General features: G+C 33.1%; 14 protein-coding genes, 1 non-coding gene and 1 pseudogene across 18 annotated transcripts; 8 read left to right on the top strand and 8 right to left on the bottom strand.

The window, feature by feature from the left end:
- Positions 1-1,367: 1,367 nt before the first annotated feature.
- LOC108207841 (probable LRR receptor-like serine/threonine-protein kinase At3g47570) lies at positions 1,368-7,056 on the top strand. Its single transcript, XM_017378271.2, has 3 exons — positions 1,368-1,523; positions 2,862-6,546; positions 6,662-7,056. Exons 2-3 carry the CDS (start codon positions 3,861-3,863, stop codon positions 7,054-7,056), a joined length of 3,081 nt encoding a protein of 1,026 aa, XP_017233760.1. The 5' UTR covers positions 1,368-1,523; positions 2,862-3,860.
- A 251-nt stretch (positions 7,057-7,307) lies between these two features.
- LOC108206270 (glycine cleavage system H protein, mitochondrial) lies at positions 7,308-8,423 on the bottom strand. Its single transcript, XM_017376515.2, has 4 exons — positions 8,123-8,423; positions 7,953-8,041; positions 7,713-7,883; positions 7,308-7,630 (listed from the first exon to the last, which is right to left on the bottom strand). The coding sequence occupies exons 1-4, from the start codon at positions 8,211-8,213 to the stop codon at positions 7,502-7,504; spliced, it is 480 nt and encodes a 159-aa protein (XP_017232004.1). The 5' UTR covers positions 8,214-8,423; the 3' UTR covers positions 7,308-7,501.
- A 502-nt stretch (positions 8,424-8,925) lies between these two features.
- Positions 8,926-13,145, top strand: LOC108206778 (uncharacterized). The gene is made up of 7 exons (XM_017377184.2): positions 8,926-9,216; positions 10,551-10,683; positions 11,372-11,454; positions 11,564-11,642; positions 11,867-11,976; positions 12,377-12,441; positions 12,921-13,145. The coding sequence occupies exons 1-7, from the start codon at positions 9,124-9,126 to the stop codon at positions 13,012-13,014; spliced, it is 657 nt and encodes a 218-aa protein (XP_017232673.1). The 5' UTR covers positions 8,926-9,123; the 3' UTR covers positions 13,015-13,145.
- A 2,271-nt stretch (positions 13,146-15,416) lies between these two features.
- On the top strand, positions 15,417-20,779 carry LOC108209049 (protein phosphatase 2C 29). Of its 3 annotated transcripts, none has more exons than XR_010289296.1 (4): positions 15,417-17,396; positions 17,553-17,666; positions 18,051-18,146; positions 19,650-19,782. XR_010289296.1 is itself a non-coding variant. In XM_017379754.2 (4 exons), exons 1-3 carry the CDS (start codon positions 15,615-15,617, stop codon positions 18,081-18,083), a joined length of 1,929 nt encoding a protein of 642 aa, XP_017235243.1. In that variant the 5' UTR covers positions 15,417-15,614; the 3' UTR covers positions 18,084-18,097; positions 19,650-19,789. The 3 variants fall into 3 exon arrangements, 2 of the variants coding, with proteins under 2 accessions (XP_017235243.1, XP_017235242.1); XM_017379754.2 differs by having other exon boundaries at positions 18,051-18,097; positions 19,650-19,789; XM_017379753.2 differs by lacking the exon at positions 18,051-18,146 and adding an exon at positions 20,222-20,779 and having other exon boundaries at positions 15,422-17,396; positions 19,650-19,914.
- Positions 20,780-20,828: 49 nt separating this feature from the next.
- On the bottom strand, positions 20,829-23,783 carry LOC108209050 (protein ABCI7, chloroplastic). The gene is made up of 3 exons (XM_017379755.2): positions 22,830-23,783; positions 21,453-21,712; positions 20,829-21,340 (listed from the first exon to the last, which is right to left on the bottom strand). Exons 1-3 carry the CDS (start codon positions 23,712-23,714, stop codon positions 21,025-21,027), a joined length of 1,461 nt encoding a protein of 486 aa, XP_017235244.1. The 5' UTR covers positions 23,715-23,783; the 3' UTR covers positions 20,829-21,024.
- Positions 23,784-31,960: 8,177 nt separating this feature from the next.
- On the top strand, positions 31,961-34,287 carry LOC108206913 (NAC domain-containing protein 71). Its single transcript, XM_017377343.2, has 4 exons — positions 31,961-32,720; positions 32,813-33,090; positions 33,193-33,486; positions 33,623-34,287. Exons 1-4 carry the CDS (start codon positions 32,564-32,566, stop codon positions 33,884-33,886), a joined length of 993 nt encoding a protein of 330 aa, XP_017232832.1. The 5' UTR covers positions 31,961-32,563; the 3' UTR covers positions 33,887-34,287.
- Positions 34,288-39,736: 5,449 nt separating this feature from the next.
- On the bottom strand, positions 39,737-40,774 carry LOC108207839 (aluminum-activated malate transporter 12). The gene is made up of 2 exons (XM_017378270.1): positions 40,769-40,774; positions 39,737-40,339 (listed from the first exon to the last, which is right to left on the bottom strand). Exons 1-2 carry the CDS (start codon positions 40,772-40,774, stop codon positions 39,737-39,739), a joined length of 609 nt encoding a protein of 202 aa, XP_017233759.1.
- A 632-nt stretch (positions 40,775-41,406) lies between these two features.
- On the top strand, positions 41,407-44,228 carry LOC108207838 (NAC domain-containing protein 71-like; annotated as a pseudogene).
- Positions 44,229-51,333: 7,105 nt separating this feature from the next.
- TRNAM-CAU (transfer RNA methionine (anticodon CAU)) lies at positions 51,334-51,418 on the bottom strand. Its single transcript is given in 2 exon segments — positions 51,334-51,369; positions 51,381-51,418. It is a non-coding gene; the product is annotated as a tRNA-Met (tRNA).
- Positions 51,419-51,808: 390 nt separating this feature from the next.
- On the bottom strand, positions 51,809-53,970 carry LOC108207837 (aluminum-activated malate transporter 12). The gene is made up of 6 exons (XM_017378269.1): positions 53,709-53,970; positions 53,491-53,631; positions 53,136-53,408; positions 52,903-53,024; positions 52,668-52,808; positions 51,809-52,414 (listed from the first exon to the last, which is right to left on the bottom strand). The coding sequence occupies exons 1-6, from the start codon at positions 53,968-53,970 to the stop codon at positions 51,809-51,811; spliced, it is 1,545 nt and encodes a 514-aa protein (XP_017233758.1).
- Positions 53,971-55,206: 1,236 nt separating this feature from the next.
- Positions 55,207-59,355, bottom strand: LOC108209086 (MND1-interacting protein 1-like). Of its 2 annotated transcripts, none has more exons than XM_017379818.2 (3): positions 59,194-59,355; positions 57,456-59,052; positions 55,207-55,982 (listed from the first exon to the last, which is right to left on the bottom strand). In XM_017379818.2, exons 2-3 carry the CDS (start codon positions 59,043-59,045, stop codon positions 55,476-55,478), a joined length of 2,097 nt encoding a protein of 698 aa, XP_017235307.1. In that variant the 5' UTR covers positions 59,046-59,052; positions 59,194-59,355; the 3' UTR covers positions 55,207-55,475. The 2 variants fall into 2 exon arrangements, with proteins under 2 accessions (XP_017235307.1, XP_017235308.1); XM_017379819.2 differs by having other exon boundaries at positions 57,456-59,068; positions 59,194-59,347.
- Positions 59,356-63,032: 3,677 nt separating this feature from the next.
- On the top strand, positions 63,033-65,227 carry LOC108209088 (protein LOL1). Its single transcript, XM_017379820.2, has 5 exons — positions 63,033-63,398; positions 63,977-64,090; positions 64,360-64,473; positions 64,561-64,670; positions 64,933-65,227. The coding sequence occupies exons 1-5, from the start codon at positions 63,338-63,340 to the stop codon at positions 64,981-64,983; spliced, it is 450 nt and encodes a 149-aa protein (XP_017235309.1). The 5' UTR covers positions 63,033-63,337; the 3' UTR covers positions 64,984-65,227.
- A 7,334-nt stretch (positions 65,228-72,561) lies between these two features.
- Positions 72,562-73,201, top strand: LOC108206049 (late embryogenesis abundant protein 18). Its single transcript, XM_017376219.2, has 2 exons — positions 72,562-72,719; positions 72,809-73,201. Exons 1-2 carry the CDS (start codon positions 72,633-72,635, stop codon positions 73,055-73,057), a joined length of 336 nt encoding a protein of 111 aa, XP_017231708.1. The 5' UTR covers positions 72,562-72,632; the 3' UTR covers positions 73,058-73,201.
- A 110-nt stretch (positions 73,202-73,311) lies between these two features.
- Positions 73,312-75,973, bottom strand: LOC108206048 (uncharacterized). The gene is made up of 2 exons (XM_017376218.2): positions 75,530-75,973; positions 73,312-73,897 (listed from the first exon to the last, which is right to left on the bottom strand). The coding sequence occupies exons 1-2, from the start codon at positions 75,752-75,754 to the stop codon at positions 73,655-73,657; spliced, it is 468 nt and encodes a 155-aa protein (XP_017231707.1). The 5' UTR covers positions 75,755-75,973; the 3' UTR covers positions 73,312-73,654.
- Positions 75,974-78,525: 2,552 nt separating this feature from the next.
- LOC108210001 (AP-2 complex subunit mu) lies at positions 78,526-86,673 on the top strand. Its single transcript, XM_017381230.2, has 13 exons — positions 78,526-78,795; positions 79,964-80,141; positions 81,859-81,949; positions 82,539-82,633; positions 82,727-82,816; positions 82,897-82,945; positions 83,017-83,155; positions 83,285-83,401; positions 85,117-85,207; positions 85,284-85,426; positions 85,822-85,936; positions 86,091-86,135; positions 86,264-86,673. The coding sequence occupies exons 1-13, from the start codon at positions 78,713-78,715 to the stop codon at positions 86,342-86,344; spliced, it is 1,317 nt and encodes a 438-aa protein (XP_017236719.1). The 5' UTR covers positions 78,526-78,712; the 3' UTR covers positions 86,345-86,673.
- A 7,644-nt stretch (positions 86,674-94,317) lies between these two features.
- On the bottom strand, positions 94,318-95,908 carry LOC108206866 (AT-hook motif nuclear-localized protein 23). The gene has a single exon (XM_017377291.2). It carries the CDS (start codon positions 95,407-95,409, stop codon positions 94,552-94,554), a length of 858 nt encoding a protein of 285 aa, XP_017232780.1. The 5' UTR covers positions 95,410-95,908; the 3' UTR covers positions 94,318-94,551.
- Between the last annotated feature and the right edge of the window lie 5,222 nt (positions 95,909-101,130).

Below are 101,130 nucleotides of genomic sequence, written 5' to 3'. Positions count from 1 at the left end.
TCATGAGTCCTGACTTATTTTACCCACATTCATAGTCAGTGGCGGAACCAGGATTAATTTCGACCCCGGGCTAAACTACAGTTGAACTCTACGATTTTGCATAATTTGATAGCGTTGTAAGATAATTTCGTCGTCAATGTCTCTAAATATGATCTTCTCGATGTAAACCAGCATGCTATCGTTCAACCACTCATCCCCATCTTGTTACGCAAATAAGTCTTAAGTATTTTCATTACAGAAAACACTCTTTCAAAAGTAGCTGTTGCGACAGTTAAAATTAAAGCTAACCCAGTGAGACGGTAAACCAAAGGATAAGTTGTACTTCTATGTGTTCCGACCATCTTAATAGCAAGCTCTGCAATATTTTGAAACTCAGAGAAACTATTATCATTTTGCACATCATAAATGAAATTATCCAGCTGATTTGTTAACAAAACTTGGTCCATTTCAGAGAAATGTAATTTCAATTTGAGCTAATTTTTTTTTATATATAATCATTTTTAAATTTGTCCCCGGGCTAAAAAGTTGAAAAAATATATATTTTACTTATTATTATTTTCTCAGCCGGGGCTGGCGCCGGGGCTAGCCCCCCTTGGTTCCGCCCCTGTTCATAGTCAGGACTCAAGACTTGATTTAAGGAAACTATTATATCAGGGAAAATGGCTAATCTTAAATAAAATTATAATTTATTTCTAAATTTTAGTTGATAATATATGATATCTTACTCATATTAATAAAAATAAAAAATATATATTATTTAATTAAAAATTAATTTTCTGATTATCATAATATTTAAAGAAATTAAAACATAATTTGAGGTACGCATGAATAGTGACCGTTGTCATTTTATTTTTTTTTGACAGGAAGTGACCGTTGTTATTTGCCTGAATGTAAATTGATCTTCTAGAATTTAAGCACCTCAAATGGCTGGAATTTGCCCTGGCAAAAGAGAAATTCGTTGTTGACAGCTAAGATAAGAGCTGGTTCACATTTTAAATCATGAGGTCAAGTCTTTACTATTTTATGGTCAAACTTTATGTATTCCCATCTGTATTTTGATTTTGAAATATATTATTTAAATATTATTATTTTTCATCATATATCTATATAACTTTAATAATCTCATGATTAATATTGGCTTCCTAGACAGAAAAATTTCGACAAAATTCTAAAAATTTATATTTATTTTAGTTGACTCGAATTTTGGTATTTTTATTTAATCTCCAGGCTAACTAGTCAAACATGCTATCAGACGCCAACTAGATGTCCAAAAACAAAAAGTATCCAGAAGGCAGTCACGTGAGGGACGCACGTGAGCAGTAGTATATATTCACAACGTGAATCTCAAACGAGGAAAATAAATTTTACAACAAAATACCAAGAGATTGAAATAAAAATATTAAATACGGAAATAATAATAATATTAAAATAAAACCCTCCAAGAATTTGACAGGGGCCCATATAGAGAGGGTTTTTCTGCCAAGCAGACAGAAAGAAATCCGTTCTTGCTTATTCTACCAAAGGTACAAACCCTTTTCTTCATTCTTGCTTATATATTTTATTTTTTATTAATTATCTGTATGTATATGTGTGTATAATTTGTAAATTTGAAAAATATTGATGAATTATTGTTTACTGTTTTGGATTAAGGGTTTAATTTAAGATTAGCTACAATCTGGGTCTGGTTTAGAATTCATGTATGTGGGTTTGTAGAGGGCTAATTTGAGTTGGGGGTTGTTGATTTTTCATTCTTTTTGTTCAGCTATGAACTGGGTACTAAAATCTTGAAAGAAAAAAGTAAAAAGATTGAAACTTCGATGTTCTTGGTGAAGCTTAGATATGTGCTGAAATTTTTTTATGGGGGAGGGATGATGTTAAAGTGTTTGTGAGACGGGGAAAAGCTGAAATCTATAGTGGTTTTTCGATGATGATGTGGGTGAGGAAAAGTTTCCATCTTGATGTGGGTGAGGAAAAGTTTCCATCTTGATCACAAGCATTTAGGTTTTTCGGATGATTAAATGAAGTAAATTGTTTTGATTGGGACAAGTATGAGTGTTTATGTGATTGCTTTGTCAGCTCTGAATTGAACAATCTGCGTAAATTGTCTAAAAAGTAGACCTGATAGAAATGGGAAATCATGATTGGTATTAAGCAATTAAGCATCTGATTTGGTTCATGTATGTGAATGTTCATTCTTTTTTTACAGCTATGAATTGGGTACTGAAATCTTGAAAGAAAAAAGTAAAGAGATTGAACTTTGATGTTCTTGGTGAAGCTTAGCTATATATGAACTTTTTAGGGGGTAAGGATTGATGTTAAAGTGGTTTTTTGATGATGATATTGGTGAATACTATTTGTTGCGAATTCGAGAGTTTCCTAGTATAACTGCCAACTGCTCACTTATTTTCTAGGAAAAGTTCCCATCTTGATCACAAGCATTTAGGTTTTTTAGATGATTAAATGGAGTAAATTGTTTTGATTGGAAGTTGGGACAACAAGTGTTTATGTGATTTCTTTGTCAGTTCTGGATTAAAAAAATCTGTTTAAAAAGAAGAGCTGATAGGGAGAGGAAATCATGATTGTTTATAAGCAACTACGCATTGGATTTAGTTCATGTATGTGAATTTGTTGTCTGTACTATGTATGCCAAAATAACTAATTAACTGACTTATAATAATCACACTGGAATTCAAGAAATACATGTTGTGATAGTATATTAGTACGTTATAGTAATTGATTTTAGAAAAGAGAGTGATTCTTATACATGTTAGTGTTAGTAACTTCTCGTGTTTCGTCTCCTGTTGCCACTTCTATACTACAAGGATTTTTGTCTAATGTGAAGTTCTGTTTTTGGATTTCAGGAAAAGCTTTACATTTTATGGATAACAGAGCTTCTTGTGAGGAGTCAACATTAGATCTTATTAGAGAATTGCTAATCACTATCTCTGACTCGGTACCTGATAAAAAATTTGATTCTGTAGCATTTGAGAACTTTGACAACGAAAACAAGGCTGTTGAAATAAGCACCGACGAAGTTGATGATATAAGGTCCAAGTTGATTTCGATTTCTAGTAAGCAATCACCAGATTCAAATCAGACAAGGTGCAATGGGCACCCATGAGGGTGGTATATAATATTGTTCTTATAATGGGAGATACTTGAATGTTTCATTATGTTGTAGAACTCCCTTGTGCATGTAAAGTTTGTATCAGTCTGTTCTTTGTTCTATAGTTCTGGTGTGTGGTGAGGTCAAGTTACATGGAGTTGCATCTCCGCAAAATCTTGCAACTGTATGACATAACCAACATGAAATTCTCTTTCTATAACAACAGACATTTACATTATTGTTTCAGATTTTTTTTCACGCAAAAATTATCATCATTATTTTTGAATAAAGGCAAGCGATAATTTAACAGAGCGTTAAAATGCATGCTGGCCCCGTCCCCCAATGTATGCGACCTGGTGGGACGGAGTGGGACGGAGGGAGTAGTTGACTTGGTCATGCAATCCTTAGAGCTTTAAATTCAAACTAATAATACTTGTGGGGACTGGGGACTAGTGGAGTAGATGAAGCTAAGTTGTGCAGTTTCTCGTTTCGAGTTAGGCTTTCGTCTTCAAAATAATATACCCAACAGGATCACAGTCTTAAGTCCAAGCTTTAATTCCATTAGCCCACGAATCAATCTTTAGATGAAATGGTAAACTCAAAGACTTAGCATTCTCTCAGCGTCCACAAGCATTTATTACTTGTAGATTAAGGGGTGTCACAGTACTTATAGCAGTCTGTAGAAACTTTAAATGTGTATATTATCTTGTAACCTGAACTAATCATCTCTAAAAGTTGTGTAATTCTTATCGCAATGGTTTTGCATTTTGTCGTTCTCTTTATTTCAACATTAGCAGCCTCTTCAAATTGTAGAAACAGTGTTGCTGCGACATTTTTAAGTAATGTCACAGACCAACAAGCTTTGCTTTCTCTCAAGGCATACATAACAGGAGATCAAAATGGTGTGCTGAGCTCATGGAACCATTCCATCCACTTCTGTCAGTGGGAAGGTGTTACATGCAGCCGTAGACGCCAGAGAGTAACGGTGCTAGACCTCTCATCTCAACAACTGGACGGTATTTTGTCTCCTCATATTGGAAACCTTTCTTTTCTCAGAGCAGTTTACCTTGAGAGAAACAACTTTCGAGGCTCAATCCCTGAAGAATTTGGTAAACTGTTTCGCTTAAGATACCTTCACCTGGGTATTAATTCATTTCAAGGTACCTTTCCGATGAATTTAAGTCACTGTTCAGATATAAGAAACATCAGTATAGAAGAAAACAATCTTGGAGGAAAATTACCAACTGCATTCTCATCTTGGTCTAAACTTGTTGTGTTCAATGCATATAAAAATCATTTCACTGGATCAGTATCTTCTTCGATTGGGAATGCATCATCTCTTCGTTTCCTTGATATAGGCACAAACAATCTAACAGGGAACATACCTTCAGAAGTTTCCCACCTTCTGAAATTAGAATTTCTTCGATTGGCAGGGAACGTTTTGTCAGGTACATTCCCCTTGCCACGTTACAACACCTCGTCGCTCTCTTACATTAACCTAGCTGTTAATAATTTACAAGGAAGGCTTCCGGCTGATTTTTTCTTCACTCTTCCTCATCTTCAAATATTCTATGCTGCAAAAAACAATTTCTCAGGGCCTCTTCCAACATCCTTAACTAATGCCTCAAAGCTTCTTTATTTTGACATGTTTTCTAACAACATTAGAGGTCCTGTACCGATGGATCTGGGAAGCCTCCTGAATCTTGAATGGCTAAACCTAGGCTACAATCAACTTGGACATAATCAGGCACCTGGTGGCTTGAGTTTCCTTGGTTCTTTGGTCAACAGTACCCGTCTAACGTTTTTGGGTCTAGAAGCAAATGATTTCAGTGGCGAGATCCCAAATTCCATCGCTAATCTCTCAACAGCATTAGATCAATTGGTCTTTTCCTACAATTACCTCCACGGAAGCATACCCCAGGATATAGGGAAGTTTTCCAATATCACATATCTTACATTTTACGAAAACTTGTTACAAGGAAGTGTTCCTGAATCAGTGTGTACGCTGTCCAAGTTAGGTAGTCTGTCTTTAGGCTATAACAACATTTCAGGAGAAATTCCAGCTTGCCTAAGCAACATTACTGGATTACTTCTCCTCAGTTTGCAGAGTAATATGCTTCATGGAAGGATACCTAAGTCGATCTATAATATTTCATCGCTGGAAGGGTTGAGCCTTCACAGCAACCACCTCAGTGGGGTGATACCTGAGCATATTATGGGGCTTTCTCATATTATTCGTCTGTACTTGGATCATAATAAATTGACAGGGAACCTGCCTTCCGACATTGGGAGACTGATAAATATTGTTGACCTAAATGTTTCAGACAACAAACTAACAGGAAAAATACCCACTAGTCTGGGTGCTTGTGTAATGTTAGAGGAACTTTACATGGGGCAAAACCTATTTGAAGGTAGAATTCCATCTTCTTTCAAAGCCTTAAAAGGTCTTGCATTTCTAGATCTTTCAAATAACAATTTGTCAGGAAGTATTCCCCGCTTTCTTGGGGAGTTTCGCCTGGTTCAGTTCCTCAATCTGTCGCACAATAAACTTGAAGGCGAGGTGCCTAAAACAGGTTTGTTCTCAAATGTCAGTGCTTTTTCAGTTGTCGGAAATCATGGGCTTTGCGGAGGTATTAAAGCATTGCAGTTGCCTTCTTGTCCTGCAAAAAAATTGAAAACTAAGAAAAGGGAATTTCCACTAAGAATAATACCCCTTGTAGTTCTTCTACCTCTTGCTACCTTGTTGGCTTGTATTGTCTTTGTTTTCTACCGAATCAAGAAGTCCAAGCAACAGAATGTCCCCGTTATAGTTTTGCAGGACAACCAATACCCTAGACTCACGTATCAAGATCTTATGCTAGCAACACTCTGTTTTTCCCAAGACAATTTGCTAGGCCAGGGGAGATATGGTTCCGTGTACAAAGGAATTCTCAAACTAGATTCATTGCAACAGACTGTTGCCGTGAAAGTACTAAATGTTGATGTACATGGAGCCAACAAGAATTTCTTGGCAGAATGTGAGGTGTTGAGGAATACTCGTCACCGGAATCTCCTCAAGATCATTACAGCTTGCTCTAGCATTGATAATAAGGGCAATGACTTCAAGGCGTTGGTTCTTGAGTTCATGAAAAACGGGAGCCTAGACAAGTGGTTACATCCAAGTCCATCTGGTGAAGGAAATGAAAGGAATCTGACTCTGATCGAGAGGATAAATATTGCTATTGATATTGCATTGGCGGTGGATTACCTTCATCATCACTGTCCCAAAAAAATCATCCACTGTGACATTAAGCCAAGTAATATTCTTCTTGATGAGGATCTCGTTGCTCGTCTGAGTGATTTTGGTTTATCCAGAGTGTTTTTGACAAATGTAAGTGACTTCAATCACGCACAAACAAGTTCAACCGGTGTTCGAGGAACTGTTGGATATGTCCCCCCAGGCAAGCAGTATTATTGTTTTCTATAAAAATATATAACATTGTGGATGGCATGTGCATATAGAGTTATATTTGCAGAACATTGACTTGTGTCAACAATAAACCTTTTGTTATGTAGAGTATGGAATGGGAGGAAAGATATCCGCAGAAGGCGACATGTATAGCTATGGAATTCTTCTGCTGGAAATGTTCTCCGGGCAAACACCTACAGGTAGCAACATATTAATGGATCATGCTGATAATCTCCATCATTATGTCAAGAAGGCCCTTCCGCACAGAGTGATGGACATTGTTGATCCCCAGATTATACTACAGAGCGAGGATCATTGCTCCCTGAAGCACAAGTCACTTAGCAGGAGTCACATATTAAGTAGAATGGAAGGCTGCCTGGCTTCAGTTTTTGAAGTTGGGGTTTTATGTTCAGTTGAAATGCCAAAAGAACGCATTGGCATTAGTGTTGCTATTGAGCAGCTACGTGAGGCTAAAGACAAACTTCTGCTGCAAGGGCTTTAAACAGGGTTAGAGCGGAAATCTCTCCCTCTCTTGAAGTATTTATGTAATTTTGTGCTATTAAGAATAACTAACTCGATTTACTCCTTTGTTTATTGAGGTTCTGGAAAAATATATAAATAGCATTCGAATACAATGTGATATTACAGTATGTCAATGTCTGCAACACATTCTAAGCTGCCACTGAATGTTTTATTTCAACATAGGACCGGTCAATTATTGTCATTGTAGTAGGCATATAAGGAGGAAATGACTAAGAGAATGAAAAGTATATAGGCAGCAACTGAAAGATTGCAGGCATTGAAGTGGTAATAGGACTGTCTTAATGTACATGAAGCAATAAAGTAACAAACAACAATATCAAATTGACGCTTCTATCTGTTGTCACATTTGAACTTAACAGCTCAACCAGTTAGTTCATGTAGAAAAACAGACCATAGTGCAGAGTTTAGTGTGCAGCATCCTCCTCTTCACAGAATTTTGTGTACTCTGTCGGACCCATCAAGGATTCTAATTCGGATGGATTGCTTGGCTTCACTTTGATCATCCATCCATCTGCATACGGGCTTGAATTGATCTTCAGACATCAAAAACCAGAAAATATTTAGTCACAGGAATATTCATTAACATCAACTGATGGACAAAATTCATAAGGTTACCAATCCAGGTGTCTCGGTGAGCTTTGTGTTCACTTCCACAACCTCTCCCGAGATTGGGGAGTTCACATCACTGGTGGCCTTTACACTCTCTACAGCTCCAAAGCCACTGGCTTGTGTCACTGCAGCCCCAGGCTCCGGGAGCTCCACAAACACGACTTCTCCGAGATGGTCCTGTATTTTTAAGTACCCTTAGTCACTAGAATTGCCTTTAACTAACAAGCACCTTACTTGAAAATGTACCTGAGCATGGTCAGTGATGCCAATAGTAGCCACTGAGCCTTCATGCTTCACCCATTCATGTGAAGTTGCATACTTGGCACCATCCAAAACTGCACACATCCATGCACATTAACACCTTACATTATGCAAATTGGACTCAAATGTAAACAGAAAGCTAATAGTTTTAGTACCTGAAGAGAAGCATCTGGAGAGTGAAAAAGGTGCTGCAGGGGAGAGTTTAAGTGCATTGGCAGCTGAAGAAGCCCACACTCTTAGAGCCATCTTGAGCTTGATATATCTTTTTTTTTGTTGCTGTGGCTACTTGTTATACTAGGAAAAGAAGAAGGTTTGGTGAATTTGAAGAGTTTATTCTTTAGCTGAGGCTATGGCTATATTTGTTATCTTTGATGAATGGTGCACATTCAAAGCCTCATCCTTCAAAGCCACACTCTTGCCTTCCAACTTCCAGACACCCAACCTCACTTGTGTTGTGTGGTGACTTCATGACCTCTTTCTCTCCATTTATTATTTTGTTTACAATATATGATATCTTTGATTTATTATGTATCTAATATAGTAATATTTGGTTAAATATTTATTTTCCTATTTTCTAAATAAATGCTAAAAAACGTTTTATATTCTTATTCGATAAAAATAAATAATTTTTTCAAGATAATATGTACATATTCAATTTTAAAATTTTATAAGTCAAAATGTACCATATTTGATCACAGAATTCAATTTAAAAATACCAAATTATATTAATTTGCATTATTCAAAAAAAAAATATCAAGTCGCGCACTGTATAATCACAAAACTTTTAAATTTACATAAACAGATTCGGGCATCTTAAATCGGCCATACCTAATTGCTAATTCTAGTAATAAGTTCGAGATTTTGTTAATCTAACGGTAACTTAGAAATAGCTGTCAATTGAACATTCCGAATTTATTAATACAGTCATAAAATCGAAATCTTTCTTCTTTTTCTAGTCACGATACATCGGGCTAAATTAGTCTTTGGGCTAGGCTCGTCGATTCCACTTTAGAAACGACGTCGCTTCTGAAGAACACAAACATGATACAACTTCAATTAATCGGCTAGTTGCATTGGGAGATCTGGTCTGATCATCTTGTATAAAATCTTGTATATACATACACATCTGTATAAAATACATATACATCAAGTTGAGATGAATGAAATTGTTGAAGACAAAGTGCAGATTACACTCAAAACAATTGGCCCTTCTCCTCCAACTCGCCTAAATCTACCTTCTTCCATTAGGGTTTGTATCTTTACCTCTCTTTATATACATACCGAACATATCTGATTGTATAGCTTTTTAATTTTTAGCTAATGTGGTGTTTGTGTGAGTCTTGAATCTTGATGGGGTTTCTTGATTTAGGGTTTTTTTTTGTTGAATTTTGTTGGTGTTTATTCGGTTTTGTATGTGCTTATGTGGATAATTAGGATATTTATGGACTGCCCATGTGGATATTTAGGCCTAATGTGATAGTTGGAGTAACCTAGAATATAGGTCTTTGGTTAAGTGTTCAGAGAAATATTTGTAAATTATAATTAGTTTTGTTTACTCATGCTTTCATCAATTTTAAGAGCAATTTACTGACATTATGTTTCAGAGTATAATTAAAAAAAGTCTGAGTCATTCTTCTGGAGCGGAGTGGACACTGCCCATTTTCCTAAATTATTAACTTCGCTGGCACAAACACATTTTAATCAACTAGTTTCAGTGGAAGATCTGATTGATTGCTAGTTTGATCCTCTCTGTAACCTTGTATGAAAGCTTGTGCGTATGTAGATACTAGAGATCAAACAATTGTGTATATCCATTCAATTGAATAAAAATGCAAGTTTCTCTAGGAACAATTGGTCCTTTCCAACTCGCCTCATTCTAGCTTTATTAAAGTTTAAGTCTCTTTCATCTTCGTTATGACATATATGATTGAATAATTTTGTATTTTGCACATATGTGGTTTAATTTAAAATAATTAGAATGTTTGACTTTTAATATGCAAGTGAATCGCGTTTTTGTTAGTGGTTAACATCAAAATTCCAAGAATTTAGACCAAGTATTTTGAACATTTTATATAAGAAAAGTTGATGATTGGATAGATATTGCTTGGTGAATCTAGCAGTAAATCTTTTGATTATTGATCACTGACAAAAGTTGCCAACATTGCTGCATTTGGCTTGTATTATAAATATTGTTATATTTTGTGGGAATATCCTAAGATATTTTTCTAGTTGGAAATGATCCACAAACTGTTATTAAGATTAATATTTTCATTTTGGAAGTGTTTTAGAAAACCCATTCAAAAAGCACTTTCTTACAAAATACAACCACCACACATACTATTTTGTTGAAGTTGACTTTATGTGGCATTTAGAACCACTTTTTGGATTCTTCTTCCATAGTAAATATAAAGGATAGAAATAAATCAAATCTTTGCATTTTACTTTACCCCATAAGTACATGATTTACCAAGCTTCTTTACATAGTATTATAGTAAGAAATTAACTTTTTAACCTTTGCTCGTTAGGAGCATGCATACTGTCATGCAGCTCATGATATATTTCCGATTTTTGTTTTTTTCTTAGGTTCATGATCTCAGAAAATTGGTTGCTGAGAGTCGACGTTTGCCTATTGAAAATTTGAGGCTTATTCTGCATGGGAAGGTTTTGCATGACAGCAAAGACGGGAATCATATGTTTATTAAACTATGTGATGGAGGTGTGTCATTTTATTTAATACTCATGATTATAAGCGAATAGTACTGTTTTCCATACTAATAATCAAATAGATTTTGCTTTTGTTTTTCTTTGTTGAGAAATAACTATAGAAACATTTTCTTTAAATTTGTGATTGAGGTTAGTGGAATGTAACATGATCCACTCAACTCAAGTACCAAAATCCAACCTAATTCATTTGGCTAATTCTTTGAGTAAATGTCAAGCATTGTCCGTATAGTAGGAATTATGAATGTTCAAATGTTTGAGTTCTTAAGGATGGCTACCACGGTAAATGATTAATCTAATAGATAGATCTTATGAGGTGATCAATACTTAATAAAATCTATTCGGTATGTAACATAGTCGTTGATCACATATCTGAGAAAATTTGTGTGACTTGTCTGATCTTGCTATTATGATAGAGATGGAGTTTATGCGATATTATGAGCTTCTTGAATCCGGCCTTTCATCAACTATTGTTGCTAATGAATACATGAGTTTGTCAATATGTTGTATGTCTTATGATTTTCCTATATTATGGGTTAGGACTTATCGATAAGCTTATATTCCAGCATTTTTGAAAATTTTGCTTTTTATTTGTTTTGTACAATACTGCAATCCATATTTCTGCCTGGGATTCCCTTTTCTTTTGAATTCTTAAACCAAGGATTAGTCTTGTTGCTTTCTAGATTCCATGATTGCTGCTGTCAAACCAAAGCCACCTGTCAGACATGGGAGAGATGGGTTAGAAGAGGATGATGACGATGATTTGGTAATAACTGATTATGTATTGCCTACTGCCTAGTTTCTGGAATTAAAAGATGGTCTGTGTTTGTTTTTGTCAAGCATCATCACTTTTCCTTTTGGTCTTTGAAATGCAGAAATTTCAGCTTCCGCATTCAACCAGTGCATGGAAAAGAAGAATTTTCAATTTTCTGCATGACAAGTTAAAGCTACCAGGTAAGTTTTTCTCTTTACATTGAAGGCTTTCTGATTCTTTTATTCCTCGATTATGTTATAGGAATTTTGTCCAGCCATATGGATCTATTTCCTTTTGTATATAACATTTTCAGTTAACATTCTGTATGAGCCTCTTTTTTTTTTGGCTAAATAATGTCGTGTATGACCTTTATTTGTTATAGACTATGTATGTTCTGATCATCTGCATTTTTTCTTATCATTAGATTTTCTACTGCTGGCATTATCCTCTCTAAGTCTAAAAATGTGGGTCATAATCATCTTGTGGTTCATCTTGGCACCTGTTGCCCATAGATGGGACGTTGGACCTCTGTATGTAAGTATACTGGAATCTCTTGTTGTTTTTTTTTATGTATTCGCAAGACAAACGAAATTGTGCTGGAATTAATGCGTCTTCAAAACCATAAAAGGTTAGGGCTTCTACTGTGATGTTAATGTATGTAGTGGATCAACTTTGTTCAATAATAGCCTTAGTTTTGCTTATCAGTCCCTGGTTCTCACCTGTTGCTCGAGTTTGATTTCTTACTTGGCTATAATAAAAAATTGACGACTATATAAAGAGACCCAATTCTTTCGAAAAAAAATCATTTAGGAACAAGCTGCAGAAAAAACTTTGCCATATGCAATTTGGAAACAAGAAATGATATAAATGATTTGAAACTCTTTAAGATTGAACCTGACTGTTTGTGTCACTAACTGCTTGTCTGTATATTCAGATACTCGGGACAGGCTTTGTTATTATCTTCATTAACCTTGGAAAACGACAACATGGTGAAATGAGGTATGTGCCTAAGCTAGATATTGAGCGAGCATGACTTGTGTATTTCAACAAGTATAGTGTTGAGAGTGGGAACCAATATATATGCACATCCCAAGCTTTTTGAATTTCTAAAAGACTTTGTACACTAAATTATATACCTGGAGACCCCCTCTTCCAGCAGGAATAACAAATTTGCAAGAAAGAACAGCATTATGTTCAATTGGAAGTTTGGAACTTGAATAAAGACTGTTCACAGCTGCATAGTCATTTGGTAGTGCTCTTAGAGTCTTAGGTATATCGAGCACTTGCGGGTTGTAGTACAGTGAGGGTATGAATTTTTAGCTGGCAAGTATGTATTGTTTGTGGATTAGGGGTGTGGTAGCTTTAGTGTGTGTTTATAATCATTTCCATCCTAGTTATTTGCGATTTATATGATTGCAATTTTGTTATTCAGATCAATATTTGTTGTTCTTATACGGGCTATCTCTACTCCTCTACAGTGCATATTCTATCTTCAACGAAGATTTCAGAGAACTTCCTGGAACATTCAATGCAGATCGTGTTGATAGAGACATCCGAGCAGGTCAATTATAAGTTTTGTGCTATTTCGCAGCAAAAATGAATATCAATGATCTGTTAAATTGTACAGAATGTATAAGATAGACTTTGTTCAAAATTGTGTATGTCATAGCAGCAGTGATTCTTCCGCGGCTTGGTCTTTTTAATTAGCAAAATGTTGATACACACAAAAGAAAATCGTGGCAGATATTTTGGTCGCTCTGATTTATCCATAATGTTACGACGCATATACAAACAACAAGATGTCCCAACTCATAACCACAGAAGGATGGATGGGCCGTGGCAACTCTATGACTGGCTCGACAGTGATCCGTTTGTCAAAGGGATTGAATTTTCCATGTGTGAAATTTCAATGCTTGATTGACGTGGATATATTAAAAGTCAATTTCATGGCTGATCAACTACCTTGTTGTTCAGACTACTGACCAAAATCCATTGGTAGTAACTAAAAACAAAGTATACGAAATGAGTTAAAAGCTGAACGAGCACATGCACATGAAAATTGCAGTAAGCAGAGAGCGCATTGTGTGGGGTGTTTAGATTTGAAAAAAGAGTGGGGAGTCGTTGCATTGCCAAACGTTGACGGCACGTAAGAAACGAGCTGACATGAATCATTTCCCCAACTGTTACGTACGAGAAAAGTCAATAGTCCCTATCTGTCTTTCTTTTTCCAACGTTAACTTTCCTAACCATCAACCAACATAGACTTTTTTTTTTTTTTTTTTTTTTTTTGCTAAATATCAACCAACATAGACTTGTCATCAAAATCCTCAGCTGCCCACACTGCATATCGTTGCCCCTGCTGGACTTCCATTCAATGGTTCGTTGACCAACCACCGGATAATTTAAAGCTAATTTGTTTCTGATTTATATTAAAATGTCTAAGTTAGTACATCGTGAAAATAGTTACACACACACATCAGCACACATATTGGGTATGTTTGTTGCTGCTTCTGACTTCTCATTTTCTTAACCTGTTTGTGTAAAAAAGTAGAAGCATTTTTAAGAAGCCGAGAATGCTAGTTTCTCTCTTACAGCTTCTACTTCTTTTCCAAACACTTTATTAATTTATTTACTTCTCACTTGTATTCTACTTATCTAATTTAAGCAAGAAGTCATTTCTTTTAAGCCTGCCAAAACGGTCCCATTATCATCTCTCTTCCGAGTCGAGTGAGGTAAGAGATGATTCCGAATTATAAGAGCCAAATAGGCAAGCATCTCGACTCAAATTCATTTATTAAATAAATAATTATCATATTTCTTAGTAAATGAACATTGTTGAGCTCGTTTATATGGCTAAACTCGAATAAGAATCGATCAAAATAACCAAATGCGATACTCCCTCCGTCCCACAATACATGTCACTTTGACTTTTTTCACGTAATTTGAGGTGTAAATAAAACACATGTCTATATATTATTTTTCAAATTTTCTTTCTATGAATAAAAATATGGATGTTATATTTTTATTCAGAAAAAGAAAATTTGAAAAATAATATATAGAAGTATGTTTTATTTGCACATCAAATTACGTGCAAAAAGTCAAAGTGACGAGTATTTTGGGACGGAGGGAGTATTTTATTAGTAGGGGTGTTATGGTAACCGGCAACTTAGTAGGGGTGTTATGGTAACTGAACCAAACACAATGCAAAAGGCCCACAAGAGCAAACATATTCCTCCACCTGTCCTAACCTCGACTGTGCCAGCGTTGACTTTGCCCGCTACTGCTCCTCTTATTCTCTCATTTCGTTTAATATTTGTTGGTATTTTAGCTAGTACTTTCAAAATACATGTCCACCGTCCACTTTAGAAGGAAAAAATATGTTTCAAAAAACTTGTCCACTTTAACTTTATGTAAATTAATATTTTCAAAATCAATTCTCTTTCACATATTTCATATTTATATTTCCAAAATAAACCATACACCACATGTTAGGTTCAATTAATAACTTAATACACTTCTTTTCTCTCAAAATCCACTTTTCTTAAATTATGTGATTTTTTGAAAGTGTACATGTAATTTGAAACGGAGGGAGTATATAGATTGTTTGATATCTTTGATACACATATTTAAATATTTTGATTATATTATTGAAATTATTATTTTTAAAATTTATTTTTGATTAAGAATATACATATATAATTCAAACATTCAAAAAAGAATTTTTTTTAAAGTAATAATATTAATTATTCGGTCAACTAATTTTGTTATATGATTAAAAGTTGAACAAATATAATTTTTTAATAGTTTATATAAAAAAGTATTTATATTAATAAAATATTGTAAATATCCTTAAATTAGTATTTTTTATGTAGGTGAATTAAAATTTGAAACATATGTATAAATGGAAGACTAAAAAAACACACCATAATCAGTTTTGACTTTGCCGCACAAGGAGATGACTTTATTACAAAAATCTACTACTACTGGAGAGTTGAACTAGATTCTTCACATAAATGTGCCTTCAAATGCAAAAGAGAAAGTACATTCAAAAGCAACCAGTGTTGTGTACTCTCTCTCCCTCTCTCCCAAACTACTTAAATCTCTCTCTCTCATATAACACATGTTTATGAATATCTGCAGTAGTGTTGTGAAGCTGAATTAAATCAAATGCGATGGGGAGTGGAATCTCGCAGCTCTTCCCCTGCATAAACCCTAACCCTAAAAAACACCCAGATGACGTCATCTTCTCGGGAACCGAGCCAGACGAAACCCTAGGCCACTCATTCTGCTACGTCCGGTCATCCACTCGGTTCCTCTCTCCCACACCCTCCGATCGTTTCGTCTCTCCCTTTCAATCTCTCCGCTTCTCCCCTCCCCGAGACCCGACCCGACCCGAACCCGGGTTCAAAGCCATATCCGGAGCTTCTGTCAGTGCCAACACTTCCACGCCCAGAACTGTCCTTCAACTTGAGAATATTTACGATGATGCCACTGGGCTAGTGGGTGGTAGTGGTGGTGTTAAGGCGAGTATTGTTGATGGGTTTGAGAGTACGGCGTCGTTTCGTTCCATTCCGTTGCAGCCGTGTAGTGGGGCTGAACCGGCTTCTGGTTTTTTTATGTCCGGTCCGATTGAGCGCGGGGCCTTTTCCGGTCCGATTGAACCGGGTGGTAATGGCGGTGGGGGTGGAGATGGGGTTCCGTACTCGGCGCCTTTGGGTGGTGGCATTTATGTAAAAAAGAAGAAAATGAAGGGTATTAATGGAATGAAGAAAAAATTTCGCCGAAATTTTTCTCAGAAAAATCGGCCTTGGGTTGTGCCTGTCCGGAATAAAGAAGAGTGTGATAATAATAATGGGAATGATTTTAAAGATAATGGTAATGTGGGGTCAGATGTGGGGCCTGGGACTGATGATGTGCAATGGGCTCTGGGGAAAGCAGGGGAGGATAGAGTGCATGTGGTTGTATCGGAGGAGCATGGTTGGTTGTTTGTTGGGATTTATGATGGGTTTAACGGGCCTGATGCGCCCGAGTTTTTGATGGGGAATTTGTATAAGGCTGTTTTTAGGGAATTGGAGGGGTTGTTTTGGGATTGTGTGGATAGTGGAAATGTAGGAGAGGTGGGAAATGTGGATGATTTGAATGTAAATGCGGTGGAAGGACGGGGGACTGAGGAGTGTTTGGATGGAGGTACGGATAGTGAGGTGAATGTGAAGAAGGTGACTTTTGATGTTGATGAGATTCGGGTTAGGAGAAAGAGATTATGGGAGTATTTAGCTGAGGATCCGGAGGACGGGGTTGATCTTTCTGGTTCCGAGAGGTTTGCATTCTCTGTTGATGATGCAGTTAGTGTAAATAAGGATAGTTCTGGGGCTAGTAGAAGGTCTTTGTTGTTGTCAAGGTTGAAACATGGGTTGGTTAGGAGTAAGGATGGTGGGAAATTGTTTTCTTGGAGATTTGGGTTGGAAGATAAGGAGGAAAAGGCAGGGTTAGATGAGAACGTTGGAGTGGGCGAGGAAAAAAATGGGAATATTAGAAGTAGCAGGAAGCGGAAGGTGGGTCCAGTTGACCATGAGAGTGTTTTGAGGGCAATGTCAAGGGCTCTTGAGTATACTGAGGCTGCCTATTTGGATATGAGTAACAAGGTTCTTGATCGATATCCAGAGCTTGCATTGATGGGTTCTTGTTTATTGGTTGCCCTGATGAGGGATGAGGATGTGTATGTAATGAATGTCGGAGATAGTAGGGCAATCGTGGCACACTATGAACCTCGAGAAGTTAGTTCAGGTGCAAAATCCAAGGGACTCGGGGTTATTGGGTCAGCTGCTGAAGCTATAGTTGAGGAGTCCGTAGATGGCTGTAAGAGGGAAAAGGAGATGGCCATTGAGGTTCCAGCTGATGCTCTTAGATTGACTGCACTGCAGTTGTCTACTGATCATAGCACAAGTATTGAAGAGGTAAAGTTAAATAATTCGACACTGATATAGTTTTAAGTCCTTTAAAGTATAATTTGTCTACCAGTCCTCTTACAATGTCTACTTTGATTATTGCACAAGCACAAGCTGTTACCAAGTAGCTCAAATTTACAACTTGATCACAACTAAATATTGCAGGAAGTTATAAGAATCAAGAATGAGCATCCAGATGATAGGAATTGCATCGTCAATGATAGGGTGAAAGGTCGTCTTAAAGTTACTCGTGCATTTGGGGCTGGATTCCTGAAACAGGTCCTTTTGCTATCTAGTATGCAGCATTTTTTGAATGGTCCTTTAAGACGCAGTCTGTATATATGATTGTATAGTAGTTGAGTATACTTATGATGCTATATACACTTGCACCTATCTCACCTATTTCATAAATATTTTGCTTATGTTTCCTCGGAAATCTCAAAGCATTTTTTGTATAAGAACTAATCAAGTTTATATAGTCTTGCAGGACTGAAGTTCATAAATAACCACAAATTAAAATTTTATAAATAAAACTGATTGTCATGTCACCTTTCTCACTCTATTTATACAATGTTATACCATTCATATGCAATGAAGAATACTGTTAGAAGTCTTAATATGTGACTGCAGTGCATTGATTGCTTTACAACATGGTGGTTGTAGGTTTCATGTGTGGGGACTGGAACTGATGACTGAGGTTCTTTGTAAAGGTCCCTGCTTTCCTAGCATGAGTTTTAGATCTTTATCATGCTATATGGAGTATGATGTTACTGCATTTATAATCTTCATCTACTTTCTTCCGTCATTTAAGTTTGTATGAGCTAGTCATCACTGCCTAAATGATTGATCTCTTCTTACTTAGTTATGTTTTCCTGCTTGTGTTTCCGTTTATGGAAGTAATTCGATATTGACTGCAATGCATCTCAGTTAGTTTCTCTAATGAAAGATGTTCAAGGCATTAGATCTCTAGTACAGGTGTATACCTAGAATGAGTTTCAAAATTCTTTTACATCTTTAATTTACTGTACAATAATCTTATTAACAGCTGTCTTAATTATAATAGTCTTTGCGGTCAAGGAGAGATGTTTCTTTGTGTTCCCAGTGAGGGGTAATTAAAATTCACATAGTCCTTTTTATCCGATGACCTTTTTTATAGTCGCAACTAACAAGTGTTGCCTGGGTAGGCTTTGGAGTTCTTTGGGAGACGTGTAATTATTGATTGCTGAATTGTTCCTCTGTTCAAGGGTGAATATTGAGAGTGCAATGTTGTAGCTGAGCACATGAGTTGCAGCAAAAACTCATAGTCTTGTGTGTGTGTGTGTGTGTGTGTATATATATATGCCATTAAAGTGGGGAATTCACTCAAAGACTTACCACAGGAATGTCTCCTGGTGAACACAATCAAAGCTTTTATGGGTCATATTTGTAAGTTGAATCTGAGGAGGATATTATGCCATTTGGTTGGTCAGAAGCTGTAAAACCAATCTCACATTCCAAGTGGCAACAAATCCTCAGTCAATTAATTATCCATAGGTTTATACGTTTATGATTTTATTGGGTGGTGTCTAAATGTACTACATGAAAGTAGGGTCGCGCTCAAGAGAGAACTAGTGCTTAAAATAGAACCATGGAACCACTAAGGTTCTACTGCTGAATCCTAAATTTTAAATAGATTTTTAGGATCTAAATCTAGAACCACTAAGGTTCTACACCAGAATCCTAAATTTTAAATAGATTTTTAGTATCTAAATCTAAATACGTGTTTTTTTCATGTTTTTTCATCGTTGTGTGTGTTTAAAAATAATTTTAAAACATAAAACATAGATATTAACATTTTTTGTATGTGAAGTTCTGCTGCAGAACTCTAACTAATACCACAAATAAGGTAAGGGTTCTATGAGTTCTCTCTCTAACGGTTCTCTTTTGAACATGACCCCATGAAAGTATTGTGATCTTAGGAGTCTAATTGCTGAATTTTAAGCTCTGGCACCTTACGTTTTCCTATATTATGATGTTGATTTACATGGATCTAGTATGTGTCTATACATTTTAATTTTGTCAACAGTAAAGTTCTTTTGAGTTAATTTACAATGTTTTACATTGATCGCATGAATAAGCAATATGCTTGATTGGTCATTGGCTTAGTTAATGTTGACGAAGTCATTACTATAGTTATGGTTATATCAGTTATTTACCAGGAAAACTGATCTGTCTAAGTTGATTGTACAATTAACTTTTGATTTTCTTGATATAATTTTGCAGCCCAAGTTAAATGAAGCTTTATTGGAGATGTTTCGGAATGAATATATTGGTACTGCCCCATATCTATCATGTTCGCCTTCACTACTTCATCACAAGCTCCGTAATCAAGATCAATTTTTAGTGCTCTCTTCTGATGGTTTATATCAGTACTTTAGCAATCAGGAAGTCGTTTCTTATGTTGAATGTTTTATCGAAAAGTTTCCAGAAGGGGACCCCGCTCAGCACCTTATAGAAGAGCTTCTTAATCGTGCAGCCAAAAAAGCTGGTATTCTGACTTTTTTCTTACACTATTTACTGTTATTATTATTATTACTACAACTGTAGCCAAATATTGTATTTTTTTTGATACGGCAAATTCAATATCATCCTCCAATATGGAACTCTCCAGTTGACATTAGTTTTCAGTTCTCTGCCATAGGTCGGCAGTTAAGTTTTTGAGGTTTGATTGTCTCTTAAGATCAGTTCCTTGAAGTAGTTTTTTCAATTACAGTACTTTAATGATTAGCCAAATCGTTAATTTGGTGGTGCAAAACTGCCCAGTTCTTGTGGTTAAATTTGTTTTTACCTTGCAGGAATGGATTTGCATGAATTGTTGGACATACCACATGGAGATCGTAGGAAGTATCACGATGATGTTACTGTTATGGTGATATCACTCGAAGGGGGAAGAATTTGGAAATCATCAGGAAAATACCTCTAAAATTCTTCAAGCATAATTAAAAGCTATGTACTGTTACGTGTATATGATGTTGGGCTCCATTTTGATCCCCTCTTGGTAAAGCAGCTTGGAGAGCTCAAAAGTTTTGTTCAATGCCTATATTCCCCTGGAAAACCCTGCATCAATATGGTCAAAACAAACTGCTAAAGTCCACACAACTCAACTTAGATTCCAAGATAGATTGGTTTCTGAGTGGGAAATGTAGAGAATTTTTGTAGCTGAAAGTTGAGTTTAGAAAACTGGGTAAGACCCAACATGTAAAAGAAAAAAGAATAGCAGAGATCATTTTCTCTTTAGAGTTGATATAGGCAGATAAGTTCTTTTCATATGTTGTTCACAGCTGGAAACGTGCTTGTAATCTGGTGGGGGTGTTGATATATACACAAAAAGTTAGCAATTTCAGTTGGCAAAAGATGAATCTGCGAAGAACTGTTCATCTGAGTCTATTTAATTTAAGTATGTAATATCAAATGGCAAATCTTGGATTGATCACCAACTTTACTCATAAATTCTTTACGATTACATTTTACTAAACAAAATTTTGGTAATATTATTCACGAGATGAAGAAACAAAATTGTTTTTCTTCAATATAAATGACAAATATACATCAAATTGTATGATTCTGTGTTGCGGTGCGGCCTTTCGTGTATCAGCCTTCATTGTGAGGACAATGATGGAACCAACAATTGCTTGACATGGCTTTCTACCTTTTTCTGGATCGATTTGTTCGGGAAGTGGTCTAGCACTTCTGCTCCAAATGAAAAGATGAGAGCTTTTCTAGCTGTTTGCAAGTCAATACCTCTTGCTTGGAAATAAAAGAGCTGATTTTCTTCCAGGTCGCAGATAGCGGCACCATGAGAGCACTTGACGTCATCAGCGATAATTTGAAGATTAGGTTTAAGATTTACAGTAGCACGGGGCTCAAGAAGAAGGGTTCTAGTGAGCTGTCCGGCATCCGTTTGTTGCGCTTCTCTGCAAAATTAATAGCACAAGAAAGAATGTCAAGAATGAAAAACAGATAAAATGCAACAGGCTCTCCATCCTTGTCGTCTGCAAAGCTACTCACAAACAAAATTCAAATTACCTGTTGACCTGTACATTCCCATCAAATACAGCCTGTCCCGATGAGTGTGCAATAATACATTTATGAAGTTGCCGAGTTATTCCTCGTGGATGATCTAAGATTAGTTTACTATGCAAGTCTTGTGTTTGATCAGTGATGGACAAGTGAAAAGTAGATAATTCTGTAACTGTGTCGGGGCCAACTTGCTGCATATGAAAATTGTGTCTGCTCAACTTTCCACCGGTGCTCACTTCTATTAGCTTATAGGTGCTAGTAGATTCCTGCAAGTCAATAAGACAGGTCAGTACATAAGCAAATGGTTAAAGCTTGAATATTTATAAGACTACAGAGACAATAAATAAAACTGCAAAAGCCAGGAAATTAGGAAGTCCTCTTCTAATATCATACTTATTCATACATCCTCTGACCTCACTTCATCTCCTTTCAAATCCCAATCCCAACACATGCTCTGAACAATATCAGTCATCCAAGGGACCAGCTTATAAATGTTTGACCTTGAAACCCCAGAAATTCATACTCGATCAATATATAATATTGACTCCATCCAATAAATTCTCAAGCGGCAGTGGCCTAAATTAGAAGCCAACAGTAAGTTCTGCAACAAAAGGTTGTTTTTTTCTCTCATCTTTAGCGCTTGAAAGTCTAATTGAAGCAAAACCAATCTGATATTGTTTCCCCAGACTACAATCTGGCCTTAGCTAATAGTACACAGCTTCAAGATGCAGCTTGGGCTAACTCCTCATAAGTCATAACTATACTTTTATATTGCCAAAAATAATAAGATTTTTTGTTTATTCATTTTTGCTGTACCAAATTTTCAGAATCTATTCACTTTCAGAGTAAAATGTGAAGCCCGACAAACTGGGAAGTGTATGAAAAGTAGAAGTGTGCATAGTAAAGAACCAAAGGTTACAAACAAGAATCTGTAACCTGACTACAAGCTACTCAGGATATTTTGGAGGATCCATCGATCAATTTATTCCTTTTTAAGTATACCAGATAACTGTCTACAACATCAGTTCCTGTATTCGTATCACTTATTATCGAGCCAAACTTAACATCCTCCATTATACTTCTGAGATAAAACCATAGCAATTAGCTAAATAACGTCATCTTTTAACGCCGTGTAATGGTAGAAAAAGCAAAACTCTTCTTTTTGAGCAGAAATGCAAACATTAATTTTTAAGGAACTATTCTCTCCTAAAGCGATTTCTAGCAGAACTAGTTATAAAGAAATATTGAACGTCCACAACTATGTACATAAATCAGATTCAGCTAGACTACTACTCGGTGATTCCTGAACACATGTAGATAAGCAGCATTAAAAAAAAATCCATTTGATCCTAAGAATAAGAAGAAATCAAACAACTATATTACCTGCCGGACTGATGTCCACTTAATATGTGCAGCCTGTAACGATTGATTTTGAATGTAAGAATGGGTAAGCTTTGCTCCATCTCCGACTACAACCTCCATAACTGAATTTGTCCAATAACATTTCTCCCCCTCTCCACCTACATACTCCTCTATTATACCAATCTCCCCTCCCTTCTCCACCAACACTAATAGCCTCGGGTTCGAAACAGGCAACTTATTCGACTCCTTCTCTTCCCCTTTATCCGAAAAATACCTTAAATGCAATGGAGTTTCGACAACACATCCTTCTGGCACATAAACCACCACCAAATCAGGTGCCCCAACTCCATTAAGTGACCAAAACAAGTCCCCATCACTACTAGACACAAAATCAAGAACCCTCTTCTTAATGACCTCAGAATCAAGATTCGACAAGCTCCCAGCAAAAACCCCATCAGGCAAACCAGAAACATTGGATACAGAATCCACAATGTACCCATCAACAATCACCAGATTCGGGAACTGGGTTTCCTCAGAATCATCAAAAAGATTCAAACTTTGAGGTAATGGAGGGGTTGAAATGGGGACAATTTGAGATTTCTTGATGAAAGAAGTGTCTGTAAATCGAAAAGGCTCATCTTTTCTTGAAGGCCAGTGCGCTGAGAGTAATGATTCAGAAGAAAAGTCTCTCAATTTCTGAAGATGAGGTGGTGAAGAGGAGTGAGAGTCTTCTAGGGTTTCAGCAATTTGGAGCACAAATGGGTCAGAGAGAGCTGCAAAGACTCTAGCTTTTGTGAAATTGGGTTTGATTTTGTTTCTGGGCAGTTTGAATTTCGAAGAAAATAGAAGTGAATTGGATTGATTTGGGGTTATGTGAAAAATAGGAGTGAAAGTTGAGACAGCCATTGATGTTCAGCTCTGTGTAATAGATATATGTAAATGTAGTAGACCGTTTTGATTTCCCAGCAAATTTTAGTTAGTTTTGGACTCATGGTCATATTTTTGGAACTATGGGTCTCTAGTGTTTCTTTGTTTGTGGGCTTACTTTGTTGGACTCTTGTTATTTACTTCTTTACGGACTATATGCAAGTTTCGACCTATATAACAGAATCTCTTCACAAAAAAAAAACATCATATAAAATATCCCACACTAGGTTACTTGCGTAGTTGATAGGAATTATTTTTTTCTAAAATCACAATCAAATCAAAGAATATAAAAATAACGTAATCACATTGTAAAAATATAATATGATGTGATTTATATGTTTAAAATTTAATTGCTTTTAGAAGAAATCATAAATAATATTTAAATTATTCGATATTAAAAATAATTTTATGAAACTTATGGTGCAATAACTAAAGAAAGAAACATATGTACTATATTATATTATAACAAGTAAATGTGGATATAATTTACAATAATAATATTTGGTTATACTTTTTGTCATTCCTAAATTATTCTTATTTAAAAAATAAAAAAATCAACACTGAAAAGCACTCCATTTGTGACTACAGGTATGTAATACCTTATATTTCTTATTATTACATCACTAAATAATTTTAAATGTATAAATACCTTTCGTAATTACAAGTCTACAGCATTTGAACATTATTTGTAATATTAAAATTTGATTATATTATTTTATCATCGTAAAAGTTTTTATTTAAAGAAAAAACACTAAAAACCTCTCTTCTAATAACTTTTTATCTCACTAATTATCTCTTACACTCATCATTAAAAGTTTCAACAAATAAATTATACCGACTATGTACTCCAAGACAAATCTACCGCGTTCAATCTGTAACCAATGAAGTCTTGGCAACGAAAACACACGCGAAGACCAACTGCAATATACTGCTACTACTACTGTCGTGAATGAAGCAATAAAACATGTCTTACAAAAGTAAAACATCAACTAAACATTTTGTACTTATTTTCAACAGGATCGCGCACTCCAGTGGCACCAACCCAAATCCCGAAACCCTTGGTTATGACTATTGACTTCTTTTCACGTATGACTGAATTGGTGTTAGATTTGTACAACCAGTACTGCAGTAGTAATATTTTAGTTTCAACATAAAATTACATTCATGTATGATCAATTTAATTTGGCAGCTTAAATGTTAGCTTGAGTGTTCACAAACGACTTCTTTACGACCTCATGAAGTCTGCAATGAATCTGAAACTTTGGTCCACCAAAATTTTTAATTTTTTTTTATAATTTAGACTTATACTAAGGGGTGAGCTAGAATCGAACCTGAATGTTCGCGGGTGAACAACAGAGGATAAACCCATCACTTGAATTATTGAATCGTGCCCACGAAATTCTTTACTTAATTAAAATTATTAATAGATAATCTATTTCATTTCATAGTAGTTAAAACAATCATGAGTGGTTTGCGGCACCTATCTCGCGTAAACAATATGTACTTCCAAAAAAATCATATTTATACGATAATTTAGAAATTAATTATTTAAGTGGTGTTTGATATATTTTTATTTTCTATTTGGATGTTTGGCATCTTTATTCAGAAATAATTATTGATCTTCAGAAAATATTATATATTGATCTATTTTATATTATAAGTTGATTTGTTTTAAAAAAATAGAAAGCAAATTAAGTTAAACTGGGCCTTGGTACAATATTTCTCCGAAAACAAATAATTTTCGTGTAACACATTTTCACTTTTCAGCTCATTGTCGAGTCTGAGATATATATACACTAATTTTTGTATAATTTTTTGAATGGCATTTTGTTTAAAATGCGGCCGAAGTGACATCACATACGTATATTCCAGACAAAGTAATTGCAATTAATCATGTACAATTACACCAAATTTTGGATATCAATTCGAGCTTCATACACGTCTTTCTGGTCTTCGGCCATATATAATTACTTTGAAGTTTGAATACTGTTGTTATGAGAATACCTTGTCTTTCTAGTCGCCACATTTTCTTTCTGTAGCCCGCAACACTTAAACTTTGTAGACTTCACGATTCACACATGATGATAGTCGGGGAAAAAGAAGATCGTACTTAATATTCAGATGTTAATTGATATAAAATTTTTTTATCTCGCTTATTGTTGTCTAAACTCGATATTTAGGGGAGGAAAATCTCTATAAAATGTTGAAATTTAGTCATAATTAAACTTATAAGGGACACCGGCTTATAAAAGTTTTGTAGATATTGATCTGATTATCAATAATTTTCGATTGTTTGTAGACTAAGGGGCTGGTATTGTATCATGATTTTTAATGACAAATATTGGAAGGATGACTTTAGTGGATTTTATGGATTTTTAATGACTCTTGTTGTCTTATTAAGATTTCAAAAAAAAAATTCATGACTCCTAAAACAACGACTTTTAAAAACTTTAACAGACTTTTTTTTAGAAATTCATGACTTTCAAATACTTTAATAGACTTTTATTAAAATCATATATAGCCTCTTTGAAACCCTCTGGACCTTTTGCTATACCCTCTCGATCTTCTGCCCCAAGTTGGTGTATGTAATCTGATGACTACAAAATCGAGTACAGAGTATCATTGTTGTATTATATATACTATAGTAGAAGGTACTCATATGGTGCTCCTGTCTTTTTATTAGACTCAACAGTGTGATAGGTGATGTGGCAGGATATATTTCTCACCTGTGCAATGAAATAAAATCTACTTCAACTCAGTGGTGTAAACAAACCAAACTATTCGCGAGCTACTCGAATTCGGCTCAGAAAATATTCGAATTTGATTCGGTAATAATCGAGCCGAGCTCGAGCTATTTGAATGTTTTATCTAGCTGAGCTCGAGCTTCAAATTACTCGGCTCGTAAGGTTCACGAGCCTTATCAAGCCTCTATTATTTTTAATTTTTTTATTATAAATATATTTTTACAAATATATTTAATATTTTTATTTATAATTTATATATTTAATCGAATCGAACTCGAGTCGAACCGATCATATTTCAAGTTTTTGTCAATATTTGGTGACTCGATTCGAGTTTTCGAGCCAACTCGAGCCTATCGAACTATTTACGAGTCGAGCGGAACTGAAATCATGCCTGTATTTGCTATATGCATAGTTTTTAATTTAAAATGCATTCTGCTGACTTAAAATATTGGTATCCTGAACTGAGATTTCTGAAGTCTAACATATCTCTAGTTGATCCAAAAAATAATAGTCTGAGTAGTGAGTACCTTAAGAAGCTAGCTTTCTGTTTTATTTGCACATGGAACCAAAGATTAAAACAAGAAAATTTTCATTAGCAGCTAGCGACCGGTTAATTGAGAGAAGATAAAGTCATGTCAAATCTTCACAATAATGACCTGACAATTTTCTATACAATTTTTCATAGAAAGTCATTAAAAGTCTATCAATTATATTTTTCCACCCAAGTCATTGATATATTGAATAACATCTGACTTTTAATAACTCTTTAAAAGTTGTAATTCAATACCTCAAACTTTAAAAGACTTTTTAAAAATCCTGATACAATACCTCTTTACTTTTAAAGAGTATTTAAAAGTCTTAATTGAATACACCTAGATTTTAAAAGTCATTAAAAATCATGATACAATACCATCCCGTAAGTCACTCAAATTAAAAATAAGCAAAATTTGGCCTTACAATTAAAATTTTATAAGACGTTATTTTTTTTGGAAATTTATTTTATTTTGATATTATTAACAAAAATTAATTTCATCACCTAGATAAATAATTTCTCTAATTTATTTTATTATTATATTTTTAATATAAAAAGTAAAAACTAATAATTTAAACAATTATCTTAACAAGTCATACTTATAAAACCGGCTACTACGAGTACTGACTTTGATTAAGGGTTGTATATATTTATGTAATTTATGCAGCCAAAATATGAATTTTATATACAGCAGCCAAATATCCTTTATAATTTCCCACTATTTGATGTTTGTAGTGAGAGCTGCATGTTATACACATTTGACATTGAGTAGCAGAGTACATATGTATCTCGCATTCCACTGTCACGGGAAAGCAACACTCACAAGAGTACAAACACATCTCTTTGGCCGTCGCACTCGCTTTTATGTGGAAAATTTTGTTTTTCAAACGATATCATCACATAACACTTTTTCGAATAAAATAGAATTTCCCAAGTGTAACACCATTGAACTTTGAAACCCTAGACTCCAGCTTGATCAACAAGGTCCATGCACAGACAATTTAACGGTTTTTTAAAATATGTTCATAGTATACACTAATAATCATTTTTGATTAGGTGACTTATTTTTATTAACTTTAATTTCAATTAAAATAATATTATTCTCTACATGTATAAAAAAATTCACCGATCAAAATCTTTCACTTAAATAAAAAATAAAATCAAGACTACTTGTTGATGTCCTTCACTATAGTCGTGGACAAGATTTCAAGATTTGCATTCGAATCCTTCAAAACTTCAATAATTTCATAGTTATAAAATATATTATAAATTAGAGTCTAGAAAACTACTCCCTCCGTCCCAATATATACATTTGGTGTGGACACGGAGACCAAGAAAATAGGTTATATACATTTGGTGTGGACACGGAGATCAAGAAAAAGTATAAAAAATGAGTAAAGTTAGATGAAAAGGGGGTAAAGTAATTATAGATTTGTGATAGTGGAGGAAAGTAGTGGGTGTAATAGTGTTTATATTATTATAAAATGAAGATAGTGGAAGAAAGTAGTTGATGTAATAGTGTTTCACATTATTATAAAATTGCTATTTTAGGAATATATAGAAATGATGGGACATCGAAAAAAAAACGATATAGAAATGACCAGGACGAAAGGAGTAATTTATTTCACTGGGTGAACTCCTGGATAGGTCACGACCCCGTGAAAGCAGCTAGATGCATGATGTGGATTCGACCAGTCGATGTTATAACTTGACCCCAGAGTGCAGAGAATTGACACTCCATCTAAATCAGGAAAATAATAGGCGCATGCACGCACAGCCGAGAGCTGGCTAAGCCGTTGGTTTAGAGGTGGGTGGTTAGACTTGGACACATCCCGATCTCTCTCCATTACAGGGTGTATATATGCATTATCACCTCCCTTTTCCGCCCACAAAAGGAAATTAAACACAGTCCATATATGCAAAGACACGCGGCTACAGAATTTGCAGAGTGCGCTACCAAAAATTGTTGCAAAACCACATCTCTAAGTCTAAACTTGATCTTAAACTTGATCTTACAATGATATTCTTTCTATCTTTGTTTTTATACATTTTTTTTTAATTACTCAACATGTATTTTAAAGTTTTATAATTTATTTTTTAGTTTTCTGCAAATAAAAATCTAAATATTTAAAACAATATTTTACAAGAACATTAAAGTGCGTAATGCGTTTCCGTGACGTCCAAAAATATGCAATTCAGGAAAGTGTATATTATTAATAAACTTACGGAGAATCTAACTAAACATAATCAAATTACTCATTTTTGAGGATAAATATAATATTTTCACATATAATATTTACTAAATTTTACAATTACTCCATTTGTTAAATATTATAGTTTATTTTTTTTTGATCGAAAAATATTATAGTTTATTTATTTGTAAATTTAGTATAATCAAAAGAAAAAAAAAGGATATTATTAAAATATTTTAATAATTGTGTATTGGATGGACATAAAGCTCCTAAAACAAATAGATATGGAGAGCAGACAGAAGGCCGAAAGTAGTAGACGGAGATAAGGTTAGCTTGGCCTTGGATTTCAAACGAGTACAAATCCCCATAAATTGTCTATGGCCCAACCTCAACTCTTCCATCAATTCACCCCTTCCTTAATCATCCCCTTCTACACTTCACTACTTGGACCAACGCTTTTCACCGTTTCTTTGATTAACTCTTCTTTTTACCGCTTGAAAGATAATACTCCCTCCATTCCAAAATAATAGTGACTTTGACTTTGTGCACGTATTTTGAGGTTTAAAAAAAAACATACTTCTACATATTATTTTTGAAATTTTCTTTTTTTGAATAAAAGTTTAACATCTCTATTTTTATTCAGAAAAAGAAATTTTGAAAAATAATAAGCAGAAATACGTTTTTTTACACCTCAAAATACGTGTACAAAATCAAAGCGACTGTTATTTTGGAATGGAGGGAGTATAAGATTCACTTGACATGATATTAGACCTCATGTATGACAGAGGAACGAGGATGAACGGTGAGCTTTCAAATATGAAATTCCTTAAAAATGAAACAATATGTCAGGTTATAAATGTTACTCCCACCGTCTCAGTCAATAGTATACATTGAGGGACGGGGGCGCGGCACGGATTTTAATGCTTCAATATAGTATAGTTTTGTAAATTATTTTTAAGATCATCTTTTTTTTATGAAAATATAACATTTATATTTTTTTTTTAAAGGAAAAGTTTAAAAATAAGTTTTATAACTATGTTTTATAAGAGTCTTAAAAAATGTGTGGAGTGGTGAAAAAGAAACGTATACAATTGACCGGGACAGAGGTAAGTTTTTGTAAGATTGTATGAATTAGCAGCAAGCTAAGAATAAGCCTATATTCTAAACTTGGCATGTACCTGCTTGGTAGTAAGAGATTCCCGGTCCTTTTGAGTGTTCATCGAAACATAAACCGGATTCAGAATCAAAATGGATTCAGAATAAATTTGCAGCAAGAAAAATAGCGGGGTAAAAAAAAGTGCAAGTCCATATCATGGGAACTAAGCTGTAACCAAACACCTTCCTTTGTTATAAAGCCTTCAGCTTTGCTCATCTTTTCTTCACTTTAATAACACCTTTCAAAATAATTAAGCACAAAAGTTAACCATTAATACACCTCTTTTGCCCCTTTCCATATTATATGAATTATCAACTACATATAATATACAGGAATAACCAGAAAACCTATACGCTTATGCAGGCTCGTTGAAACTGGAATGGCGAATAAACCAATTAAACATATTATACTATATGTGTTTCCCGGTACCATAAGAAACAAGAATTCTCTTTTCTTCTATTCGTTTTTTTTTATTTTTTCATTTTCAAAGCAAGTCTGCAAATGCCTATTAATCATCTACTAATTAATTTACTAATTGTTTCAAATGGTGTGACAGAACTCAGTTAAGGGTGGTTCTAAACTGATGTGCTTTGCAATCATGTGAAATGATCCTTTACAATATGGCTACAAATTTTGAGTCCTGACAAGCTTTGCTGATTGATTAAGTATAATCTTATGTGGCTTAATTACGCGTACCACCTCGGATAGAACACTTGAAAGCTTTACTATTTTAAGGGAGCTGAGTAGTGAGATAATTTTGTTTTTTCATCACAAAGTTGTGGAATGATATACTTGTACTTAATTATTCAGAAAAGATTAGGCTTTGATTGTATTCTAGCGCGTAAGTATTTTAATTAATACTTTGGTTGTACTAAACAAAACTTCCACCAATACATGAGTTGATTACTTAACATGATATCAAAACTCATTACAAAGAAGGGTTAATTTTCCTCCACCGCTTTAAAGTTTTAGATGAGTTGATTATGTAACACTCATTAAATCTTACTTGCATTTTTCTTAACAAGTTTTATTGAGATTTTAACTCATGATCTAAATACACTTGACCTTCACATCAAACACGACTAATTGAATAGCCACACCTCCAACATCTGGATGATCTCCGCAGCGTAAATGGTGTATTAAACAATTCTGCAGATCAAACGACCATAAAGATTGAGCTGACATAAGAAATTTTCATTCACACTAGGAAAGTGTATGTACACTCCAAACCAAAGAAGTGTCAATGAAACTCATCAAGCACTTTCTTGAACTCTCTTTAAGAACAATGGGCCATGCCAATGAGATTAGCAAATTAAGTACAATATAGTAGGATCAAAAAGCGTTTTGTCTGATTCAAGATGATGTGTAAGGAGCTCAACTTCTTGACCAAGAAAATATACTCCCTAAATTCTCAATCACTGCCTTCACTTTTAGATCTCCAAATTATAAAATATGGCGCGAAATAACCGTTATATGTGTGAAACCTGATAAGTGAGCTTTTAGTGGGGCAATGTGCTTTTGGAATTTTGTGTTAGCTCTAAACAAGCAAGCTGGGCCTTTCGGTTTTATTGTTTTTTGGACTTAATACTCATATAGACCCTATAAATACAGACACTTGCTCTCCTCTGTTTCTACTTTACATTACTCTCTTCTTCTCTAATTTAGTGTTAATAATTCAATCTTATGAGAGTTTATTAAGTTTTAACTCATTCTTAACTTCTTCTGCCTCCGGGGTATTTTTTCAGATTACCTTTTAGGACATTCTAACTCTGTTCCCCTGTTTTTTCCTCTGTTCTGACTCTGTTTTATTCTACTTCCCCTGTTTTTACCCTGCTTTCTTGGTATTTTACTTAGGCGTTTTGGTTTCTGTTTGTATCGATAACTTTTGATTTTGAGTTGGATAGATTATAAGATTTTGTGAGTTTTATTACAAAAGGAAATTGGTGGGTGTTTCCGCTTCAAGAAAATCATTGAGTTTTTGGAAGAAAATGATTTTGTTGTCCCAAGAGTGCATACCATTGAAGTGTTTTGCAATTCTTGAAAAGAAGTTCTGTGTTGACAAAAGCTTTTATTTTTGGATATTTAATAGGTATAGCCTGGGCACTTAGTAAAAAAACTCAAAACTTCTTTAGATAGTTTTCTCTGTTCTTGTTCTTGTTTTCGTTACTAGATTTTTTAAAATATTTTTTAGCAAAGTATATATAATGGGAGGTGCTTCATTGCCACCGGGATTCCGTTTCCATCCAACTGATGAAGAGTTGGTTGGGTACTACCTAAAGAGGAAAGTCGAGGGTCTCGAAATTGAACTTGAAGTAATTCCTGTTATTGATCTTTACAAGTTTGAGCCCTGGGAGTTGCCAGGTAAATTTTCAAAAAAATTTAGTCCACATTTTCCCTTAAATTGGTTATAATTAAATTTTAAGAGTTCTGAATTATGAATATTTGCATCGCAGAAAAATCATTTCTTCCGATGCGCGATATGGAGTGGTTTTTCTTCTGTCCTCGTGATCGTAAATACCCAAACGGTTCAAGAACAAATCGAGCTACAAGGTCAGGATACTGGAAGGCCACCGGAAAAGACAGGAAAATAGTATGTCAATCATCTGCAATTGGATACCGAAAAACACTAGTTTTTTACCGCGGAAGAGCTCCAGCAGGTGACAGAACAGATTGGGTGATGCACGAGTATCGTCTTTCAGATGATGTTTCTCAAGATTCCTCAAGCTCTCAGGTAATCAAGTAAACTCATTCTCAAATAATATGTTGTTTATATAATTGTGACACTGACAAGTACTTTTAGATTATCTTTTTAACGAGTGCTTTAAATTTTTAGGGACCTTTTGCCCTCTGTCGCATAATAAAAAAGAATGAGCAAGGAATAAAGAACGGTGACTATTCTGGAGACTTGAAGGCTAAACAAGTAGGGTGCAGCTCAAGCAATGGCGCCTCTATGTCAAATCAAGCTTCTGGTGACCTCGTGGTCATCCCCGATGACATGCCAGTTCAAGCAAGTCCTCTTGGCACTCCTTATAGAACAAGCACCATGGTGGAGAGTGAATCAGTTCAAGTGCAAGCTAACCCTTCAAGCCTATGGCATTCACCAAACTTCATATTTGATTCCTCCCTGGTATTTCCTAATTTACTTGGTTATTTTGGAAAAAATATTTTAACAACCTATAGGACTAGAGAGTTGTTTCTGTAAACACTAAACTTGTCCTGCAGCCTATCTGAAATCCTTTTAATTTGGTTGTGAAATATTTCAGGAGTACTCACAAGGCCAAGAAGGTCTGTCTGAATGCTTCCCACAGAATGAAGTTTCGAATACAATGACCCCATGGGATACATTTAATCAATTTGAGATATCTCCTAGTTCATCTTACTCAAATTTTACAGAGAAGGTTGAACTAGCTGATGATCTTACTCAATTTGGCTGCATGTCGCCTTATTCAGGACACATAGATTACGCGACTTACTTTGGAAACGGGAGCATGCCACCACCTGAAGCTTATGACTGGTCAATGTACTAAATCCAACCAGCTTCTAAACATAAGAGACCAAGCTGGATACCTCTACTTTTTTCAGAAAGTGTCGGCTTTTACCTCTTGATATTTCATATTTGTTCTCCGAAACCGCCTTTTATCATGGTTTTCTGAGTGGGATATTACTACTTTACGAGCGTCTTAGTGTTGATCCAGTAGCTAAGGCTTCAAGTCTTCAATCTCTACGTTCCTTTATATCACAATTTCTTTCTTGTGTACCTGTATCGATCATGCTGGAAGTTGGTTTGGTTCAATGTTCAGGACTACCATTGTATTCTACCTGAACTGGCTTTTTTAGAAGCCCCTCTGCAGACTGCAGCTACATCTATGTATTAAAGTTTGCTTATATCTGAGAGCATTTTCAATTTAAATACATATATATTTTTTAATTGTTTGTACCATTGTATTCTACCTGAACTTATTTTTCAAAGTTTGCTGGGAATACTTTTACTTTCTGGCACAAGGTAATAATTACAGATTGATGATCTGCTTTCTTGCATTATATTTGGTTTTGGATTACACCAGCATCATTCCATTTCTTCTACTTATAAGAGTATAATGTTTAGTTGAAAACATAGTTGTCAACGTACTATCCATAACTAGATATCATTATTGCACTATCGCCCGGCATTACTTTTAATATTATCAACTAAATATTTCTTTCTTAAACATAGTACGTCGACATATCAATTAAATATTTTTTTATCAGAAAAAATTAAGAAAAATTATACAGAATATTTACTTGCTATTTCAATATGTTATTTTATTTTTTAATATTATCAAAAAGACGCAATTAGTTAAATTTTAAGTTCTATAGAAGTGATTATGAAAAAATAATTATAGAAGTGATTATGAAAAAATCTCAGTTTCAACTACATCTCAAAGGAGAAGGAGTTTGTACACAAAAAATTATGCAAAATTAAGAAGGAATATTTAGTTGATATTTCAACATGCTATGCTACTTTATTTTTTAATATTATCACAAAGACACAGTTAGTTAAATTTTAAGTTCTACAAAATTGATTATGAAAAAAATCTCAGTTTCGAATAAATCTCAAAAGGGTTAGTACATAAAAAATTCTCAAAAACTACGACAAAATATTTAGTTTATATTTCAACGTACTATGTTACTTTAGTTTTTAATGTTATCGTAAAGACATTATTAGTTAAATTTTAAGTTCAATAGATGTGATTATGAAAAAATCTCAGTTCCGAATAAATCTTAAATTGGTTAGCACACAGAAAATTTTGAAAAATTATACAGAATATTTAGTTGATGTTTCGACATACTATTTTATTTTAGTTTTTAATATTATCGCAAAGACACAATAATTGTGATAGAGATATCTGCAACCACCAAAAGTTTCAAAAATCCAAAACCTTAGAAATTGGCATAATTGATTATATTCATCCCTTCATTGTATTAAAAAAGTAGCTGAGATGTAATAAACAAGATAACCTCATCAAAAATCGAATTGTTGACCGGCATTGTGTTTTGATTCCAGACAAATTCCAATATCAAACAACTCATCAACGATCTTATTCATCGCATTTTGAAAAATAACTAATACAAAACTTGTGTAGTATGGGATCACGAGATTGTGATAAATCCTAACATGTAAGTTGAGCGATTTAGCACTTGCAAGATAGGCGCCAAATTTTTATCAAGCACTATGAGATGATAACGAATATTATAGTAATCAAAGACAGAGGAAAAAGATCTTAACAATAATTGAGATATAATGCATATTTAACATTGAACCAATTAGACAAGTTTTATAACCAATCTAATTTTTTCTCTTTCTTCATTCTTTCTTTTCTCGCCCTTTTCCTTTATTGCCATCACGTCTTGATCCCCATCCTCTCCAACCACCTCCCAAATTACCAATTAGACAAGTTTTATAACCAATCTAATTTTTTCTCTTTCTTCATTATTTCCTTTTCCTTTATTGCCATCATGTCTTGATCCAAGTTACTTCCTCCACCACCCTTTTATCATTTGATATAAGACAATTTGCTTTTATTCCGATGTGCATCGGTGGCAAAATATAATGGTACGAGCTCATATCAAAAGAAAACTCGATCATGCTGACTGTCCACTATTAGTATAACCCGAATGCCTTTTTACTTGAATCAATGGAATATTGATATCCAAATGAATATGATCCAAATCATCTGTGTCTGGCGGTACTACGCCACTGAACTTACGATATCTAACGATATCTAGAATTGAGTAAAAAAGTATCTTTGAAAGAATCTCAGTTATCAGCTTCGCGAATGGACTGAATAGTATCATATCGTTCACGAATTTCCAGATCAACTGGAAGCCGAAAACAAATGCTAGCATTGTGATGCGAGAAATACATTTTAAACTGATACATAAATCCGTAGATACATTTTAGACTTATGTATCAACTTTAATTTTGAATATTTTTTTCCAATGATGAAACGGTAAATTAAACTTTGGATCCCTTCTAATTTTTTATTAATCAATTCTACTATTTCTATCTTGACAAAAAAATATTATAATTATGTAACAAAAAATTTTGGACTCCTTCTAAGTTGCCCAGCTCCTCTACTGATGTATCTTTTGAAAAAATATTCTAATAATGCAACGGTAAATTAAACTTTGAACTCCTTCCAATTTTTTATAATCAATTCTATCATTTTCAATCTTGACAAAAAAAATATTATAAATATAACAAAAAAAATTGGACTTTTTCTAAGTTGTTCGGCTACTCTAATATTTAATATAGCTAGATCTACACTCGTATCAAAATGTAGAACTCTTGCCACTTGAAAATATCCAAGATCTAACTTCTACAATGAAATCATCTATATCATAAAAACATCACGTCGCCTTACAATCGGTATTCTCAGAAAAACAATCTTAGATGTGGAAATAATAATACCATGACGATCAATGCACACACCTCCACCTACTCTCTTAATATTTGGTCAATCCCTCAGTTTTATTCTAACAACTCAGTTGGTGGTTTCAGACATAGCTCCAATTTTAAAAAAAAATGAGGTAGTTATTATCATATAGTTAAATCAAGAAAAAAAAGAAGTCAAACTCATTATATTTCAAAACAAAAATTAATAAGAATAATTGATTTTAGGTAGCTTGGACAAACTATTTCTAATTCAACGTGAAATTTCAATATTTTTAAAATATTTTTTATTTATATTTTATCAACTAAGAAGTAAAAAAGGATGACTTTTGGGCGTGGATTCGTAGAAACCAAATCAATATATTGAGAGTAATGGAATTTACAAAGTACTAGTCTTCTGATATAAAAAAAATTTATTTTCACTTATTATCTAATTTTTTTTTATTGTGTTCAATTTTTAATGTAATGAATTTTATGGAATACAAGAAATATCAGTGAGATTCAAATACTATTTTTAAAAAGTTCATTTTTAGGGTTTCTTACTTGTAGATTGATTTTAGGTAGCCTCCAAATGTTATGCAACACCTGGACTTAGGGGTCATTTGTTAAATCTGAACTGTATTTGCTGAATGACTGAAAATCTGGACGAGTGATAAATCTGAATGAGGAACCTATGACATTATTTGTTAAATTTTTTTCTGAATGACACAATTTATTGTTTATAATTAGTTGTTATTTATCATTATAGTTGCTTTTTATCTATGAAAGATGATATAAATATTATCAATAACAATTTATTTAAATTTATTCAAAAAAAGCAATTTATTTAAATAATTGTAAGTAAATTAATATTTATTTATAAAGATGTTAATATATATAATTAAAGTATTCACGCGTAGGATTATTACAATTTCTAATTCTCATTTTTGTCATAATTATTATTCATAACTCTGTTATAACAGTAGCACAAGAAATGTTGAAATATGACAGCGAGGGCAGCTAACCTCCGCGAGGAACGGTTCAGCTAATAATTTTAAGCTCTGTCGTCCAGGTGAATTTAGGACTCGTCCAGCTAAAAATGTTTTAATCAAACAAACTGGACGAGCAAAACTTAATTCATTCAGTCCAGGTGCCCTCGTTCACCCATAAACAAACGGGGCCTTAGACAAAAGTATTCCCAAATCAAATATAATGATAAAATTTAATGATATTTTTTAAAAGTTTAATCCACGATGCATCAAAGAATTGCATAATTCTCCCGACACTACTACTTCGACTGATATAGACCTGGTGACTCAGGCTAAGAGGTATCGAATAAGCGTGTGGACAATCCTTTTTCTATATCCTCAGTAGATTAAAATGACACAGTAAAACTCTTGAGGGGTCATTTGGTTGATAGAATTTGGGATCGGTTGAGGGGTCGTTTGGTTGATAGGAATTTGGAATCGGTATGGGTTTATTTATCCAAACCCATACTCTTAATGTTTAGTTAGAGAAAACAAAATCTCAAACTCATACCTTAAATCACCAGGTTTGAGTTTTTGGTACCCAAATAGGGAGGTCGGTATGAAATGCATTCATTTTTTATTTATTTTTCTTTATTAAGTAATAAAATATTAATATTTGATACAAAACTAAATCAATGATACAAAAATATATAACAATAATAATTTTATTAATATTTTTAAGTATTATAAATTAATAATTTATAATTGTATATATTGATTCCAGACTCAACAAAACACATGATACCAGATATGATATTTCAAATTCATAACATCTTAACTTGATTTCTAATTCCAACCTTATAACACTCCTCGAACCAAACGAACCCAGAGAGAGTTCCTTTCTTATGCTGGTTTTCTTCTAAATGCGGTATACCAATATGCTCCACTATAGTCTATAGTTTACCAACAAAGTGACTATAACATTTTTGATATAATAATAATAATAATAATAATAATAATAATAATAATAATAATTTCTTTCATCAGATCACTTTCATGCTACTCTCAAAGGAACTCATCATCGTGGTCTCATAAAAATATCTTCTAACATTTCTGCTATACAAACCAGAACATTGTTCAAATGATCATCTTCGAAGGGATCTATCAGCGACTTGGTGTTACAACAATTTTGCATGTATTTAAATTGAACTAGTCCTGCAGTTTACAAGAGGAACCTTGATCACAGCCCTTTCCAGAGATTCCTTGGCGTCTTTGCTTTACCCTAAACATCGCAATCTGGAGTTGGGTTGTCTAGAGTAAGCAAAGCCTGAAATAGCAGCTGGTCCCGGAAAGAAAGTCATAGTGGTAATGAATTGACACATTGGCAAAGCATAAACGAAAAGAACATCTCCATCAACTCCTACATTGAGCAATAACACTGGTTTAATCTTTCCCTCTTTTTGGCTAAATTTTCAATAATACAAAAAGTGATTAGCGGAGAATATATCAAACAAATGCAAAAGAAAAGGGAATGGGGTGAGAGAGGCTCGAACTCTCGAACTCAGGATTACTCTTATGCTATGAGACCTACGCGCTAGCCAACTGCGCCACCAGCCCGAGATGAAAATTTTCCTACTTGATAGTACCTAATTAAACTGATAGCAAAACGTTCTTCTATAACCGATGGTTAAACATTATGATCAAGCTCTGCATATTGGTTTGAAAAAGCCTTATGTTGTGTGTTTTAGTAAGCAAGTTTTTTGTTCTATTATTTATACTTTGTAAGCAAACATCTTTTCTATATCTAATGGTTAAACATTGCATTGTATGGCGAGGCAATACTAATGTATGATGAGACACGGACATAAAAGGTGTCTTTAGTGAACAACGGCGGAACCAGGAATTGAAATGATCCGTGACTGAAATCTGAAATAATAAATCATAACATTTACAATTACCTGACGGTGACGGTCTTAAATTCTGCATGTGTAGGCGCATTATTCAGGAGTGTTCGTCTGATCCTCTGTTTGAGGTGTTTGAACAGTCACCGTCACATTATCCCCTTGATTACTCTCCTTAAATTTAGCTTTTTTGCCCAATTCTTCAACTTCTTCAATGACAATCTCCAGCTTTGCCACAATCTCTATTAGCAAAGAAGAAAAAGCAGCAAAGGGAAGCGCTTCTGAGAACTCGAGACTAGTGATTGTGATCCTGCTCAGTGTTGGTTTAAGCGTTTTCTTATCAGCCGACTTGACTCCATTGGAAGCTCTTTTAGATAATCTCCATTCGGACAGCAGTGCAGCTGAGTCTGTTTTTACGCTTGACAGGTACTTATCAGCGTCACTGGCAGCCACTGCAGCGGCTTTGGCTAGCAGCATGTCGCTTGTTTGATCAGTTGCTGGACCAATAAAAAGCCTTGGCTGAGCTTTGAAGGCCGTGTTAAGGCCTGTGAGCGCTTCATGTAGATGATCAAAGAGTATCTCTGGAGAGCATTGACAACGATTCCTTATGCTATTTGCTAGCTCATTAAGTGCGTTTGATACTTCATCAGCAACGCGAGTGCATGGATCTTTGAAGAGGGCCCGGACATGCCTCGGAGTCTACAGTTAAAACTAAAAAAATTACTTGAATTATGAAATGGAAATGACATTAGTACAGTGAAGATGAAATGGATATAGTCTTTGATATATTGCAGCATGATCAACTATTGTACTACTTGAATATCTTTTTACCTAAAAGTCTTAAACTAAAAGGTCCTCTGTTTCCACACCTGTTATTTCATCACAAAGTTGTGGAATGATATACTTGTACTTAATTATTCAGAAAAGATTAGGCTTTGATTGTATTCTAGCGCGTAAGTATTTTAACTAATACTTTGGTTGTACTAAACAAAACTCCCATACTTTCAAGATTTTAGCTGAATTGATTACTTAACATGATATCAAAACTCATTTCAAAGAAAAGTTAGTTTTCCTCTGCCGCTTTAAAGTTTTAGATGAGTTGATTATGTAACACTCATTAAATCTTACTTGCATATTTCTTAACAAGTTCTATTGAGATTTGAACTCATGATCTAAATACACTTGACCTTCACATTAAACACGACTAATTGAATAGCCACGCCTCCAACATCCACAGCTTAAATGGTTTATTAAACAATTCTGCAGATCAAACGACCATAAAGATTGAGCTGACATAAGAAATTTTCATTCACACTAGGAAAGTGTATGTACACTCCAAACCAAAGAAGTGTCAATGAAACTCATCAAGCACTTTCTTGAACTCTCTTTAAGAACAATGGGCCATGCCAATGAGATTAGCAAATTAAGTACAATATAGTAGGATCAAAAAGCGTTTTGTCTGATTCAAGATGATGTGTAAGGAGCTCAACTTCTTGACCAAGAAAATATACTCCCTAAATTCTCAATCACTGCCTTCACTTTTAGATCTCCAAATTATAAAATATGGCGCGAAATAACCGTTATATGTGTGAAACCTGATAAGTGAGCTTTTAGTGGGGCAATGTGCTTTTGGAATTTTGTGTTAGCTCTAAACAAGCAAGCTGGGCCTTTCGGTTTTATTGTTATTTGGACTTAATACTCATATAGACCCTATAAATACAGACACTTGCTCTCCTCTGTTTCTACTTTACATTACTCTCTTCTTCTCTAATTTAGTGTTAATAATTCAATCTTATGAGAGTTTATTAAGTTTTAACTCATTCTTAACTTCTTCTGCCTTCCGGGTATTTTTTCAGATTACCTTTTAGGACATTCTAACTCTGTTCCCCTGTTTTTTCCCCTTCTACTTCCCCTGTTTTTACTCTGTTTTATTCCACTTCCCCTGTTTTTACTCTGTTTTATTCCACTTCCCCTGTTTTTACCCTGCTTTCTTGGTATTTTACTTCCTTAGGCGTTTTGGTTTCTGCTTGTATCGATAACATTTGATTTTGAGTTGGATAGATTATAAGATTTTGTGAGTTATATTACAAAAGGAAATTGGTGGGTGTTTCTGCTTCAAGAAAATCATTGAGTTTTTGGAAGAAAATGATTTTGTTGTCCCAAGAGTGCATTCCATTGAAGTGTTTTGCAATTCTTGAAAAGAAGTTCTGTGTTGACAAAAGCTTTTATTTTTGGATATTTAATAGGTATAGCCTGGGCACTTAGTAAAAAAACTCAAAACTTCTCTAGATAGTGTTCTCTGTTCTTGTTCTTGTTTTTGTTACTAGTTTTTTTAAAATAATTTTTAGCAAAGTATAATGGGAGGCGCTTCATTGCCACCGGGATTCCGTTTCCATCCTACTGATGAAGAGTTGGTTGGCTACTACCTAAAGAGGAAAGTCGAGGGTCTCGAAATTGAACTTGAAGTGATTCCTGTTATTGATCTTTACAAGTTTGAGCCCTGGGAGTTGCCAGGTAAATGTTCAAAGATTTTCAGTCCACATTTTCCCTTAAATTGGTTATAATTAAATTTTAAGAGTTCTGAATTATGAATATTTGCATCGCAGAAAAATCGTTTCTTCCGATGCGCGATATGGAGTGGTTTTTCTTCTGTCCTCGTGATCGTAAATACCCAAACGGTTCAAGAACAAATCGAGCTACAAGGTCAGGTCAGGATACTGGAAGGCCACCGGAAAAGACAGGAATATAGTATGTCAATCATCTGCAATTGGATACCGAAAAACACTAGTTTTTTACCGCGGAAGAGCTCCAGCAGGTGATAGAACAGATTGGGTGATGCACGAGTATCGTCTTTCAGATGATGTTTCTCAAGATTCCTCAAGCTCTCAGGTAATCAAGTAAACTCATTCTCAAATGATATGTTGTTTATATATTGTGACACTGACAAGTACTTTTAGATTATCTTTTTAACGATTGCTTTAAATTTTTAGGGACCTTTTGCCCTCTGTCGCATAATAAAAAAGAATGAGCAAGGAATAAAGAACGGTGATTATTATGGAGACTTGACGGCTAAACAAGTAGGGTGCAGCTCAAGCAATGGCGCCTCTATGTCAAATCAAGCTTCTGGTGACCTCGTGGTCATCCCCGATGACATGCCAGTTCAAGCAAGTCCTCTTAGCACTCCTTATAGAACAACCACCATGGTGGAGAGTGAATCAGTTCAAGTGCAAGCTAACCCTTCAAGCCTCTGGCATTCACCGAACTTCATATTTGATTCCTCCCTGGTATTTCATAATTTACTTGGTTATTTTGGAAAAAATATTTTAACAACTTATTAATATAGAGAGGTTGTTTCTATAAACACTAAACTTCATTCCTTTTAATTTGGTTGTGAAATATTTCAGGAGTACTCACAAGGCCAAGAAGGTCTGTCTGAATGCTTCCCACAGAATGAAGTTTCGAATACAATGACCCCATGGGATACATTTGGTCAATTTGAGATATCTCCTAGTTCATCATACTCAAATTTTACAGAGAAGGTTGAACTAGCTGATGATCTTACTCAATTTGGCTGCATGTCGCCTTATTCAGGACACATAGATTACGCGACTTACTTTGGAAACGGGAGCATGCCACCACCTGAAGCTTATGACTGGTCAATGTACTAGATCAAACCAGCTTCTAAACATAAGAGACCAAGCCGGATACCTCTACTTTTTTCAGAAAGTGTCGGCTTTTACCTCTTGATATTTCAAATTTGTCCTCCGAAACCGCCTTTTATCATGGTTTTATGAGTGGGATACTACTACTTTACGAGCGTCTTAGTTAGACCTGGCAATTCGTGTAGATCGTGTACTTTCGTGTCGTGTACCTTTTCGTGTCGTGTACTCAAAGGCCAAACACAAAACCGACCCGTTTAGCGTTCGTGTATTTTCGTGTCGTGTACCTCCGTTTTCGTGTCATTCTCGTGTCGTATTTCGTGTAAAATCGAATTTAAATATAAATATAAATAAACATATAAATTAATGTAAATATTAGATTTCTAGGCAAAAAATTTACAAAATAGTATGAAATATATATATTTAAATCATTTACACTTACAATATTATAAACTATGTATTATTTTAAAAGAAAATATACATATATTTATTATAAATATACATATTTATAATTAAATATTAATATTTAACTATTAAATTATATTTATTTCGTGTACCTCGTGTCGTGTCGTGTACCCGAAGGGTAAACACAAAACCGACACGACATCTCAGTCGTGTACTTCGTGTCGTGTACCTTTTCGTGTCGTGTACTCAAAATGCAAACACAAACACTAAATTTTCGTGTCGTTTTCGTGTCGTGTATTCGTGTCGTGTGAAAATTTGCCGGGTCTAGTCTTAGTGTTGATTCAGTAGCTAAGGCTTCAAGTCTTCAATTTCTATGTTCCTTTATATCGCGATTTCTTTTTTGTGTACCTGTATCGATCATGCTGGAAGTTGGTTTGGTTCAATTTTAAAGACTACCATTGTATTCTCCCTAAACTGGCTTGTTTAGAAGCCCCTATGCAGACTGCAGCTACATCTATGTATTAAAGTTTGCTTATATCTGAGAGCATTTTCAATTCAAATACATTATATATATTCTAATTGTTTGTTTGACACAGATGTGACAACTTATTTTTCAAAGTTTGCTGGGAATACTTTTACTTTCTGGCGGAATGTTTTGTTCTTGAAGCAAATCTTTACGACTTACGGTAGCCGTTGCACAAGGTAATAATTACAGATTGATGATCTGCTTTCTTGCATTATATTTGGTTTTGGATTACACCAGCATCATTCCATTTCTTCTACTTATAAGAGTATAATGTTTAGTTGAAAACATAGTTGTCAACGTACTATCCATAACTAGATATCATTATTGCACTATCGCCCGGCATTACTTTTAATATTATCAACTAAATATTTCTTTCTTAAACATAGTACGTCGACATATCAATTAAATATTTTTTTATCAGAAAAAATTAAGAAAAATTATACAGAGTATTTAGTTGCTATTTCAATATGTTATTTTATTTTTTAATATTATCACAAAGACGCAATTAGTTAAATTTAAAGTTCTATAGAAGTGATTATGAAAAAATCTCAGTTTCAACTACATTTCAAAGGGGTTTGTACACAAAAAATTATGAAAAATTAAGAAAGAATATTTAGTTGATATTTCAACATACTATGCCACTTTATTTTTTAATATTATCACAAAGACACAGTTAGTTAAATTTTAAGTTCTACAAAAGTGATTATGAAAAAAATCTCAGTTTCGAATAAATCTCAAAAGGTTACTACATAAAAAATTCTGAAAAACTACGACAAAATATTTAGGCTATACTTCAACGTACTATGTTACTTTAGTTTTTAATGTTATCGTAAAGACACTATTAGTTAAATTTTAAGTTCAATAGATGTGATTATGAAAAAATCTCAGTTTCGAATAAATCTCAAATGGGTAAGTACACAGAAAATTTTGAAAAATTATACAAAATATTTAGTTGATGTTTCAACATACTATTTTACTTTATTTTATAATAGTGTATAAAGTCGCGCTTCGCGGCGGCGTTATGAAATTTTTTATAAATTTTGATACGAATTAATACTATAATTGCATAAAAATTATTTTGGGTCATGCTCCCGTTAAACATATCATTAATAAAAAAATTAAAAATAATATTATAATTAATATAAAAATTTCTTTAAGTGGCCCTCATGTCAAACACAATACTAATAAAAAAAATTGTTTGAACCGCCCTCCCATCAAAGATAATATTAATCAATAATTATTATAATTATGATATAATTAAATATAATAATATAGATAAAAATTAGTTTGAGCCGCTCTCTTGTCAAACACAATACTATAAAAAAAAATACATTATGACTTGGATAAAAAATTGTTTTAGCCGTTTTCCCGTCAAACATAATACTAATAGAAAATTTATTATTATTTAGATAAAAATTAATTTGTGCCGCTTTCCTCTCAAACATAATACTAATCAAGAATTTTTTTATATATAAATTTTGATACGAATTAATATTATAATTGCATCAAATTTATTTTGAGTAATGTTCCTGTTAAACATATCATTAATAAAAAATAACTATAATTAATATAATTTTTTTAAGTGGCCCTCCTGTCAAGCACAATACTAATAAAAAAAATTGTTTGATCCTCCCTCCCATCAAAAACAATATTAATCAATAATTATTATAATTATGATAAAATTAAATATAATAATATAGATAAAAATTAGTTTGAGCCGCTCTCTTTTCAAACACAATACTAATAACAAAACATTATAATATATATATTAGTTTGAGTCGCCCTACCGTCAAATACAATACTAATAAAAATTACTATAGTTATGATAAAGTTAAAGATTATAATTGGATAAATATTATTTTAAGTTGTGGTCCCGTCTTAATAAAAAAAATATTATAACTTGGATAGAAAATTATTTTAGCCGCTTTCCCGTCAAACATGATACTAATAGAAAATTTATTATTATTTAGATAGAAATTAATTTGGGCCGCCCTCCCCTCAAACACAATACTAATCAAGAATCATTTACATTATGATAGAATTATAATTATAATTGGAAAAATATATCCAATTTCATATATTTTAGTTATTATATTTTTCTTTAAAATTCCTATTTCTTAATTGTTTAGAATTATTTCTTTTTGCTTTTAAGATTTCTATTCCGTAACTACTTAGAATTTCATAGATTTTAGCTATTATATTTTTGTTAAAATTCCTATTTATTAACTACTTAGAATTATATCTCTTTTACGATTATCATTTTTTAGCTACTTACCTATTTTCTCTCCATAAATTAGAAAAAATAAACGGAAAGTTTCCGGGAGACTCCACAAAACTTCCCGCGTATCCTCTTAAGAATCATTTACATTATGATAAAATTATAATTATAATTGGATAAATATATCCAATTTCATAGATTTTAAAAAATAATTACAAAAATACTATAGATTTCTACTTTTGTAGGAGTCTCAACACGTCTGCAAGTAGGAAACGTAGATAACTTGTTTGTTGGGACGAATGAAGAATGTCCGATTATAATTGGCCACTATGATGTGTTTATTAAAATAAAATTCAATCGTTCGACACGCATTTTAATGTTATTATAAAATATAATTTAATAATATCTTTAGAAATTTTTTTCACTAAATTCCTTTGACACACATATTTTAAAGCTATTATAAAATATAGTTTAATAATTTTTTTCATTTTTTTAAAAACATTGCAGGACTATACTTTGTAGGAGTCTTGACATACGTGCAAATTATAAACGTAAATAACTTGTTGGGAGGGACCGAGAATGTCTGATCATAATTGGCCAATGTGTTCTCTTGATTAAAATCAAAATTCATTCGTGATGACGCAAAATTTCTGATATATGCAGGCTCGACGGTATCAAAATTCTAAGACAGGGGATTGTAATACCTTTATGATTCTTGAATGAGAAAAAGAATTGTATTACTTTAAGGATTTTTTTTTCTAAATTTTAGAGTATTACTTTTAGAATCCAATAAGAAAAGAATTCTATTATCTTTAGAATTTTATTAAATCTGATTTTTCGAATTATAATTATATTTCTTTCTCCGAAATTTAAGAAAAATTAGAAGACTGAATCGAACAAATTTTATGATTCGAACATATCGTGTTCTCTAATTTATTATTTGTGTCTACTATTTAGACTCTTAAACATAGTTGTAATTACGGACCTAGTATTAGATTGTTCTTCTATATATCGTATTGAAAATAAAATTTTATAATATAAAATTCAACTACATCTTCTATAGTATATCTTATCAAAAAAATAAGAATTGTACATGTTAAATTACAAATCTTAAATATAAATTGTATTTTATCAATTATTGTTAGTTTGAATAAATATAATCATATTTCTTTTAGGATTACTAAATAAGAAAAGAATTGTATCATCTTTAGAATTTAATAAGAAATACTAAATAAGAAAATAATTATATCAACTTTAGAATTCAATAAGAAAAGAGTTGTATTACTAAAAGAATTCTTAAACCTGATTTTTTGAATTATAACTATATTTTCTATCCGAAATTTAAGAAAAATCAGAAGACTGAATCGAACAATTCTAGAGACGCCCGCATTCTCCTTTATATATATATATATTGATATTATCACAAAGACACAGTAATTATGATGGAGATATTCACAACCACCAAAAGTTTCATAAATGCAAAACCCTAGAAATTCACAACTTCGGCATAATTGATTATATTCATCCATTCATTGTATTAAAAAAGTAGCTGAGATGTAATAAACAAGATAACCTCATTAAAAATCGGATTATTGACCGTCATTGTGCTTTGATTCAGGACAAATTTCAATATCAGACAGCTCATCAACAATCTCATTCATCGTATTTTGATATATAAGAGCAAGTCGAATAGGTTACTTATCTCATTACTTATTAATAATATAAAATAATGAATCCTACTGAGTCTTAGTGATTTAGGTAATCTATTTTAGTGTCAACTCCAATAGCAATTCCTATATTTGTTCTCCTAAGATTATTTTAATAATAAATTTGGGAGAGAGAATGAGAAAGGGAGAGAAAAGACAAAGAAAGAAGGAGAGAGATGATTTTTTTATTCATAAATAATATATAGGTAATGATATATAGGAGAGAGTGATTTAGGAGCTCACTAGGAGAGTGCTGGAGTGGGTTTTTTTGGTTCATTACCTAAATGTGAGTTATGGAGCTCATATAAGTAACCTATTGGACTTAACTCTAACTAATACAAAATTTGTGTAGTGTGGGATGACGAAATTGTGATAAATCCTAACATACAAGTTGAGCGATTTAGCACCTGCAAGATAGGCGCCAAATTTCTATCAAGCACTATGAAATAATGAAGATTATAGTAATCAAAGACACAGGAAAAAGATCTTAACAATAATTGAGATATAATGCATATTTAATAATAATTATATGATATATCAATCAATTAGACAAGTTTTATAATAAAAAAATCTAAAAATTCATACATGTTTGGAGTCTTTAGACAAGTTTCATAACCAATCTAATTTTTTCTCTTCCTTCTTTCTTTTCTCTTCCTTTTCCTTTATTGCCATCATGTCTTGATCTCCATCCTCTCCTGCCACCTCCCAAATTACTTTCTCCACCACTCTTTTACCATCTGATCTGAGACAATTTGATTTTATTCCGATGTGCACCGGTGGCAAAATAAAATGATACGACCTCATATCAAAAGAAAACTCGGTCACGCTGACTGTCCGCTATTAGTATAATCTGAAAGCCCTTATACTTGAATCAATGGAATATTGATATCCAAATGAATATAATCCAAATCATCTGTGTCTGGCGGTACCACGCCACTGACCTTACGATATCTAGGATTGAGTAAAAAAGTGTCTTCGAAAAAATCTTAGTTATCAGCTTCGCGAATGGACTGAATAGTACCATATCGCTCACGAATGTCCAGATCAGCTGGAAGCCGAAAACAAATGCTAGCATTGTAATGCGAGAAATACATTTTAAACTGATACATCAATCCATAGATACATTTTAGACTTATATATCAACTTTAATTTTGAATATTTTTTTCCAATGATGCAACGGTAAATTAAACTTTGGATCCCTTCTAATTTTTTATTAATCAATTCTACTATTTCTATCTTGACAAAAAAATATTATAATTACGTAACAAAAAAGTTTGGACTCCTACTAAGTTGCCCGGCTCCTCTACTGATGTATCAACCTAAATTTTAAAAAAATATTCTAATGATGCAACGGTAAATTAAACTTTGAACTCCTTCTAATTTTTTTATTAATCAATTCTATCATTTTCTATCTTGACAAAAGAATAATTATAATTATATAACAAAAAATTTTGGATTTTTTCTAAGTTGTTCAGCTCCTCCAATATTTAATATGGCTAGATCTAGACTCCTATCACAATGTAGAACTCTTGCCACTCGAAAATCTGTATGTACCTGAAATCTAACTTCTACAATGAAATCATCTATATCATAAAAACATCACGTCGCCCTACAATCTGTATCCTCAGAAAAACAATCTTAGATATGGAAATAACAATACCATGACGATCAATGCACACACCTCCACCTACTCTCTTAATATTTGGTCAATCCCTCAGCCTTATTCTAACAACGGAGTTGGTGGTTTCAGACATAGCTTCAATTTAAAAAAAAATTGAGGTAGTTTTTATCATATAGTTAAATCAAGAAAAAAAAGGTCAAACTCATTATATTTCAAAAAAAAAAATTAATAAGAATAATTGATTTTAGGTAGCTTGGACAAACTACTTCTAAATCAACGTTAAATTTCAATATTTTTAAAATATTTTTATTTATATTTTATCAATTAAAAAGTAAAAAGGATGACTTTTGAGCGTGGATTCGTAGAAAGCAAATCAATATATTGAGAGTAATGGAATTTACAAAGTACTAGTCTTCTGATATAAAAAAAATTATTTTCACCTATTATCTAATTTATTTTTTTTATTGTGTTCAATTTTTTAATGTAATGAATTTTATGGAATACAAGAAATATCGGTGAGGTTCAAATATTATTTTTAAAAAAGTTCATTTTTAGGGTTTCTTACTTGTAGGTTAATTTTAGGTAGGTTGATTTTAGGTAGCCTGCAAATGTTATGCAACATCTGGACTTAGACAAAAGTATTCAATAATGCATCAAAGAATGGCATGATTCTCCCGACACTACTACTTCGACTAATAGACCTGGTGACTCAGGCTAAGAGGTATGGAATAAGCGTGTGGTCAATCCTTTTTCTATATCCTTAGTAGATTAAAATGACATTATAAAACTCTTGAGAGGTCGTTTAGTTGATGGGTATCTGGAATCGGTATGAGTTTGTTTATCCAAACCCATATTTAATGTTTAGCTAGAGAAAACAAAATCTCAAACTCATACTTTAAACTACCATGTTTGAGTTTTTGATACCCAAATGGGGAGGTGGGTATGAAATGCATTCATTTTTTATTTTTTTTTCTTTATTAAGTAATGAAATATTAATATTTGATACAAAACTAAATCAATGATACAAAAATATATAATAATAATAATAATAATAATAATAATAATAATAATAATAATAATAATAATAATAATAATAATAATAATAATAATAATAATAATAACAACAACACTTTATTTCATCAGATCACTTTCATGCTACCCTCAAAGGAACTCAACGTGGTCTCATAAAAATATCTTCTAACATTTCTGATGTACAAACCAGAACATTGTTCAAGTGATCATCTTCGAAGGGATCTATCAGCGACTTGGTGTTACAACAATTTTGCATGTATTTAAATTGAACTAGTCCTGCAGTTTACAAGAGGAACCTTGATCACAGCCCTTTCCAGAGATACGAAATAGCAGCTGGTCCCGGAAAGAAAATCATAGTGGTGATGAATTGACACATTGGCAAAGCATAAACGAAAAGAACATCTCCATCAACTCCTACTTTGAGCAATAACACTGGTTTAATCTTTCCCCGCTTTTCGCTAAATTTTCAATAATACAAAAAGTGATTAGCTGAGAATATATCAAACAAATGCAAAAGAAAAAAGAATGGGGTGAGAGAGGCTCGAACTCTCGACCTCAGGATTACTCTTATGCTATGAGACCTACGCGCTAGCCAACTGCGCCACCACCCCAAGATGAAAATTTTCCTACTTGATAGTACCTAATTAAACTGATAGCAAAACGTTCTTCAATAACCAATGGTTAAACATTATGATCAAGCTCTGCTCATGGTTTGGAAAAACCTTATGTTGTGTGTTTTAGTAAGCAAGTTTTTTGTTCTATTATTTATACTTTGTAAGCAAACATCTTTTCTATATCTAATGGCTAAACATTGCATTCTATGGCGAGGCAATACTAATGTTTGATGAGACACGGGCACAAAAGGTGTCTTTAGTGAACAGCGGCGGAACCAGGAATTAAAATGATCTGTGACTGAAATCTGAAATAATAAATCATAACATTTACAATTACCTGACGCCTGACGGTGACTGTCTTAAATTCTGCATGTGTAGGCGCATTATTCAGGAATCAGGAGTGGTCGTCTGATCCTCTGTTTGAGGTGTTTGAACAGTCACCGTCACATTATCCCCTTGATTACTCTCCTTAAATTTAGCTTTTTTACCCAATTCTTCAACTTCCTCAATGACTATCTCCAGCTTTGCCACAATCTCTATTAGCAAAGAAGAAAAAGCAGCAAAGGGAAGCGCTTCTGAGAACTCGAGACTAGTAATTGTGATCCTGCTCAGTGTCGGTTTAAGCGTTTTCTTATCAGCTGACTTGACTCCATTGGAAGCTCTTTTAGATAATCTCCATTCAGACAGCAGTGCAGCTGAGTCTGTTTTTACGCTTGACAGGTACTTATCAGCGTCACTGGCAGCCACTGCAGCGGCTTTGGCTAGCAGCATGTCGCTTGTTTGATCAGTTGCTGGACCAATAAAAAGCCTTGGCTGAGCTTTGAAGGCCGTGTTAAGGCCTGTCAGCGCTTCATGTAGATGATCATAGAGTATCTCTGGAGAGCATTGGCAACGATTCCTTATGCTATTGGCTAGCTCATTAAGCGCGTTTGATACTTCATCAGCAACGCGAGTGCATGGATCTTTGAAGAGGGCCCGGACATGTCTCGGAGTCTACAGTTAAAACTAAAAAAATTACTTGAATTATGAAATGGAAATGACATTAGTACAGTGAAGATGAAATGGATAGTCTTTGATATATTGCAGCATGATCAACAATTGTACTATATCTTTTTACCTAAAATCTTAAATTAAGAGGTCCTCTGATTCAACACCTGTTTGTTAAGCTTATCAAACCTAGTATATGTTTCTGCTTCCGGACTGTACAAAGACGAATTAATTTCAAAAATACAACTTTGTTGCCTACCTGGATTTCAGTTTTTATACATCCATGAAGAGCAACCACTGTGTATGAAAACTGGCGAATGACGCCTCCCAGTTTCACATATTGTTTCCCAGGGAAACGATTTTGTCTTGAATGCCTGGGCTCCCAGCTTGCATGTCCTGCCTGTTTGATCCAATCGAAACGAATAGATAAACGGTAATTGTACTGCATTTATTAATTAATTTGCATTATTTGCAAATATCATGAACAAACTAACCATGGTCTCATCAGTAGACTTGGAGTCCAGGATAGCTTTATAACCCATGCAAACAGGATCTTCTTCAGGGTCGTCTTCATTTATATCCGGTGCTTCGTTATTGAAGTATCCAGAGACACATGCTGTACATCCATAATTAGATTCTTAGTTATTGGAGAGCAGCAAGATGGATAGACCTAAGATCCATAATAAGATTCTGCAGATTCTCAAATGATCAGAGTTTGCATAAATACCTTCAACTGCCTCGGCTAATCCTTCAAGTCTATTTACTATGGAATTATGAAGGTCTTCCCCAGACCAGTAGGGGAAGACCAGTGCAGACATGATAAGGCAGACAGCACAACCAATAGCAATAGCATAAAAGCGATCTCGTGCAATCTTCAATGCACTATCCACACGGTAGCTTGAAACAGCAATTAGATTGAAGGTCAAGACGAAGGTCACTACACCATAATCATAATTGTTCTTTAAATAAGGCAGAAATCTTATATACGTAGCTGTCGCCCCTGTTGTATTCAAAAAACTTGTATGAACAATATGTAACAGAATATAAATATGAAAATCTTGTGAGACCAATGATAGACTTACCAACCACAAACACGGCCAAGCCTATGATAATAGCTCGGGATACTGTCCCACAATCAGTAGCAATAAATTCCATAAGAAATGCCAATAATCCGGCTGACACAGTCCCTAATCCTCGATTGAATCCTTTGCAGAAGGTTGCCCCTATAGCCGAAAAACCACAAGTTAAAATGATTCACAAGAACATCTCTGAGCATGATTGGGTTGCAAGCTTAACTTACCAGCAGTAAACTGAAGCACGACCACAACAGTCATCAGTGCCCATAATACATTGTCTGCAATATCTTTTAGCACGCCACTTTGTTTGAACAACGGCTGCAATAGATATATCAACGACAACAGTGTCAAAGAAAGGCCAACCTTGATCGAATGGATCACTCTACGTGGATCATCTTTACCCAACTTCCAAATATTGTGCCCCTGCAATATTACAAAGCTCTTTGCTCGCTCCACTAATTTCCTTAATTTCTCCACACCTCTCATGTTTGATCCTTAAGTCACATTATGTTGCCCGCCCCTCTGCGACTGATATGATCTTTCAACGCGAGAGGGTCCATGTACCCCTTGAGGTCCATTCTGCAGTTAGATATTCTGATTGTACAATGCAAAATTTCAGAAAACTAAAGCTCCTCTCACTAGTTAAATGAGTAAAAAAAAAAAAAAAACTTTTTCCATGCATGATTCTTAAATAGAAAATTCAGAAATTATATTAAGCATGAATCAACAATAACATAAACAAATACGAAGAGAAAGGGTGAATGAATTATAGAAAGATACCAAAATCTAATCGTTCCACCATTCCACTCCTGGCAATGTAGAGGTAACCTTAACGTGGAATTCTGATCGAGCCCGAAAATCGGAAGTCTCTGTTCATAGCCTGAATCAATACAATGATGTTGTATCTGGTATCATCCGATACTATACAGTTAAGATGAATGATCGTTTTAGACTCGCAGGTTCGGCACTGTCTTCATCATGCTCTGCAATTTTGCTCAGACTTCTTGCATTCTTGTTTGTAGCGCGAGGGAGATGGGACAGAGACTAATGTTGTTGGTTTCGGATTTGCCACGTCTGATTTTGAAAGCTCTGTAGCATGGGAAATAAAAGAAACTAAAAACAGGGAAGAAATGAAAGTAAATTGTCCATTTTAATTATATCCTTTCTGATACTCTTTATTTATATAGTCCTTAAAAATATACTCCCTCCATGCTGCTCAATTGTTTATATTGGGAGATAAGGACTCGCCACGTATTTTTATACTCTTATAAAATATAATTTGATAAATATTTTGAATATTTTTTTTTCTTCTGAATAAAAATTTAATATCTAAATTTTTATAAAAAATAAACTTTTTTTAATAAAAATTTTGAAATTATGTTTTATATGCATCTTAAAATACATGTCAAGCAATGAAAAAAATTATAAAGAAATGAGAAGGCCAAAAAAATATAATTAAATGAGAGGGAATGATAATATTGTTCAAAAAACCTGTAGTCTCTTCCAAACCACAGTATACTGTATTTACTTTTAAAATTGTTCCCTTCAAGGTGAAAACTCATAACTTGAGATTCGACTATTGTAGAAATAAATTCATCAAAAATTTGTGCAACGCCGCCAGGCCGCCACAGTAACTGAAACCAGTCTCTATAACACAGAAGCCTAAATGCTTGCAAACCACCTAGACTTTCCAAGTGATCAATCCATGACTTGATACTGATGGAAACATAAAAACACACAAAATTAATGTCAAACATTGACATATATAGGTGTCTTAGCAAACCATATGATAAGTTGAAGATCTACGGACCAAGCTGCAGAAGCACTGCAGTCAGGCTTTGCCGCTTTATTTACATACAATCTATTGTTATTGATGTTTGGGGCATCAAATTCTCAATATAAGAAAATTGCAAAAACCAGAATCCCATCAAAGTGTCTATAATAATAGGAAATGCTTGAAATTGGCTTTCTATGACTTCAGTGAGACAGATCTACGATGAGCCTGCACCAAACACCCGAATCCTTTGTTCAATCGGTACCCTGCAGCATGGACATAGAGCTTTTCCCTTCTTCCCATAATTGTCACTACAATTCGAACACAGAACTTGATGGGCACAAGGGAGAAAAACAACTGAAACTTCTTCTTTCACGCAAATAAAGCATTTACGATCACTGCCACCATTTTCTGATGAGTCCTGGTTATCTAGCTCATTAAGCATGCTAGCAATAGTTTCTTCATGATGCTCTGTCCCCTCACCGTTTACCACTGGTAGGTTGTTTGACTGATGATTCATCTCAGTAGACAGCTTAAGCCGGGAAAGTTCCTGCTCAAGCCTTTGCAGGTCGTCTTTGTGACGTTGAAAATCTATCTCTATCTTCAGGCGCAAGGCCTCATGCCCCCTTTTATGATTAGCCTCGTCTGCTTCCTTGAGGCGTCTTTCCGCCTCTACCTGTGACAAGGCTGATTCTTTTGCCTTCACTGCCTTCTTCCACTTTTCCTGTTATCCAAAATATACAGACTATAATTTATAAACCCAAAAACAGGGTTGCTTTATCTTAGTAATAGAATATGCATCAAGTGATCACAAACACATTCCATATAAATCAATTCTCTTGTTACCAAAAACACTTTCCAAATGCATCAATTATATGGTTGTCACAAACATATACACTTTGGTCAACCTAGTTTCTACAAAAACGTGTACCCTTGTGAGAGACATAATTAAATTAAAAAATGCACGACTCCGACATACCGAACAAATGTTACAGGGATAAAAGAATTGATAGGCGCAAAGTCGCAAACAAAAATTCAAAAATTAATGTTTTTTCTACACAATATAAAAGACGCTTATAACCACCCCCATAATGTGTTCTCTCTATAAAGTTTGTAAAAGAAAACACAACTGAGTTCATATAATTTAACATACTAAGATGTGCCACATCGACCAAATAATACAAAAGTCAAAAGGTTGCAGAAAACTTATCACAGTAAACATAAAATTGATTTAAAGTATAATGAAGGGCATAATGGGTAGGCCCCTGATTAGCAAATGATCCTTAATCTACTCAAGTACATAAATCAGTCCTGCAAAGGTTGTGCACCAGTCCATAATAAATAACATAACACTAAAGACTGTGACTGCAAAACATTCTACGACAACATGAAGATTAAAATAAAGATGGACTCGTATTCATTGTATATATATGTCTGTGATATTAAATAGAGTTGGCAATTACCATCAACAACCTACTCTGAATGAGGAAAGTATACAATTGAAAATCATAGGTTTCTTTGGGACAGCATAATATTTAACTACGGGAGAGGTTAGTAAACAATATACATACGATCAAGAAATGCTCTGGCAACCATAGCTCCAAGGGCTCAAAAGTTCATCCTTTCAAGAAATAGGAGATGCCTTAATTAAGACGAATTATCAAACAATCTAACTTATATGCTAATAACCTGTATTGTGCTATATACTTTACTGCTCGATTCAACTTCATAATAGTTTAAGATAGTCTATAAGAAATAAGTAAATATTACCTCGTGCAGCATATATAATGCATCTTAAAATAGCATAATCTCTGTCAACTTTTCAAGAAGTCTGAGATAAGAACTATTAAAAAATCATATGAAGTCATATTATCAACCTTATGAACAAATACTGAACTAACAGAAAATAGACTAGTCACCTTGATCATAAACATATAGAAACTGCATTTTAATTCAGCTTTTTACCAAGAATACCTAAAGTAGAAATATCTCACTCTTTCAGCTACCAAGATATCACCTAACCATAATGTAAGAGAGGAAAATTCAGACAGAACATAGACATCATAGCTAAGCAGATGTGGAGAACAAGGTGAACGTTTAGTAGCACTGTACCAAGCTATAGACACTTCTATATGACAGTATGAATCCTTATAAAAACGAGATGTATATAAGTAAAAACATAGGGGATTGAGTGCACCTCGGCCTCCTTTTGAGCTGCTTCTACCCGCGAAAACTGTGCTTCCAATTCTAAAATGTTCTGTTTCTCAGCTGCAATATCCTCCTGGAACTTAGTCTTTTGTTTCTCCCAAGCCAAAAGTCTCTTCAACCCCTTCTTTTCCCTCTTTGCAACTTCCAGACAGGTAGTTACCGACTCTGACGCGCTTAATTTTGAAGCCTCCATCTCAGCTCTTATTTCTGCATTTTCTGTCTCAAGTCGCCTCACAGCTGCATTTGCACGATCCACTTGGCCACTTGCCTTTCTCAAAGCATTCTCCATCTCTGAGAGCCTTTTCATAGTGGTATCTTCAAGGGTCTGTTTCCCCTTCTTCAATCGCTGGTTCTCCTCCCTTTCCATTCTCAGCATTTTAAGCTCTGTTAAATCATGGCTTAGCTTTCTTGCAGCTTGCATTGCCTTCTGGTGTGCCCACTCCTTCCGCTCCTTCACCTGTCTCTCCAAGTCCTTAATCTGATGAAACAGACCAAAAATCATCTCATCTTTCTGATCCTCGGGCACATATTCTATGTTCTCATCAAGATTCAAATCACGAAATTTATCCAGCATCGAACTAACCACGTCTTGGCTTTTAGCATCCTGGGACTCCTCATTCTGAACTTCAGTTCCAGTAGATTTAACTCCACTAGATGACTTCACATCACCATTTGCTTGAGTCTGCAACTCTTTTGAATTTGCCCTAAATCCAGCAGCAAATGCTGCAACATTCCTTTTCAACAAATTCTTCATTGACGGGGTAAGATTAAACCTCTTTGGGCACTCAATCTCTCTTTGCAAAGTCATCTCCGATGCATACGAAAACAACCCATTCATCGGAAATTCCGAAGTGCCGCCAGTTCCAAAACCCCAACCACCATGAAACCTACAAAGAGCTGGTGCAACCCCAACCGGATAATTACCCACATTTTCCACATTACTAGGAACCGGATTACTCCCACATCCACCATCACTCCCATGTGAAGAAAGGCTCGGAATTTCCATCACACTAGCCCTACCCACATGAAGATCACTCATCAAAAGACACCACATAGCATCCCCTTTCGTCAACTGCGGCTTCACCTGCTGCAACAAACAAACCATCCCCGCAAGCGAATACTCCTCCAACTGCCTCATATCAACAAAAACCGGCTCCCCCTCACCCCCACCCTCATTCCCAGTACTGCACCCATTATTCAAATACGTCAACGCATTATGCAGAATATTAGTCAACACATCCATCCCCCCATAACAATGCCCATTCTTCAAAATAGCCTTCACCGCCACTTCCTCATCATACCCCAAAGCAACCAACTTCGATATCGCCTCACTATACAAAAACTCGAGATTTTTCAACAAAATCTCCTCCAACTGATCCTCAGTACAGTACCCCCAATTATTATCATCAAAATGGGGATTAGGGTTTTGACCCGATTCACCATTACAACCCAAATGGTAATTAAAAAGCCTAGTACCCGATTCGTTCAGACCCGATTTCACACTATGATCAATCTCTGATCTAAAAGCTCGTGGCTTTCTGTTAGCCCTTATATGTTTCTCTCTCACAGTACAACCCATTCAATTTCTGTAAATCAAGAACCCTAGAATCATTAATTACAGCAAATTAATCCGAATTAATCTAAATTAGTCCAATCAAACACATGTAAATGAATAAATACAACAATTGATGCAAAAATCATGAGAATCGATAAAAAAAAATACTTACAGGTTTTGTGAAGCGTTGCGATTGGATTATGTAGAAATGATGTGTTCTAGTGTGTGTGTGTGTGTGTGAAGTGGGGGTGAAGATTGAGAAAAACGAGAACGAGGGGCCTGCATGTAAAGGCATCTACAAAAGGGTGGTGTGTTATGGGCTTGGGCCACGAGGCCCGATTTTCTGCATGTGTAAATGATACTCATGTTTTGTTGTTACCCGTTCTGCAACACAAAAGCTATCGGAATTTTCAATTTTCAATATTATTAATAAATAATGATAAGAAATTAAATATTTTAATTATAATAACTTAAATTAATAATAATATATTATTTTTAAAATACGATCGATTGTTATTATCAGTACGACGATATCTGTTAGCGGGGCTCAGGACCGAGCAGCCCATGATGAAGTGTGTGGGCCGAAGATTAGGCCTTAGAGGCCCAAGCCCAGTCCTGAAAAGTCCACGATTGACTATACATTGGATTCCTAACGTCCATAAGCCTTATGGACTGATCTATCAGAATTGCTCTCCCACCTCCGCGTATCTCTCTGTCACAACTGAACGAAGCATCTCAATAATTAAGCACACAAACATTTTATAGTTTTTTTATTATTTACTCGCTCCGAACTGATTCTCTGAGGTGAATAACTGGTTCCCCGTTGTCATCGGAATACAACTCAATACTAACCTTATATAATTTTATAATTTGTAACATTATAATCAAAACACAAAAATCTTAAGAATAGATTATATAATTATAATACATCATGTTCCTATTTTAACGTATACAATTGAGAGAAATGGAGATATTATTTTAAACGATCAAACTCTTTTAGTAGACGAGATGCAGAAAAATATAGTGATAGCCTCCTCTGATCGGGGGGAGCATAACCTGGCCTAAACTTGCCCTACCATCCTATTTCATCTTGCTTGCTCATCTTTGTTTTGTAGCAGCAGAAAAGGGAAACATTTTGTCAAAAAGAAGTGACCAGAAACAGCAACTCTCAAGTCTTATCCTCTGGAATGCATTTATTTGATGCATGTATTTTCCAATAATTCAGGTCGGGATAAATTGGGCCATATTTTTGAATAACACAAAGTCTCCAAGTGGCAACTTGGAAAAATGACAGTGGTATACAGTAAATTGTTTTAGAATCAGATGATTAATTAAGATTAATTATTAATTAATCAGTTTTGAATTGAATTTTTGTTGATTAGCTCGTAATCCGATCAGAAAATCTTTCAAAATCTGTATAATCTGTAATATTGGTTGAAACCGCTCAAGTCTCAACTTTAAAAAGTTTGAGAAGTGGTCAAGCCAATCATAAAATTTTAAATAATAATGATAAGGAGGAGGAGGATTATAGATGCCTTGTCATAATCTTTAGATAAATATAACATATTTTGTATGATATATAATTTTAAGTATGAATAAAATTATGTCATCTAATTTTGTGAGTGGCTATATATTTGGTATATGTGTTGTATATAAATGTATTTGTTAATTGTATAGGTTATAAATATATATACAAAAACATACATATTGATATTAAAATAAATTTGATTAATAATCTAAATAATCATGATAGTTTTTTCTTATACTATTAATTAATACATAGCCTAATTATGATTTCTATTTTTTCTATAACAAAGCTGATTATTATTTTATATATTCCCTTCGTCCCAAATGATAAATGATAGTATATAGATTATTTTTCTAAATTTCTTTCTCTCAAAAAGATTTACCAAGGGAAAAAATTAAAATACAAGTAGAGGAGTTTTTTTCACCTTAAAAATAAAATATCAGAGAGAGTATTTCTTTTGAAAACTACAAAAGCAGTTGCGTAATTTCTTGTTTTCTTCCTGATTACGTGGCTAGTTATACATTCACAAATTGATTCTGTGTGTAGTGAAATCAAAGAAGATTTTCAAGTCGCAAAACCATGTTCTTACCAACCTCAAAACCAGCGGCACCGCCAACTGGTTTAACAATGAGCTAGGTTATCACGTACGTTACATGTTACATGCACATACCCCATATATCAGATCATTCATGGTCTGAAGTGAATTGTGTTAAAACTAGTAGTAGGTAGGTAGGTAAATGAACCACCAAAATCAAATCATTTGATATCGTCTCCGAATCCAAACTCTATGGTACTACTCGTTACACTGTCGCTCTGGAAAGCAATATGATATGTAATGGTGGACCAGGAAGCTTGAGATTATCATACCACCATAGAAATAAGAACACCAATTTTTACTTCATAATAATGCTACATTATGACATCATTGTGTCTTGTGTGTTAAATTCTACCAGGATCCTAAATTCCTAATTATCAAATTTGAATAAACGTTTATTTATTGATTTGTTTTTTATTGGCATTTTAGAGAAGTTTTTTTGGTTAATTAGCAAAGAAGAGTAATAAATTTATTATGTAAAGAAATCATGACACGTCACTTGCATGCACTGAGTCGTACTAAAGTAACAAATTTCCGAATGTTACTGAATAGTCTGATCTTGACATGCCACCTTACATATTTTCCTCATTTACTTGCTGCAATCTGTTTTAAATTTTGTCAAATATGATAATAAATATAATACGCTTAGAAATATAATTTAAAATAAAAAAATATAACATGATCAGAGATATAATTTTATTTGACTTCATGTTAAAATAGAATTACATGATATCAAATGATTTGATGTTTTCATTCTTCAATTTAAATACGACTCCCCTCATTATATCATATTTTAATTCTTTTATATAATATAATAATATAAATTATTTTAAATATTTCATGTTTAAATTATTATATATAAATAAGATTTTTTTAATAAATTATAGATCTATATATTTTTAAAAAAATTCAAAATATGTGTAAAATAATACAAAATTTTGTATAGAAATCTATCAGAATTGTAATTGATTTTACCATAATATAAAAATTCGACACATTTACTACAATGGTAAATGGTACTAAGAGCAAGTCCAAGAGATGCCCTATCTCATGTCCTAAGTTATCATTTAGGGCATTTGATGGAAAAAGTTACTCCAACAATGTCCTAGTGATGCAACATGCTCAGAGCAAGTCCAAGAAATGCCCTATCTCATATCCTAAGTTATTATTTAAGGCATTTGATGGAAAAAGTTGCTCCAACAATGTCCTACTGATGCCTTATATCACTAGGACAACATTCTCAAGCCCTATTTTTGAGGCACCTCTCTCCTTGCCCTATAACATATTTTATTATAAAATCACATCAACACTCACTTTCTCTCTCTATTTTTATATTATGCTTTAATGATGGAAGAGAGTCTTTAATAATAAAATATTAAACATCTTATAAGAATAAGGCACATTGTTGGAGTTCAAGTTGGCAAAGTATGTCCTAAAATACTAGGACATGATATTTTATATTATATTTAGTGCATCAACTAAGACACCCTTGGACTTGCTCTCAAGCCTTATTTTTGAGGGATCTCTCTCCTTGCCCTATAACATATTTTATTATAAAATCTCATCAACACTCATTTTCTCTCTCCATTTTTATATTATGCTTTAGTGATGAAAGAGAGTTTTTAATAATAAAATATTAAACATCTTGTAAGAATAAGGCACATTGTTGGAGTTCAAGTGGGTAAAATATGTCCTAAAATACTAGGACATGATATTTTATATTATATTTAGGGCATCAACTAAGACACTCTTGGACTTGCTCTAATACATTATAGTTTTTTTGGTCAAAACTGTCTCCTTCATGTTTTGACAGTCTGCTTCTGCAAGATAAAAAACTGTTTATTGATGTCAACACTTTAAAGTTAAAAATTACAAGCCTCCACGTCTCACACTACCCCACATCTCTCCATACAACCTGCAAAGCTACTTGCTTTTCCCCACACCATAATAATGCAAAGCTTTCCAAAGATTATTTAGAAGAACATTTTTTCGTTTGGTAAGGAGTATATCCTTTTTATCTTTCTAATTATTCCACGAGACCACAAGCTTTTTCTTATGCTGCCAAGTCTTTTTCTCTTCCAAATGGTGATGACAGATGCATTGCTGCTCATTTTGTGGTAGCTTGTAGCCAGCTTAGGTGATCTTGGTAAAGCAATTTACTTGCATTTGCTCTCTGTGTGTATCAGCTTCATCATGCCAATCCCTCTTGCTCCCTACCCTTTGCCTCCGGCGCCCTACACACCACCTGCAAATGGTATTTCACTCATCACTTTTAACTTTCTTTCGTCTTTTATAATTAAACACGCTCATGCACCACCTGCAAATGGTATTTCCTGGCTCCTTAGATTTGATAAGTTTAGATTATAGTTCTCTGTAGAGAGCTGTCTCATATAAGAATCAGAAAATCACAGATACTACTATAGTAATATCATAATTTGCAGGACAAGTATTATTTTAATAAATCTGGGAATTAGTTTAATCACAACTTCCAGCAGCAGGGTCACCTCTAGTTTCTTAGTTTATGTTCAAGACCCTACTTTCAAGGGGGACATACTAAGTATGTTTATTTAATGAAAAACCCTACTTTCGAGTGAGACATATAACCTTTCTTACCAGTGGGATATACTGAATACGTTTGATGAATGGACCAACTTTGAGGACATGCCGAATATGTTTGGTTTTGGTCTGGCCGGACATTTTGAATGTTTGCAACTAACTTCGAAAAACGTACTGAAAATTTTGGCCACAGAGATGCTTCTTTGTTCAAAACAATTATTCTTAATAAATCGGATATATCAAAATTCTAACTATGTAATTGTAATCTGTAATCAGGTTCTCAGAGCCAGCTTGTTTGCTCTGGATGTCGAAACCTATTACTCTATCCACTTGGGGCAACCTCAGTATGTTGTGCTGTTTGTAATGCAGTCACAGCTGTGCCACCTCCAGGTATGTGTATACAATTTGGCACATCTGTTAGGCTTCAAGCTATTTTAAATCTCTCTTGCATTTTCTTATATTGGTAAAGATATGAACGGCAATACATGTAAATAGAAGGCTCTGTAGTGCGGTACATGTAAATAGAAGGCTCTGTAGTGCGGTATTCAGCAGAACAACTCAGTGTATCCCACTCGGAATTAGGGGTCTTAGTTATATATATTGTAATGTCTAGCTCAGAAAGTTATTCATTTTTAAGGTAAAAATTGTCTATTGCACAGGCACAGAAAATGCTCAATTGGTCTGTAGAGGTTGCCACACGTTACTAATGTACATTCGCGGCGCAACCAGTGTAAAATGTACATGCTGTCACACTGTCAACTTAGCTATGGAGGGTAGAAATCTTTCCCTTCCATTAAAAACCAAGATATGAATATATGCAGTATGCTCATAAACTCATACAATGTAATTTGTGCGTGCAGCTAATCAAGTAGCACAGGTCAATTGTGGAAGCTGTCAAATGTTGTTGATGTATCAGTATGGCGCGCAGTCTGTTAGATGTGCAGTTTGCCATTTTGTGACTTCAGTCGGGGTAATTATATAAATGATTTCTTCTTTTCACCCTTCAGATTGATCTTAGTGTCAAGACTATGATAACGAAGATTTTTACATAAAACAGTTAGCTTTCGTGTTCTTGAAATTGGGCAATATCAATTCAGATATTCAAGTCATCCTTCAGCTGCCTGTATGCTTTAGTTTCGTATCCTGCAGATTTATCAACTATGCACTAAACATTAGCATATAACTCCAATACCATGAAGAACATTACCATTAATCATTATCATATCATGCAGGTACCCGTACCACCAACAACAAGTACTGTGGAGCAGAAACTCAACTGCTAAATCAAGAACGCTTGAATTACGAAGGACTTACTAATACTTGTGTGTTAGTTGCATGTATAGACTTGTTAAATTGCTTCAGCATGAGTTCACTATGAATAAGCATTTTTGTCAGGTGGCTTGTTTGAAAGGACCTCGGAGTTAATGTTTTAGGACAAAAAAAGGTTTATTTTGTCACACAGTGTTTGTAAATCAGTGGAATTATATGCATGATTTCATGTTATGTCAAATTATGAACTTGTCAGAGTTGTTTTCTGTGGAGAGAAATACATTGAGTCTGGATATTCATATCCCAGAAAATGACACTTGGGTTGTGTTATAGTATACTTATATCTAAGGAAAACCAAGTCTGGTTCTAGATGTGTGAGACATTGGCAGCCCTGGTGAAGACAAAACAGAGCAGACCAAGAAGAAATGACATTTCATAGCTGTGTGAAGTTTTCAAGACGAGGTTTATCAGAACAGGTTTATCTTCTATTCTCTCCACACAGCCCTTGACAGATTCTTAAAAGATAAGACTAGATCAAAAGTTGTTTGTCTAGAATATGAAATGGAACCATCAACACATCACATATCACCTCTTGTCGGGACAGAGAGATTGACACGGTCTCCTACATAAATTAGTCTAATTTTCTTTTTCTTTTTCTGAAAATAAGTTGTAAAATTAAACACATAAAAGAAAACTGTGAAGAAATGAGTGGAACGGAAGGAAGAAAATACGCAGTTGTATTAGAATTTCATTCCGGTTCCCATTAAACTGGTTGTCATTGGACTTAATTGAACGAGCACTAGCTGCACAAAAAGCATACCTTTCTCTCAGACCTTGGCTTAATTGAATTTAAAACTTGACAGATGGAGCTATGTTGATTTGTTGAAGGCACTTGCATGCAAGATAATCAACACTTAAAATTGTTTGATCTAAGACTTACTGTTTAAACATTATGTATGCTCTGCTTTATGTTGGAGACAGAGCCTTCTATAAAGCATTTTTTAGGTGATCGCCAAAAGACAGCTAATGCATACCAAATTCAGCATGAATCCACAAATTTATTTATTTAATTTTTGTACCACTTTGTGAAATGGACAAAATTTACCAAACTACTCAGCTACTGCTCGTGACCAGTGTTGTGAAAAACACAAATCGGTTCTAAGCGGTAGGAGGACCTTCTGGCGCTTAAGAGATAAAGCGGACGCTTAAACGGAATTTTAAGCGGGTCAATAAACGGATTAATTAAATATAATTAAATATTTAGGTATAATATTACTCCCTCCGTCCCATTTTGACTTTGACGGAGATTAAGAAAAAGATAGTAAATGCAGTTGAAAAGTGGGTAAATTAGTGGGACCTATTAATATTTAATAATAGATTTGAAATAGTGGAGGAAAATCGTGGGTGTAATAGTGTTTATTTAATAAAAAGAGAGTATAAAATATAGAGATAGTGAGTCTAATAGTGAAAATTAGTGTTCAAAAATAGTAAGTTTTATTGGTTCATTCTTTTTGGGACGTCCCAAAAAGGAAATGAGGTCACATAAAATGGGATATTTAAAAATAATATTATGTTGTGTTAAGAATATGCATTTTTAATATTTTTGATAAAATATATATTTTTTAATTTTATAATATAATTATAGTTATTTTATTAAAAATTTAATATTCCAAAATAAATTTTTTTAAAAAAATTAGCAAGTCAACATCATTTTGATCGCTTAATCCGCTTAACGACCACTTAATCCGCTTAATTTTTAAAAACGCTTAATCTCCCGCTTAGTACAAAATCGAAGCGCTTTAGGGCCGATTCCGCTTAGGCGGCCGCTTAATGCGCTTTTTACAATACTGCTCGGGACTCGTCTATCCCTGCTATTACTATAGAATGTTTATTATTCAAAGAATAATGATATTGATTAATAAAATGTAATAAAATATAACTGTAAATTATATTCGATTATTTTCTCAGAATATTTCTGACATTCTTTTGTTGAAAATACATGTGATCTGAATACATGCTTACTCAGTTTTATAAAAGTATTGTTTAACTTTCTATAGGAAACTAGCATAAAAGCCCGTGCGAGGCACGGGGCTCTAGTTTTTGTTGTATTTTAAATAATATTCATATGTCATTATATTGTTCTTGTACGGACCTTGAGTTTGTATTATGTTTTAAATAATATCCGTGTGTCATCATATTGTTTCGAGCGTAACTATTACGTTTTACTTTTTGACAAAATATGTAAACATGAAAAATGTAATATATGCAAGCTAATAGCATTAATAGTAATAATAAGTACTATTCCCTCCATTCTATTTTATATGACCCTTATTCTTTTTTGAGACATCTCTAAAATAATGAACTTACTATACTTACTATTTTTAAACACTACTTATCACTATTACACACACTACTTCTCTATTTTATACTCTTTTATATTAAATAAACACTATTACACTCACTACTTACCATCACTATCTCAAATCTATTATTAAATTTTGATATATTCCACCACTTTACCCACTTTTCAACTAAATTTCCTCTTTTTTACTACTTTTTTCTTAATCTCCGTGAAAGTCAAATAAGGTCACCTAAAATAGGACGAAGGGAGTATATTTTTAAAAAAAATTATAGACCAAAAACTACATTTGAACTGATATTTCTATATTCAAATTCGTTAGGATATAGAGACCATCATCATATTATCAATGTTCAAAATTATATTCGAAATTAATACTAAAATTTTAAATTTTAAATATATTATACCTCATTAAAAGAATCTGTAATTTATTGTTGAAATTATTAAATTATTTCAACTAATATACCATGATTTTGATAAAAACCTGTTTTTGATATGTGAATTACGATATCCTAAATCATGATTAAATGAAGATGTGTGGTCCGTGTTGCCCTACATTTATTTCTTCTTTTTTGAGCGTACGTTTGCATAATTATTAAAGTGATACATGATGGAGCAGATCATCAACACATTCTTTTTAGCATATGTTGCACACATTTTGTATAAATAAAAATTGAAACATGTGTTGTACGTAAAAAGACACGTACCTTATTTTATTATAAAAGTATCAATTGAACTACTAACCATATAATTGCACCCCAAAAATTTCTGACACCTTTGATGTGTCTTATCCTTTTATTTTTCATATCAATTACTCCCTCCGTCCCATTTTATGTGACCCTTATTCCTTTTTGGGACGTCCCAAAAAGAATGAACCTACAATACTTACTATTTTTGAACACTACTTTTCACTATTACACCCACTACTTTCTTCCACCATCTCTTTTCTATAATAATATAAACACTATTACACCCACTATCTTCCTCCACTATCTCAAATCTATTATTAAATATTGGTAGGTCCCACCACTTTACCCACTTTTCAACTAAACTTACTACATTTTTCTTAATCTCCGTGAAACTCAAACCAGCTCACTCTTTTTGGGACGGAGGGAGTATATAGTACTTCAATGTATTATATTTTTATTGTTAATTTAAAAATATTTGATGAATATTACTTTGATACAGTATGTTATAACATTATCTCGTTATAAAATTTTAATTTTCTATAATTAGTTTTTTGAGCTTGTCTATTAAGACTTTTAATGATTTTTCATGTAATCGTTATAAAACAGATCTCAAACAAATGATTTTATGGAATTTCAAATAGCAAAAAGAGAGTAGATATGAGTTAGGCATCATGAAGTTCATAAAACCATAAAATATTTAGTTCAATTAGTCGTGTAGTTACTTTTTTAGCTTTGTGCAAACTCACATTTTTAATATTTTGATACTCGTATTTATTAGGAGTGATCAATGTGGCATATCATGTTCAATTGTTAAAGATCAAGTTATATATTCGATATTTTGAATCATGAAAAAACTATTCTTGTTCTAGTCCCGTTTAACCAGATATTAGTTTCACCGTATCGCATCAGATTATCCGGTTCAGAATTAATTATATTTTATTAGTTTAATTTGTAAATGATTAATTTAACTGTAGTTTGAATCATTTTATTTAACTGGTATGTTATATATTGGATGATGGCATATTAAAAATTATAGTTTTAAGACTTTGATATATATAACTTATTTCTCTGTGTTATTTTATTTAACAAAGTAAAATTTATAACTTAAATTTTTTTAGTAGTTCTCGTAAACGCGTTTTATTATTATGTGGTTGACTTTTGATTAACAATATAAAATTTCCTTAAATTCACCTTCATATCACAAGTTATAATATTTCAAATACATATATCATCAAAATTATATCATTTAGATATATTTTCCGACACCAAATTTGATGTATTGTCACTATCCTTATATCTATAATTTTTTCAAAAAAAGATTTAGTTACACATCAAATTCTGAATTCATAAGTTTAAAATAAAAAAATATTCTACATAGGAATATTCTTTCAGTCACCTTATTTCGTGTTCTCCAAAATATTGTAATCTCTTTGTAAATTGTCTTTTATAATAAAAGAAATTAATATGACATAGCCCATGTTGAAAGCCCATCAATTTTTACTTTCAAAGATGCTCGCTTAAACCTCATTTTTTGTACTTATTTCTCACATTCATGGCTTAAAATTTCTATAATATTGTATCGGTGCTCGTTTAAACTATTAAGTTAGATTTGAATTCGAATACGAATTATATCTATTTTTTGAAATCCGAATCATGGCACGAACCCGATTATTCATATTTTTTTTAATTTTAAATTTATTTATGTAAATAATTAATTTATAGATATTAATCTATCATGTAAACAATATATGAGACTTAACTGAAATAATAACTCATCTCAAATAAATAAGATATTGAGACGAATATAAATACAAAAGTTTTAAAGTATGTGATTAATGCTTTTGAGTAATAAACTAATTGTTTGTGTAGCCCAAGTGGTTTGAGTGATGTATTTGTACTGGAGAGATCCCGAGTTCGAGCCTCATGAATAACATCTTTTTTTTATATATATGAGAAGATGTTAGGTTCGGAGTTAGGCTCAGGTTCGGAGCTAGGTAATTTATTTGCTCAGGAGGGAGGCTTGACACGAACCTGTTGGGCTACTATATATACTAGCGTAGAAACCCGTGCAAGGCACGGGTCTCTGATTTAAAATCACATTCTAAATTTGTTATTTAATTTATTTAACAAATTTAAATTTTGATACTTTTTTATTTTTGAAATATATATTTATTAATTCATCTATTTTTTTTAATATATTTTTGTACTTGAAAAATGTAAATGATGCCAGATGTGAAATTATTGACAAAATTTATATATCGGTTAGACAAAAAAAGCTTGATGGTGTTCGACATGAGAAAATTAAACTTATATTCAATATCATATGTTACATCCACTTATGCTCTTTTTATTCAAGTGGTCGGACTATTTATTAATTTTAGATTGAAAATGAACATAAAGTTTTTATAATCGAATAATAATCAAATTCTCTTTCAAGTTGAGTGGACATTTTAAAATCATATAAGTGACATATTTCATCATGCACGTTAAGATATACTCATACACTCTTTTAAAGACGTTCTTGCGATCTTTGAAGAAGGATATTTCTAATATCGATAATAGGCTTTTTACCAATGCTTCTACGCTGATCACGTTCTCTTTAATATCCACATCCTATTTATGAAAAAAAAATTGTGCTCTTAGAGACAATTTTTATATTCTGTGTTATGAAGGTAATCGTACATGTCTTGTCCCTAACTTTTGACCAATATCAAAATGACATCTTCGATTTTCCTATGTTTGAAGATTTTAGACTTTTTAGTTGAAAAAAAAGAAGAAGAAGAATGAAATTAGGACCGTAAACAAACACAAATGTTTGTCAGGAACTCGACTCGACTCGGTTCATTGTCGAGTTCAAACAACAAAAACTGTTCGTTAAGAAATTTGAGTAGAGTTTTATTATTGTGTAAATTCAAACTCAACCTTTAAACTCGTACTCGAGTTGGTTATAGATAAAAATAAATAATTTTTATTATATCTTTTTATATTTTTCTTGTACACTTTTTCCTTGCGATATTGGGTAATATTATATTGGAATTCATTTAATAAGTTTTTTTAAATTAATAATGTTAAATCAAAATTCTAGACGAACCAAAACTAAAAAAATAAAATAAAATATTGAAATTGTTTGAGGTGTTCGCAAGTGATTCAAACTTGACTCATTTCGCATAAAACTTAAACTCAAACAACATAAGTCTAATAACAAAAATAACAAACTTAACTTCACAATTGAATTTACATCTATTATTTATATGTAATGTCATAATAAAAATTAAACTAATTTATATTATTTGAAAATTCTTACAACAAATAAAATTATGATATGATAAATAATGTGCATTTACGTAACAAAACATATTATATATATATAAAATAAAATCAAATTATATTATTCAATAATAATAATAATTAATATAAATACAATATATATTATGAGAGTGCTGTCTGATTTTAACAATCCCATAACAATAATATTTAATCTATTTTTAACAATAATCATAAAATATTATCATATTTATTATTTTTTTGTTAAATAAAGATATAACAATAATTTTCTATAGGTTACGTTTACCCATAGTCCTCTTTTAATATATGAAAGTAGGATAACCGTAATATTATTTAAAAGTTATAATAAAATCAAAAGCATCTTAAAAGATTTACTGATTTATTAAGTTATGATCTTGCATTAAATTCTCGAGGATAGAGGTTTGAATGCTCACTACAATAAAATTAATCAATTTTTGCATTTATGGTAAAATGGTGGCATTTTTGTTATTTTTTGTTGAATAAGGATATGTTAGTCATTTCACAGCCATTTTATTGGCTCTTTTTGCCCCTTGTTCTCTTTTAATATATAGAAGTAGATAAGTAGATATGATTGTATAAATTATTCACATTTAACTGGAGCAAAAAACAGATCGTATCCTTAATAGTCCCTCATTCACAGATACACAGAGATGTATTAAAATTATTTAACCAACTATTAATATTTTTACCTAAAAAAAGTTTTCAATTAATATTTAACTCAATTTAATATTTATATTTCAGTAACAAACTTAACTATATATCTATAAATAACAACATAACTAAAATTAAACAACTTTAATATCATTGCTCAGCGAATTTTATGCCAATATATATTCGTCTGCATCCGAACCATTAAGAATTTTGATCTTTATTTTCTAACATACCTTAATATATATTTTTTATTATAACTATAATATATTTTGATCAATAAATTAAATATATCGGATTTTTGATGATTCATGTGGATTTTTAAATTCAAAGTGAAGCAAATATATTGAATATATTTTCAGTAATTCATGAGTGCACAAGCGCAAAGTTCGTATTAGTCAATGGATGCCCGAGAATATTCTTTTCCCTGATATGCAAATTCAGCCCCTCTTTAAGATAAGGGTGGTTTGTATCCTGTTGCGAGATGGTGTGACTATCGAGAAACATATTAAACTGCATGCGTGACACGTAGCGCATACGCGGCAAGCCTTTGGAGCTGCTAAAAATATTATATATATAGATCTAAAAACAAAACATCTGTCATTTAAACGAGACTTTTTTATATCGTATATTGCTAGGGAAAGTAACCGAAACCCTGAAGATGCACTCGTTGAAGGAGAAAGTGAGTAACGCAGCTAGTGCTGGTCAGGAGCATCTTGACAAATACAAAGCCCATGTTGAAGAAAAGGTAACTTTGATTCATAGAAAGCAGTAGCAAAAACTATTTCAAAGATGGTTATGCATAGAATAACTAACATGTGGAGTGATGCTTGGCAGGCAGAGAAAGCAACAGCAAGAACCAAAGAGGAGAAAGATATGGCTCATGAGAAAATGAAAGCTAAAGAAGCTGAAGCTAAGATGAATCTACACGAGGCCAAATCTGAACACGCGGCTGACAAACTCCATGGAGCTCACCACCTGCCTGGCCAACCCCATGCCCACCACAACCAGCCACTTGGGACTGGGGTGGCAGCTCCTACACACCCCCTTGCTGGACACCCTCCGGGACACAATCATCATATCTAGGACTTTACTTAATAATCTCGAGTCTTTATGATACTTATTGTAAAATAAAGTGTACTTCAGTTTGTGGTTTATTAGGTACCTTTGTAAATGGTCTGCCTCTTTGTAGCTTGATCATTGGTTTATGGAAATTTCTGTTGTGTTCCCTGTCATTTCTCGTCTCTGTGGTAGCAATTCTGCCTCTGAAGTAGAGTAACAAGCTCGTGTTGGTACAGTTTATGCGATCAATACCAACTAATCATGTGCTGTCAGCAATATAATTTGGTACATAATTTGTTATAAATAAGTAAAAGGTTGTTCTTACATATGTATATATGTATCTCTAGTTAACCAATATCGACGCAAGAAATAGGTCAGAGACTACAGCCAACAGCCAAAACACCTGCCAACTTACGATCACACAACCTTATTTTCCATGGACTCGAGTACCAAAGAGAATACAACAAAAAAGAAGACTGAAATAAGAATGCACAGAGGTTACCACAGTAGCATATCACTAAACCACAAACACCCATCGCGGACAATTTAGGACCCTGACTGCACAGAAAGCACTGATTCAGTTAATGACTCCATCCATCCTTCGACCACTCATTATCGAGATTAGACCCACATTAATCTGCCTTGGTGTTCAACTCTATGCTGGATTCTACCTTCAGTTAGCACTTGACTTCTCACTTTAGCCGGCACCGTGCTGGACTTCACTTCAAATGTTGGTACAGATCTGTGCTTATTGTCTTCTGTCATAGACACTGTTTTCACCTCAGGCAAGACCTCGTCCAAAAATTCATCAGCAACATCTCCTTCATCATCAATCCTAAGCCTCCTAGCATACCATTGAAACCCCTGAAAGCAGTACATAAAAAATATAAAGATATAATTACAAAAAGGAATAGCAATGATATGCAAAATAATTTATGGTGAGAGGTTAAAACTGTAGTTTTGATGCTTCTAAACCATGCGAACGATTACTTCAGCATTGAAGACATGAAAAGCTATAGAAAATTTTCTCAAAATTGGCCATCAAAAGGGGAAGGTTGAATAATGCAAAGTATATAGTCCAAGTTTCGTTCTATTTTCACATCATTCCCCTTTACAGATTGAACATAACATTAATTTATAAATCACAGCTAACGACTCCAGTCTCCAGAGACCTCTATCAACTCAAATTGCTTGCCTTCTCAAGAATGAAATACAAGCATTTTACTAAAGAACTCACTATTACATGACTTACTTCTAAGCTCTCTGGGTTCACTAAAGGCGATCTCTCTTATCTCTTGGTTGAGAATATAAAGTTATAAAGAGCAGTTCAGTTAGAGTACAGATGGCAAACAATATAACTGGTGGGTACAGAAAACCAGCAAGATGCCATTTCTATTTTAAAATTTTAATCCATTATATTTACTAATTTTTATGCAAGGAGTTGCAAAAGAATCAACTCTGTGTCATCATTCTCACTTGTACTCGCACTAGGATGCAGAATGTTAGAGTAAATGGAGTTATTGGATGTTTTAAAAGATGAAAAGCTGGGGGGGGGTAGCAGCCGTACAATAATCTATGAAATGGAAATTACATAAATTATAGAGGCCCTGATATCTTCTGAAATATGAATATATGAACAACTAAATGTATAGCAAATGAAAACAATAATAACAAAACATTTTAGATTCAATAAACACTTTTGCTCAAGGAATGATAGACAAGTGAGGGAGTCAGATAGACGCAGGGATATTGAGAGAGCATCAGAATTCATGACACTGAATGACTAGCTTTGTACCCAGCACTCTAAATGAAGCAATAATAACAAAACATTTCAGACTCATTAAACACATTTTGTTCTTAAAAACCAAACAGATAACCAGCTAGTCTGGCTAGAAATTTCCTCCATCCATTCACCATAATCCAGTCCTGCATTAACTGTAAATTCTACTGAACCCCCATGAGAACATAAATATGAAAGCACTGCAGTCTTTCCAAGATAACAGAAGCACCACTTCCAGAATAATAAGCTATACCGAGCAAGAACTTTATCAAGCTTCCTCGGGTCTTATAAACAACCTTTGTCTATGCGAAAAAACAAACCTAAAAAAATCCCTAAAAATTGCCATATCACTCAATTGATTGCGGCACAGTACTCTCCTCCTTCAAGCAGCCCTGTAAAATTGTTCTTCAACCAATCCACTTCCCCTATCCCTAAATCAATACTTCTACGTTTGGGTTTATCAAGTACATTACCCCCTGAAGGGCAACCATAAAAAACACTCCAATACCTCGGGCCATAACAATTGTAATCATACTAAAAAACCAATCTCCAGTCACAAATTTCCACAATGAAACCGCAAATGAACTCAATTTACAAGTAAAACACACAACTCAGACAAACCCTAGTCAACAAATTCAAAAAACCCTAACAATTAGTCACGATCACGAAATTAAAACTTTAAAACTATTAATTTATTTATCCAATTATTTAATCACCTGAACACCGCCATCACGACCATTAGTCGGAAGCAGAACCGGACCGGCCTGCGCTCTCTCAACCGGCACTTGAACCGCCACACTAAACCCTTTACGAGGAAGATGCTGAGTCTGATGCTCATCCAACACTACTCTATGAGCATCATTGACTTGTTCATCTTTCGATTCGTGCGATTCGTCTTTTGATAACCCTAGTAGCCCTGCGATCTTCTTTAAAAACTTCATCGCCTTAGCACATATACACAGACAGAGTGTATGTGAGTGTGTGAGAGTTGAGGTTTGTATATATAAGTGACCGGCGGCGATTCGATTGCACGCAAATCTATGGAAATAGATCGTCGGCGTGGTAAAGATACGAGATATTATTGGTGATGATTTGATTTTTGTGATGACATTGCTTGGAAATTAATACTTCACTTTATTGTTTGATGTTTAATTATCTCTCACATAGTCACATGTTAATCGTATGACTGTTTTATTTGCTAAACGATGGTTAGAATATCATTTTTCCATTTTCGAATATTGGTAAGCAAATAAAAATGCCCAAACTTGTTATTTTGTTTAAAACTATATTATGTATGTCATAAATTATACTCGTCATACATATATTCAGCTAAATTAATATTCATTGTATTTTTAATCTTGATTAATTACTAATTTTTGCACTCTGTTAACATAAATAAATATCAGTTGTTTTTTTCCTTGATTAATTACTAAGTTTAGCAATTTCTTACTCTCCAGGAAAATGTATTATGCTCATATTAATAGTAATGAGATCACCTTTATACACACAAACCATCCAATTATACTCATATTGAATTGTGATTTTAAAAGAACTTTTTTTAATTTTTGAAATCCGAAGATATTCAGCTCGGGTTTAAAAGAAAAAGGAATATTGGGGTATTGAACTAAAATTTTAAATTATGTTACAAAATATGGTGGTATTCAATCAAGATTTTAAATTACGCTTTTAAAATCCGATGGTATTCAACTGAGATTGTTTAAAATCTATTAAAAATCTGATGATATTCAAATACTGATGGATTTTTCGGACTTCAAAAAATGATTGATTTTGTAGAATTTTTCAACAAATTTTAATTTTTTTGAAATCCCACTCAAATTCATAAGATTTGAAAATATATATTGTGCCTAAATTCTAAAAGATCTATATAACTATGTGACATTTTATAAAAAATTCGTCGAAAATCAAATTTTCTTCAATCCCGTTTTAATAGTTTTCTTTGCAAAATTCACACATATTAAGAGATATTAGGTTTGATATCTTATCATTGTTGTCATCACTAAAGCTACATTAATCACACATGAATATAATTTCATGTTTCAATTAACAAAAAGAAATTTTTAAAAATAAAATTTATAAAATTACGTTCAAAATTCTAAAAATACGTGGAAAAAATCAAGCGATTATAATATGCTAACAGAGGAAACAGTTGCTTGCTTAAACAGTTTTGAAAGTTGTGTAAATTAATTACAGTTAATTTCAAAAATCGTATATAGTCACATTGAACAAAGAAGAGGACAAATATTACACGAAAATTTATTTTTCCAAACAAGACTATTAAAATGGGAAAAAGAGAATATCATTCATTAAAATTCATAACTAAAAATAATTTATTGAAATCTCGATCTGCATTTCTCATTCAAATACACAGCTCATTAAGAAAAAGAGTTTTTACTCCCTCGTTGTCATGAACTAATATATGTACATGATAAAAGTCAACTCGCAACCCGGTCAATTTTGACTCCTCTGTCGGCAATTTCATTCGCGATCGTATGCTCGATATTTTGAGTATTGTTGTAGTGCTCTCACTGCCGCCTTCATATATTTGGTTGGTATATTTGCTCGCCCAGGACTTTTGATTTCGGTGCTAATGAATCTGATGAGGAGGATGACGATCATGTTACAGCTGCCAAGAGGAAATTGGGTTATGTCGCTGTTGCGGTTGATGCTCCTGCTCCCGTTAAACAAGTTGAGTAGGGTGGTCATCGTCCTCTTCGCGATCGTGTGCGAGAGATAACGTAGCAGTTGTGGCTGAGATGGCCGAGGGTTGCGGTGACGGTTTCAGAAAGGAAGGAGTTAATTACGCCTTAATTGAGGGCGTAAATTGCGCCTTATTTATGGGTGTTAATTGTGCCTCCTAATTGAGGGCGTAAATTGTGCCTTATTCGTGGGCTTTAATTGTGTCTTAATTAAGGGTTTTAATATTTTATTAATTGTGCCTTAATTAAGAGTTTAATTGTCTCAATTATGATAACTCATAATTGTGTGAATATTTTGATGAACACATGCATATACACGTGATTTTATTAATAATTTATTATTGATATAATTTTTTATTTTTATAATATTTAATATATACAATCTGTTATATGTATCGACTTATGTTTTTCTTGTTTCCCGTGTTTTATTTTCAAGATTCTTGGAAGAAGACGGGTTTTTCTTTTCGGACATTGAAGTTTTATTGTCTAAATTTCTCCGGTCATCCTGCATGTCCGACGGTTAGATAATGAGCTTTCTTCAATGAAAGAATTATCACGGTTAATTGCTGATTCATATCTGTGATATTTATTCTCAATTTCAAAAAAAAATAAAAAAAATATATATACATGATGGTCCATCGATTTTTTTTTTTGAAGTAGGGCCATCGATGTTATGAACATGTGTAATTTAACGAAAAAAAATATGTAAAATGATGGAACCAATTAATATTTAATGTATAAAGAGGTTGTAGCACGAGACTAATGTTCGGACCAACTAATACTCCATTTACTTAGGTGTAGTGGAAGAAAGTAATAATAATATTTAAATTTACTATAAAATTTTATTATTTTTATTTTTAAAATGTATATGAGAAAGTCTCAAAAAGAAAACTGATACACTTGTATAATTTTTTTTAAGAAAAACTCTAAAACCTGTACTGAACCTTCCTTTCTCTCGTTTCCATTTTCAACAAAAACACAATAAAATAAACAGAGACAAATAAAAAACGCACGTGGCTACCGTTGAATACAAGACACATCCAGCTGCCTGAAACACACTTTTCTCTGTAAAATCAATTCCAAAATTTTCACCTTCAATTCTAATACTAGTCCTCCTATTTTCATATGAGATAAATATTTTTCAAAACCCTAGATCTGATTTCGATCCGATCTGTTAACACCATGCCGGTCGCTGCTTCCGCTATCTACTTTCTCAATCTCCGCGGCGATGTGCTCATCAATCGCCTCTACCGCGACGACGTCGGGTTAGTCGCGATTTTTTCGCTACTTCTTGATTTTTGTTATCTGATGATTATTTAAGTTGATTGCTTAATTGAAGCAGTTTTTAGTGTTTTGTAGTATGTAATTGATGTAGAATGCTAGTTTGTTATGGCTGCGCTGCTGTTTTATGCTTGTTCTAGTAGAAATAGAGAGATTGATTTTGGAATACGTTCGATAAGGTTGCGTAAGCAAGTGATTTCAGTGAGATCACACTTTAATTGAATATTTTTTGTATAATTTGGTCTCGGAGTATGAGTAGTTTATTTTTAACTAGTGCCTGGTGATACGAGTATAGCATTTATCTTAGTTAATTGTTTATAGGTAGTTCTATAATTTAAGCTGAGATTGGGAGGCACTGCAACACTTGAATCCAGAATGTGCTGCATTTATGATCTGTTCGGGTTTTTTTGGCTCATAACTTTCAGATTTTTGATTTGTGTTGGTTCAGTTGACTATGTCGAACATAATTTAGAAGGCCTTCTTGACATTTATAAGGGTAGGACATTTAATTTTTCCATAATTGTGTGTACGTGGACAGCCTTTGCCCGTAGCTTCCAGTTTTTGTTCGGTTGTGGACTGATTATATTTTAAACCAAGGCTTGGCATCAAATTAAAGTCACTTTAATTGATAGTTTTCCGCAATAGATTATGGAATGGACTAACCCATGAACCAATACCAGGTGTAATCCATTTATGGGTGAAATAGCATTATAAGACTATCAAATGTTCTTTATGTGATTTACGATCCCAAAGACGGTGAAGGTGTTTTCGTTTGAATAAACAACTTGTGTTTGGTACTGGAGCTACTACAATCATGCATAATAACTAAATATCAGCTTTGGATCTTTTTGTGCCACTACAGATTCTGAGATTGTTTAAGCGATGAGATTTGAAGTGTAGGTTATTTCTAGAAAGGAGATATTGTGGGTAATTTTGAGATGCTCACCTTATATGCATTTACCATTATCTTGTACATTAGTATGCTCTGTGCAGATGGTCCTCGTTTACATTTCATGGTTTTCTTTTTCATACGTCGTATGAAGGATGCCCTTTCTAATGTTCACTTTTGTGGTCTTGCAATAATTTAGCAGATGTTTGCATTTATAATTCTAAATACTATCTAATTTGCAATTACTGATGGATTTGTACCAGGGGGAATATGGTGGATGCCTTTCGTGTGCACATAATGCAGACGAAAGAGCTAGGTACCTGTCCTGTGCGGCAGATTGGTGGATGCTCTTTCTTCTATATGAGAATTAGCAATGTGTACATAGTGATCGTTGTCAGCAGCAATGCTAACGTAGCTTGTGCCTTCAAGTTTGTTGTTGAGGTAGTTAGCTCTTTCTTGCCCTTTATGATTATTTTAGATCTGATTTCTGTTTAAAGTTCAAACACTTTTCCCCACCGGGTAGTTATTCCTTCCACATGTTTGTCCTTTGGCACTACAGAGTGAAAATTTTAATAAATTCTAGAGTATTCAAATTTTTTAGCGTGCCAGTTGCATCCTTAGATCTATTTCTATTGATACCATCAGTGTTTTAAATTAGTTTTTTTTTTGTTGCTAATATTTAAGTATATAAAAAAAAGGAAAGGTTATCGGACCAGCCCTAGCTTAATGCCAATGCAGAGGAGATGTTTAATTAACAAAGGAATCTAACATGGTCATAGAGAACTGTACAAAACCAACGTCAGTACAAAATATAGTAAATTTAGTGTCCCAAATGAACTGATAAAACTTTAACAGGCCTAACTCCTTTGGAAAGATGAGAATGCTAGTAACCTTTTTGACTCTGCCTTATAGTTTAAAGCTTTGCAGTATGGACTCTAATATTTGTGCCGTATCCTGATTTCAACAACACATCTTTTCATGTCCAAAATTATCAATCATTATATTTCAGATCTTATGTACATAAATCATGTTGCTGGTCTTACATCAATTATTCTCTTAATGATGTTGATATGAAATTCTACATAGCAACCTAGAAAGTGATAAGAGAAGATGGGTAATTCAACCACTAAATTTTGACAACTGCTTGATCTTTTTTTTTTTTCTTCCCGAATGATATCCGTAATGTAATGAATAGTTGAAATTTATTATTTTAACTATTATAAGGTATTTATATAGATTGAATATTAGTGAATAAAAGCCTTGCTATGAAAATATGAATGACTTGATATAAAACTAATGGCATTAGCTTTCTAGTCCCTATACATAGTGAACCCCCAAATATTCTTTTTGATGATTGGTAAGTGAAATATGGACTTGCTGGAAGAGAGTGGGACAGTGTGAAAGGAAACATCGGGTAGCAGAAATCAGAAACATGAGAACATTATAGTAGAAGAGGATAAGTGAAGAAGTAGTAGAGAACTGAAACTTAACAAGATAACAAGAACATAGACATGGAGTCATGGATGCTATGCGGCTTACTAGAAAGCAATTATTTTTTGCAATGAAGATAATGGTCCCATTCGGGTTACTTAAAAAAACAGTTACTTTTTACTTGTATGTTATAAGTGATATGTAAAGTTCTAATTATAAGTTGTTATGTTTACATAATTCTACTTATAAGTTCAACACATAAGTTATCAAAATTGTAAATTAGAAGAAAACTTAACTAGTTAACTGGGTAAAAAGTAAAAACAATTGAATCCCTAGCATTGAAGTAATTCCTTGTGTCATTTTGCACCTCTAAAGTCTAAAGTTAACACTAGATTGGCAAAAGCAGAGATATTAAGATAGGTAAACAGAGAACACAAGGTGAAATGGGCTTATTGCTCATGTAAGCACCTATAATCCTATATGATACACCAAACAGGCACAATATTTTATGATTCTATGTTTCGCACTGGTTCGCTGTCAGAATAGATACGTGCGAGTTCATTTTTATGATCGTGTGATGTTTATGATGAAGATTTTTTTTTGTTATATATATTATGTTACCGCAAGCTAATAACTTATTTTGGTTAAATATTAGCTCTTGCTTTGAGAAGACAATCTATTATTATTAACATTGAGATCTAGAATTCATGCTGTGTGCACTTTGCAGGCAGTTGCATTGTTCAAGTCATATTTCGGTGGGGCTTTTGATGAGGATGCTATCCGTAACAATTTTGTTCTAATCTACGAGCTCTTGGATGGTATGTTGATATTGAGATATATTTCTTGTATTATTTATTGTTAACTGTGATTTGCACATTTTGGTTACGTATTTACCTTCTACTTCATGCATATGAGGCTCAGTACACTATGTATGCGTTTCTCTATATTGGCTCATATTTCTGTTTGTCTGAAGTACCTTGGGCTCATAAATGTGTTTATCTTTCAAACTTTGCACAACTAAATGAAGCAAATTTTATAATTGTATACGTGAAAGTAGCTTGCCATATATGTTTGTTGGATAAAGTTGGTTAATTTTAGTGACTGTCATGTGCTTATGCATACATTGTAGCTGGGAATGGCCTTTAGAAAGGAGTTGTTTGGGTAACCCTAACTGTGAATCACGTTACCCCTCAACTTTTATGTTACTCTCTGTATAATTATCATCCGATCCTTTCTTCTCTTACTTACACAAATCTCTTCAAGTTTATGATTTCCTTTGTTTTGTCCAAGTAATATATGCCTTAAAGAGTAGGTAAGAAAGTTGGTAAGATAAAGTTCTTTCATGCTGTAGCAGCCAGCATATAGAGGTATATGCCTTGATTTATAATATTTAATATCATATTGCAGAGATTATGGATTTTGGTTACCCTCAAAATCTTTCCCCCGAAATTTTGAAGCTTTATATAACACAGGAAGGTGTCCGTTCACCATTCTCGTCCAAGGTATTTTTATTTTCTTTTTAGCATTGGACTGCTTTATACTACATATGTCGATTTATGTATTCTTTTGACTTCTTGTACTGATCCACCAAACAGCCTACAGATAAACCAGTGCCAAATGCGACATTACAAGTTACTGGTGCTGTTGGTTGGCGTAGAGAAGGCCTTGTATACAAAAAGAATGAGGTGATGTCATTTGATTTAAACCTTATTTTAGTTTAACGAGTATTACCTGTAGCTCGATATTAACTTTCTTCAGCTACCAGGTCTTTTTGGATATCGTAGAAAGCGTGAACCTTCTTATGTCTTCAAAAGGTAAATTAGAACTTGTGGATTACTTTTTCTTATTTTTTAATCACATGGACTTATTCAGTTTGCGAATGTAGGTAGCGTATTGCGCTGTGATGTAACTGGAAAAGTTCTTATGAAGTGCTTCCTGTCTGGAATGCCTGATTTGAAGCTGGGATTAAATGATAAAATTGGCCTGGAGAAAGAGTCACAACTTAAGTCTCGTCCAGCTAAAAGGTAGCTCCTATACTGTGCATTGCTCTCATGCATATTGCAAAGCTATGTTTTAGTAAACCTTTTTTTCTTCACAAAGAGATCACTGTATCTGTTATTATTAACCTCATCTTTCATTTGCTACTTCTGCAGCGGGAAAACGATCGAATTGGATGATGTTACTTTTCATCAATGTGTAAATTTGACGAGGTTCAACTCAGAGAAAACTGTCAGTTTTGTCCCACCTGATGGTGAATTTGAACTAATGAAGTAAGCTGGGAGTCCCTTATGTCATTGTGCTTTTAGCCCTTAATATTAAGTTAGTTATTTTGAGAATATTCTGTTAAAGAACCCTCTTAAATCTTATGTTCTATGATCTCTTCCATATATAATATACAGTTCGTAGTCACAAATTTTAGGAAGTCCACCTTTAGAAATCAAAATCCTATTCCGAAGAACAAAAAAAAATGGTACGTCAGAGTAAGGTTTTAACACTACCTTCAGGGCACTTCAGAATAGAACTAAATAATAGTAATTCATCCTTTGTGTGGCCTTTCAGTAATGCTCTCTTTCTTAAAAGGAGGTAGTCAATTTCATTACAAGGGTATTCTTTGCAAGTATCCAGTATCCACTATTTTATGTGGAAATAGTCGGAAAGTCGGAAAGAATATTAAGTCGATGAGCGACTGGATATAAAAGTCGTCCAGGGGTTCTGCCCGATCCGACCTGGGGTTTTTTACTACACCTACGTGACATGGAGTTTTATAACGGGAAATAGAGTTTGGGCTGATCTGTGCTCATCTCTCTCTATATACTTCTCGTTTTCTCTTTCCTCGTTTGCTCCGACTCCGACTACGACTCGTGTGTATATAGACGCACTTTCTGTATATATACGTGGCAAGGTACTCTGCAGTTTTTTAAAACTGTTTTTAAATTCCTTTTTACTCTTTGTATCTTTGATTCTTTAAAATTATATTCTGGTTTTATTTTATTTAAACACTTTTTGATAATTATTTTTCTATCCAGATTTAGTTTATTAAAAACATTTTAATAATTATTATATTTATTTAATTTTAGTTACTTTTCAATTCATATTTATAATTTATTTACTTTTTTGTATCTTTTATTTTTAAAAATTACTTTCCAGTTTTATTTTATTTGAAAACTTTTGATAATTATTTTTCTAATCCAGTTTTATTTTAATAAAAAACGTTTTAATAATTAATTTTGATTAATCTATATTCATATATAATATAATATTTTTTTTTATATATTCATTCGTTTATAAACATTCTTTTTGGTTCATATTTTAAATTTTAAACAACCAAGATTCAAACGTACAAGAATTTAAAACTTTACACTACACGATGATGGTGATAAACTAATGATGATGAGGATGTGGAAGATGATTATGGTGTAACATGACTTTGAGATGGATGATTATGTTTGATTAGTTTATTTCACTCATCTATTATGTTTTTATTTTCTTAGGAATGCTTGACTTTTGGTATTTGAGCTTATTGCCTATTACTTACTTTATATTTGGAATATGAAATTGATGTGTTTTTATCTATATGATATAATCTTTACTAAATATATATATGTGTGTGTGTGTGTCACAACTTGTCGAAGTTTTTTGACTAGTCGTGCGACTTGTCGACTAATTGATTTTCCGGGGAGCCAAGGCTCGACTTGGTGCCGTAATAACTATGGATCCAACAATGAGTGATCTTAGAGTAGTCACTTGCCCTATAATGTACACAAACCAAAATCCCCTTGGTACTTGTTATCAACCAATATTGGTATGTTCTTTAACGAGTAGTATGTACTTATTTCTATTCATCATGTATAAGTATTTGGGTGCAATAATCTAAGATTTTACGTTTTACCATCTGTTCTTAGGTTTGTTCTCTTTGCGTATGTCCAACTGTTTGCACATATATAACTTATCTTCAATACACGTATATATTTTTTCTTGCAAACAGGTATCGCATAACTGAGGGTGTAAATCTTCCCTTTAGAGTATTGCCTACTATCAAGGAACTGGGTCGGACCCGCATGGAAGTAAATGTCAAGGTCTGTTTCCATAAATTCAGTGCATAAAAAAATCTTATCGACATTGGCATGTCATCTTAATAGAGTTGATTTTCAGGTAAAGAGCGTTTTTGGTGCAAAAATGTTTGCACTTGGTGTGGTCATCAAGATTCCAGTACCAAAGCAAACAGCAAAAACAAGTTTTCAAGTGACATCAGGCCGAGCTAAATACAATGCATCTATTGACTGTTTGGTGTGGAAGTGAGTAGTTGAATTTGGTTATTTAGTATAAGTCTCAAGGCACTCATTTTCATTCTTAATAATAATACAAAACTGACTGTAACGACACACAATTAAGCCACTTCAAATTAGTTGAGATATTGACATGCATCATGTTGATATATCTCGTGTTGTACCTGCCACTAGTAAACATATCAAGAATATTGGAGATTTGTACAAGTAAGATATTATTTGTATGTACATTGATCTGCAGTGTTAAATGATTTTTAGGACAGTCTAGTTTCTAGTGGTATGAACTATACACATGGCCAGACATTCCAGAGTTTGTTATTTGCTATGTGTATGCATACATTAATACATCACTTAATCTCTTTTTTCCGGGTGTTAATTGTGTGATAATCTTCCAATATATACAGGATAAGGAAATTTCCTGGCCAAACTGAGCCGACCTTGAGTGCTGAAGTAGAGTTAATTTCCACAATTGCAGAAAAGAAGTCTTGGACTAGGCCACCGATTCAAATGGAATTCCAGGTGAGAGATCTACATGTTTCTGATGATATATTGATATTGATACATATTTGTCTTCATTGAATTTTTCTCCAAGCACAGCATAAAAAAATAGATAGTACAACCTCTAGTATTGATAAATATTTCATGCGAAAGGTCTAAAATACTCTTTCCGCAGGTCCCGATGTTCACAGCATCTGGATTACGTGTCCGATTTCTCAAGGTACGTAGTTAACTGATCAATGTAGAATGGTATTTATAACAACAACATTATTATATTAATATTAATTATTATTACTATTATTATTTTACTTTAGAAGTAGTATCGCTCATGTATAAAGGACTCTGCAGGTATGGGAAAAGAGTGGATACAACACGGTTGAGTGGGTTCGTTACATTACCAAAGCTGGTTCGTATGAGATAAGGTGCTAGCGAATATAAACACTGATTTTCTTGGAAGTTCCTGTAAATGGGTTGGAGTAACATAATCAAGCTACCCAGCTACATATAATATCATACTTTAGTCTCTGAGTGAGGCTTCAGTTACTCCAAATCGATGCAACTTGTCTTGCTTTCTGTATCATTAATATATAGATGTTTCTGGTAGGATGGATAACGTTTATAGTATCATTTGTTGTGAATTTGGGTTGAATCATGTTTTTGTAAAGGCTTGGACAATTAGGCATTATCAACTCGAAACAGTCTGATTTTGTACACTTTTTACATTTTTTTAATAATTGAAATTTGTTTTTTGGGATGTAGCAATAGGTATTCGTACTAGATTCCCAACTATTCTCTTTTTTATCAGCTGTTGATTTAGTTGGGTTGAAACATTACGTGGTTGTCCCGTGTAATAAATGACTGGGCTGAACTCAGTAACGGGTAAAAATTTCAATCAAGTCATTAATATATATTATTATTTTAAAATTTTACTAAAATTAAATGTCTTGATTAATAATGGAAGGAAGGCTTGTATAAAATGGATGCGTTAATAATTTTTTTTTTTGAAAATAGATGCATTAATAATTTAATTGAATAAAAATATATTATTAAATAAATTTATAATCTATTTAGCAAGATCATTAGAAACTACTCCTCTTGTCCCTACTTTTTTTCATTGCTCGACACGTATTTTAAGGCACATGTAAAGTTTTGTTTTATATTTTTTTTGGAAATTTTTCTTATTTATATAAAAATTTAGATAATAAATATTTATTCAGAAAAAACAAAAATTTAAATATAAAACTATATTTTATAAGAGTATTAGAATACGTGTTGATCCACATCCCAATACTAAAATGACAACATAGAAAATAAAAATTTAATAATTAAATTATGTACTTTATTACCGTTTCACAACATTATGTAAAATATGTAAAATTATAGACAAAAATTTAAAAGGGTCGACTAACTTTTATTACCTCTATGAGGATCCTATTCTACTCATCGAGCGTTTCTAAGATACTAATTGATGGCCGAGGTAAGTTTGATTCCTATTTCTTTCTGATCGCTAATTAATATTATAAATATATTAGCATACTCAAACACTGTCTTTTTTTTTGGGAGTTTTGTATTGTTTTAATAGTAATCTCCGGTGTTAATCGATATTCCTTTAATTTGTGTAATCATGCGGATTTAAATAATGTTGTATCGTACTTTGATACTAAAAGTCCGAATGTAGTGTAAATAAGAATAATAAGAGTCCACTTTCAACATAATTTTATTACAATTTAAGTTGAGCTAAAAACATCGAACCAATTAGACAAGTTTCATAACAGAAAATCCTAAAAATTCATACTTCTTTGTAGTACTTAACATTGAACAAATTATACAAGTTTCACAATCAATCAAACTTTTTCTTTCGATTTACTCTTCTTTTACTTCCATCATGTCCTAATCCCCATCCTCTCCCACCACCTCCCAAATCACTTTCTCCACCACCCCTACCTATGTCTGTTCCAGAATTCTTTGTTGTGGACCGGTGGCAAAACAAAATGGTACAACAACATGTGAAATAGAACTATCCCAATAAACTTATGAGAAATAGAACTATCCCAATAAACCTATGAGGCATCCCCTGGAACATCGGACACATATGTACTACGCCGCCGACCTTGCTATATCTAGATATGAGTAAGAAAGTGTCTTCGAAAGAATACTGGATCAGCTTCGCGAAGGGACTGAATAATATCGTATCGCTCACGAATGTCCAGATCAGTTGGAAACCGAAAACAAATGCTAGCATCGTGATGCGAGAAATACATTGTAGACTGATACATCAATCCGTAGATAGACTCTCCTCCATCAAAGGGCTCTAGTCAGATCCGATCTGAACTTTTCGGGGCTGTAGGTCTAAAAAATAAATTGAGCTCCTTAAATTTTTTTTTTGAAAATATTTAAAATCATCGAATATTTAAAAAATATATCAGGAAAAAGGGCAAACAATTTATAAGTAATGATTTAATTTATAATCTAATAATTCATAAAAAAATTAGTTATACAAGTGTTTCGAGATACAAAATCGTTGATGATAACACTAGAGTCAATATTTTTCAAGTCTTTTTTCGATTGATAAAATTGTAAGACCATTCAACCATTCTCGTGACATTGAGAATCTCAAGTAGGTTTATACTTTAATTTTGAAAACTTTTTTCGCTGATGAAACGGTAACCTAAACTTTGTACTCCTAATTTTTTATTAATCAATTTTACTATTTTCTATCTGGATAAAAATAATTATATTATAATTACATAACTAAGAAAATTTGGACTCCTTTAAAGTTTGGTCTCTAAGATCATTGCTGCTCAAACTATCCTCAGGACCGGTCTGACTTTAGTAGGCTCCACATCTAAATCCAGTCAATCAAATTTAGTTTCGTATTCAGAAACATAGTACTGAAGCCGCTTTTCGCAGCAGGAAAAGCGAAGGAGGCTGGAACTCGTTTCAAGTATTGGAGGAAGAGATGCACTCCTTGAATGAGGACTTTTTTGTACCTCATTGAGGAGAGTATTCGATCATCCCAAACTGGACATCTCAATCTTGCTGTAGCTTACCTGAGTTGGTAAGATTTAACACCATATCCATTACTAGAATTGGTTCAATTATAATATTGCCAGGATCAATATATTGTTAGATTTCCATAATCTAACTTTATAATACTAGCAACTTTATCAAATCCTCACTTTATTGCATCATTTGTCACTTTAAATCTTTCATATTCCTCAAACCTATAATTTTCATACATACATTCTATTTTAGATATTTGAATCCAAAAAAAATAAAAGGAATTGCATGTTGACAACTAGACTCTTCATCGTTTAAAGCGCTCTAAAGTAAATATGATCCATGTCTTCGTGTCGCATATAATTATAGATTATATATTATAATTTATTTAGCAAGATCATTAGAGCTCCTTTTGTCCCTGCAATTTTTTCAATTACTCGACACGTATTTTAAGGTGCATGTAAAGTTTTGTTTCATAAATTTTTGTTGAATTTTTTATATATATAAAATTTAGATAATTAATATTTATTTAGAAGAAACAAAAATTTAAATATCAAACTATATTTTATAAGAGCATTAAAATGTGTGTTAATCCCCATCTCCCAATACCAAAATGACAACATAGAAAACAAAAATTAATATTCAGATTATGTAATTTTTTAACGTTTTCTTTTACCGTTAAACAACATTATGAAATTATGTAAAATTATAAACAAAAATTTAAGAAGGTCGACTAACGTTATTACTGATATGAGGATCCTCTTAAGCGTTTCTATGATACTAATTTGACTAGTCAAACATCAAAATGAACATGTAAAAGGGGACGAAGGAGTACTAGATTTTAACCCACATTCAAGACTAGCTAGGCTGGGCTGTAGCCCAGTGCAATAAAAAGAAATTTCAAAATTTTGTTTTTTGTAGTCATAGATTTTTTAACTTAGCCCAGGACAAATTAAGCCCAACCCATTTGTTTAGGTTTGCAAGTAGGGAGAAGTACCAGGAAGAGGAGATTAGAGATTTAGGGATAATAACAATAAGATTAAAGTAAGATATGTCTTCCAGTAAGAAATTTTTTTCAAAACAAACTTTGGTGAAATATATTTTCTCGCTCCGTCCTTGCATCCTGTTACATGCAATGCGCTATGGAACACTAAATGAACTCAAATAATCTCATCATCACAACATTATAATTGTCTTGAGTGTAATCATGTATTTTAAAATTTTTAATAAGATATAGTTCATAAATTATTTTAAAATACTTTTATTTTTAAATAAAATTTAATATTCAAAAATTTATATGGAATTTTTTTTAAAAAACTAAATTATGAAACTATATTTCATATACACACGTGCCAAAAAATATAAAAAAGTTCGGGAGGAAATTTAGCCATCTGCTGCAGCAGGTAAGGTTAGAGCAACTCCAACTCAACACCAAAACACCAAAATGGTGTGCTATTTGGTGTCAAATGTACTCCAACCCAACACCAAATTGGTGTCAAATTGACACAAAAAAATTTGTTGACACCAAATTTGGTGTCAAGTATTGATTTGGTGTAACTTTTACACCAAATTTGAAGTTTTTCAAAATACCTACTATATCCTCATATTTGTTCAATAAAACAAATTTATTCCATCTATGTCCCATAAAGTTGTTTTATGTTATATTTTTTATTTTTCAATCATTATTGTTTTAAATTTTCTTTCTTTACTATTTTACTCACGTTTTTTATTTATTTCCAAATATCAATAAATTTATATTCTTATATAGAAGATATGTTTTTTAAATAAATTTGATTCAAAAATAAAATACATAATTTCGGGAAAAAAATAAAAAATGAAATATACAATGATTAAAATATAAATTAAATAAAACTAAAAGTTTGCATTACTTTTGCATGAAACCACGATTACATGACCTGCCTATGCATTTCAAAGAATATGCAGTACACCATCTGAAGAAACAGCATGATAATAACTAGTTTTCTGAAAAATCATCCAGGGAACCTCCAAACTTTTTCAAATTTAAGTACAAATTCAATATTGATATAAATAACTTAAAAAAGGAAAATATTTCATTTAATGTGTAAAAGATTCTTTTTGGTGTAGGATATGGTATTAACGGGTTGGAGTGAAATTTTGATTTGATGCAGTTTTCACATCAAATTGATGTATTTTTGGTTGGAGATGGTCTTATACGGACAGGGTTTCAGATGGGAGTTGGTTCACCTTGGTTTTCTCTGCGAGCCTTCGCCGCTGCGCTAATATATACGTCGACATATTTACGGTACGTGCGATGATTAGTTAGGAAAGGTTAGGTTTTGCTTGCGTTTCTCGATCTCATTTTGATAATTAGCTCTCCGCAGTTTTTTAATCTCAAATTAGATGACCTTTCTTTCAACAAGAATCATCAACAATATTTTCAAATTACTCTGACAGTTTGTCCTTTCAATAGTATGCTTTTTATAAATTAATACAGTATGTGTGAATTTTGTAAAAAACTCATACTCCCTTTGTCCCAATCAATTCTATACAGTTTCCTTTTTGGAATGTCCTATCATTTCTATACATTCCCAAAATAGCAATTTTTTATAATATAAAATACTACTACACCCACTACATTCTCCTACTATCTTCATTCGATAATAATAAAAACACTATTACACCCACTACTTTCCTCCACTATCTCAAATCTATTATTAAAAAATATGTGGGTCTCACCACTTTACCCACTTTCCATCTAACTTTACTCATTTCTTACACTTTTTCTTGGTCTCTGTGTCCATACCAAACGTATATAACCTATTGGGACGGAGGGAGTATGATTATTATTTGGGGCCGCGAGAGTAGCATACTAGAGACCGGGGTTACTAAGATAAGATAATGATGATGAATAATTAATTACTACTAATTACTTAGCTACCTTTAATGCTTTAGAAAGCATTAGTTTAGTCTAATCATACACTTTATAAACTCCTGACTAAGACTTCCTGCGTCGCATGATATATGAATCCCCTGATACTTGAATTTGATCTATATTTAGTAACTTTTAATGATATCATAAGAATTAAAAGTGCTTCAGTCCGTAATTATAAATCCTTAATCATAATTATGCATATGATAGCCTTTTTTTCTAGTGTAAATATTTCTAATTATTATTCCGTTTTTATAACAATGGTTGATTTCATCATGTCGCAATGTGCGAATAAATGGTATTAAAAGGTTGTTGATTATGTATCGAATATGTAGAGTACGGCATTGCAATTAAAAAAAGAGAAATCTTAGAGGTCGAGAGATGTCAATCTAGCATACTCTGTCGTCTGAACACCACTAATGTCTATTATTAGTTTATATTCCCGTGGATGGGGTGGGAGAGAGTTAGATTCTCTTCTGCTAATGAAGTGAGAAAACATTGAGAAACATGATACAAACTTCAACATATGCTTGTAACATTTCATGATGCACGCGATAAATGTTCAGGGCACAAGATAACTACAGAGAGTGATTCTCGTCTGAAGTTTGTTTTCCTCTTCTGCTATATATATTGCATTGAGTAGATGTGTTTGCCGTGAACTGTATTTCTTTCTTTACTTGGCTTTCTTAGCAACTTATAGTTATCACTTGCCGGCATTGTTCTAAAAATCGGTCAATAATCACAATTATAATTACCGATTAATTTCTGTTCCGTAACTCACCGAATTGATTAAATATTATTACTCAATTAATCATCTGATTAATCTCCGATTAATCCTTGTTCCGTGTGTTTACTGATTAAGTCCGATTTTCGTCTTTTACAACCCTAATTGCCGGTAGTTTCGACTAATCTTTTTTCATGGAGGATATATATAGTTTATAGTTCTAGTACAAGCATTTTATTTACAAGTATATTTTGTTAACTTCTTGGCTTCAGCGAGCAAGCTCGAGCTTCAATACCATTTTTGTATAGATGCCAGACAGGAACCTCAGCTATTCCCGAGCAAAATAATAGTATCACAATTAAGCCTGCTGCTTGGCCAAAAGGGTTGAACCTAAACTAATAAGCTTTCTTCTTTGCATTCTTTAATTAGTTGTCTGCATCAACTACTTACTCATAGTTAAACACCAATTAACATATATTAATTTTGCAGCTGCAGTTGATATATATAGAGCACATGCATGATCATTGCTTCAATCTTCCCAGCCTAAAAGCAGAGACTATTCATCTATTCAGTATATTCATATATAGTGTTCTTGAAAACAGCCTTATTTATTAATACAAAAACACACACATCGCATGCATGTAATTAATCTGCAGCAAAAGCTCAGGGTCCTTTGATCAATGTATACACAAATAATATAATTAGCACCAAAAATTATTCCATGCTCAGTTATATATTTCAGTCTGCCATTCCTGTAGGCATCACATTAGGGATGTCACATTATATATGCAAGTAAAACAAGCAGATCGAATTAGCACCAAAAAGCATTCTATGATATGATGGTGTAAATTTTGAGGTCTAAAAATTGTTTTCTGATTAGCTGAAATTTTCATGCATGTCTCTTTCTCGATATATCTGTAGGGTGCATGGTACAGCTTCCCAGAAGATAAAATGACTATAAAATGAAAGTAAAGAACAATGAGCTTGCACATTGGACATCAAACACAGCACACAAATACAACCAGCTGCTGAGCTCAGTGTCTATAGATATATATATCAGCGTGAGTTTTACGAACACTAATTTATGTACGGAGATAGAAAGATGATATTTTAGTACTAAATATTGTGTATATCATATTGAGAGATGTAAAATATAAAAGCAGGAACTACTGATGCATGGCATGAGATTATGAAATATATACTTTGCCTACTTACTAAGGGAAACGGACACCGGCAAGAGTAATTTATCGGAAGAGGACACAAGATAAAGGTTAGGGCAAGAACTGAAGACCTCATGGGGTAATTACTAATTAGCATTCATATACTGGCTCCAGAAAGAACAGATCGAACTCGCTTCAAATTAAAGCAGTTAATCTTAATTATCTATCATCTCTCTCGACATAAACTAATTAACTTGGTATGTTGCACACAGCATATAACGAAATCCCTTAAGATAGAAAACCCTTGTGAAGAAGTAATAATATATTATAAGATGAACAATGTATTTATTGTTTCCTGAAAACTATGCAGCAAAACACAAACCCATAACCCCAATTATATATATTCTACCCAGATCTAGGACAACCACTTCTATGTATATATCTATTCATTCATCAATAAAACAGTGTTGGCCATGGTCGTAACAAACATTGAATACACACATACATTTATAATTATATACTCCATGACTTTGCTGTAATTTTAGGAATCAGCAACTAAATTTATATGCTCAATGAGAAAGGGGAGCAGAAGAGAGCTAGGCAGTAGTTATGAAAACTTCAACAAAGTGTTTACTTATTAGCATTCTACAAACCGAAATTTAACAGAAAAGAAAGAAAACCCAAAGCTGAGAAATGTAAAAGGAAAAGAAAAGAAAAGAAACCATCTAAATTCTCTGACCTTAGCAATCCAACAATCCAGCATAACTTGTAATCCTCCAATTTATCGATGTCTAGCTCAGAATTAATTACTGGAAACACATGAGTTTAAGGATCCGATGACTTAAAATGGAGGCCTTCCACCTGAATTACCCGGCCATGCATCCACCGGTAACTGAACATTGGGAGGCATATTGATCGGCAAATTCAAAAACGGCAGGCCCGAAGAAGGATCCGGAAAGGGATTATTACTCGTGTTGTGCACACTCCCATCTCCACCTCCACCTCCACCTCCGCCTTGCATCTGAAGACCACTCTCCTCTTCTTCCAAGGGAAGTCTTTCATAAGCAACATTAGTAAACGAGGAAGCAATAACAATCACCGGTCCAGCCGCGGTCAACTCCCCCACCACGCTCCCTCCCACCACTTGGCCTTGACCTCCTGCCAAGAATATTGTTAAGCTGGTTGCGCCAGGCGGCGCAGGAGGGGGGAGAAATGATCCGGACAGCGATAAAATCTCGAATCTTCCCTGCAGTGTCAACACGGAGCCAGCTGCAGCCGGCTGCCTTATGCTGACGTTAGTCACCGTGCCGCTTCCACTCAGAATACATATCCCACGCTGCCTCTTCCGCGCGTACGTAGCCACGCTCTCGAAAATGTCACATCCATTGGACACCTCAAGAATATGAGCTCGCAGAGTGTTGGCGCTTTCCCTTGTGATAATCACAGGTGGTTTGGGCTTGTTCTTGGATCCGGCCGGTCGGCCTTTGGGCCGACGGCCTACTATGTTCCCAGAACCGTTGTTTCCGGGAACAAGATCATGACCTGGTTGTTGACCGCTATCCTCGTCATGATCCCCGGAAAACGGATGATTATTTCGATCATCCTGTTGCTGTTGCTGAGTTTGTAGAGTGAAGTCAGGACTGTGAAATTGTTGATGAATATTATTAAAACGAGAAGTGCCTAAATCCAAACCAGCCATGCCAAAATAACATCCACAGTACACAAACAACAGAAAACAAAGAAATTATAAAAAACTATGGAACCCTAAAAAAATAGTTTTGGATTAAAAACTATATCATTTTGGGTTTAGTTTAATGGAGAGCGAGCTCGCTAGTTGAAGTGGATAGATTTGAAAAGATATAAGAAGAAAACAATATTAGATTAAGATTTAGGAAATTAGGAACTTGAACCCTAGATTTGATTAATCAAGATTAGAATACTTAACAAGTAGAGTGTGTGATTTCAATATTTCATGAGTGGAGAGAAAGGAAAGGAGGAAGAGAGATGCAGAGAGAAGGGGGAGAATAGAGAGGAGACAGGATTAAAGGCAGCCATTTCTCACACGCTAAACTTTAAATATAAGCATATAATTAAGTTGTAGTGTTGCTGGAAAGTAGCTTATTAATGTTGTCAAACAGATCGGTACGTTTTAGCTATAAAACTATGGGTCAGAGTAAATTACGAGACAAAGAGGAGGAGTCTATGTCAAGTTAGAAACAAATTAGTCCTCCTGTCAAAATAACATATATATATTTCGGAGAATAATGTTTGCACTTTATTCTCATATTAGTTTAATTCATTGATCTTGAGAGTTTTCATATGTTTAATTTGTTGTCTGAATTTGTAGTTTTGCAGAAATTTATAAAAAATAGTTTATAACTTAGTTTATATATGTGTGTGTGCATGTGAGATTAATTTTTACAAAAACATTCAGTTAATTAATATTATATATTATATTATATATGTATAAGTATGTTATGATTATAATAAAATTTTAGATTCTCTTTAAAGGGATGCTGCATAATACAAAATATATCCCTACGACTGTGCGTGTAGTTTGATGACGAAGAATTTGATAATTGTTCTTAAACTTCGATTTGTTGTCTACAGATCTGACATGACTCTTAATCAACTCTAAACCAGTCAATCGTTTCATTCGTATAAGAAGTCCGAATTTGTAGTGGAAAGTGCAAATAACTTAATAAGTTTAAGGTTATAAAGCAATTCAGCAAACTATTTAGAATCGGATCTCTATTACATATAGTATGAGATAATCATCTAGCTAAATAAACCCTTCTTTATAATTATTTTTAAGATAGGGCTTCCGCATAAACTTGACAAATGTTGATTTATTTATAATCATTTCCTCCATCATGCTAGCTATATATGGCACGATGTTTCAATCAAAAGCGCACCACAATACCATAAAACCGAATTCCGATGTGTGGTTGTCGAATCGAAGTACAGAAAACTACAAAAATACATGTCCCATATTATAACAACAGGAATTAAAATATGTTATGAAATTCTCAAAGAAGTGAAAGTTTGGATAATTTTTCTAATGGTCCTTCTAATGTGTGCCCAAGGGCACACAATAATCATTCAATTCTATAAAAATGGCCTATTCTGATTGGTGGAGTTGATGTGAATGCAGGGGGGGCCATTATCATTTATTATTCATCCACAAATCAAAAAGAGTTATTTTTATTAGAGTTAGGGACTATTGTGTGCCTTTGGGCACATCATAGAAAATCCTTTTTTCTAATATTTACAATTTATCAAGAATAAAAAATTATTAATAATATAATAAAATATTATAAATTATCTGTTATATTGATCTTATTTATTATTTGGTAAAAATTTTAAAAATAAAAATAGAAAACCAAAATATGTAGGATTTTCAACGGATAAGCAGTTTATAAAATTAAAAATTTGAAAAAAAAGTTGGTCAAACAGACCCATAATAATGTGTACGAGTTGACATGAGTAACCACTCCATTAGGTTATGATCATACCAATTGAATTGGCCTTCATACGAACTGAGCAAGCTATATAAAGTATATATAAACTCATCATAAAAATGCAACATTATTGTAGAAGATGGTACAGCTGTAAATCTGGGATGAGATTAACCCTGATTAGGTTAGATTAAGTTGACCCAGGTTGTTAGACAGAGTAGTAACATAGCCTGTAACGTAAGAGAAGGGATGACAAGTTTGAAAAACAATAAAATATTCCTAAGAAATATTAAAGAAAGCTAACAAGCAAGATGTTGCGAAGAATGGGCAAGTGGGAGGGCAGCAGTTTGAGCGGCGGATGGGGCCCATCTTGTTCCTTTGTCCTCGTCTTCCTCCTGGACGGCCCTCTTCTCTCGGGCCGGCCATCCATGCTTGACTGCCTTTTCTTATTATCAGTGTCTCCATGCATGTGGCCATCGCCATTCCCATGTGACTATGTGAGTGTATGTATATGCATGTATGGATGTTGCCTTCATGAATGTATGTTGCTACTCATGATTTTAATATTATCATCGTCTAATAAGATTATGTATTAACTTTTCCTTCTCAAATTTTCGCTACAGTCTAAGCTAGGGTTCTTATATTAATACTCATATTTCGTAGTTATTGCAAGGAGTACCTGTCACGAACCGTTGACTTCTTGTGAAAAAAAAAAAATAATCCGAATTTACGCCAATAGATAGTCATATAGATGATATTTACATATGTAATAGATATAGATAACATATATCCGTTGCGTTGAGTATTACTCCCTCGGTCCCTCTCATTTCTTTACGGTTACTATTTTGGATGTCACTCTCATTTCTTTACATTACCATAAATAGTAAGTTTTTTCCATCATTACACTCACTATCCTCCCCCACCATCTCATATTTAACAATAAAAACTACTATTACACCTACTACCTTGCTCCACTATCTCAAATCTATTATTAAATATTGATGGGTCCCACCACTTTACCCACTTTTCATCTAACTTTACTCATTTTTCATGTCTTGGTCTCCGTGTCCCCCTCCAATGTAAACAATTGAGGGGGACGGAGGGAGTATATATATATATATATATATATATATATATATATATATATATATATGAATGTGTAATTTAGTAAAAAGATGTAAGAAAAATGAGTGAAGGGGTGAGATTAATTAATTAAATATAAAGTGTAATTAAATATAAAGTGAGTAGAGTGTAGGTAAGGTAGCAAGACGAACTAATATTTAATATATAAGATGCGTGTATCCGAAAAAACAGTGGTTATAGTTAAATTTTTATTTCACTAAATTTTATTATTTTTGAGATACAATATATATGATTGAGTAGAACGTCCCAAATAAATGGGACGGAGTACATAGGTAGAATATTATGGATAAGTTCTAATCCAAAAATTTGAAGAATATTTTTAATTTTTAAGAATCATAATATTTTTTATAATATATATTACAAATAAAAATTTTATTATGAAGACAATTAATGAGGTATTTTAAAAGAAATTTAGTGGCAAAACATGTCACAAAATAAAACACATATTTGTTTAATATTTATTTGTATAGAATTTTAGGGATACCGTATTATATAAATCAAGGCAGGAGAAGATTTATATATTTATAAATTAATTAATAATTAACAAAATAATACTCGTAAAAATCCCCACGTCACCTGTAAATCAGACTGGTTCTGATATTCCTCTACATATACCTAGTTGTTTCGCATTTTGAATTTTGGTTTTGAGAAATTTAAAATGTTTCTACACATTTTAGAACACCTCAAAATAGTGTAAATTTTTGTCAGTTAATATGTTCAGCCTAATTTCTAAAATGATGTAAAATTAATTATATTTAATGTTGCATCAAATTCGTCGTCAAATATTCATTTAATATTAATTTTACATCATTCTAATTTTTCAAAATATCATATATACCTATATATTTGTTAAAAAACAAATTTCATCCATCTACGTTTGTTCAAATCTTATTATATCAAAACAAACAAAAACTTTTAAAATCTTAGTACGAATATATCCAATTATAGACTTTAATACACAGTATTTTGCATAATAAATTTTACTAATCATTTCATTTTTATACCAAAATAATATAAAAGACACGTTAAGATGATTAATTATTTCCGCGGGAGATGTTCTAAAAGCTTGGACGAAGAGTTGTACGTTCAAATTCTTAAGGAAAAAAAAAAAAACTTTAGCAAGCAGCATATGATATGTACTTAACAACAGAAAGTGATATATATTTATTTTAATACATATTTGTCTCATTTGACCAAGAACTCAAATAATTGAGTGCTACCTAATGGAGCTTGGTTTAAAATGCTCTAGCTACTTTGTCGTCATCCCTAAAACCATGGATAATCTCTTTGGTAATCTAACTCAAAGCACCTTCAACCAATAATGGAGTCTCGGGAGTTGGGGTGCACGATTAAATTAATTATTAATTACCATTAGTGTAAGCTTTACCAGTTTTTATAAGATTAAATTATACGAACACTGAGTTTGACGCCTACTAATTAAGCATGGACATGGAAATCATTTCCGTCATATAAAATTAGGACCATTAAAAGACATCTAATCACAAACTGCGTATGTTTATATATCTTCAAATGGCGTTTTCCCTGTATGTCGAACATACTTATTTAGGTAGCACTCATAGATTCTTCTTTATATTTGAACTCATTTTATATTATGTTGAAGGAATCATTAGGTTCTGGCTGTTGCCTGTTGGGATAGAAGTTCTGTGAATTTTAGTGTGCATCGTTCCACACCTAACAATCATTTTTATACACACAGTCCGCCGGAGAATGATACTCCCTCCGTCCCAAAATACTTATCATATCTCTATTTTTGTTGGTCAAATTGATTAAGTTTTGACCAAAGATTATAAGTCAATTACTCGTTATTTTAAAAAACTGAAATTACATCTTAAAGTAGATTAAAAGTTATTTTCAGTGACATATTTTTTTTATTTTGACAATTGATAAAATATTAATAAATTTCCGTCAAATTTTGATCAATTTGACCGGCACAAAACCAAATGTGACAAGTATTTTGGGACGGAGGGAGTAGTTTATTGTCTTCAAACGTGCTTACTTATACATGTATGTAAAATAATTTAGATTTAAAGACTTATATTTGAAATATATATATATATATATATATATATATATATTAGAAAAATGTTTTATATTTATTATTTAATAAATTTGTTTAGGAGAAAATATATATTTACAAATTATTGTCTTATAAGTATGATAAAAAGTTTAAGGCGTAACTAGAATTCTAAGGACATGTATAAATATATGAAGTAGTTATATTAAATCCAAACTTTACTACTGTCCCACTATACGTTATTTTTAAAATGTTCGGCACATATTTTAATATTTTTATAAATTATAGTTGTGTAATTTATTTATTTATTAGAAAAATGAACAAAATTTCGAATTCAAATATTTTGAGAATTTTTTTTAAAGTGAATTATAAATTATATTTATTTATGAACATTAAAATATGTATATAGTGTTCTCATCCGAAATAATTACACACCGAAATAATTACACTACAGTACTACGAAAGGCCAATGTTACATCACACAAATGTAGTCAGATTGGGAAGGTTGGATTTTGCAAAGGATCTATCTTATCTTAGGTTTCCTGCTGTTATTAAACAAGCGGCACACTTTAAAACCAATCACAAGTTTGTAATCCCACTGTCAACGGTATACGTTTCTTATAAAACATAGTTTTATAATTTATTTTTAAAATTTTCATTTTTTTTATAAAAATAATATAAATTTTATATTTTTATAAATAAAAAAAATCCTAAAAATAAGGTGTAGAACTATGTTTTATTAAAGTCTTAAAGTCCGTGCCGCGCCTCCGTCTCCCAATATATA

The sequence above is a fragment of the Daucus carota genome, chromosome 2 (assembly GCF_001625215.2).
Source record: "Daucus carota subsp. sativus chromosome 2, DH1 v3.0, whole genome shotgun sequence".
NCBI classification, from domain to species: Eukaryota; Viridiplantae; Streptophyta; class Magnoliopsida; order Apiales; family Apiaceae; genus Daucus; species Daucus carota.
This window is presented reverse-complemented; position numbering and strand designations above follow the sequence as displayed.

What these genes read in the sequence shown, in the direction of transcription:
- LOC108207841 (XM_017378271.2), top strand. Translation starts at nt 3,861, where the DNA reads ATGGTTTTGCATTTTGTCGTTCTCTTTATTTCAACATTAGCAGCCTCT. An exon ending in TGTTGGATATGTCCCCCCAG is followed by an intron (nt 6,547 to 6,661) that starts GCAAGCAGTATT and finishes TTTGTTATGTAG; the next exon opens with AGTATGGAATGGGAGGAAAG.
- LOC108206270 (XM_017376515.2), bottom strand. Translation starts at nt 8,213, where the DNA reads ATGGCTCTAAGAGTGTGGGCTTCTTCAGCTGCCAATGCACTTAAACTC. An exon ending in CTCCAGATGCTTCTCTTCAG is followed by an intron (nt 8,042 to 8,122) that starts GTACTAAAACTA and finishes GGATGTGTGCAG; the next exon opens with TTTTGGATGGTGCCAAGTAT. An exon ending in TCACCGAGACACCTGGATTG is followed by an intron (nt 7,631 to 7,712) that starts GTAACCTTATGA and finishes TGATGTCTGAAG; the next exon opens with ATCAATTCAAGCCCGTATGC.
- LOC108206866 (XM_017377291.2), bottom strand. Translation starts at nt 95,409, where the DNA reads ATGGCTGGTTTGGATTTAGGCACTTCTCGTTTTAATAATATTCATCAA.
- LOC108209049 (XM_017379753.2), top strand. Translation starts at nt 15,615, where the DNA reads ATGGGGAGTGGAATCTCGCAGCTCTTCCCCTGCATAAACCCTAACCCT. An exon ending in ATAGCACAAGTATTGAAGAG is followed by an intron (nt 17,397 to 17,552) that starts GTAAAGTTAAAT and finishes TAAATATTGCAG; the next exon opens with GAAGTTATAAGAATCAAGAA. An exon ending in GGGCTGGATTCCTGAAACAG is followed by an intron (nt 17,667 to 19,649) that starts GTCCTTTTGCTA and finishes ATAATTTTGCAG; the next exon opens with CCCAAGTTAAATGAAGCTTT.
- LOC108206913 (XM_017377343.2), top strand. Translation starts at nt 32,564, where the DNA reads ATGGGAGGTGCTTCATTGCCACCGGGATTCCGTTTCCATCCAACTGAT. An exon ending in TGAGCCCTGGGAGTTGCCAG is followed by an intron (nt 32,721 to 32,812) that starts GTAAATTTTCAA and finishes TTTGCATCGCAG; the next exon opens with AAAAATCATTTCTTCCGATG. An exon ending in TCATATTTGATTCCTCCCTG is followed by an intron (nt 33,487 to 33,622) that starts GTATTTCCTAAT and finishes GAAATATTTCAG; the next exon opens with GAGTACTCACAAGGCCAAGA.
- LOC108206049 (XM_017376219.2), top strand. Translation starts at nt 72,633, where the DNA reads ATGCACTCGTTGAAGGAGAAAGTGAGTAACGCAGCTAGTGCTGGTCAG. An exon ending in AAGCCCATGTTGAAGAAAAG is followed by an intron (nt 72,720 to 72,808) that starts GTAACTTTGATT and finishes GATGCTTGGCAG; the next exon opens with GCAGAGAAAGCAACAGCAAG.
- LOC108209050 (XM_017379755.2), bottom strand. Translation starts at nt 23,714, where the DNA reads ATGGCTGTCTCAACTTTCACTCCTATTTTTCACATAACCCCAAATCAA. An exon ending in AGTGGACATCAGTCCGGCAG is followed by an intron (nt 21,713 to 22,829) that starts GTAATATAGTTG and finishes ATTGACTTGCAG; the next exon opens with GAATCTACTAGCACCTATAA. An exon ending in GGGAATGTACAGGTCAACAG is followed by an intron (nt 21,341 to 21,452) that starts GTAATTTGAATT and finishes TTAATTTTGCAG; the next exon opens with AGAAGCGCAACAAACGGATG.
- LOC108209088 (XM_017379820.2), top strand. Translation starts at nt 63,338, where the DNA reads ATGCCAATCCCTCTTGCTCCCTACCCTTTGCCTCCGGCGCCCTACACA. An exon ending in CTACACACCACCTGCAAATG is followed by an intron (nt 63,399 to 63,976) that starts GTATTTCACTCA and finishes ATCTGTAATCAG; the next exon opens with GTTCTCAGAGCCAGCTTGTT. An exon ending in CACAGCTGTGCCACCTCCAG is followed by an intron (nt 64,091 to 64,359) that starts GTATGTGTATAC and finishes TCTATTGCACAG; the next exon opens with GCACAGAAAATGCTCAATTG.
- LOC108206048 (XM_017376218.2), bottom strand. Translation starts at nt 75,754, where the DNA reads ATGAAGTTTTTAAAGAAGATCGCAGGGCTACTAGGGTTATCAAAAGAC. An exon ending in GTCGTGATGGCGGTGTTCAG is followed by an intron (nt 73,898 to 75,529) that starts GTGATTAAATAA and finishes TACTGCTTTCAG; the next exon opens with GGGTTTCAATGGTATGCTAG.
- LOC108209086 (XM_017379818.2), bottom strand. Translation starts at nt 59,045, where the DNA reads ATGGGTTGTACTGTGAGAGAGAAACATATAAGGGCTAACAGAAAGCCA. An exon ending in CAGCTCAAAAGGAGGCCGAG is followed by an intron (nt 55,983 to 57,455) that starts GTGCACTCAATC and finishes TTTGGATAACAG; the next exon opens with GAAAAGTGGAAGAAGGCAGT.
- LOC108206778 (XM_017377184.2), top strand. Translation starts at nt 9,124, where the DNA reads ATGAATGAAATTGTTGAAGACAAAGTGCAGATTACACTCAAAACAATT. An exon ending in ATCTACCTTCTTCCATTAGG is followed by an intron (nt 9,217 to 10,550) that starts GTTTGTATCTTT and finishes TTTTTTTCTTAG; the next exon opens with GTTCATGATCTCAGAAAATT. An exon ending in TGACAAGTTAAAGCTACCAG is followed by an intron (nt 11,643 to 11,866) that starts GTAAGTTTTTCT and finishes TCTTATCATTAG; the next exon opens with ATTTTCTACTGCTGGCATTA.
- LOC108210001 (XM_017381230.2), top strand. Translation starts at nt 78,713, where the DNA reads ATGCCGGTCGCTGCTTCCGCTATCTACTTTCTCAATCTCCGCGGCGAT. An exon ending in CTCTACCGCGACGACGTCGG is followed by an intron (nt 78,796 to 79,963) that starts GTTAGTCGCGAT and finishes GATTTGTACCAG; the next exon opens with GGGGAATATGGTGGATGCCT. An exon ending in AAGTCTCGTCCAGCTAAAAG is followed by an intron (nt 83,156 to 83,284) that starts GTAGCTCCTATA and finishes CTACTTCTGCAG; the next exon opens with CGGGAAAACGATCGAATTGG.
- LOC108207837 (XM_017378269.1), bottom strand. Translation starts at nt 53,970, where the DNA reads ATGAGAGGTGTGGAGAAATTAAGGAAATTAGTGGAGCGAGCAAAGAGC. An exon ending in CTTGGCCGTGTTTGTGGTTG is followed by an intron (nt 53,409 to 53,490) that starts GTAAGTCTATCA and finishes TGAATACAACAG; the next exon opens with GGGCGACAGCTACGTATATA. An exon ending in AGTCTACTGATGAGACCATG is followed by an intron (nt 52,809 to 52,902) that starts GTTAGTTTGTTC and finishes TGGATCAAACAG; the next exon opens with GCAGGACATGCAAGCTGGGA.